Source organism: Papio anubis, chromosome X, assembly GCF_008728515.1.
Source record: "Papio anubis isolate 15944 chromosome X, Panubis1.0, whole genome shotgun sequence".
Lineage (NCBI taxonomy): Eukaryota > Metazoa > Chordata > Mammalia > Primates > Cercopithecidae > Papio > Papio anubis.
Window position 1 is genome coordinate 80,596,678 of NC_044996.1, and position 144,179 is coordinate 80,740,856.

Here is a 144,179-nt window from a genome sequence, read left to right on the forward strand (position 1 = left end):
TCATACTCTGTTGAAAGAATTTCTGGCATCAGTGATACGGGAAATATTTTTTGAGCAGAGGAGGGCAAGGCAAAGGTGGAGAAAGGATGACCTGAAATCATCACCCTGTCTACCCTTTAATGTAGAGCATATGTAAATTAGTCATATAAATATTAGTATTTCTATAGATATTCTCATGTAAACATTTATTCTATCTCCGTTATGGGTTGCAGGCAACCTCAGAGCAGTGCCAAGTATGGAGTTCTGCGGAGTAGAAATAGAAGGTATGAAGTAAGTACCCTCAATTTGCTGAGAAATATAAGATTGAGTACACCTGGAGTGTGGCAACAAGGAGTAAGATATGCCCAATTTTCCTAAAAAGTGAGAGAGAAATGTCTTTCTTTACCCCATTCTAGTTGCTTGCTGCTTTCCTGGCACCATACGTAGTGCTGAGTGCGCCATTGTGTGTGGCATGAACTGAAAGCATCAGTGGCACAGGTGGGACGGCTACGTTATAGGTTCTCAGTACTATTATTGGAACCCCACCCTCCATAGACCACCCTTCTATTTTCGCGGAAAACCAGGACTTATTCAGGTCACAGGGCTTCGACCTATCACTGTAGGAGCCTGGCTCGCGGGGCAGTACCCACTGTTGATTGATACACGGTATGAGACAATTTCTTGGGTTGAGGAGCCGCGATTGGCGGAGCCAGCCAGTGGTGCTAAGCAGGGTATTGGGTACTGCGTATCGGGGATGCAGGTTCCTGGGTGGCCACAAACATCACCCGGAAGCCTGAATATGGCCTCCACTCTACAGGGCGCGCAGCAGGCAGCACGGCCGCTATTCAGGGCGCAGGGCCCGGGCCCGAGCGGCGTGCGCGTGCGCGCGTGCGTGGGCGCGCGTGCGCGCCGCCGCCGCCTGTGGGTTGGCTGGTTATTTTGCAAGCGGGAGGGGCCGTGCGCGCTCCTGCCTCAGGCCTCTGTCCCCCACCCCACTTCCCCGGTCCCAGGCTCTCCTTCGGAAAGATGTCGGACACGGCAGTAGCTGACACCCGGCGCCTTAACTCGAAGCCGCAGGACCTGACCGACGCTTACGGGCCGCCAAGTAACTTCCTGGAGATCGACATCTTTAATCCTCAGACGGTGGGCGTGGGACGCGCGCGCTTCACCACCTATGAGGTTCGCATGCGGGTGAGTCACGGGGTGAGGGAGACAGCTGAGGGAGGACCGGGCGGCGCGGGCGGGAGGGGGGAGGGAGGCTACCGCGGGGACAACTAACGGCGGGGAAGACGCCTTAGGGGTCATTTGGGGGTTAGGGGCATAATAGGCTTGGAGAGAGGTCTGCCGATTCAGTTGTGACCGGAGGATGCAGAAAACTCCTGAGGGAGACATCGGACGGGGATGCAGGAAAACTACCCATGAGGAAGTGAAGCATGGCTGGATAGGGTGGGGTGGATGGAAAAAGATTAGAGTGAGGAATTCAAGGAGATAGGAATCACTGCTGTAGCGACAGTAGGAAGGGAGGGAGGATGGAAGAGGGCTGGGGGATGGAAAGCCAAGGCGATATATCGCTGAGCTCCATAACTAAACTAGGTTGCGGGAAGTCTGAAGAGGGAGGGCAGGAAGGACGGCTGCTTTCTAATGAGGTCTTCCTGGGATAATGGAGTTAAGCAAAGCCTTGAATTAAAGGGAAGGTAGATTCCAGAAAAGGCAGACAGCGGGCTTGTGGGAGCAGAAATAAGAAAGGGAGTCTCCTTGAGACCGAGCGCTTTCCTAACTTGTGTCGGATCAGCATCTGAAGGAGATAAATGTTTTATGCTTAAGTTTTCGCAGGTACTACATTCTGTCTCGCCTTGAAACCTGGCCTTGCCCTGGGATTGGTGCCTTGTCAGTCACTGCTTTCATTCTATGCTGATCCTTTAGATTTGAAGTATCCAGAATGTTTATTTCAGTATTTATTGACACTCTTTCAGTATTTATTGACTCTCAAAAAGCCATTATATGAATGGCTTTTTGCCCTTTCTGTCCTAGATTACCCTTCTGGATTCTGACCCTGGTCTGTAGTTACTTTAATACATGACATTTCAGAACTGCCCAGGAGTGGCTTCTTCCAGCATGCATGACAGAGGACTTTACTCTAGTGCTTAGCCCATAATGCAAGGATGGAATGTCCAGATAGAGTATTTGGTTTACAGGATCTTTTGCCCACTTGAAGTGGTTATAGGCAAAACAGTTTGAGAATCATTTTCCAGTTTTCCATATGTTTTCTTCTCAGACTAAAAGGCCAGAATATTCTCTGTGGACAGCATCCTGCTCAAACAGCATTGAAGAACTAAAAGAGTGTATATGCTTTCATTGTTGAAGGAGTGAATTGAATGAGAAATTGTGGTTTCCTACTCGGGCTTTGAAATCTTACTGAGAAATGATGATTTCCAGATTCCAAGCTTGGCAAAGTCCAAACTAAAGAAAGAAAAGTGAATAGCAAAACATGAGAAACACTTGTCTATATAAGAACTATTTGAAATCATGTCTTTGGGGGAGAATGGAATTTAGGTCCTTTAGAATATGATAAAAGCGGGAAATTGTCACTGCTGGAGAACTTAGTTACCTGAGGGAGCTTGGGCGTAACTAGTACAGCATAAGGGCTGTCTGCTGTGGGGTTTTGGAGACATTCGATGCATTAGCCAAGAGTCTTAGGGATTCTGAATGAAATCGCTCTTTACTCCAGGTATTCTTTTGTTTTTTTAGAGATGGAGTCTTGTTCTGTTGCCCAGGCTGCAGTGCAGTGGTGCGATCTCGGCTCACTGCAACCTCCACCTCCTGGGTTCAAGCAATTCTGCCTCAGCCTCCCGAATAGCTGGTATTACAGGCACATGCACCATGCCTGGCTAATTTTTGTATTTTTAGTAGAGACGGGCTTTTGCCATGTTGGCCAGGCTGGTCTTGAATTCCTGACCTCAAGTGATCCTCCTGCTTCGGCCTCCCAAAGGGCTGGGATTATAGGCATGAGCCACCACGCCTGGCCCTACTCCAGGTATTCTAGTAACAACAGGGACTGTTCATCTAGTGCCTGCTGTGTGCCAGGCACTGAACTAGGTTTTAATTTGTCTTAATCCTTACAAAACTTCGTTTTACACATGGGAAACTGAGGAGGAATGCCGTTTAAGTAACTTGCCCAAGTACACATAACTATATCTGACAGGGCTGGGATTTTAACACAAATATGTCTGACTCCATATTCTTTCTACTACACTTCAGTCTCCTTGACAACACTTAGTAGCAAAACTTTAGCATGTAAAATTTTTCTACTCACTAAACTTTTAATTGGTCCCTTCCACAATTTTTTTTTTTTTTTTTCGAGATCGAGTCTCGCTCTCTCACCCAGGCTGGAGTGCAGTGGCATGATCTCAGCTCACTGCAACCTATACCTCCCAGGTTCAAGCGATTCTCCTGCCTCAGCCTCCAGAGTAGCTGGGACTACAGGCATACAGGCATGGTGCCACCACACCTGGCTAATATATATATATTTTTTTGAGATAGAGTTTCGCTCTTGTAGCCCAGGCTGGAGTGCAGTGGCGTGATCTCGGCTCACTGCAACCTCTGCCTCCTGGGTTCAAGTGATTCTCCTGCCTCAGCCTCCCAAGTAGCTGGGATTACAGGCATGCACCACCACGGCTGGCTAATTTTTGTAGTTTTAGTAGAGACAGGGTTTCGCCATGTTGGCCAGGCTGGTCTCGAACTCCTGACCTCAAGTGATCCATCCGCCTCAGCCTCCCAAAGTGCTGGGATTACAGGTGTGAGCCACCGTGCCCAGCTTGTTAATTAATTCTTTGAGACTAGGTCTTGTTCTATTCCCCAGGCTGGAGTACAATGGCACAATAATGGCTCACTGTAGCCTTGACCTTCTGGGCTCAAGTGATCCTCCCACCTTAGCCTCCTGAGTAGCTGGGACTAAAGGCATATCCCATCATACCTGAATTTATTAAAAAATTTTTTTTGTAGAGATAAGGTTTTATAGAGACAGCCTATGTTGTCCAGGCTGGTCTCAAGTGATCCTCCTGCCTTGACCTCCTAAAGTGCTGGTATTACAGGCATGAGCCACCATGCCTGGCCACTTATTTATTCTTTTTTTTTTTTGAGATGGAGTCTCACTCTGTCACTCAGGCTGGAGTTCAGTGGCACGATCTCAGCTCACTGCAACCTCTGCCTCCTAGGTTCAAGTAATTCTCCTGCCTCAGTCTCCCCAGTAGCTGGGTTTATAGGTGCACACCATCATGCCTGGCTAATTTTTATATTTTTAGTAGAGACAAGGTTTCACCATGTTAGCCAGGCTGGTCTCGAACTCCTGGCCTCAGGTGATCCGCCTGCCTCAGCCTCCCAAAGTGCTGGGATTACAGGCGTGAGCCACCGCGCTTGGCCTTGTTTATTCCATTTTTTTTTTTTTTAAGACAGAGTCTTGCTCTGTCACCCAGGCTGGAGGGCAGTGGTATGATCTTGGCTCACTGCAGCCTCCGCCTCCCAGGTTCAAGCGATTCTCCTGCCTCACCTTCCTGAGTAGTTGGGATTACAAGCACCTGGCTAGTTTTTGTATTTTTAGTAGAGACAGGATTTCACAATGTTGGCCAGGGTGGTCTTGAACTCCTGACCTCAAGTGATCCGCCCGCCTCAGCCTCCCAAAGTGCTGGGATTACAGACGTGAGCCACTGCATCCCGCCCTTAAATAAATAATGGTTTAGTAATATTACTTTATATGAATCTCACTCCATTTCAACCTGTTGACATTCCTTGAACCTTGACGATCCTGGATGGAGTTTAACTAATGTAAGTTGGCCAGTTATTTGGCTTTTGATGGCCTATTTAAGAACTGGATCCTGAAAAAACAATTTCCTGTGTCAAGGATTACAAAGCATGATGTAGTGTGGGGTCTGTGTGAAGCTCTAATAGAGTTTCGAGATGCTCTTTTCCTGCCAAGAGACAGTTGTGGAGAGAGGAGATAACTAGTTTATTTTATTCATCCTCTCACCTGAATTGACTGGCAGTAAATATGGTCAGTATTAATACATGTGGTTGGCCATTTCTATTTAGAACTTGTAGGCAGGAATGAAGATCAGGGCTTTCTGTCTGTCAAGGGATTCGTGTTGCCACTAGAGCCTTGGGAATCTCAGTGTTTAAAATGTAGGAATGAGCTGATTTATATCAGGGAGCAAGCTTTGGTAAGCCAACTTTTGTAATGGCGATTTCTTCTGCATTTTCTAGATGAGGAGAGGATTAAACAGACACATAGAGTCTCTATTAATTAATTGAGCATTTATTGAGTAACTTGCATATTCTGCATTTTAGAAGATGCAGAAGTAGTCATAGTTTCTAATCTTAATGAGATTAGTTAGTTAGACAAGGCAAACATGATGCATAAAACAATAGTATATCAGGCAATGCTAAAGTATGAATGTCAGAAGGGTTCAGAGAGGAGGAAAACCAATAAATCCAGTTGGTGTTGTCAGGAAATTTTTTTGTATGAAGTGAGAGTTGAGTAAGCAGTGGTAGAATGGAGAGGATTTGGACAGGAAGAGCAGAGGTAGGCATACCTTGGATGTGTTTTTCTCTTTACAGGGAATTTAAATTCACTTTTTAAAGGAAAATGTAGTATGTACACATGATAAATTCAAATTTTACAATGAAAAATGTGACTATTCCACCCATTCCAGTTGTCTTATCTTACTCTCGAAAGTCAATCACCATTACCAGTATCTTTTCATAAATACTTTATTCATCAGTGTAAATATATACATACATATCCTTTTTTAAAACACAAATAGAGGCAAGCTATGTGTGTGTACACACACACACACACACACACACACACACTGTTCTATATCTTTATTTTACTACTTAATATCTTTCCATACTGGCACATAGAGATCTTTCATTTTTATTTCGAGAGACAGAGTCTCTGTGCCAGATTACAGTAGCATGATCACAGTTCACCATAGCCTTGACCTCCTGGGCTCAGGTGATCCCTCTGAGTAGCTGGGACCACAGGCGAGCACTGCCACTACACCTGGCTTTTTTACTTTTTGTAGAGATGGAATCTTGCTATGGTTTCCCAGGCTAGTCTCAAAACTCCTGGGCTCAGGTGATCCTCCTGCCTTGGCCTCCCGAAGTGCTGGGATTATAGGTGTGAGCTACTGCACCTGGCCTTCACATTCTTTTCATAGTTATTTAATATTCTACTATACAGGTATACCATAATTCATTGTAACCTATTGTCTATTCGTAGACATTTATTATTATTATAAATAATAAAATGCAATGAAACTCTTTTTTTTTTTTTTTGAGACAGAATCTCACTCTGTCTCCCAGGCTGGAGTACAGTGGTGTGATCTCGGCTCACTACAACCTCTGCCTCCCGGGTTCAAGTGATCCTTCTGCCTCAGCCTCACAAGTTGCTGAGATTACAAGTGTGTGCTACCATGCCTGGCTAATTTTTGTGTTTTTAGTAGAGACGGGGTTTCAACATGTTGGCCAGGCTGGTCTTGAACTCTTGACCTCAAGTGATCTGCCCGCCTCGGCCTCTGAAAGTGCTGGGATTATAGGCATGAGCCACCAAGCCCGGTCAAAACTCTTATACGTACATATTTACATACTACTGCAAGTCTACGTGTAGGATAAATTCTAAGCAGCAAGGGACTTCTGATCATCAGCTGTGACAAGGTTGGATGTGGTAAGGGTTGGTCTTTACCTGGTGGTGATTTGAAAGGTTATAGGAGCATGATCCATAGAAGCTATTTCTTCATTGGGACCTGTCCAAGTTACTCAGACAGGTGGCTACCACAGGCTGAACATTACTTTCCATCTTTCTTCTTTCATTTTTCCTTCTATGTAGACAAACCTACCTATCTTCAAGCTGAAGGAGTCCTGCGTACGGCGGCGCTACAGTGACTTTGAGTGGCTGAAAAATGAGCTGGAGCGAGATAGCAAGGTATGGCCTTGTTCTCTGTGTGGCATCTTTGGAGGAGGAGATCTACATAGGCTGAGGGGGCATACAACCACAGTCTATAAAGTCTTGAAGGGAATGAAGAGGGTGAACACATTCTTATCCATCAAATCTCAGTATTTTAGATCGGGGGGATAACCTTTTGAAACTTGAAAGTGGTAAGTTCTGGCTGGGCACTGTGGCTCACGCCTGTAATCCCAACATTTTGGGAGGCAGAGGCGGGCGGATCACCTGAGGTCAGGAGTTCAAGACCAGCCTGGCCAACATGGTGAAACCCCGTCTCTACAGAAAATACAAAAAATTAGCCGGGCGTGGTAGTGGATGCCTGTAATCCCAGCTACTTGGGAAGCGAAGGCATGGGAATTGCTTGAACCTGGGAGTCAGAGGTTGCAGTGAGCCGAGATCGTGCCCTTGCACTCCAGCCTGGGTGACAGAGCAAGACTCTGTCTCAAAAAAAAAAAAAAAAAAAAAAAAATAGAATAAGAAAGAAAGTGGTAAGTTCAGGACAAGTTTTTTTTGTTTTTTTTTTTTTAAGTTATTACTTCACTTAGTCGCTAGTAAAGTTGTACAACTTAATTCCTGTAGGTGCTAAAAATGGAAAGTCTAGTGTCAGGGAAATCCTAGCTAAATTCTTGAATGGTAGTGGCTTGTTAAGGAAAGTGAGGATTATTTGGAGTTTATTTCCTTCTTTTGAGGTGGTAAACCTGTCCTCCCAGAGAAACGGATTAATTTTTGACCTGAGCCATCCTGACTGTTCTTATGGTATTAGTTCTTGCAAGTTGCTGGCTGTGGGACAGGATAGACCCTATGCCTAATAAGAAATGAGGTACACAGTACTTTACCATCTCATTCCCACTCTGTCTCTCTCCCATGTGGCTGGAATTTTGTGTGTGCCTTCAGATTGTAGTACCACCACTGCCTGGGAAAGCCTTGAAGCGGCAGCTCCCTTTCCGAGGAGATGAAGGGATCTTTGAAGAGTCTTTCATCGAAGAAAGGAGGCAGGGCCTCGAGCAGTTTATTAACAAGTAAGCCAAGTTCCTGGGGGCTCCACTTGCTACTTTTGCCATCGTAGTCTTTCTTTATGTTTTGTTTACCTCACCTTTTATTTGTATTTATTTACTTATTTATTTATTTGAGACAGAGTCTCACTCTGTCACCTAGGCTGGAGTGCAGTGGTGCGATCCCGGCTCACTGCAACCTCTGCCTCCTGGGTTCAAGCGATTCTCCTGCCTCAGCCTCTGAGTAGCAGGGATTACAAGCACAGGCCACCATGCCCGACTAATTTTCATATTTTTAGTAGGGATGAGGTTTCACCATATTGGCCAGACTGGTCTTGAACTCCTGACTTTAAGCGATCCACCCACCTTGGCCTCCCAAAGTGTTGGGATTACAGGCATGAGCCACCGCACCCAGCTCACCTTTTATAATGGGTACTATGATGTGGTGCCAATTATGTGGTGGGCTGACTGGACAGTAAAACTCCATTCCTTTGAGTAGAATTCTGATCCTGTATGTCAGAGCCTGAGAAAGCACAGTATGTCGGTTGTATCTAGGGATTTCCCTGTCTTGCCCCTCTATTCCCCGTCCCCTCTACAATATTAGGGTTGAGGTGGTACCCTACCGCTGTCCTCTACTGGCTTGAACCTTAGGGCTGACCTTGCCCTTCCTCCCCTGTCCACATCCCCATCCCTCTGCTAATTCTCTCTGATTCTGAATACTACTGATAACCATCCTGGTTTCTTTATAGAATTGCTGGGCACCCACTGGCTCAGAATGAACGCTGCCTACACATGTTCCTGCAGGAGGAGGCAATTGACAGGAACTACGTCCCGGGGAAGGTGCGCCAGTAGGAGCCCCTCTCACCACCTGCCCTCTACTTTCCTGCTGAAATGACATTGGTTTTTACACTAAGCCTCTCTCTGTCTTTGATCTGAAGTTGGCTGCCCATCTCCTGGCCTGATAGACTGTCTGGCATTGTGCTCCCTGGTACCTGACTACACCATGTGGGCACTCTGCTAGGATCCTCTTCTCTGAGGAGAGGTGGGAACCCACAGGCAGATGCCCTTTGCTTAGGGTTGGGGTGGGTGGGTGGGGGGATTAGACTGGACGGCAATTTCTTGGGCATTTACCCATGCCAGAAGGCTAACCTGGGGGGAGGGGGGCGCTTGTGCTGGTGAGGCACTTGGATACATACTGATGCTGCAAGTCCAGGGGATTTTTCTTACTCTTAGGTTTAACCAAGAACACTGAGCAGGGAAAAACCCTGCCTTTCCTAACTGCATGTATTTTTTCCTTTTTGGAAAGGTGGTAGAGACTCAGAAGCTTTCCTTGTTTTCTCTAGGCCTGCTCCCAGTTTTCTTAACAGTTTCTTTTGTTGCTTTCTCTCTCCTTTGTTGCTTTCCATGGCAGTAATCCTCCTAGAGTCCAAGCAGTCTGTTGTATGGAGCAGGGTGTGTGGGTTTTCTGGGCCCATCATTATGGCTGCTTCAGAGTCAGAAGAAAGCCATAGGGCAGTAGGGGAGCTCCTATTGCCTAGCCCTTCTCCTTTTGTGGCTCCCACTCTAGCTGCCTATTTTTGCTCATCAGCTGGTGAGTCAGTATGGGCCAGGAGTTCTCCCTCCCTAAGCCCTTGCTACTTTATGGGTTAGCTTTGCAGGTTTGGTGGCTTGAGGGGTGGGGGCAACTCACCACTGCCAGGTAACTCCCTGAAGGGTGGGAGTGGATTATCTTCTAGGCTCTTCCCGGCGGTAGGGAAGGGCATCAACACTGTCTTCCTTCCATTCTCCTTTCTCCCATCCCATTTAGTGCTGCCACAGGGCAGAAGCACACAAACCAACCACACAGTCTCTGACTTCTCCTAAGCACTTTGAGCTGTTGAATGGGGCTCAGGGGCAAGAATTTTTGCTGCCCTCCCCAGCGTGGTCACAGGGTTATTGAACTGCCTGCACTTGTTTCTCATGCAACTCCAGCATTTTCTCCAGAAGTTGAACTATGGATAGCAGCTTGGTATGGATTTCCTAAATCTTAACATCTGAAGCAGCTTCTTGAGGCTGGCAACTATCCTGGTTTCTGTCTGGGAGGGGGTGGTTTGTTTGCTGGGGCCCAATGTCTGTCCTAAGTGGTGGGGTGAGAGCAAGTTAACTTTGGTGCCAGGTGAGAGGTGGGGGCTCTTTGCTTAGACTCCTTATCATGGAAAGATTGGAGTTTTCTATGCAGGGTGTTGGGGAAAAGGATTACTGATTCTGACTGACCCTGATCAGAGGGATTAGGATTGTATTTTGACATAGGATTTGGAGCCCATCTAAATGTTGAAGTTCCTTGAGACAGCTCTCCAGCTGCTGAGCCTGTGCCAGGGGCTAAGCAGCCCCAAATGAGAGGCTCTGCTCCCTTTCCCACCTCGCCAATGTTGTTGTTGCTGCCTTTTTTATTTGTATCCTCTGTTATAGACATTTTTTAAAAACGATTTCTTCTTTCATTGTGCACAAGTGCTGAGAGTCTGAGGCCCCATTTCTGCTGTGTATATATATCCTGACTCGGGGCTTTTATTCAGCAAACTGTTCATTCTTCTGTCAGACAATGTCATATTCAACTCTGTTCATATTAAACCACTGTGAAGCAAGCCTCTGTTTTCCTGCTTAAGTTGTAAATTTAGTATTTTTTAGTGTCTAGGATATGCTGGGTATTATGCAGAAATCATACAATGTGGCCAGTGTCCTGAGGTAATGTTTTGCATTTAAATTTTTTTAAAAAGCAGAATCTTAACTTATCTTAATGATACTTACCTATCCTTTTTGCAACTCACAACTGACTTTGTCACAGAGGTAATGCATCTGCTTGCAGGAAGTAGCTGTAGGCTCAGTACCTGTGGTTTGAGTCACATTTAGCAGATTTGGTTTTTAAGCTTGTGGGTTTGTGCTAATTTGGGCAGAATATATTTATTATATATATTTATATGTGTGTGTGTGTGTGTGTGTCTGCATATGTAATACATGTACATAAACACATGAATGTGTTCATCCTCTGACACACCCACACAACACCAACAAACATTTCTTCTATAGGCTTTTTACCTCAATTGACACTGTTTTTTTTTTTTTTTTTTTTTTTTTTCCCAAATAAGTTTGACACAGGCAGAAAGGTGGGTGAACTCTCAGGACTTTTGGCGGGTGGATATTCATCTGACCATTGAGCTCTGAAATGGTTTCCCTACACAGAGAGGGTTTTGGCAAGGGTTGGAATGAGGGGAGGTAGCAGTCTTGTCATTTAGAAAATCAAAGCTAGTTTTAATGTAGTTCAACATGGAAAGAAGGTATAGAAAGTGATGTGTTTAAAACATTAGCAAATTAAGGCTGAATGTAGTTGGCTTATGCATCCCTGTAATCCCAGCATTTTGGGAGGCTGAGGCAGGAGGATTGCTTGAGCCCAGGAGCTTGAAACCAGCCTGGGCAACAGAGTGAGACACTGTCTGTACAAAAAATTTCAAAAGAAAAAAAAAAAAAGGAAATTAACATTACTTAGCAGTATTTGGTTCTAAGCAGAAGAGTGGGGGCTGTGAGGAAGTTGAGGTTTCTGGTAGTTCATGAATGAGATGACTAAAAATATCTGAGGGGATAGGGAAGAATGGGTATTTCTGTGAAATAAAGGAAAGTAAGGGTAAAGAGAGATGCAACCTTCGTAGGCAGCAGTGTTGAGAATGAACTGCAGAATAAATAGAAAAGCAGCTATAAAATAAAGTGTTAACAAAAATTTGGACAGATGACAACTCATTTAACAAGTGCTAATAGTCTTCTGTGTCTGGTCCTCTGCTAACAGCAGGGCTGGGGATAGGGTGGAGTGGTTGTGGTACAAGTAAAATATGATATTACATTCTCTTTTTTCGTAGACCTTAAGAGTTCAGTTGAAGAGATGTTTAGCTGGGTGTGGTGGCCTATGCCTGTAATACCAGCACTTTGGGAGGATTGCTTGAGTCCAGGAGTTGGAGACGAGCCTGGGCAACTGAGTGAGATCTCATCTCTACCAAAAAAAAAAAAAAAAAAAAAAATTAAAAATCTGGCCAGGTATGGTGGCACATGCCTGTAGTCCCAGCTACTTGGGAAGCTGAAGCCGGAGGATTGCTTGAGCCCAGGAGGTTGAGGAGTGAGCCATGATTGTACCACTGCACTCCAGCCTCAAAACAAAATGAAGAGAGGTCTATACAAGACAGGAAAATGCTAGAGACAAAGTAAGAGATTCAGGGACATCTGGTTAGTTGTCCAGTCTTTTTCTTTTTTTAAAATATCAGGCCAGGTAAATCTCTCTTGGATGTCAGATTGGCCATTTTGGCACATGAACTGGGCTGGGCAAGAACCCTAAATCCAAACCCTGTTACCCATTAACACTGAGGAGAAGCATACTTTTCTTTGATAAGGAATTCTAATTTACACAGGTATTTGCATGTTTACTGCTAATTAATCCCCTTTATCTATAGTGCAGAAAGGGCTTAACCTTATGCTGGAACCTGGGGGACAGAGGCTAACAAAAAATTTTAAATATAGCTAGACCCAAAAGAAGTCTAAATCTTCACATTCCAAAGATGCCTTATCTACCCTTTGACCCATTCTTTGAGACAAGGAATTAAGCCAGTAAAGGTGGGAGAGGTGGATAACATTCAGGCTTCTTTGGAGTTGTTTGATAGTTATCCTACATGAGATACTTTTATGTTGAAGATATTCCTACTTATATGTTGAAATATATGCTGTAATAATTTAAGTAAAATTACTTTCTTCTGTGGAAATGTAGAACAGCTGCTCACTGAAATGGATATTTCTTCATATCCTTGAAAACTGTTGAGTCACCCTTAGTATTCTCTTCTTAGATATAATAAGTTCTAATTTTTCCTTACTTGGCTCATTTTTAACTCTTTTATCTTTTTTTTTATTCTGAAATCTCTCCAAGGCCCTCACATGTCCTCAGGTTGTAGAGTCTTAAATTGGACAACACTTTAATTACAGCCTGAAGGTTAGGTAGTTGTTATTCCATTTATATATCTTAGTATTTGAGTTTACTTTTGAAATATAAAGTCTTGGTGACTAATTTAGCATGTGGTTCTCTGCCACTCCCTTCCTGACCACCCACCACCCCTCATTCTTATCTTCTTTTTTTACCTTGTTTGTACAAAAACCAGTTGTTGCCTATTTTATTTCTTCTCTCCATACCCTGTCTCTCTGTCTATGCATTTAAAAACAGAGAACTCGTTCCTTATAAAACAGATAAACCAGGGATAATTGTCAAGATCAAAAAAGAATTCTTCAAATCACTGCAGGCTTCCTTTAAATAGGTGTTTCCTATGGTGGTGTTTTTATATAGGTCATCAACTACTTTATAAAGAAACTGAAGATAAAGGGTTAAGAGGCAGTGCCAGTTGAAGAACAGTTAGAAATTGGGATAAAACAGTAGTTCTTAGGTAAACAGTAAAATACAGTTAGATTTTTTTTTTTTTTTTTTTTTGAGGTGGAGTCTCACACTGTTGCCCAGGCTGGAGTGCAGTGGCGTGATCTCAGCTCACTGCAATCTCTGCCTCCCAGGTTCAGGTTCAAGCGATCCTCCTGCCTTAGCTTCCCGAGTAGCTGGGACTACAGGCGTGGCGCCATCATACCCGGCTAATTTTTGTATTTTTGTTAGAGACGGAGGTTTCACCACGTTGACCAGGCTGGTTTCAAACTCCTGAGTTCAAGTGATCTGCCCATCTCGACCTCCCAAAGTGTTGGGATTACAGGCGTAAGCCACTGCACCTGGCCTGATTTATGTATTACTTTTCAAGAGAATGTTATACCAATAATATTTTTTGTCTAGATACAGTGAACTTTTCATCATCTGTACTAATGGAGGCATATACATTTTAATTTTGTTATGCATTTTGGTTGTAACATTTAAATATAGGGATGTCTAATCATAAAATTTAAAAATACTTCATACTTTCATCATACTGAAGACTCAGGAAGATCTGAAAAGAAACAGAGTACCAGGCCTGGAATAGAAACCTGACTTCTAAAATTGGCTATATAGCTAGCTGTAGGACCTTAGTTGAATTGCTTCACCATTTTAGGCCTGTTTTCTGAACTATACAATGAGGGATTTCGACTAAATGAGGGATTTTGACTAAATGATTTCTGAGGTATCTTAAATCTCTAGCTTTTTATGATTTCCCACCCTTGCCAAGGAGTTGAGTAAACATTGGAGGTGATGCCACCAAAAAAGTGAAAGCACAATTTTTCCTGCATATGATGGAGTTTGTTGTAGTGTAGTTAGTTTTCTCTTCCAGAAATGAACGATTATCCTGATTAGATTTTGTTTGCCCACATCCTGTTATATCAAGTCATGAGTATAACCCCATTGAAACTCAGAGTTGATTTGGTTTACGGTTGTCCTAATTGTATCCTAGGTCTTCTAGCTGAAATTTTAAAATGAAGTAGTCACCCCATGGAGTTATTTATTTATTTATTTATTTATTATTTTGAGACAGAGTCTTGCTTTGTCGCCCAGGCCAGAGTGCAGTGATATGATCTCGGCTCACTGCAACCTCTGCCTCCCAGGTTCAAGCGATTCTCCTGCCTCAGCCTCCAGAGTAGCTGGGACTACAGGGGCACACCACCACACCCGGCTAATTTTTGTATTTTTAGTACAGACGGAGTTTCACCATATTGGCCAGGCTGGTCTCGAATTCCTGACCTTGTGATCTTCCCACCTCGACCTCCCAAAGTGCTGTGATTGATTACAGGTGTGAGCCACAGCACCCAGCCCCCATGGAGCTATTTTTATTTAAAACACATACATTATAACTCTATTGATCTGATTACAAAAGTGCCTATTTTGTTAAAATGTTTCATTGTGGTGATAAAAATTCAAAAATTATTAAAGTCAGTCAATAAAATTCAAGCAAAACATAAATGTGTAAAGTAAAAAGTGAAAGATTTTTCCTTAGTCCCTCTCACCACTCCCATTCTCCAAGAATAACTTAATTTGGTGCGTGTCTTCCCAGATGTTGTTCTGTGTGTGTTTATATATTAATATACACATATATACATATATGAATACCCACACATTTGTATATAGGTTTTTTTAAACAAAATGGGATATTACATGTACCGTTTTGCAACTTTTTTTCACTTTGCATTGTATTCTGGACTTCCTCTTGCATTAATACCTGGAAATTTACCTCATTTAAAAAATGACTGCATAATATTTCGTGGTATGGTTGTATCACAATTTAATGATTCACCTATTGATGCAAATTTGTCTCCAATCATTCACTATTATAAATAATGCTACATATAACCTTGCTCCAGCGTATAAATATTTCTGTAGGATAGATTTTGAGAGAAGGAATTGCTGGGTCAAAAAGTGTGTGCCTGTTACTGTGTGTGTGTGTGTGTGTGTGTGTGCGTGTGTGTAGAGATGGGGGAGGGGGTGGTCTCACTTTGTTGCCCAAGTTGGTCTCGAACTCCTGGCTTCAAACAATTCTCCTGCCTCAGCCTCCCAAAGTGTTGGTATTACAGGCATGAGCCACTGTGCCTGGCCTCATTTTACATTTTGATAGCTAAAGCGAAATTGTTTTCTTAAAGAATGCAGTTTAGGCTTCCAGTGACAGCAAATGAGAATGTTTCCCCACCCAAAGTGGGGAAATTCTGTTCACAAAAAGTTTACTTGCAAAAGTGGTAAAAGTTTAAACAATTGATAATTATCCAAACTATTTGGTGAAAATCGTATTTCATGGTTTTAATTTGCGTTTTCTGGTATGTTTAATTGTAATGATACCACTGTCAGGTTTTAGTTTCCCCACACATTTACTTTTGGTCGTTCTAGAGGCAGTATCTATTGTTGCTAATTGAGGATACTGACCACTCTTCACCATAAATAAACCATCACACTTAATTAAAGGCCCTGAGTGTAAGTTTCTTCCCATCTGACTCTGGGGGAAGATGAAGCGATTAGTCTAGTGACAAAGCAACATTATCTGAGGCGCTCTCACAACCAGTACCTTTTTCAGATTGTCATTACTTTAGGTCAAGCCCGGAGCAGTACTGACAGCTCAACTACATGCTCTTCTGATCTCATGGCCAACCTGCTTTGATACTCGGGGAAATATAACTTGGTCTCTTGAGCCACCATCCGTCCAGCTTGGACCCCCGTCTAGTTATTTCTCCCAGATCCATACCTTTGATTCCATGCAGGGATGGAACAAGGATGGGGACCAAGACCGTGATGGTGACCATAAGAAGAGGTCGGATTACCAGGCCTTCCGGTTGGCTGTCCACGTGTTAGTCAGAAATAAGCCTTAATTGGTCGTAGGCAATGGGAAGCACATACCCTCTTCTGATTGGCCTCTTAGTTGAGGGGTAGAACACAGGGAAACCTGCTGGTTGGCTGGAATGGAAGACCAATAGAAACGCCGTGGCGCTGCTTTCGAAAGTGAGGCCTGCCCGCGCCCCTGGAGCTGTCAGCCGGTTTCCTCGGAGCTCCAGAGGCCCGAGTTGGTAACTGCGCTTTCCTGCAACCTAGGTATCCTCTACCCCGGTCACGGTCACACTTCTGGCGTCTCAGAATGTCTCTGGTTGTGCCGCGGTGAATGAAGCCGTAGTCCGCTTGTCCAGCCCTTAGGAAGGTCCTGCCTTAGGCTGTCGGTTTCGTTCCACAAACGCCAGCCCGGAGCTCTTCCTGGGATGGGGCCATTGAAGTCATGGGCCTGGGGAGTGGGGATCAGGGACCAGGGAATGGGACAATACTTTGCGGGCCTCAGGATGAAGTTCTTCATTGCGAGCATTGTGACCCGATTCGCGGCGGAAGAGGGAGAGGCTGCACTCTGCGGCTGTGAAGGCCTTTTTTGTATTAAGTCTCAGGAAGGGAGCAGGAAGTGTGGTGTGACCCAGAAAGTTCCGCCGTCTAGGTGGCCTCCACCATTTCAGCCAGCCGCCGCCTCTGTTGCCTGATTTCACCCCTTGTGGCTCCTTCCTAGACTCATCAGCTCTAAGACCACTGCAGTAAGTAGATTAGCCCTTACAGCCTGTACTCAGAAAGTCCCCTTCCTCAATGTCAGTGGGTTTGACCTTGTTGCTTTTATTTATTTTTCTAATTAATTACACCAGTACATTCTCCTTGTAAAAAAAAAAAAAAAAAATCAAAACACTATACATATATGGGGCTAACACTTTGGCCATTACCCACAATCCTTGTCCTCTTTCCCTCTTCCCCAGAGTAACTGCTATTAACAGTTTGGTGTGTATCCTGGCAGCCTTCCAGGTCTTTTTTTCTAGTTATCATAGAAACTACATTGTGTTGTATTTTTATTTTGACAAAAATTATACCCTACTCTACATACCCCACAAGTTTTTTCATTCAGTGTTTTGGAAACATTTTTATTTTGGTACATATAGGTTTACCTTTTATTTTATTTTATATTATTTTATTTTTTAGTAGAGATAGGGTTTCACCATGTTTGCCAGGCTGGTCTCAAATTCCTGACCTCAAGTGATCCAACCGCCTTGGCCTCCCAAAGTGCTGGGATTACAGGTGTGAACCACCACTGCACCCGGGCAGATTTACTTCTTTTTTAAAAAAGTGATGTATTATGCCATAGTATGGCTATAAAACAGTTTATTTAACAATTTCCTTATTGATAGACTACTAGATTTTTTCTTTTTTTTTATTTTTTATTTTTAAATTTATTTATTGTTATTATACTTTAAGTTGTAGGGTACATGTGCATAACGTGCAGGTTTGTTACATATGTATACTTGTGCCATGTTGGTGTGCTGCACCCATCAACTCGTCATTTACATCAGGTATAACTCCCAATGCAATCCCTCCCCCCTCCCCGCTCCCCATGATAGGCCCCGGTGTGTGATGTTCCCCTTCCTGAGTCCAAGTGATCTCATTGTTCAGTTCCCACCTATGAGTGAGAACATGCGGTGTTTGGTTTTCTGTTCTTCAATATTTTGCTTTTGCAAGTGGTACTCCTATGAACATTCCTGAACATGACAGTTTCTCTAGTGCAGTGGTTCGCAAACTTTTTGATTGCAGGACCCCTTGACATTCCTAACAGAATTTGTTTATGTAGGTTTATGGCTCTCTCTATTCAATGAAATTAAAACTGGCCGGGTGTGGCGGTTTTAATCCCAGAAATTAAAACTGGGATTACACCTGTAATCCCAGCACTTTGGGAGGCTGAGACAGGCGGATCACCTGAGGTCAGGAGTTCGAGAACAGCCTGGCCAACATGGTGAAACCCTATCTCTACTAAAAATACAAAAATTAGCTGGGTGTGGTGGCACACACCTGTAATCCCAGCTACTCGGGAGGCTGAGGTGGGAGAATCGCTTGAACCCGGGAGGCGGAGGTTTCAGAGGTTGCACCATTGCACTCCAGCCTGGATGACAAGAGCGAGACTCTGTCTCAAAAAAGAAAAAAAAAAAAGCCAAATAACTTTTCCAAAGCAAGAAATATTATTGAGAAGAGTAAAATTGTTTTGTTTTGTTTTGTTTTTTTTTTTAGCAAGTCCCATTAATGTCTGGCTTAATAATAATAATACTCCAGACATCTGGAGTCTCATATCTGCCTTTACATTTGATCTGTTGGGATGTTTTGGTTGAGTATATCACACATATATTATTGTAAATGTATATGTAACAAAATTTACCATTTTAACCATTTTTAAGGAAACATTTCAGTGGCATTAAGTACATTTACATTGTTATATAACCATTACCACCATCCATCTCCAGACTTTTTTCATCTTCCAAACTGAAACTCAAAACAATAACTCTCCATTGTCCCCTCCCCCAGCCCTAGCAACCACCTTTCTATTTTCTGTTTCTATGAATTTGACTATTATAGGTAACCTTATATAAGTGGAACCATATGGTATTTGTATTTTCGTGACCGGCTTATTTCTTTTTTTTTGAGACGGAGTCTCACTCTGTTGCCCATGCTGGAGTGCAGTGGTGTGATTTCTACTCACTGCAGCCTCCGCCTCCTGGGTTCGAGCAATTCTCCCACCTCAGCCTCCAGAGTAGCTGGGACTATAGGCACGCTCCACCACACCTGGCTGATTTTTGTATTTTTAGTAGAGATGGAGTTTCAACCTGTTGACCAGGCTGAACACAAATGATCTGCCTGCCTTGACCTCCCAAAATTCTGGGATTACAGGCAGGAGCCACTGTGCCAGGCCATGACTGGCTTGTTTCACTTAGCATAATGTGTTCAAGGTTCATTCATGTTATAGGTTGAGTAATATTCCAAAGTGTGTGTATATACATACATACATACCACGTTTTGTGTGTCCATTCGTCTGTCAAGGACACTTGGGTTGTTTCCACCTTTTGTCTATTGTGAACAATGCTACTATGAATATAGGTATACAGATATCTGTTTACATTTCTGCCTTCAATTCTTTTGGGTATATATCCAGAAGTAGAATTGTTGGGTCATATAGTAGTTCTCACTTCCCTTCTGATGGACATTTATATCAGTGCTACTCAAACTGTATTCCATAGGCTGGTGCCAGTCGTGAACTATCACCTGTACACAAGGAGATAAGTATAGGAACCGAGGATAGGCATTTAAAACCTTTTATAGCAATTTCATGTGGCCATGACATCTAAGTGAATGATCACTTTTCTAGTAATTTGTTTTTTCTTTACAAAGATATCAGTCCGTGATGGATTGCAAATTTACCAAAACAACAACAACAAAAACCCAAACTGGCTCAGGTGTGGTGGCTCATGCCTGTAATCCCAGCATTTTGGGAGGCCCAGGCAGGAGGATCACTTGAGACCAGCCTGGGCAACCAAGTGAGGTCTCATCTCTACAAAAAATTTTAAAAATTATCTGGGCATGGTGGCATGTGCCTGTAGTCCTAGCTACTCAGGAAGCTGAGGCAGGAGGATTATTTGAGCCTGGGAGGTCAAGGCTGCAGTGAGCTATCATCATACCACTGCACTCCAGCCTGGGAAAAAGAGCAAGATCCTGTCTCAAACAAAAAACAAACAAACAAAAAAACCCAAATCCCTGATCTTTTGCCACACATGGTTTTCGTTTTAGTTTTTTACTGAAGATGGGATGTTGCTGTGTTGCCCAGGCTGGTTTCGAATTCCTGGCCCCAAGCAGTCCTCCCACCTTGGCCTCCCAAAGTGCTGGGATTACAGGAGTGAACCACTGCACCTGGTTACCACAGATAGTTTGAGAAGCACTGATTGAAGTGGATTCCAGTTTGGGGTGGTTGTTTGCCATTAACTCTTTTTTATGGACAATGTTTCTCTAAGGTAGGTACTGAAGAGTAGAATTACTGGGTTACTGGATCAAAGGGTATGTACATTTTACATTTTATTACTGCAAAATTGCTCTTCAAAAAGGCCAAATACTTCTAACAATGGTATATGAGTCCTTTTTTTGTGCCAGAAATGATATTCAAAAAAATGAAAACTAAGATGGTATATGAGAGTACCTATTTCCCTACACTCCTGCCAACACTTGATATCAATCTCTTAAACTTTTGTTAGTCTGTCAGGCAAAAAATATCTCCTCTTTATTCACAGTTTTCTGATTATTAGTGAATTTAAGTATTTTTTCATGTTTATTAACTTTAAATTTTGATGTAGTCAGATACATTATTCCTTTTCTTTATGGCTTTTACTTTTTTGTTGTTTTTTCATAGAGACAAGTCTCATTCTGTTGCCCAGGTTGTAGTATAGTGGTGCAATCATAGCTCACTGTAACCTTGAACTCCTGGGCTCAAGCAATCCTCCCACCTCAGCTTCCCCAGTAGCTGGGACCATAGGCACATGCCACTATACCTGGCTAATTAAAAAAAAATTTATTTTTGTAGAGATGGGGTCTCACTATGTTGCCCAGGGTGGTCTCTAACTCCTGACTTCAAGTGATCTGCCCGCCTTGGCCCCCAAAGTGCTGGGATTATAGGCGTGAACCACTGCACCTGGCCCAGCTTTTGCTTTTTTAGTCTTAAGTGTTCTTGCTCCAAGGTTTTAAGCATGTTCATTTATATTTTCTTCTCATGTGTTTCTTCCCCCCTTTTTCTTACAGCTTTATTGAGGTATAATTGATGTACACTAAACTGCACATCCTCAAAGTATATAATTTGATGAATTTGGACATATGTACACACCCATGAAACTATTACCACAATCGAGATAATGAACATGTCCATCACCTCTGAAAATGTCCTTGTGTGTTCGTTCTCATACATTTCTAAATGTGTGTGTATGTTCATGCACGCATAGATGCATGGATGTGTGCTGGGATTATACACTTTTTCATTTCTTAATTAAGGTAAACTTACATATAGTAAAATTCATCTTGAGTGTATGTTTCTGCAGGTGCTGACAAATGCATAAAGAAACAACTGGCCGGGCATGGTGGCTCATGCCTGTAATCCCAGCACTTCGGGAGGCCGAGGCAGGTGGATCACCTAAGGTCGGGAGTTGGAGAGCAGCCTGACCAACATGGAGAAACCCCGTCTCTACTGAAAATACAAAATTAGCCGGGCGTGGTAGTGCATGCCTGTAATCCCAGCTACTCGGGAGGCTGAGGCAGGAGAATCGCTTGAACCCGGGAGGCGGAGGTTGTGGTGAGCCGAGATCGCGCCATTTCACTCCAGCCTGGGCAGCAAGAGTGAAACTCCGTCTCAAAAAAAAAAAAAAAAAAAAAGTCATGTAACAACCAATACAGTGAAGATATAGAATAGTTTCATCACCTCAAAAAATTCCCAGTTCTCCTTTATAGCCTACTCCTCCCCTCTACTTCCCAGTAATCACTGCCTGTTTTCTGTCACTATAGTTTTGCCTTTTCAAACCTGTCATGTAATCATACAGTATATAAGCTTTTGAGACTGGCTTCTTTTATTTATTTTTATTTATTATTATTATTATTTTTGAGACGGAGTCTCACTCTGTCGCCCAGGCTGGAGTGCAGTGGCGTGATCTCGGCTCACCGCAACCTCTGCCTCCCAGTTCAAGTGATTCTCCCGCCTCAGCTTCCCGAGTAGCTGGGATTACAGGCCTGTGGTACCATGCCCAGCTAATTTTTGTATTTTCAGTAGAGATGGAGTTTCACCATGTTGGCCAGGCTGGTCTCGAACTCCTGACCACAGGTGATCCGCCTGCCTCGGCCTCCCAAAATGCTGCAATTACAGGCATGAGCCACCGCGCCTGGCCTATTTATTATTACTATTATTTATTTATTTATTTTGTTTTTTGAGACGCAGTGTCGCTCTGTCACCCAGGCTGGAGTGTAGTGGCGTGATCTTGGCTCACTGCAACCTCCCACTCCCAGGTTCAAGTGATTCTCCTGCTTCGGCTTCCCGAGCAGCTGGGATTACAGGTGCCGCCACCACGTCCAGCTAATTTTTGTATTTTTAGTAGAGACAGGGTTTCACCATGTTGGCCAGGCTGGTTTCGAACTCCTGACCTCAGGTGATCCGCTCGCCTTGGCCTCCCAAAGTGTTGCAATTATAGGTGTGAGCCGCCACGCCTGGCCTATTTACTATTATTTATTTATTTATTTATTTATTTATTTATTTATTTATTTATTGAGACAGAATCTCACTTTGTTGTCCAGGCTAGAGTGCAGTGGCATGATCATGGCTCACCACAGCCTTGACCTCCTGGGCCCAGGTGATCCGCCCACCTCAACCTCGTAAGTAGCTGGGACTACAGGCGCAGGCCACCACGCCCGGCTAATTTTTTTTATTTTTTGAAGAGATGGGGTTTTGCCATGTTGTCCAGACTGGTCTTGAACTCCTGGGCTCTAGTGATCCTCTCACCTCAGCCTCCCGAAGTCCTAGGATTACAAGTATGAACCACTACGACTGGCTGGTTTTAATTCTTTAAACTGTTTAGAAGTTACTTTTGTGAATGGTATGAGATATTGCTGTAACTTAATTTTTTTTCAAATATTGGGTTGGTGCAAAGTTATTACAGTTTTTGCCATTAAAAATGGCAAATTTATTTTGCACCAACCTAATAGGTAATCATCACAATACTGTTTACTTTCTCCAACGACTTGAAATGCCACCTTTATTATATACCCAATTCCCTTATACACACAAATCTGTTTCTGGACCATCTATTTTGTTTCACTGATGTTTGTTCTTACGCCAAAATTACACTTTTTATATTACTGCTATAGCTTTATCATAATTTTGATACCTGATAAAGTCTTCCCTCTTGTTTTCAGACATTTCTTGCCTAACTAGTTCACTTTTCCTTCTACAAGGATTTTTAGAATCAGCCAAAATATTCTCCAAAAAAATCTTGTTGAGATTTTAGTTGAGATTATGTTGAAATTTCAGCTTAATTTGGGGAGAGTGGATATCTTTACATTATTAAATTTTCCCAACATAATATATCCCTCTATTTATTAAAGTTTTCATTAATGATATGTCTCTCCTTTTATTGAGGCTTCTTTTATGTTTTACATTATTTTGTAATCCTGTGTTTACTTCTCTTTCTTTCTCATCTGTCAACTTTTGTTTTTTTTTGAGACAGGGTCTTGCTGTCATCCAGGCTGGAGTGCAGTGGCGCAACCATGCCTTATTGCAGCCTCAACCTCACTGCAGCTATTAACATTTTTTTTTCTTTTCTTTTTTTTTTTTTTTTGGAGAGACGAGGTCTCACTGTGCTGCCCAGGCTGGTCTTGAACTCCTGGTCAGTCTCAAGTGATTCTCCTGCTTTTTGGCCTCCCAAAGTGCTGGGATTACTGGCCTGAGCCACTGCGCCTGGCCTGTAAACTTTTTTGAGTGTAGGGACATTTTTGTTTCATCTCTATATTTGCAGTGCCTGACATATAGTAAGTGCTCAGGAAATGTTTGATGAGCAAATTACACCACAATAAGTGTTCCAGTATTTCATTAAAAATGGTGGACTTCAGCCTGGGCAACATAGTGAGAGACCTCATCTCTACAAAAAATAAAAAGATTAGCTGGGTGTGGCAGCATGTGCCTGTGGTCCCTGCTACTCAAGTGGCTGATGTAGGAGGATCGTTTGAGCCCAGGAGGTTGAGGCTGAGTGCACTTCAGCCTAGGCAACAGAGCAACACCTTGTCTCAAACAACAACAAAAACAGAAAAACCAAACTTGTGGACTTGGGAGTGGGGGGTTGTAGGGGGAGGGAAAATGGGTGAAGAAGGGGAGGTGGCTGGGGAATGGATGGGGGCCTGGCGGGAGCAAGCAGTGGAGCTGGGGTCCCTGAGCTCTGTCAGGAGGAAGCCAGGCTGCATTTTCTGGGCAGTCGGAGGGGACAGGTGGCACCAGAAGGCAGGTGGACTTAACCTGTCAGTGACTGCGGCCTCTGCCCATCCTGCCTTGCTGCAGATGCCTTGAATGAGGCTGCCCCACACACCCTGAATGATTTTTATAATCAGTGGATAAAGTGGGAGAAACGTGGAATAACTTCAAATACAGGTAACAGAATGTCTTCAGTCGTGAGGGAGTAAGCCATAGTGAAAATGTGGATATCAACTCTGACAGATATTTGTCAAAAACAAAAAGCATCAATATAGGAGACTCAGCTGCTCAGCAACAAAGTAGTCCCTTAAGAGAAAATGTTGCCTTACACCTGGCACGCCAGGCCCTTCAAAGAATTCTTCGAGGAGAAACCAACATTGTGCCACTGAAATCCCTCAAATTGTTGAAATAAGTATCAAAAAGGATAATGATTTTTGTGTTACCCCAGGAACAAGACTTGCACGAAGAGATTCCTACTTTTGACATGCTCCATGGGGTGGTAAGAGAAACATTTCTGTTACAATGACCCAGGATTCATTGGATACTGATAAAAAGCTTGGTAGAACTCAAAGTGGACTTCAAAGGAAAGAGAGGTGCTAAGCTCTGTATAGGACACGGACAGTGTTTCCAGAAGAACCAGAAGAACCGTAGGGAAGTCGCTCTCTGAGACAGGCTGCAGGATACTGTGGGCTTGTGTTTTCCCATGAGAACTTATAACAAGCAGTCAAAGCCTCTCTTTTCCAATTAAAGAAAAATCTCTTTCTGAATTAATGCTGGAGAAATGCCCTTTTCCTGCTGGCTCAGATTTAGCCCCCAAATGGCATTTGATTAAACAGCATACAGCTCCTGTGAGCCCACATTCAACATTTTTTGATGCATTTGATCCGTCTTTGGGTTTTTTTTTTTTCTTCTTTTTTTGAGACGGATCCATTGCCCAGGCTGGAGTGCAGTGGTGTAATCTTGGCTCACTACAACCTTGGCTCACTGCAACCTCCGCCTCCCGAGTTCAAGCGATTCTCCTGCCTCAGCCTCCTGAGTAGCTGGGATTACAGATGCCCGCCACTACGCCCAGCTAATTTTTGTATTTTTTAGTAGAGACGGGTTTTCGCCGTGTTGGCCAGGTTGGTCTTGAACTCCTGACCTAGGTGATCAGCACACCTCGGCCTTCCAAAGTACTGGAATTACAGGTGTGAGCCACCTCACCCAGCCCCATATTTAGTTTCTATAGAAGATGAAGATAGTTTAGAGAGAGAAGACCGCTTAGTATTGAAGAAGGGGTTGATCCCCCTCCCGATGCACAAATACATGCATTTGAAGCGACTGCACAGGTTAATCCATTATATAAACTGGGACGAAAGTTAGCTCCTAGAACGACTGAAATAAGTGGGGACAGTTCTGCAGTTCCACATGCTAATTGTAACCTGAAAGAGGATACAGCCACCCTGTGTTTGCAGCCATGGAGGGCAGAAGCAGCATGAGGTACATGCCCATGTTAGCAGACAGGGAGCTTGGGAAGTCCACACACAGACTGATTACATACATTGCTTCAGACTACAGGGAATCCTTGTTATTGGAGAGTGATGGATCGTTATGAAACAGAAGCCCTTCTAGAAGGGAAACGTGAAGACACATTTTTGCTCAGGGATGCTGGGCAAAGGGACTGCCTCTTCTCTGTGAACTTCTGGGGCTACAACAGATCCCTGCAGGCCTGAATTGAGCAGTAATCACAACTTTGGTTTTGATGCCCATGACCCCTGTTTATTTCACTCCTCCACTATAACAGGACTTTAAGAACATTATAGCAGCCATAAAAAAAGGATGAGTTCATGTCCTTTCCAGGGACATGGATGAAGCTGGAAACCATCATTCTCAGCAAACTAACACAGGAACAGAAAACCAAACACCGCATATTCTCACTCATAAGTGGGAGTTGAACAATGAGAACACATGGACATGGCGGGGAGCGGGGTGTGGGGGAACATCACACACCAGAGCCTGTTGGGGGGTGGGGAGCGAGGGGAGGGATAGCATTAGCAGAAATACCTAATGTAGATGATGGGTTGATGGGTGCAGCAAACCACCATGGCACATGTATACCTATGTAATAAACCTGGACGTTCTATACATGTGTCCCAGCACTTAAAGTATATTAAAAAAAGAACATTATAAAGATCCCAGTTATTGCATGTTTTTTGAACCATTGCTTACTATATTACTAGATAGGGCTTTCCTTTTTAGCTGTAGTATATCTGTTGTACAGTAATCTGCAGGTGCACTACATATGATGGAATTAATGGGCCTCCTTTACCATCAATGTTACAGGATTTTTAAAAAGAGTATTATTATAAACACAAATTTTGGGTTTGCTGGTTAGAACGAGAACCGGTCAAGGCAAAGTAAACTCTCCTGTCCCCAAAGGGTGTGAACCTGGTCTGCTTTCATGTGCATCAGACATACACCTATAATGGTGCTAGGTTTTTTCATACAGTATGTAAGGTTAGTGTTAGTATCTGTCAGATGCAACCTTCTGTTACTTACCCAGATAAACATGATTCCTAGTGGAACAACAGAGGATAGAAGTACAGGTGTTCAGGCCGGGCACAGTGGCTCACGCCTGTAATCCCAGCACTTTGGGAGGCTGAGGCAGGCGGATCACTTGAGCTTAGGAGTTCGAGACCAGCCCGGCCAACGTGGTGAAACCCCATCTCTACTGAAAATACAAAAAATTACCCGGGTGTGGTGGCGGGCACCTGTAATCCTAGCTACTGGGGAGGCTGAGGTGGGAGAAGTGCTGGAACCTGGGAGGTGGAGGTTGCAGTGAGCCGAGATTGCTCCACTGCACTTCAGTCTGGGAGACGGAGCAAGACTCTGTCAAAACAGAAACAAAAACAAAAACAAACTACAGGTGTTGAGTAAGACTACAAAACAAGTTTGCCTATTTAGTGAACAGTTGGGTTTTTAATGGCTGTAGTAATTGAGTGAGGCAACTCTGGGGCATTTGCTGTGAAGAATTCTATTTCTTACTGAAGAACAAATTATTAATATCAGATGAGTATTTCAACAGTGTGACTAATGTTTGAAATTATTTTTTCTAAGAGTTTTTCTATAACCTTCCAAAAGTAGTGATGTTTATAATTACTATAAATCAAGCTTTAGAAGTCCAATACAAATAAAATAATGCCTTTCTTTTAGAAAAAAAAAATGTAATTTTCTGGCCACAAGGGCATAGTGCAATTCACTTAAGTGTTGATGTAATTTACAGTCAGACTCTTTTCTCTTCTGCAAAAGATACTGTTAAGTAAACCAGGTTTTCCAAATAGTAATTCTTAAAAGTTTGGACTTATAAAATTAGTAGTAGAATTTTATTTAAAGGCCCTAGGTATTAGTTTTTCTTTTTTTTTTTTTTTCGAGATGGAGTCTCGCTCTGTCGCCCAGACTGGAGTGCAGTGGTGCGATCTCAGCTCACTGCAACCTCTGCCTTCCAGGTTCAAGCGATTCTCCTGCCTCAGCCTCCCGAGTAGCTGGGACTACAGGCGCTTGCCACCATGCCTGGCTAATTTTTTGTGTTTTTAGTAGAGACGGGGTTTTACCATGTTAGCCAGGATAATCTCGATCTCCTGAGCTCGTGATCTGCCTGCCTCAGCCTCCCAAAGTGCTGGGATTACAGGCATGAGCCACTGCACCCAGCCAGGTATTAGTTTTTAAATGAGTGCTTTAACTTAAAACAGCTGCTGCAATATAGTCTTGCATATGATTTTTTAAAAAGTTGATGTGACTGGGCATGGTGGCTCATGCCTGTAATACCAGCACTTTGGGAGGCCAAAGCGGGCAGATCACCTGAGGTCAGGAGTTTGAGACCAGCCTGGCCAACATGGTGAAACCCCGTTTTTACTAAAAATACAGAAAATTAGCCGGGTGTGGTGGTGGGCGCCTGTAATCCCAGCTACTCGGGTGGCTGAGACAGGAGAATCGCTTGAACCTGGGAGGCAGAGGTTGCAGTGAGCCGAGATTGCGCCACTGCACTCCAGCCTGGGCAACAAGAGCGAAACTTGGTGTCAAAAAAAAAAAAAAAAAAGAGTTAATGTGTAGTCTAATTGTTGTTTCATAAAAGTTGGATCTTCTCCTGTGCCCATAATGATTTTGTGAATCATGAAGAAAATAAGACTAGAAGATGCCCAAACAAATCAGATAATAGTAACTACAATGGTTGCTGATGTTAGATTATTGTTAAACTGTAATTACTAATTTGGATGGCAGTATTTATCTCTTTTCTGTAAACACTCATAGCTAAATTGCTTAAGTATAATTTACAGAATTTCGGTGTAATTTACTCTCAATGGAAAATCTGAAGCATAAATTGCAGATTTGAAAGGTACTGTACAACCATTATATCTGTAAATAACTACTTAACACCTCTTTGTCACTTAGAATACTACTTGAGTGTAATACTACTTGAATACTACGTGAATGTTATACTACTTGAGTGAGCTCTTTTGGAAGTTATATCAAGTTCTAGCGTTTGCTTCTTAGTAACTGAATTGAATGTACCGTTCTGTCCTAGACATTTTGCCCTAAAGTAGCTGAATCCATTCTTGTGTCTTTTTGTTAATGTGCTCTATACCACTGGTGAGTGCTCCATAGTTTCCTTACCTGCTGCTACAGAACATTATTTTACATCCCTATGGCAATTGCCAAGGCCACAAAAAAAGAAAAGCTTTATTTGTATGCCACACTAACTCTCTGACTGCTAATGTATGTTTCTGCTTGCTGTGCCTTGTTATGGCTGCTTTTTTGTGCTAATAAAGTATGTTTGGTGTTCTCCTTGTATATCTGCTGTTTTATACATTTGCAACAATTTCTCTTGTAAATGGAATGGTATAGGGTTTTTTAAAATAAGCATTATCTAACAACCTACTATAGCTAATGTAGAGTTACTGTACAGTCTCATATTGACTTATCAGAATAAGTTAACTCTAAGTTTAATGCTCTACATCTTATCAATCATAGTCACATATACTGTGGAGCAGTATGTATAGTTACTGAAAATCATTGTACAGTTTAGATTATAACAGAAAACTGACAGAAATAATAAATCTATTGATTTCTCTGCTTACGGGTAAAAGATCGAAATTATCAATGACATATTATAGTAAATGAGTATCTGTAACCTTCCACACATCAGAAGCAGATGAAATCAAGTCTCGTGAACTATTAATATATCAGTACCGGCCAGGCGCGGTGGCTCACGTCTGTAATCCCAGCACTTTGGGAGGCCAAGATGGGCGGATCACGAGGTCAGGAGATCGAAACCATCCTGGCTAACACGGTAAAACCCCATCTCTACTAAAAATACAAAAAGTTAGCCGGGCGTGGTGGCGGGCGCCTGTAGTCCCAGCTACTTGGGAGGCTGAGACAGGAGAATGGCATGAACCCGGGAGGCGGTGCTTGCAGTGAGCTGAGATTGCGCCACTGCACTCCAGCCTGGATGACAGAACGAGACTCTGTCTCAAAAAAAAAAAAAAGAAAAGAAAAGAAAAAAAAATATATCAGTATCACTTATTGGTTTGGGGGCCATCTTAATTGAAAACAAATGCCACAAATATAGAACTTTAACCAAAGACTTGTCCATTTTAAAGCAAGATGGGGATTGAAGTCACTTATAATTTCTGTTGCTTGTAATTGAAGTCCCTGAAGAACATATATCAAAGTGTTTGAGAACTTCATTCAAACCTACTTTTTTTTTTTTTTTTTTTGAGATGGACTCTCGCTCTGTTGCCCAGGCTGGGAGTGCAGTGGCACAATCTCAGCTCACTGCAACCTCTGCCTCCTGGTTTTAAGCAATTCTCCTGCCTCAGCCTTTGGAGTAGCTGAGATTACAGGTGGGCACCACCATGCCCAGCTAATTTTTGTATTTTTAGTAGAGATGGGGTTTTACCATGTTGGCCAAGTTGGTCTTGAACTCCTGACCTTAGGTGATCCACCCACCTTGGCCTCCCAAAGTGCTGGGATTACAGGCGTGAGCCACCACACTTGGCCCAAGCCTACTTTTAAAGTTTTATATGCAATCAGGTTGTTATGACCAGATTGTGTTTTAGGGAGGAAACTGGAAACTCCAAGAAAGCACTTGATGTTTTTATATGCTTGTAGCAAATTGATATTCTAACTGTAGATTTATAGAAAGTATTAATGCTTTTATGTATTTCAGAACTTTCATATGTTAAATGGAAATTATTTTAAATGTGTAACTATTTGAGTTTATGTAAGCATGTATACACTGTGGTAAAAGTCACTTGTGTTTCAATTTGTGTATAATATTAATATGCAACTTTTGGTTTAAATATTTTTCTTAAATTATTAGTGGCTTACATTTTAAAAAAGAAAAATTACCAGCGTGAAATTGCAAAAAAAAAAAAGTCTTTGGACTTTCCCCCCTAGAAAAATGCACACATGTACACAGAATTTTGCATCAATTTTAAACGTGGACATGTTCCCTGATGCCTATCCATAAGCTTCACATTAAATACTCCTAATCAGAAGTAATAAATCCTATAATAGGACTGCTATGGCACTTGTTCATAATTCGACCAGAGGCCATCAGGGAAGGCTTCATAGAAAAGATAGTTTTTGGTCTGAGATTTAAAGAATGAGTAGGAGTTTCCTGGATTTTCAAGGGCAAGGAAGGGCATTTTAGACTGAAGAGTCCAGTTAACTGAAAACCAATTAATACTGCAAGTCTTTTTGGTCATCTGCCTTTTTGTTTACTCTGTCCTGAACCCCTTTGGGCTTCCTTCTGTTCTTCTACACTTTTCCTTACCCTCAATCATCCACCCACTATTGCCTCTCTTGCCAATTATTTGTACTATGTTTTCTGGAAAACTGGTTCCATTGTAGATAGACTCTACTGTACCCTAAATTTCCTCACTGAATTCTCTCTCCACTTGCTTGCTTTAACTGAAACCTGGCTTCTCTCCCAGGGTATGCCCTCTTTATTGCTATGGTTCTTGAGTGAAAGCCTCACATAATTGATTGAACAAATATCCTTACTGATGAACATTTAGGTTGTTTCCAGTTTTACAAACAATGCCACTGTGAAATGCTAATACATGCATGTTTGGGTACATGTAAATATATTTGTAGGATAGATTTGTGGATTTGGAACTGCTGAGTCAAATGACACAAACATTAAAAATATTGATAAATACTGCCAAATTTTTATCCAGAAAGTTTTTCTAATGTACCTTCTTACCAAGCATACATAAATGCCTGCTTTCTTATACCTCACTGATACTGGAGAGTTATTAATCATTGTAATTTTTGTTTCCCAGAAGTCATCATCATTCCTACTCCTTATCACTGCTTTTAGACCTTTGCTTTCAACCTTCACATTAAAGGCCTCTCTTTTAAGGCTCATGCCTTTTGCAATATTACCTTTTATTCCTTCTCAATGTAGTCATTTATTGCCTTTTTGGATATTTCCTAATATTCTATGGAGACTCGAGCATCTGCTGTCTACCACCCAGCCCATCACAATGCTCCTGTGGATGAACTGGCTGAGCAACACTCTACCTTCACAGCTCCTTGACCATTTCTAGTGCTCTTCTCCACTCTACTTCTGCAAGAAAATTTATTAGCCTCATTCTGGGTTTTGTCATTTCCCAGAATTACTCTATATCTGAAAATATAAAATGCCAATATCTCATTCTCTGTCCACAACTTTTTTTTTTTTTTTTTTGACAGAGTGTCGCTCTGTCATCCAGGCTGGAGGGTAGTGGCATGATCTTGGCTCACTGCAACCTCCACCTCCCGGGTTTAAGCTATTCTTCTGCCTTAGCCTCTTGTGTAGCTGGGACTACAGGTGTGTGCCACCACGCCTGGCTAATTTTTGTATTGTTAGTAGAGACGGGGTTTCACCATGTTGGCCAGGCTGGTCTCCAACTCCTGACCTCAGGTGATCCCCCCCATCGGCCTCCCAAAGCTCATTACGGGCATGAGCTACTTACTATGCCTGGCCCAAACTTTATTTTATATACTGTGCTGCAACTTCCTTTTCAACATATTTTTGACATTTTTATTGTTTCACTACACATAGCACCAACTCATTTTATTTTATTTTATTTTATTTTATTTTATTTATTTTGAGATGGAGTCTTGCTCTGTAGCCCAGGCTGGAGTGCAGTGGCATGATCTCAGCTCACTGCAACCTCTGCCTCCAAGGTTCAAGCGATTCTTCCTCCTCAGTCTCCCAAGTAGCTGGGATTACAGGTGCCTGCTGCCACGCCCAGCTAATTTTTTGTATTTTTAGTAGAGATGGGGTTTCACCATGTTGGCCAGCCTGGTCTCGAACTCCTGACCTCAGGTGATCTGCCCTCTTAGGCATCCCAAAGTGCTGGGATTACAGGTGTGAGCCACTGCGCCCGGCCAACTCATTGATTTTAACAGGTGCATGGTGTTCCATGGTATACATGGACCATTATTTCATTTTGCCATACTCACTGTACAGGCATTGTTCTGATGTTTGACTGTTGCAAATACTACTGCATTCTTTTTTGTGCATAGGTTATATGTAAAGCTACACTCTTTGTATATAAATCTTTGTGTGTCTCTGTGAGTATTACTGTGGGATAAATTTTTAGAAATGGGTTACTGTGTGAAATGGTAAGCATATTTACAATTTTAATAGTATAGTCATATAGCCTTCTAGAGTCGACCAATTTACACTTCCACTAACAGTATATAAAAATGTGTTTTCCCCATATACTTGCCAGAATTAGGTCGTTTTTCAATCTTTATCATTTATCAATCATTTTTCATCCTTATCAATATGATGGGTGAAAAATATCTTGTTTAACTTATTTTTCTTTATTTCATGCTGTTCTTAATCCATTTTTTTCGCTCAACAGTACGTTTTGGACATTTTTCTGTGTCAATGAATATAGATTACACTATTGTTTTAAGTGGCTTTGTTAGGTGGGCACAGTGGTGTTGTGCCTGTAGTCTCAGCTCTTTGGGAGGCTGAGGTGGGAAGATCGCTTGAGTCCAGGAGTTTAAGGCTGTAGTGCTCTATGGTCATGTCTGTGAATAGCCACTGCATTCAAGCCTGGACAACGTAGTGAGATCTCATTTTTTAAAAAATAAAAAAAATGGCTGTATAGCACTTCATTGTGATAATGTAATATTATTTTATTTTATTTATTTTTGAGACAGACTCTCATTATGTCACCCGGGCTGGAATGCAGTGGTGCAATCTCAGCTCATTGCACTCTGCTTCCCAGGTTCAAGAAATTCTTGTGCCTCAGCCTCCCAAGTAGTTGGGATTACAGGGATGTGCCACCATGCCCAGCTCATTTTTGTATTTTTAGTAGAGATGAGATTTTGCCATGTTGGCTAGGCTGGTCTCAAACTCCTGACCTCAGGTGATCCACCTGCCTTGGCCTCCCAAAGTGCTGGGATTACAGGCATGAGCCACTGTACCCGGCATATCCATTCTATTATTGATGGACATTTGGATTATTTACAGTTTTTGGCTACTATGAATAAAGCTGAAGTAAACATTCTGGTACAAGTCTTTTTGTAAACATATGCTTCCTTCTTTTTTTTTTTTTTTTGGTAAATACCTAGAACTGGAATTGCTAGACTATAGGATAGATGTATATTTAAATGTATAAGAGACTTCTAAGTAATTCTCTAAACAGGTTGTACCATGTTTTATTCCCACTAGCAATATATGAGAATTCTAGTAGTTATTTATTCTCTCCAACACTTGGTATGGTCAGTCTTTTAACATTTTAGCCATTCTGGTGGGTGTGTAGTAGTATCTCATTGTAGTTTGTTTTTTTTTTTTTTTCCCCAAAGACAGGGTCTTACTCTGTTACCCAGGCTGGAGTGCAGTGGTGCAAATAGCTGGGACTACAGGCCATGCCACCACACCTAGCTAATTTTTGCTTTGTTTTTTGTAGAGACAGGGCTTCACTATGTTGCCCAGGCTGGTCTGGAACTCTTGGGCTCAAGTGATCCAGCTGCCTCGGCCTCCCAAAATGCTCAGATTACAGGTGTGAGCCACTGTGCCTGGCTCACTGTCGTTTTAATATGCATTTCCATGAGTATTAATGATGTCGAGCACTTTTTCATGTGCTTATTGACCATTCAAATATCTTTGCCAAATATCTATTCAAATCTTTTGTCCATTTTAAAGTTGGATTAAATCCATTTTTAAATTATTGATTTGTAAGAGTTCTTTATATATTCTGCTTATAAGTCCTTTGTCAGATATATGTTTTTCAAATATTTTCTCTTAGTCTGTGCTTGCCTATTCGTTTTCTTAATAGTGGTTTTTCATGAGCAGATTTTAAAATTCAGTGAATTCTAATTTATCATTTTTTTTTCTTTTATGACTATAGCTTTCTGTGTGTTGTTGTTGTTGTTGTTGTTGTTTTTTGAGACGGAGTCTCGCTCTGTCGCCCAGGCTGGAGTGCAGTGGCGCGATCTCGGCTCACTGCAAGCTCCGCCTCCCGGGTTTACGCCATTCTCCTGCCTCAGCCTCCCGAGTAGCTGGGACTACAGGCGCCCGCCACCTCGCCCGGCTAGTTTTTTGTATTTTTTAGTAGAGACGGGGTTTCAGTGTGTTAGCCAGGATGGTCTCGATCTCCTGACCTCGTGATCCACCCGTCTCGGCCTCCCAAAGTGCTGGGATTACAGGCTTGAGCCACCGCGCCCGGCCAGCTTTCTGTGTTCTAAGAAACCTTTGTTTATCCTTAAGTCTCAAAGATTCTCTTCTGGATTTTCTTCTAGAAGCTTTAGGGTTTTAGCATTTATATTATATGTTTAGTGTCATGATCCATCTTCAGTTAGTTTTTGGGTGTGATGTGGGGTCGGGGTTGAGGTTTATATTTCCCAAATGAATATCCAGTTATTCTAGCACCATTTGTTGAAAAGACTTTCCTTTCCCCAATCCAACACTGCTTGGTCAGAAATCAAATGACTTTATATGTGCAAGTTTATTTCTGGCTCTGTATTCTGTGCCATTGATCTATTTGTCTATTAAGTACTGTAGTTTTATAGTAAGTCTTAATGTCAGGAATATAGGTCTTTCAACTTTGCTATTGTTTCCCAAGATTGTTTTGGATATTTTAGATCCTTTCCATTTCCATATACATTTTAGAATCAGTTTGTCCATTTCTCTTTTTAAAACCTGGTAGTATTATGACTGCTATTGTATTGAATCTATAGAAGAATTCTGGGAGGATTTACATCTTAACAATATTGTGTCTTCTAACTCATGATCATGGTATATCTATTTATTTCAGGTTTTTATTTGTTTTTTAAAGATGGAGTTTCATTCTATCACCCAGGCTGGAGTGCAGTGGCATAACCATGGCTCACTGCAGCCTCAACCTTCCGGGCTCAAGCGATCCTCCCACTTCAGCCTCCCAAGTAGCTGGGACCACAGGTGTGTGCCACCATGCCTGAATACGTTTTTTTGGTAGAGATGGGGTTTCACTATGTTACCCAGGCTGGTCTTGAACTCCTGGGTTCAAGTGATCTGCCTGCCTCGACCTCCCAAAGTGCTGGGATTACAGGCATGAGCCACCATACCCAGTCGATTTATTTCAGTCTTGTAAAGTTCCTCTTAGCAATGTTTTGTAGTTTTCAATGTAGAAGTTCCTGGATCGATTTTGCTTAATATTATCAAATGCCTTCTAGAAATGTTGTATCAGTTTACCTTACTACCAATAGTACATTTTCTTTTCTTTCTTTCTTTCTTTCTTTCTTTCTTTCTTTCTTGAGATGGAGTTTCACACTTGTTGCCCAGCCTGGAGTGCAATGGCACGATCTCGGCTCACTGCAACCTCCGCCTCCCCGGTTCAAGTGATTCTGCTGCCTTAGCCTCCAGAGTAGCTGGGATTACAGGTGCCTGCCACCAAGCCTAGCTAATTTTTTGTATTTTTAGTACACCATGTTGGCCAGGCTGGCCTCAAACTCCTGACCTCAGGTGATCCACCTGCCTCGGTCTTCCAAAGTGCTGGGATTACAGGCGTGAGTCACTGTGCTCGGTCTATTTTCTTACACTCTCATCAACACTGGGTTTTATGTCTTTTTATTCTGTGCCAATCCTCATAGGCGAAAAATTATATATCAGTTTGTATGTGTGTGTGTGGGGTGTGTGTGTGTGTGTGTGTTTGATGGAGTCTCACTCTGTGGTGGCCCAGGCTGCAGTGCAGTGATCTTGGCTCACTGCAACCTCTGCCTCCTGTGTTCAAGCGATTCTTCTGCCTCAGCCTACTGAGTAGCTGGGATTATGGGTGTGGGCCACCACGCCCAGCTAATTTTTGTATTTTTAGTAGAGATGGGGTTTGGCCATGTTGGCCAGGCTGGTCTCAAACTCCTGACCTTAGGTGATCTGCCCATCTCAGCCTCCCAAAGTGCTGGGATTACAGGCCTGAGCCACCGTGCCAAGCCTATATTTCAGTTTTATTGGCATTTCTTTTATTACTGGTGAAGTTTTCACATAACGTATTTATTGACTATTTGTATATAATTTATCATGAATTGACTGTTCTTGTTCTTTGCCCATTTGTCTGTTGGGGTGTTCATCTTTTTTCATGTTGATATGCAATGATTTGTAAAAGTTTTTTGTATGTTACAGAAATATATATGTGTGTAACTAGAGAAGTAGGTAGTATTGTCTTTACAACATAAAGAGATTAAGGCTGAGAAAAGCTAAATGACTTGGCTCAAGATCATACAAATAATAAATGATAGAGCAAGGATTTGAATCCTGGTCTATGTGACACAAAATACCATGTTATTTCTATTACAGAAAGCCTATTTTTAATCTCTTAGTAGCTTTTCCAACTCTTAAAAAATTATTTAATATTACTGTCTCCTTTGCTAAAAGCCTTAGTTTTAGAATTTATCTCTTGCTGATGGTCTTTTTAGAACTTTAGAGAACATTTAGTATAGTTTTCTTTCTCTTTTTTAATCATTCAAAGCTTTTAAAAAACTTCATTACTTCAAAATAATTTCAAATTTAAAGAAAAGTTACAGTATTACTACAAAGAACTTCCACTTACCCTTAACCCAGATTCATACATTTTTAACATGTTGCCACATTTGCTTTATCATTCTATCTCTATCTTTATCTATTTTTTCTCTGAATCAGAATAACCCGGAGACATAAGGCCCCTATACTCCTAAATACTTCAGCATATCTTTCCTGAGAAGAGGGACATTCTCTTACAAAATCACAGCATAATGATCAAAATCAGGAAAATTAACATTGATGTAATACCACTGCTGTCCACATTCAGCTTTTACCTCTTGTCCTAATAATTTCCTTTATAGCATTTTTCCCCAGTCCAGAATACAGTCCAGGATTATACATTGGATTTAGTTGTCATGTCACTTTAGTTGCCTTTAATTTGGAGTAATTTCTCAGCCTTTCTTTGTCTTTCCTGACATTGACACTTTTGAAGAGTACAGGCCAGATATTTTGTATAATGTCCCTTAGTTTGGGTTTGTCTAATGTTTCCTCATGATTAGATTTAGATTATGCTTCTTTTTTGTAGGAATATCACAGAAGTGATGTGTTCTCAGTGCATTGGCAACAGGAGGTACATGATATCAGTTTGCCCCATTATTGGTGATAATAACTTTGACTACTTGGTTAAAGTGGGGTCTGCCAGGTGTCTCCACTCTAAAGTTACTATTTTTATATTTGTAATAAATATGAAATTTGTGGGGGGACACTTTGAGACTGTATAAAATGTCCTATTCCATATCAAAGTCTCAGCCAATAGATTTTAACATTCATTGATTATTGCCTGAATCAGTTATTACTATGATATTTGAAAAATAGTGATTTTCTAAATACATCATTAGTTCTACACTTATTTGCTGGCATTCAATTGTAAGGAAGAGCTTTCCTTTTACCCTATGTATTGATTAATTGACTGATTATCAGTATAGACTCATGGATTCTTACTTATTACATGAGTTATAACGTTTTACTGTTTATTCATTTTGATGCTCTAACTGGCCCAGATTTGGTCAGTGGGAGCTTCTTCAAACTGGTTTCTGTGTCCATTGACATGCCTCCATGATTCTTTGGCACTTTCTTACTTTCTGGGACAACAAGAATATTTTAGGATTATCATGTATTTTCCTGGCCATAGCCTTGGAATCAGCTATTTCTCCAAGGAAGCCTGGCTCCATTAAGTGGGGAATGATATTTAGCAACCAGGATCTTTCTGCTGGGGTATACTTATTGCTACTGAGGTATCATCACTTTGGGGCTCCTTTAGCTGAGAGACCTAGGATTTATCCCAGGCTTTTGAATATCTCCCAATATCTCCACTAAGTGAGTTTAGATCTGTGCTTGAATACTTCATTATTTGAGGAAATTGCTCCAGAGACAATCTCCTTCATTATTGGACAACCCTTTATATTTGAAAACAGTGGTCATTGGTTTCCTCTACTAAGTCTTGTCTTCTCTGTGCTAAATAAACATCTGCAGTTCCTTTACTGCCATGACTGTCATGGCAGAGTTTGAAGATCTCCTCATCATTCTGGTTATTCTATTCTGTTCATACTTCAGTTCATGAATATCTCTCTTTAAAGACTGGCATCTAGAATGAAATGTACTATTTCAGGTACATGTTCTGATCAGTACAGAGGAGTGAGTCAGTGATTTTCTTTGTTCTAGACCCTATGTTACTACTCATGCAGGCCAAAATTGTTGGCTTTTTTTTCTTGTCTTTTTTTTTTTTTTTTTGACAGCCACATTGATCACTCTGTTGAATTATGTTGAGCCTATAGTTAGTTGAAATCCCTAAGACTTTAACTCAACTATATTTATCCATTTGGTACTTAAATGCTTGTGTTTTAGAACCTAGTATAAGGCTTTAATTTGATCTCTGTCTTTTCAGCCTAAGAAATTTAGCTTATCATTCCTGCTTGTCAAACTTCTTTTGAATCCTGAATGTCATCCAGTTGTACTAGCTTCTTTTCCAGTTTATCATCTGCAAATTTGATTAGTATGCCACTTCATACAAATGACTATCTGAAAATATCAAAAAAGGCAGAGCGGAGCTCAAATATTTGCAGCCTGACTAGACACCTTTCCTCTGTTGAAATCAATCCATCAAAAAAGGATTTGCTACTGTTCATCTATTTTCACCTGCTGTTGTATATAGGATCTGACCCAACAGACCTGTCAGAATACTACCTTGAACCAATTTCTAGTGTTTTCCTGGGATTAGTGTTTCAAAGTTATAGGGAAGCTTGTTTATTGTAAAATGGGGACCTTTCACACAGTCCAAACTTGCTATTCTTGAGTGGAGATTGTCCTGGTGTGGCTTGGTCTGTGTCCTCTTTGGTGCCAGAGGCAAAGAGAAATGTTTGAGGCAGCCAAGGCTATTCTACCTTAATCAGAATCTTCATCAAATCTAAGGAACAGAGGTTATCTAGTTCAGACTTCTAAAATATTACTGATAAAACTTATTAATGTGCCCTTTTCTTTTAATGCTCTGTCTGTCAACAAGTACTCCTACACATTATTTAAAAAGGAGGAAAGGTGCCTTATAGAAAGGGGCTCTCAGAATTTGCAAGTAAGGATGGGAAAAGGTCACTGTCTGAAAATGAAGTAAAATGAAACAAAATAGATAAAAACAGCTATCTGAAGGCATACATCTGCAGAATTAACCTACCCTGAGAGACTTAGGTTTTCTTTTAATGAGACTGGAATGTTTTTTTTTTTTTTTTTTAAGTTTCCATCAAAGACCAGAGTATGGTCTCAGGAAAAAGAGAATGAAATGTAAGAATGTGAAGAAATCCTAACTTACTCAACTGCCTTATAAATTTGCCATCTGAAATAGTAATCTATGAATAGAAGGGTAAAGGCTGGTTATCTCAAGGAGCCTGGAAGGGGAAGGATGATACTTTATTTCTTTAGCCTTTTCATTTTTTTTTTTTTTTTGGTTGTTGTTTAATTACATAGGTAACATGAGAGTACATTCTCCTTATAAAAATATTTAAACATTACAGCTAAGAGTAAGTTTCTTCTCACCAATCTTCTTGTCCCCAATTCTGGTTAGTCAGGCTTTTTATAAAAATATCTTGAGTAGAGAAAGATAGTTTATCAGGCTTATATAATCTGATGTTAATATATCCTTTGTGGATATAAACTCCCTTTGTTTTATTTATTTTTGTTTGTTTTCTGTTTTTTTTTAAAAATATTTTTACCCTTTGTTTAAAAAATGTGCTCACAAATCAACCTTTTAATGTATAAACTGGCCTGCTGAATTTGTGTGCCTGCCTCACTGGAGTAACTACCTTGTACAAAGATATTGCCTACCTAGGAGGTTGTTCTTGTATAGTCAGCAGCTAAGCCTCCTAATCTCAAACAGCTCTCTGGCTTCTGTATGTACAGTGGGGAATACAGGATACAAATAATTTTTTTTTTTTTTTGAGACAGGGTCTCACTCTGTCACCCAGGCTGGAGTGCTGTGGCACGATCTTGGCTCACTGCAACCTCCGCTTCCCAGGTTCAAGTGATCCTCCCACCTCAGCCTCCCGAATAGCTGGTACCACAGGCGAGCACCACCACACCTGGCTGATTTTTTTGTATTTTTTGTAGAGATGGGATTTCACGATGTTGCTCAGGCTGCTCTCGAACTCCTGGACTCAAGCAATCCGCCTGCCTCGGCCTCCTAAAGTGCTGGGACTGAAGGTGTGACCCGCTGTGCCTAGCCTAAAGACATTTTTTAAAAGCTCCATGAGGAGCTTTCATTTTACTGGGAAGACTAGACATGCATGTGAGGCATTTTTTGAAAGGGATGATACCATATATTCATATTATGATATAAGACAGTATATAGCAAAGGATTAATTGGACAGCATAAATGAATGCTATACAAATTCATATCCTCTTTCAGTTCCTGTCATCTCTCTTTCTTCCCCTTCATTCACCTTATTTTTCCTCACCTCCCACTCTTCAATTCACTGTGATCTGGTTTCTTTTCTGCCATTGTTGTGAAGTTACTTGAGGTAAAAGATATGGGGCTACAAGGCCACATGTTATCATGTTATGCTTTGCTTTTTTTTTTTTTTTTTTTTTTTTTTTTTTGAGACAGGGTCTCGCTCTGTCACCCAGGCTGGAGTGCAGTGGCGTGATTCTTGTGTCTCAGCCTCCTGAGTAGCTGGGATTACAGGCGCGTGCCACCATACCTGGCTAATTTTTGTATTTTTAGTAGAGATGGAGTTTCACCACATTGGCCAGTCTAGTCTCAAACTTCTGAGCTCAAGTGATCTGCCTGCCTTGGCCTCCCAAAGTGCTGGGATTACAGGCGTGAGCCACTGTGCCCCCCTGCTTTGCTGTTTTTGACTAGGCTCATCTTATCCATTCTCATGGCTTCAGCTGCTTATTATACACTGACTTCATACAAATGTATGTTCAATCCAGACCTCTTTTCTGAGCTTCAGGCCCCAGGTAGCCATCTGCCTATTTTCATGCTTCATGGTCATCGCAAATTCACTATTTCCCATACTGAGCTACTTCCTTCCTCACCCTCTCGGCCTAAGTCCGTTCCTCCTCTTGTGTTTCTTATGTTAGTGAATGGCACAACTATCAACCCAGTTTCCCAAGTCTAAAACCTTCACACCATCCTCTCTCTATTTTACCACCAAATCCTTTCAGGTTTATTTGCTAAATATTCATTGAATCCATATACTTCACCTTTTTCCTAATGCCACTACCCTGGTCCAGGTCACCATCATCTCAGACTTGGACTATTGCAACTGTCTCCTAATTCATCTACCTGCCCCCACTCTTATTTTACCCTCAAGTCATGTCCTACACTATAGCCAGAGAATATATTCTAAAACAAAAACCCTTCAGTGACTTCCCAGTTCCCTTAAGAGACAATTCAAAATTCTTTAAGTGTTACAAGGCCCCTACATCTGGCTCCTGCATCAGCTTCATTTATCACCACTCCTAATCTCACACTCTGTACCTCAGCAATTCTAAATTCCATATTCAATTATCGGTATATGCCATGCTCTCTTTCTCTTGAATCCAAGCCTTCACACATGCTACCCCAATGTCTGGTTGGTCCACTTTTAGTGATGCTATGACTGAGCAGTGAGTACAGATTGTGGACAGCTTAATCTTTCTATATTAAAATTCCTTATTGTCTTTCTCATCTACCCTCATTGTTGGAAAGGCATCCTCATTGTCTCAGCGTCCACTGATGATCATTATCTGAATTATTAGTTTCGTAAGGGGATTCCAAATGGCGATTTTTCTAGTTCTTTCATTTCTTCTACACTTTTTTTTTTTTTTTCTGAGTCAGGGTCTTGCTCTGTCACCCAAGCTGGAGTGCAGTGGCACGATCATGGCTCATTGTAACTTCGAACTCCTGGGCTCAAGCGACCCTCCTTCCTCAGCCTTCCAAAGTGCTGGTATTACAGGTGTGAGCCACCTTGCCCAGCTTCTTCTATGACTATTAACTGAAATTCTTCTGTAAATAATTTTCCCTTACCAACTAGGTCTTTTTGGTATCCTAAAATAACCATTTGTACATGATGAATAGAATAAATGTTTAATTCTTTTGTGAATTTTTCTTTGTGCATAATTTTTTTGTGTATTTTTTAAAGTTTAAGTATTTAAATTAGCGATTTGGAGCTCTGGACAATTTTGTCAGAGAAACCATTTATAAGTGGTGGTTATGTTTCCAGAATAGCAGAAAAAAGCTTGCTTAATCCACAGGGTCAATAAAATATTACACATGGCAATAACAAATAGAAAATATTTTTGTAATATTAGTTATGAAACAAAAGAAAACAGTTTTTAAAGTTTAACTTGAGTACCAGTACTTGAGAGAAAAGCAATCTTAATTAGAGGAAGAAGAAGTAGATGGATACTTATGGTGATGTGAAGGGATCTGCTGAGTACTTTCAAGGACTTTTACAGTTTGATGGCATTGGTTCTGTTTTTTTTTGTTTTTTTTTTTGTTTTTTTTTTGAGACAGAGACAGAGTCTCACTCTGTTGCCCAGGCTGGAGTGCAATGGCACGATCTCAGCTCACTGCAACCTCTGCCTCCCGAATTCAAGCAATTCTCCTGCTTTAGCCTCCCAAGGAGCTAGGATTACAGGCACTCACCACCACGCCTGGCAAATTTTTTTTTTTTTTTTGAGGCTGAGTCTCACTCTGTTGCCCAGGCTGGAATGCAGTGGCACGATCTCGGCTCACTGCAAGCTCCGCCTCCCAGGTTCATGCCATTCTCCTGCCTCAGCCTCCCGAGTAGCTGCGACTACAGGCACCTACCACCACGCCCGGCTAATTTTTTGTATTTTTAGTAGAGATGGGATTTCACCATGTTAGCCAGGATGGTCTTGAACTCCTGACTTCAGGTGATCTGCCTGCCTCGGCCTCCCAAATTGTTGGGATTATAGGCATGAGCCACCTCACCCGGCTGGCATTGGTTCTTTTTTTTTTTTTCTTTTTCTTTTTTTTTTTTTGAGACAGAGTCTCACTCTGTCACCCAGGCTGGAGTGCAGTGGCGCAATCTCGGCTCACTGCAACTTCCACCTCCTGGGTTCATGCCATTCTCCTGCCTCAGCCTTCCAAGTAGCTGGGACTATAGGCGCTTGCCACTACGCCCAGCTAATATTTTGTATTCTTTAGTAGAGATGGGTTTTCACTGTGTTAGCCAGGATGGTCTCAATCTCCTGACCTTGTAATCCGCCTACCTTGGCCTCCCAAAGTGCTGGGATTACAGGCGTGAGCCACCACGCTAGACCGCATTGGTTCTTATGTTTAATTTCACTACAGATTTAAGCTATTTCCATTTATTTATTTTTTCCCTTTGAGATAGGGTCTTGCTCTGTTGCCCAGGCTGGTGTGCAGTGGCATAGCTCACTGCAGCCTTGAACTCGCAGTCTCAAGTGATTATCCTGACTCAGCCTCCCAAGTAGCTAGGACTACAGGCACATGCCACTGCTCCTGGTTAATTACTTTTTTTTTTTTTTTTTTTTGGTAGAGGCAAGGTCTCGCTCTGTTGCCCAGGCTGGCCTTGGATTCCTGGGCTCAAACGATTCTTTTGTCTTGGCCTCCCAAAGTGTTGGTATTATAGGCATGAGCTACCATGCCCGGCCTTAAGTTTCTTTCTCTTTCTCTCTCTCTTTTAGACAAGGTCTCTCTCTGTCATCCAGGCTGGAGTGCAATAGCATGATCGTAGCTCACTGATACCTTGAACTCCTGGGCTCAAGGGATCCTCCTGCCCCAGCCTCCCAAGTAGCTGGAACTACAGGTACACTTCATGATGCCTACCTTATTGTTTTTTAATTTTAATTTTTTTTTTTTTGTAGAAATGGGAAGGTCTCACTATATTGCCAGGACTGGTCTTGAACTCCTGGCTTCAAGAGATCCTCCTGCCTCAGCCTCCCCAAGTGCTGCTATTACAGGCATGAGCCACCACGCCCAGCCATTCTCTCTTAATTGAGAGCAGTCTATGCCTCGCATTTTGTTTGTCAAGCCATTGACTTGTTGCAGAAAGTGAATCAGTGATCCTGTAGAATATCCCACATTTTAGATTTGTTTGTTTTCTTTTTTATGCTGTCATTTACTTTATTCTTCTATATTCCATATTTTTTTGTAATGGAAGTTAGCTTTAGAAGCCTGATGATATTCAGGTTCATCTTTCTTCATTTGGTCAATAATATTTAACAGGGGTAACTGTATTTTACTTTGAATCACAACTGGAGGCACACATCCATTCCATTTTTAATAAATGAGTAACATCTTGATTCCTTCATTATTTTATTTAACTTATTATTATTATTTTTAGAGATGTGGTCTTGCTCTGTCACCAGGCTGAAGTGCAGTAGCATGATCATAGCTCACTGCAGTCTTGAACTCTTGGCTCAAGTGATCCTCCCATCTTAGCCTCTTGAATAGCTAGGACTGCAAGCATGCACCACCCTGCCTGGCTGATGATGATGATGATGATGATGATGATTATTATTATTATTATTTTGAGACAGAGTCTCCCTCTGTCACCCAGGCTGGAGTGCAGTGCCAACCTCTGCCTCCCAGGTTCACGTGAGTCTCCTGCCTTAGCCACCTGAGTAGCTGGGATTGCAGGTGTGTGCCACCATCCCTGGCTATTTTTTTTTTATTTTTTACTTTTAGGAGAGACGAGGTTTCACCATGTTGGCCAGGCTGGTCTCGATCTTTTAGCCTCAAGTGATCTGCCCACCTTGGCCTCCCAAAGTACTGGGATTATAGGTGTGAATCACTGCACCCAGCCCTGGCTAATTTTTAAATTTTATTTATTTATTTATTTTTCTGTGGAGACAGGATCTCTATATGTTGCCTAGGCTGGTCTTAAACTCTTGGGCTCAAGTGATCCTCCCACCTCAGACTCCCAAAGTATTGGGATTATAGGCATGAGCAACCATGCCCTGCCTAACTCCTTCATTATGTTTCCCATCAACTTTTCATCTAATAGTTTAATCTGTTGATGACCATTGGTGGAATTAATCATTTTACTAGTAGTTTCAAAATAGTGATTCCCTAATTTTGTTTTCCACATTAATTAGTTGGAATTCTTCTGAAAGTAAGCTTTCCCTCATCAACTAGGACTACTGTGTTACTCCTACAGGGAAGGCAGAATACATGAGTAATTCTTTCCTTAATTACCAATTTTCAGAGTAAAGAGTTGGTGCTCTACTTACTTTCAATGATATCCAATGAGTTGTATATGTTTGTTCTTTCCCTGTCATTATTAACCACTCTTTAAAAGATGTCTATCACCATAATATGTACATCTATTTATGTATCCATAAAAATTAAAAATTAAAAAATGTATTCAATGGGTTTTAATTGACTGCATTCATTATTCTTGTTAATGCTCAATTTTTACCATCTTTTGCCAATGTGTTGCCTCCTGTATGTTCCTGACATGACTCATTAGTGTTCCATAGCTTGCTTGATTCCTGGCACAAGGCTTATATGTTTCCTGCCTCAGACTTGCTATTTCTCCAAGGAGTCCTAGTTGACTTATATTTTCTTTTTTTAAAAAACAGCTTTATTAAAGTTTAATTTACATAGCATAAAATTCACCTATTTTAAATATACAATTCAAAACTTTTTAGTAAATTTATAGTTGTGCAACTATGTCCACAATCCAGTTTTAAAACATTTCCATCAAACTAAAAGATCTCCTATATACTTTTGCAGTCAATCCTGCTTCATTTCTGTAGCCCTAGGCAACCACTAATATGCTGTCTGTAGATTTGCCTTTTCTAGATATTTTATGTAAATGAAATCATATGCTATATAGCCTTTTGCTTTCACTTAGCACTAGGTGTTTTTAAAATTTGAAATATACATGCCATAAAATTCATCATTTTAGAATGCATAACACAGTGGTTTTTAATATATTCACAAGGTGGTACAACTATCACCACTATCTAATTCCAGAACATTTCCCTCACACCAAAAATAAACCCTATATCCATTAGTGTGCCCTTTCCATTTCCCCCTGCCCTCAGCCCCTGGCAGCCATTAATCTACTTACTGTCTCTATGAATTTGCACACTCTGGACATCTCATATAAATGGAATCATATAATATGTGGTCTTTTGTGTCTGGTTTCTTTCACTTAGCATAGTGTTTTCAAGGCATCCATGTTATAGCATGTATCAGTACTTCACTTCTTTTTATGGGTGATTAATATTCCACTGTATGGATATATAACACTTATCCATTCACCAGTTGATGGACGTTTTGGGTTGTTTCTGCTTTTTGGGTCATAGAGTAACTCTAATGTTTAGCCTTTTGAGGCACTGGCACATTGTTTTCCAAAGCACAGGCTTTTTACATTGGTTGTACCATTTTACGTTTCCACCAGTAGAGTATGAGGGTTTCAGTTTTCTCCACACCCTTGCCAACACTTACTTATTGTCCATCATTTTTACGATAGACATCCTAATGAGTGTAGCTACTTTGGAAAACAGTCTTGCAGTTCCTCAGAATGTTAAGCTTAGCGTTCTGATCCCCACTCCCTAATGATTGTTGTAGCTGTCCTTTTTTAATCTTTTTTTTTTTTTTGCACCATCCCCCTCCACCCCTCTATTGTATTTTCTTTCTCCTCTCTTGTCCTCCTCTCCTTTCCTCTTGTCCCCTCCTCCCTTCCTGTCCTTCGGAGCCAGGGTCTCATTCTGTTGCCCAGGCTGGAGTGCAGTGGTGTGATCATAGGTCACTGCAGCCTCGATCTCTTGGGCTCAAGTGATCCTCCTGCCTCAGCCTCCCAAGTAGCTGGGACCACAGGCATGTGCCACCATGTCCAGCTAATTTTTAATTTTTTTTTTGTAGAGACAGGGTCTCCCTATGTTGCCCGGGCTGGTCTTGAACTTCTGGCCTCATGCGATTCTCCTGCCTCAGCCTTCCAAAGTGCTGGAATTACAAGCATAAGCCACCGTATCCAGACTTTTGCTCAGTTAAAATAAAAAAAATTGGCCGGGTACGGTGGTTCATACCTGTAATCCCAGCACTTTGGGAGGCCGAGGTGGGCGGATTACTTGAGGTCAGGAGTTGGAGACCAGCCTGGCCAACATGGTGAAACCCCCATCTCTACTAAAAATACAAAAATTAGCTGGACTTCGTGGCACCTGCCTGTAATCCCAGGTACTCGGGAGGCTGAGGCAGAAGAATTGCTTGAGCCCAGGAGATAGAGGTTGCAGTGAGCTGAGATTGTGTCACTGCACTCCAGCCTGGCCAACAGAGCAAGACTCTGTCTCAAAAAATAAAATAAAATAAAATAATAATTTTTTTTCATTTCTAAGCCTGGCTTTCTGGGTATCATATCTGGGTCAGGGTAACTTAGTGGTCAGTCAATAATTTGCTGGAGGTTGTCCTTAAACACCTTGGGCCAGTATGTCTTCTGCCCTTTGCTGACGAAGTTGTGTGTGGTTTGGGAAACACATTCAAAGTTTGGAGAGTTTACAAGTCTTCCGTGACTTTTACTTCCTGATAGGCCTTCTCATGTTCTGTGCCTGTGCAAGGCCTCACATTCAGCCAAGGAAATGTAAATAACTAGGCCCCTCTCTGGTACCCTGAACTTCAGTGCAGCCTTGCACATGCACACAGCCTCCTAGACAACCAGGGCCTTGAAGGTGCTTATCAAGCCCCACTATTACTGTCCTGTTTTCTGGATCTCTCTGTAAACTTCTGGCAGATCTGCTATTCTGTTGCTTGCTCCAACCAATATTGTAACTTCAGGTAACTGTGATATTGGCTTCCCATGTTTGTATGAAATTGAGTTAGCTATTGTTTTAAACACCCCTGGGTATAGGATTTTTTTGGTGCTCATTCTTTATGAAGTAATTCCCCTCCAGCATCTAAATTGTTATTTTTTATGGCTTGCCTTGACTTTTCTTGTAAAATCAGCTCCAAGGGACCTAGTGGGAACAGGGGAGATGGAAGCAGCCCCATAGTCTCCCACTGTTTGTAGCCAAAGGTTCCACAGGTTTTCTTAAATGCTTCTTAATTTGTTTAATTTTTGTCTATTTCCAGAGTCCTGAAATTATTGTTTTTGACAATTTTTCCAGTTTTATCATTGTTTTAAGGAAGAGAGGATTTGCTGAGTTCCTCTGCCATTTCAGAAGTCCTGCCTAATTTATGTTTTTTTGTTTTTGTTTTTGTTTTTGAGACGGAGTCTCACTCTGTCACCAGGCTGGAGTGCAGTGGCACGATCTCAGCTCACAGCAAGCTCCGCCTCCCGGGTTCAAGTGATTCTCCTGCCTCAGCATCCCGAGTAGCTGGAATTACAGGTGCATGCCACCACACCCAGCTAATTTTTGTATTTTTAGTAGAGATGGGGTTTCACCATGTTGACCAGGATGGTCTTGATCTCTTGACCTCGTGATCTGCCTGCCTTGACCTTCCAAAGTGCTGGGATTACAGGCGAGAGCCACCACACCCGGCCACTAATTTATGTTTTAAAAGATCATTCTTAAGTGTTCTTACTACAAAAAAAAGTATGGGATGTAATGCATATGTTACACAATGTGTACATCTTTCAAAACATCATATTGTATACCATAAATATCTATACTTTTTATTTGCCAACTTTAAAAAAAGAACATTCTGTTAGGAGTGGAGGATGGAAGGGAAGCTGGTGACCAGGAGTATATAATTTTACTCAGCAGTACTTTGTAAGCAGGAATGGAGAATATAAATAGTTTGGTTGATTTGTGGGTGAGAATTGACATAATAGGTGTGGTGGAAAATCAAGGGGATAGGAGAATAGAGAGTGCTGGTTACTTTTATTGAAGTCCCACTGTCCATAGACTCTTTCCTAAGTAGACAAGGAAGTGCAGTCCAAAAGTATGTGATGGCAATGGACTTTAGGGACTCAGGGGGAAAGGGTGGGAAGGGGGTGAGGGATAAAAGACTACAAATATGGTGCAGTGTATACTGCTCGGGTGATGGGTGCACCAAAATCTCACAAATCACCACTAAAGAGCTTACTCATGTAACCAAATACCACCTGTTCCCCAAAAACCTGTGGAAATAAAAGTCTTTTTTAAAATAAAAGAATTCCAGTCCCCCGTCCCCCGAAAACAACAACAACAACAACAACAACAAAACCCAAAGGTATGTGATGGCTTTGGAAAATAGGTAAGACGGTTAATGAATTAAAGGCCTTGAGTCAGTTGAAGGGTAAATTCGGGAGTATAAGGTTTAGGAGAGGTAGAATAACAAGTAGTTCTGAGAGTGGATCCTCTGTGTTTGGTTTTGGAAGTAGAGCCATTCCAAGTGTCACTCCAGAAACAAATAATTGATACCTGGCAGGGGAGATACCATGATCACAAAGGTGGTTTTCTCAGGGTGAGGCCCATCCATTGCATTCTGGGTGTGCTGGCCCTTGCGATTTCCCCAAATACAGGAAACTTGACTGCATAAGTAGTGAGAGACTGAGTTTATGCTTTCCCCTGAAAAAAAAAAAAAAAAAAAAGAAGAAGAAAGAAAGAAATGGGTGATTGAAATGGAATTGAGATTAAGAAATTAGAATAGGATATGTCAAGGATCCATGAGGTCTGGGTGTTAGATCATCAAGGGGGATAATGAAGGCTTTCAGGATGAGAAAAGGAAAACAGTTGGTACTGAAGTCCTCAGTGAATGTTGGGGGGAGACTTTGAGATTTTCATTTAACATTGAGAGAGTCATAAAATTGAGTATTATGAACTTTGAAGAAAGAGGTTATTGAGGTAAGATGGTAAAATAATACCTTGGGGATCCAGTGAAGAAGATACAAGAAGATGATAACCTGATCTTGACTTATGGGGAGATATGAGCAAAGGAAAATGAACAGCCTCAGCTGAGCATGATTGTGTGCACCTGTAATTCCAGCTACTCGGGAGGCTGAAGTGGGAGGACCACTGAAGCCCCAGGAGTTCAAGGCCAGCCTGGGCAACATAGAGCAGGACCACTGTCTCTCTAAAAAAGAGAGAGAGAGAGAGAGAGAGAGAGAGAAAAAAAAAAAAAAAAAACAGCCTCAAATGAAGAGCTTGGCCAGGGAGGAAAAAGCAGCACAGTTCATGGTTTGAGGTGACCAGAGTTCAGGTAAGGAGAGGTGATAGATGCTGAATGGATGGGCATGACCAAAAGCTAGAAGGATTTAGGGAATGGCTCAAGCATAGGGTGCAATTAGTTGTATAAGAAAAAGATAATATTGGAATCTATGTGATTAGTTGGAATCCAGAACATAACTAGAGTCATTATTGTTAAAAATATTCTTCCCGGCCGGGCGCAGTGACTCATGCCTGTAATCCCAGCACTTTGGGAGGCCGAGGTGGGTGGATCATGAGGTCAAGAGATCGAGACCATCCTGGCTAACATGGTGAAACCCCATCTCTACTAAAAATACAAAAAATTAGCCGGGCGTGGTGGCAGGCGCCTGTACTCACAGCTATTTGGGAGGCTGAGGCAGGAGAATGGCATGAACCTGAGTGGTGGAGCTTGCAGTGAGCCGTGATCATGCCACTGCACTCCAGCCTGGGTGACAGAGTGAGACTCCGTCTCAAAAAAAAAAATATATATATATATATAGCATATATATATTATATATATGCTATTTATATATTTTATATATACATATAAAATATATACATAAAATTTTTAAATATATATATTTTATATATATATATTTTCCTAGACAGTAAACTAAGGAAACTTTTTGAAATTGTTTTGTTTAGATCTCAGTGAAATTTGGGAACTGATATTGGTAGCTGGGAAGTAATTTGACAGCTTTGGAATACTGTGACTATGACAAACGTGAAATTGGTATGTGTGATAAGTTATTAATGCCACCACTAGAATTAAAGTTGACTATAGATCATAATTTTGGTAAGAATGCAGTTTAGTATCAAATAGATTTTTCCTTGGGCTGTGTCCAGTATACTGTGATGAATTTTTTGTCTATTTGTAATTAGAAAATTGGAGCTTAAGAAAATGTATTGATGCCGGGCATAGTGGTGTGCGCCTATAGTCCCAGTTACTCAGGAGACTGAGGCAGTAGGATGACTTGAGCCCAGGAATTCGAGGCTGCAGTGAGCTATGATTGCACCACTCCACTCCAGGCTGGGTGACAGAGTGAGAACTCATCTCTAAAAACATGTATTGACTTTTTGGAATGACCTTTTTATATTCTTTTCCAGGACCATTTGCAATCCACAATATATAGAGGACTACTTGGGATCTGCTTTAGTGTGAGGGTTCCATCTTAATTACCCTAGCTACATTTGATATAATTTTATCTCTGTATAAATAAGATACATAGCTAGAAGCATGGAAGAGAAAATGTAAAGCAAAAATGAGAGTGAATCAGAGGTGTAGAGTTCCAGTTATGAAACTCTAAGAATATTAATTGCCGTGATGATAATCTGGCACATATTGAGTTCTGGCTACCATTTGTTACAGGATAAAAGAACATTGGACTAGTTGGATACTGAGGTGCATAATTGCTGGCAATGGAGTGGAGGAGAGGAGCTGATCAGCCGGAAAGGAGCCTTATAGCTGTTTCTATACTAGTACTTTATATTTGATATTGGTTGACAACAGCAGAAAAATTATTTATCACCGTGCTGGGGACTTATTAAATTGATTTCTACTCTGAAATAATATGGAAGAATTTAATGGTTACTCTTAGAGATGTAATATTTCTTTATTTTTCATTCTAGCAACCATCAGAAAAAAAAAATCACAAAAAATATATTGCTTGTACAGTCCTCTGTCATTTGTGACCTGGGATATTGTGCTCTCGGGCCCCCAGAATTCCAGTTTATGAGGCAATCTGTGTCATTCTGGTTTAGCCAGGTGAGTAGTCCCCCGGCTCTGTAGAAAAGAACAAGAAAGAAAAAGAACAAAAAAAGGGGAATGTGGAAAAATATAGATATGAATCTTAGACCCTAGAGGACAAGTTAAGGCCTGGGTTACAAGCGGCAAAACAGAGAGGAGGCCCCAGGGGTTATGGACACAGTCAGTAGAGTGGTAGTCATGAATTATAAAAACTGAGAACTAGGAGAACTAAGCCTGTGTGGGGACCTGGCTTGAGTTAAAAAATGAAGAAGCTTACAGGAAGCAAGGTTAAATAGAAAGAAAGTATGCTTTCAAGTTAAAACGAATAGAAGGCCAGGCACGGTGACTCACACCTGTGATCCTAGCACTCTGGGAGGCCAAGGTGAGAGGATTGCTTGAGGTCAGAAGTTCGAGACCAGCCTGGATAATATAATGAGACCCTGTTTCTAAAAAAAAAAAAAAAATTAATTAGCTGGAAATGATGGTGCACTAATGTAGTCCCAGCAACTTGGAAGGCTGAGGCTGGAGGATTTCTTGAGCCCAGGAGTTTCAGGTTGCAGTGAGCTATGATGGCACCACTGCACTCCAGCCGGGGCAGTAGAGTGAAAATATCTATGAATATCTATCTGTCTCAAAAAACAAAAAGTCACAAAAAACTAAAAATACTAAAAATGGATAGAAGTTTAATTATAGGCCAGGCATGGTGGCTTGTGCCTATAATCCCTGCAATTTGGGAGACTGAGGTGGGAGGATCACTTGAGCCTAGGAGTTTGAGATCAGCCTGGGCAACATAGAGAGACCTTGTCCCTGCAATAACTAACTAACTAAATAAATAAATAGAAATTGAATTATGATGACTTATCCTTTTCTAATGAAATATTGGCTATATAGAGATACCAATCATATTTTAAAGGTTTCTTGGCTGCCTCCGTTGCCGCCATCATGCCAGCCCCTTGGGTCTCCACAAGGCCGGGTGATGCTCCAGAATGGGAGACAAGCCAATTTGGGAGCAGGTTGGATCCAGCTTCATTCAACATTACTACCAGTTATTTGATAACGATAGAACCCAATTAGGTGCAATTTACATTGATGCATCATGCCTTACGTGAGAAGGACAACAGTTCCAGGGGAAAGCTGCCACTGTGGAGAAGTTGTCTAGCCTTCCGTTCCAGAAAATCCAGCATTAGCCCACGCCAGATGACTGCATCATCAGCATGGCTGTGGGGTCAGCTTAAGGCGGATGAAGACCTCATCATGGGGTTCCACCAGATGTTCCTGTTAAAGAACGTCAACGATGCTTTCACCAATGACATGTTCAGGCTTGCCCTGCACAACTTCGGTTGACCTCCTCTCAGCCAGGCACTCATACTGTTTCCTCCTCCCTCCTCTTCCCAATACTATTCCCACTCTTCCAGATGCTCCAAATGTCATGCACAAATGAGCAGGGCTGTGGCGGGAGTGGGCTCAGTGCGCTGCTGCCACCAAGGTGTTGTGCATGATGTTTGGACACTAGACTAGTTGCTTCTGACGGGAAAAGTTTGTGTTGTACCAGCGCATGCCTTGGAAAGACTTAAGTAATGCAAAAGGTTGTCCTTTTTTTCTTTAAATCTGTGGAGCAGTTGCTCTAGTAACCCAAAGAAGGGAAGGAGAAAGCAGCTGCCTCACCGCCCAGACATTGATTTGTTCAGATGATACAATGAAACCACAAGAGTTTTATTAACAACAAAAAAAAGATCTCTTTAATATTTAATAGTTGAAAGAATGAATCCTGGCTTTCCTATGTACTAGCTGCCTGATCATGGAAATATTATTTACTTTCTCCAAACTTCAGTTTCTTCATCTATCAAGTGGATTAATACTTACTGTAAGAATTAAATGAAAAAAACTAAACCACACAACACGATGGCTGGCACATACTTAGAGCTCAATAGTCACTATTATTAGGCAGTGGAAAGCAGAGTTAATGAGATGGAAGTTGAATCATGTGATGGATTATTCTTCACAGATAGGTATGCAATTAATTATTTCTTGTCAGAGCAGCTTACGAAAGTTTAAGGGTCAGAGCTTCTTGGACATCAGGCTATAATGAATGCAAATTAGGCTCATTTGAAGAAAGGTAATTCCCTTTTGTTTTCTGAGTTTGTAAGAAATTAGATATTCTGTATATTTTCTCTGATGGTTAATTTTAGATGTCAACTTGACTGGATTAAGGAACACCTAGAATCCTGGTAAAGCATTATTTTAGAGTGTATCTGTGAGGGTGTTTCCGAAAGAGATGATTGTGTGAGTCTGAGTGGACTAGGTGGGGAAGATTTGCCCTTAGTGTGGGCAGGCATCATCCAATCTGTTAGGGACCTGTAGAGAACAAAAAATGAGAAAAAGGCAAATGTGTTGATTTATCTGCTGGAGCTGGGATACATTTGTCTCCTGCTTTGGGCAACAGAACTCTGGTCTCCCCGGTCTTTGGACTCCAGAACTTACACCAGTGCTCCCTGCCTAACCTTCGGTTCTCAGGCCTCTGGCCTCAGACTGAGAGTTACACGCCATTGGCTTCCCGATTTCTGAGGCCTTCAGACTTGGACTGAGCCATGCTCTCAGCATCCCAGGGTCTCCAGCTTGCAGATGACCTGTTGTGGGATTTCTCAACCTCTATAATCATGTGTGCCAATTCCCCTAATAAATTCCCTCTCATATATCTATCTATATGTATCCTATTGGTTCTGTCTCTCTAGAGAACTCCGACTAATATACTTTCCTTCCAGAATAGTACTTTTAACAGTAGCATTCTTTTTATTATTATTATTATTTTTTAGACAGAGTTTCACTTTTGTTGCCCAGGCTGGAATGCAATGGTGCAATCTTGGCTCACTGCAACCTCTGCCTCCCGGGTTCAAGTAATTCTCCTGCCTCAGCCTCCAGAGCAGCTGGGATTACAGGCATGCGCCACCATGCCCGGCTAATTTTGTATTTTTAGTAGAGACAGAGTTTCTCCATGTTGGTCAGGCTGGTCTCAAACTTCTGACCTCAGGTGATCCACCTGCCTCAGCCTCCCAAAGTGCTGGGATTACAGGCGTGAGCCATCATGCCCAGCCAACATTAGCATTCTTAGTATTTACCATTAGTATTTTTAATGTTTTTGTTTGACTCAAATCTTGAATTTTTTGGAAAATAGTAAAACGATGGACAGGTTAGGTAGACAGACCATGCTAGTTTAAAACAGAGAAGATGGTAAAGTATAAAAGATAGCTGGGCATGGCAGCATGCACCTGTAGTCCCAGCTACTCAGGAGGCTGGAGTGGGAGGATCACTTGAGACCAGTAGTTTGAGGCCAGCCTGGGCAACATAGTGAGACCCCATCTCTAAGAAAAAAAAGTTTCCTCCTTAATCAGTTCAGATCACCTTTTGGATATAAGTCATTAGGTTATTTGTCTGGGTAGAGTAAAGCAGGCTGCCGGGAGTTGAAGCATCACAGGGAGACTAAAGAAGAGGTACTAAAGAGGCTCTTTAGACGGCTTATTAAAGTTAAGGAGGAGGAGTTAGGCCTCTCAGTCTAGATAGCAAGGAAAGGGATGGACTGGTGTTTTGTTTGTTTGTTTGAGACAGAGTCTTGCTCTGTTGCCCAGGCTAGAGTGCAGTGGCGCCATCTTGGCTCACTGCAACCTCCACCTCCCAGGTTCATGCTATTCTCCTGCCTCAGCCTCCTCAGTAGCTGGGACTCCAGGTGTCCACCACCATGCCCAGCTAATTTTTTGTATTTTTAGTGGAGATAGGGTTTCACCGTGTTAGCCAGGATGGTCTCAATCTCCTGACCTCGTGATCCGCGCACCTCAGCCTCCCAAAGTGCTGGGATTACAGGCGTAAGCCACCGCTTCTGGCCATACACTTTATTTTTTAGAGAAGTTTTAGATTAACAGCAAAATTGAGCAGAAAGTATAGAGAGTTCCCATATACTTCCTGTCTACACATGCACAATCTCTTTTACTATCAACATCCCATACCACAGTGGTATATTTGTCACAATCAATGAGCCATCATTACCACCCAAGGTCTATAGTTTACATTAGGGGTCACTCTTGGTATTATACATTCTGTGGGTTTCAACAAATGTTTAGTGACATGTATCTACCATTACAGTATCATACAGAATAGTTTCACTGCCCTAAAAACCCTCTGTGCTCCACCTATTCATCCCTCTCCTCCCAATCCCTGGAAGCCACCATAGTCATCATGATGTACAATAGATCTCCTGGCCAGGCGCAGTGGCTCACAACCATACTCCCAGCACTTTCGGAGGCTGAGGCTGGTAGATCACTTGAGGTCAGGAGTTTGAGACCAGCCTGGCCAACATGGTGAAACGCTGTCTCTACTAAAAACAGAAAACTTAGCCAGGGACAGTGGCTTGGGTTTGTGATCCCAGCAACTTGAGAGGCCAAGGCAGTAAGATCACTTGAGACCAGGAGTGTGAGGCTGCAATAAGCTATGACTGTCACTGTACTCCAGTCTTGGCAACAGAACAAGACCCTGTCTCTAAAATAAATAAATAAATAAATAAATAAATAAATAAATAAAATAAAGCGGTTAAAATGGTGAATTTTACCTTAATTTAAAAACCACTCTTTTGTCTCTCTGTTATTTACAGAATAAAACTCTTTAACAAGCCAGGCGTGGTGGCTCATGCTTGTAATTCCAGCGCTTTGGGAAGCTGAAGTAGGAGGATTAGTTGAGGCCAGGGGTTGGAGACCAGCCTGGGTGACAGAATGAGACGCTATCTGTACTAAATAAATAAATAAATAAATACTGCACACCTCTAGTTTTAGTGCCTTGGGAAGCTGAGATGGGAAGATCACTTGAGCCTAGGAGTTGGAGGTTCCGGTGAGCTATGATTGCGCCACTGTACTCCAGCCTGTCTCTGAAAAACAAAGCAAAACAAAACAAAGCAACTCTTTAACTTGGCATGCAAAGCCCCACCTGTGTCTCTAGTCTCATTATTCACATGTATCTCCTTTCACAAATATTCTAGACATATTGAAAGTAAAACTTCTTTTCTGTATCCCTGTGTCTTTACATATCCTGTTCCCTGTGCCTAGAATTACCAGTATTCTACTCACTTGGCAAATTTATAATCACTTTAGAAAATCCTGCTAAAATAACCTAAGTTGGGTTTGGTAACACACCTGTAATCTCAGCTACCCAGGAGGCTGAGGCAGGAGGATCACTTGAGGCCAGGAGTTTAAGACCAGCTTGGCAAGGCAGTGAGACCTTCATCTCTGAAAAAAAAAAAAAAAAAAAAAAAAATTAGCTGGCTGTGGCGGTGCACACCTATAGTTGCAGCTATTTGGGAGGCTGAAGTAGAGGACCTCTTGAGCCCAGGACTTTGAGGCTGCAGTGAACTATGATTTCACTATATGAAATCGTATGATTTCATATGATATGATTGTGCCACTATACTCCAGCCTGGGCAACAGAGTGAGATACTGTCTCTAAAAACAAAATTAAATAAATAATAAATAAAATAAAATGTTACCCTCACATGAAGCTTTTCTTAGCTTTTTCTGGGACACTTAGTTGCTTTCTGATCTATATTCGCACAGCACTTTATTCATATTTCTCTTCTGTCACTTAGCTGAATTGTTTTGTAACCTGTCAGTTAACATATCTATTTCCCATTTGATCGGTGGCTTTTAAACTTTTTTAGAGGTCATAGATTATGTACTACAAACTGTGGACTCTGTCTAGAAAAATACACATATATGTATATATTTACACAGTTGTTTGTGAGGTTCATGAACCTCCCAAAGGACATGCACAGACTCTTCACCTGCATTAGAATCACTAGGAATGCTTGTTTATAAAGCAACCTGAGTTACTGAATCAGAATCTTTTGAGGGTAGCCCTCAAATACCTTGAACAATCCCACCAGGTAATTATTTTATTCACTAGGCTTCAAGAACCACTGTCCTAGCTTAAGGACCCCCATGGTAGACAGTGAGTTCTTGAGGGCAGAGAGTAGATATTATTGATCTTTAGATCTTATCAATCCTAAAATCTCATTGATCTTTGGATCTTGTTGATCCTAAGATCTCACCGTGTAATAGAGACCAGGATAAGAAAGAGATCATTTTTAGCCATGGTGATCAGAAAAGATAGCAACAGGAGATGAGAATTACCTGCCCCACAGAAAACAGGTTTTCAGTAGGTTGAGATGAAGTAGTGGAAAACATTGTAGGCACAGAGATTGGCAGCAGCAAAGGAGAGAGGCTAGAAAATGCTATGTACATCCATCGAACCAGTAGGATAGTAGGAAATAAGGTCAGAGAGGAGGTTTATTTAGTCATTAACTATCCATCCCCTCCCAACACACTATGTGCTAGATATTATGCAACACATTGAGAGTAAATATATGAATAAGACATGGCTTTTGCTCTTCAGGAATAGGAGCAATCTAGTAGCAGGGGAAATAAACAAAATGTTTGGGTTTTATGTTTGGGTTGTTTCTACCTTTTCACTACTGTGAATAGTGCTTCTATGAACATATGTTTTCAAGGTTTTGTTTGAATATTTGTTTTCAATCTCTTGGGCATATACCTAGGACTGGAATTGCTGGGTCATATGGTAATTCTATATTTAACATTTTGGGAAACCACCAACTTTAGTTTCCTTTAATCTGGAACATATTCCTTAGCCTTTCTTTGTCATTCATGGCATTGATATTTTTGAAGAACATAAGTCAGTTTTTTTTAGAATGTCCCTCATTTTGGATTTGTCTGATATTTCCATGCAATTTAATTCAAGTTAAGCATTTTCAGTAGGAATATTACAGGAGTAATTTGTGTCCTTCTCAGTGCATAATATCAGGAGGCACATAATATTTATTTGTGCCATTACTGGTGATATTAATGTTGATTACGAGTTGGTTAAAGAAAGATCTGCCAGTTTTCTACATTCTCAAGGTACTATTCTTCCCTTTGCAAGTAATAAATACCTTTGAAGAAGATATTTTAAGAATATCTTGTTTCTCATCAAACTTTCACCCACTAGTTCTAGCATTCATTGATGATACTTGCCTAAAACAAGTATTACTATGCTGTTTGTAAAATATTGCACAATAAGGTGTTTTTCTTTGTGGTATCTGACCTTTACTTCATGCTTGGATTGGGAATGTTGTGACTAAATTTACCTTTTGGAGAAGATACACATCAATCAGCAGCTAACTATATGCTAGTCTAAGTGACACATAGGCACTTAGAGAGAAACAAAGAAATGAACATGTAACAATTAGTGTAGGGGGTAGCATATACATAATTTATCTCCTAAGTTCTTTTTGCCCTGAGTTCATTGGCATTAATGTCACATCATTGTTGTATCGAATTCATTTGGAAATTACTCATTAATATATTTTTACCTTAATAAATCCTTAATTGAAACACTCAATATTTTTACACAGTAAGTTTTTCATGACGTCATACCTACCACACATAGCACATCACACAGATAGACATGAGAGCACATGGATTCTTGGTAGTTTTAATGAAAACTCTGAATCCCACTGCACAGTGCTGCGTCCCACTAATAGTGTGTAGACTGTTGGTCGAGAGTAAGATTGAAAGTGCTAAGGAGATAGTGGTATCAAAGCTAAGGGAGGTGAAAGTTCTAAGGTAGAAAAAGTTGAATAGGATCAAATGCTGCAGAGGTCAACTAGTTATTTCATTATACTTGAAAATGCTCATGAAATTTGGCTTTTTTTTTTTTTTTTTTTTTTTTTGAGACGGAGTCTGGCTCTGTTGCCCAGGCTGGAGTGCAGTGGCCGGATCTCAGCTCACTGCAAGCCCCGCCTCCCGGGTTCACGCCATTCTCCTGCCTCAGCCTCCCGAGTAGCTGGGAGTACAGGCGCCCGCCACCTCGCCCGGCTAATTTTTTTTTGTATTTTAGTAGAGACGGGGTTTCACCGTGTTAGCCAGGATGGTCTCGATCTCCTGAACTCGTGATCCGCCCGTCTCGGCCTCCCAAAGTGCTGGGATTACAGGCTTGAGCCACCGCGCCCGGCGAAATTTGGCTTTTAAGCACAATTGGTGACCTTCTTGAGCAGTATAATTGGAATGGTATGGTTCAGAAACCAGTTTATAGTGGCTGGAAGAGGAAGGCAAGCACAACCGTAAAGAAAATTATTGATAACCTTGAAAAAATTGTAAGTAGTAAAAAATACCAAAACACCATAAACAAAGTGAAAAAAGCCAAACTCATGAAAAATACTTTTGATTTCCAGGCAATTTTCAGATTTCAAAATTGTAGATAAGGAATTGAAGACGTGTACAACCTTCTTGGAAAGCAGCTGGGCATATACAGTTAGGTGTTGGTTAGTGACGGGGATACCTTCTAAGAAATGCATTGTTAGACAATTTGTTCCTTTTGCAAACATCATAGTGTATTTACACAAACCTAGGTGGTATAGCTCACTACACATCTAGGCTATATGACATAGCCTCTTGCTCCTAGGCTACAAACCTGTACAGCATGTTACTACATTGAATACTGTAGACAATTGTAACACATGGTAAGTATCTGTGTAACTATGTTCAGATACATTTATATTTAAACATAAAAAAGTACAGTAAAATAATGGTAATATAATTTTATGGGAACATCATTGTATATGTAGTCTGTCGTTGACCAAAATATAGTTATGTGGCTCATTACTATATAGTAAAGTTGAAGATATCTACCTCTCAACTAAGTAATTCCATTCCTAGTACAAAAGGACCCATATAAGAGTGTGCATTGCAATATTGCTTGTAGTAGTGAGAAACTGGAAACACAAATGTCCATTAGTAAGTGAATGAATGAATAAATAAATGATGGTATATTCATATGAAAGGACTTTTTGTTCAAGTTAGTTTAAAATGAATGAACTATAGCTATAGGTATAAACATGGAAAGATCTCAATATGAAGAAACAAAAAAACCAAGTTGTGATGTAATATGTATAATATGATATTATGGATATAAAACTAAACCACACCAAAACTTAGTCACTTAAAACAACATTTTATGTATGTACATTTAGAGACAGAGTCTTGTTCTGTCACGCAAGCTAGAGTGCAGTGGCATGATCACTGCTCACTGCAGCTTCGACCTCCCGGGCTCAAGCTATCCTCCCACCTCAGCCTCTCGAGTAGCTGAGACCATAGACGTGCGTCACCTTGCCCAGCTAATTTTTTATTTTTTATTTTTTGTAGAGACGAAGTCTTGCTATGTTGCCCAGGCTGGTCTTGAACTCCTGAGTTCAAGCGATCCTCCCACCTTGGCCTCCCAAAGTGCTGGGATGACAGGAGTGAGCCACTGCACTGGCTTCATTTATTTGATTTGCTCAAAATTCTGTAGATGATTAAAATTCTGAGTGTAGACTCAGTTGGGCGTTTCTTCTCTTGGTCTTGCCTAGGCTGTCTGTGGCAGTCAGCTGTCAAGTTGGTGGGGGCTGGATGACCTAAGATGACCTCACTCACACATCTGGCAGTTGGCAGGCTATTAGCCACAGTGCCCACAGTGGCCTCTCCAGAAGGTTTGGACCTGTTCATGTGGTGGCAGCATTTCAAAAGGGCAAGCCTTAATGTACAAGTGCTTTTCGAGCCTCTGTTTGCATCACATCTGTAGATATCCTGTTGTCCAAAGCAAATCACATGACCAATACCGAAGGTATGGGTTCTGGTAAGAATGATTCACTGGGAGTCATTACTCACATCTTGTGTAGTGTGTAGACTGTCAGTCAAGAGAGAGATTCAGAGCACTAAGGAGACAGTGGTGTCGAAACTAAGGGAGGTGAAAGTTCTAAGGTAGAAAAAAATGAATAGGATCAAATGCTGCAGAGGTCAACTAGTTATTACATATATGGAAATGAGAAATACCAAAATCTGAATAGTGACTAACTCTGGGGAAGGAGGAAGAGGGATGGGAATGGGATAGGTACACATAATGCTTACTCTATCAATAATGTTTTACCTCTTTAAAAAATAGGAAAGAAATTTGACAAAATGTCAGCTGTGTTTTGTTTTGTTTTGTTTTGTTTTGTTTTGTTTTGAGATGGAGTTTCGCTCTTGTTGCCCAGACTGGAGTGCAATGGCGCGATCTTGACTCACCACAACCTCTGCCTCCCAGGTTCAAGCAATTCTCCTGTCTCAGCCTCCCGAGTAGGTGGGATTACGGGCATGTGCCACCACACCCGGCTGATTTTGTATTTTAAATAGAGCCAGGGTTTCTTCATGTTGGTCAGGCTGGTCTCAAACTCCTGACCTCAGGTGATCCACCCGCCTCGGCCTCCCAAAGTGCTGGGATTACAGGCATAAGCCACCGTGCCCAGCCAAAATGTCAGTTTCTAATAAACTGAGTTGTAGGTACATGGGTTTTTATTATATTATTCTCTACCCTTTTTTGTTTGCTTAAAGTATTTCTAAATTTCAGAAAAGCAAATGGGAGGTGTGGAAATGCAGACTAACCTTTAAAGAAGTTTGGCAAAGGGAAAGAGTAATAGGGAAAGCAGACTATAGCTAGCATGGTTGAAGGAATGCGATTTTTTTTAAAAGATGGGCAAAGACTTGAGAACACTAATAAGTTAAAGAGAAGATGTCAGTAGAATAGGCTATGAGAGAAAGTTAATTCAAGAAGTACATTTTAGAGGGAAGCTTATTGATCAATTCCTCTGCTGATCACTTCATATAAATTCACTTAGTATATGAAAGGAGATTTTTATGAAACACTGTCAAAATTGCTAGCATTAGGCAAGGTCGTGGAGAAAAGGCAATGCTTATACACTGCTGGTGGGAGTGTAAATTGTGGAAGACAGTGTGGCAATTCCTCAAAGAACTAAAAACTGAAATACCATTTGACCCAGCAATCCCACTACTGGGTATATACCCAAAACAATAAAGGCACATTTATGCATATGTTCACTGCAGCACCATTCACAATAGCAAAGACATGGAATCAACCTAAATGCCCATCAATGGTAGACTTGATAAAGAAAATGTGGTGGCCAGGTACAGTGGCTCACGCTTGTAATCCCAGCACTCTGGGAGGCGGAGGCGGGTGGGTCACCTGAAGTCAGGAGTTCGAGACCAGCCTGACCAACATGGTGAAACTCTGTCTCTACTAAAACACAAAATTGGCCAGGCATGGTGGCAGGTGCCTGTAATCCCAGCTACTCAGGAGGCTGAGGCAGGAGAATCGCTGGAACCTGGGAGGCAGAGGTTATGGTGAACCAAGATCACGCCATTGCATTCCAGCCTGGGCAACAGAGTGAGACTTCATCTCAAAAAAAAAAAAAAAAAAAAGAAAGGAAGAAAATGTGGTACGTATACACCATGGAGTACTACACAGCCATAAAAAAGAACAAGATCATGTCCTTTGCAGGAACATGGATGGAGCTGAAGGCCACTATCCTTTGCAAACTAAGGCAAGAACAGAAAACCAAACACTGCATGTTCTCACTTATACGTAGGAGCTAAACAATGAGAACACATGGACACATAGAGGGAAACAACAGACTCTGAGTTCTACTTGAGGGAGGAGGATGGGAGGATGGAGAGGTTTACGGAAAAAAAACAACTGTTGGGTACCATGCTTAGTACCTAGGTGACGAAATAATCTGTACAACAAACCCTTGAGTCACGAGGTTACCTATATAACAAACCTGTACATCTACCTCAAACCTAAAATAAAAGTTAAAATATTAAAAAAAGAATTTTTTTTGCTTTAAGTTCTGGGATACATGTGCAGAACGTGCAGGTTTTTTACATAGGTACACAGGTGCCATGGTGGTTTGCTGCACCCGTCAACCCGTCATCTGGGTTTGAAGTCCCGCATGCGTTGGGTATTTGTCCTAATGCTCTCCCTCTCCCTGCCCCCTAACCCCCGACAGGCCCGGGTGTGTGATGTTCCCCTCCCTGTGTCCATTTGTTCTCATTGTCCAACTCCCACTTGTGAGTGAGAACATGCAGTGTTTGGTTTTCTGTTCCTGTGTTAGTTTGCTGAGAATGATGGTTTCCAGCTTCATCCATGTCCCTGCAAAGGACATGAACTCATTCTTAAAAAAAGAAATTTTGTACATACATTTAAATAATAATACTTACAAACCTGTTTATTAATAATGTAAGATATTAAAGTTACTATGCAAATAGTAAGGCAGTATAAATAAAAACAAAGTCTGAAACACAATTTTTACAAATTGCCAGCATTTACTGCTCGTAGTTGAACGAATAATGAAAGGACACTGTATTAGTCCGTTCTCATGCTGCTAATAAAGACATACCTGAGACTAGGTAATTTATAAAGGAAAAAAGTTTAATGGACTCACTGTTCAGCATGGCTGGGGAGGCCTCAGGAAACTTGCAATCATGATGGAGGGGAAAGCAAGTATGTCCTTCTTCACATGGTAGCAGCAAGTAGAAGTGCAGAGCAAAGGTGGGAAAAAGCCCCTTATAAAACCATCAGATCTCATGAGAACTCACTCACTATCATGAGAACAGGATGGGGGAAATCGCCCCCATGATTCAATTACCTCCACTTGGTCTCTCCCAGGACACATGGGGATTATGGGAACTACAATTCAAGATGAGATTTGTGTGGGGACACAGCCAAACCATATCAGACACAGTCAGAAGAAAAAGCAAGGCAACAAACAAAAGGCTACTTACTGCCAGAGAGAGGTTTCAAAATTCATTTATATAGTGAACATTTATTGAGCACTTACAATGTGCTAAACACACTGAGATACAAAGATTGGTTAAGCCTGCCTTCCTTCCTTCCTTCCTTCCTTCCTTCCTTGCTTCCTCTCTTTCCTTCTTTCTTTTGAGACCAATCTCACTCTTATTGCCCAGGCTGGAGTGCAGGGGCACCATCATAGCTCACTACAGACTCGAACTCCTAGGCTCAAGCAGTCCTCCCACCTCAGCCGCCCCAGTAGCTGGGACTACAGGCACACACCACCACGCCCGGCTGCAAGATTTTATCTCTATCACCATGTATCCTACATCTAGTGGGGGATGATATTGTGTAAACAGAAATATTACATTCTAGGGTGGTAACTGCCATTGCAGAGTGGTGAACAGAGTGCTATGGGAACACAGAGAACAGAACAATCAACTATGTATAATACACATTGCCTGTAGCATAGTGGTTAAAAGTTCAGGTTTTGAATACCTATATTTAAATCCCACCATTTAGTAGATGACAATGTTATTTAGCCCCTTTAAATCTCAGCTTTTTCATCTGTAAAATGATAATAGTAGTTATCTCACAGAATTGATTGAGGATTAAAATAAGCTAATGAACATAAATTGCTTAGCAAAACTTCTTGATAAATAACAGCTAGTTTGTCTTTCCCAAGAAGACACATACTAAAGGATAAGTAGGACATTGTCAGGTGAGGAAGATGTGCAGCGTTAGGGAGAAGGGATAGTTAAAGCAAAAGCAAAAACTTCTAGCTTAGGAACATGGCTTGCGATTGTGAATGAGAATGTAATTCAAGAATTTAATAAATTGTGGCAGTAGAGAAGATAAGTCTGATTTTAGACTAGTGGAGCTTAGGGTACCTGTTTGTAACCTGTATGTAAAGATGCTTAATTGTAATTTGGAAATACAAATCTGGAGCTTAAGCAAGAGTTCGAGGCAATTATTACAAATTTTGCAATCTATCATTGTATAGATGATAGTTGAAGCTGTGTAAGTAGATAAACTTTGTTCCAGGTGGTGTAAGAAGATAAGAGACTAGGACATAACCCTAGGGAATCCCAATGAATAAGTGTGGAACAGAAGAGGGAAATCTGACAGGGAAAGGTAAGAAAAAAAAAATGAAGAGACAGTAGTGTCATTTCTTCCCATTTCACTCCTTTCTTCCCAGAGGCCAAGAAGAAGAACTTCTGGGAAATAAGAGCAACCAATCACCCTAGGCTGTGTAAATATCGGCCAGTAAGTTCAGCAACTAGGAAGCTTTCCTTTAAAGTTTGTTGGAGTCATGGCAGAAGGCAGACTGCAGCAAATTGAACAAATGGAAAGGGGGAAAAGACCGTGGTTGTAGATTAATTGTTCCAGAAATCTGGCTATGAAAGGAAGGAGGTAGAAAGGATGGTAGTTTGTAACGAGATAGGGGAGAAATAGTGTTTTAACTTGGTTTTAGAATGGAGAAACGTTAAGCATGTCTATAGGTGGTAAGAAAATATGGAAAATAGAAGAGAAAGGGGATATTTGATGGAATCGGAGTCTAGAGAGACAATTTTCCTGATAGATTCTTTTGGTTACCACCACTTGTAAGTTGATTTAGGATGTTCAGAGTGTGGAACAAAGCCAGAGAAGACTCGAGAGGGGGTGAGACACAACAGAACAAAGCTTGGAGTCCTGTTCATTACTTCCTTTTATGTTCTAGAGAATGCTTATCATAGAGAACAATCAGTCTTTCTCTGGGTCTCCATTTACCCTGTTACTTTGCCCTAGAAGATGTTATTCATTTCCCCGACTGAAACAGATGGTAGAAAATGCAACTCAGCTTACTTACTATTAAAACAAACCATCTTTTTGGACTTTTATCATTTGGAATTTTCTTATAATAGTTATATTTATTTTAGAAATTTTAGATCATACAGATAAACAAAAAATAAAAGAAAACTGGTAGCCCTACTCCCCAGGAATAAGCAATATTAACATTTTGGTATATATTCTTTCAGTCTTTTTTCCCCTATCTGTAATAGGAGGAAAATATGCAAATGGCCAACCACCACTGAACCACTTCCATAAGGCTTCTGTCAGATTCCAAATAGTCCCAAGACTTCCATAGTACTTATGTAACAAGCCACACAGTGGATTGATTACTGTTATGTTATGTCCTCTGGGAGTTGCCAAGGAGGCTCACAGTTTCAATTTCTGTACATCCCAGATTTGAAAGCATATCCCTAACTATGTGTCTTAAGGATTTTAATTTTTTTCTTTCTTGCTACTGGATATGAGTGTCTAATAATTCTCACTGGGAATTGATTAGTGAGTAGGTATTGTCAGGTAAAATGATTAATGCTGTAATAAGTATGTAGGAAACTAAGAACTCAGAAAAAGAATTACTCATTTGAAATTTTAATAATAACTGTCATTTAAGAGATGAGATTAACTATCTGGAGAAGTGGTTTACAACTGTGTTGCTAATGAAAACATCGGAAATAATCAAGTTATCAAAGTGCAACTTTAGAACTGGGTGGTAACTTAAAAAAGCATTTCTGCCCTCCTTCAGCTGCAGGCATCTCAGCACAGAAAGAGACAGAGAGAGAGAGAGAGAGAGAGAGAGAGAGAGAGACTCTGTTTGTTTGGGGAAAAGTAAGGGCAGAGAAAAAGAGTCTCTGTCTGGTAATCCAGAGTATTCTTCCGGATTTGATCCAAGACCACCAAGGCAGTACCTCAATGAGTCTGCAAGAACCACAGCGTTACCGAGCTTGGGGTGCCCCCTAACGTAGATGTGACTACAGTGACCAAAAACTTAGATTACAACACACAAAGTCCCTTCGAATACCTGGAAAGTTTCCCAAGAAGGACGGGTATGAACAAGCCCAGACTACAAAGACTACTAAACACCTAACTTTTCAATACTTAGACACTGACGAACACGCACAAGCATGAAGACCATTTAGGAAAACATGATCTTCCCGAACGAACTAAATAAGGCACCAAGGACCAAACCTGGAGAGACAGAGATACGTGATCTTTCGGACAGAGAATTCGAAATAGTTGTTTTGAAGAAACTCAAGAAAATTCAAGATAACACAGATAAGGAGTTCAGAATCCTAACAGATAAATTTAACAAAGAGATTTAAATAATTAAAAAGTATCTAGCAGGAATTCTGGTGTTAAAAAATGTAACTGACATGCTGAAGAATGAATCAAAGTTTCTTAATTGCAGAATTGATCAAGCAGAAGAAAGAAATAATGAGCTTGAAGACAGGCCATTTGAAAATACATGGCTTGGCATAGTAGCTCATGTCTGTAATCCCAGCACTTCAGGAGGCTGAAGCAGGAAGATCTCTTGAGCCCAGGAGTTTAAGATCAGCCTGGGCAACATAATAAGGAATCATTTCTATAAAATTTTTTTAAATTAGCTGGGTGTGGTGGCATGTGTGCCTGTAGTCTTAGCTACTGAGGAGGCTGAGGCAGGAGGATCACTTGAATCTAGGAGTTCAAGGCTGCAATGAGCTATGATTGTGCCACTGCATGACAGCCTGGGTGAAAGAGCAAGACCCTGAAAAAAAAAAAAAAAAAAAAACCCACAGTCAGAGGAGACCAAAGAAAAAATAATAAAAAAGAATGAAGCACACTTACAAGATCTAGAAAATAGCCTCAAAAGGGCAAGTCTAAGAGTTATTGGCCATAAAGAGACGAGAGAGAGAGATAGGGGTAGAAAGTTTATTTAAAGGGACAATAACAGAGAACTTCCCAAACGTAGAGAAAGTTATCAATATTTGAATACAAGAGAGTTATAGAGCAGCAAGTAGATTGAACTGAAGTAAGACTATTATTTAATAATCAAACTTCCAAAGGTCAAGAATAAAGAAAGGATCCAGGCTAGGCACAGTGGCTCATGCCTGTAATCCCAGCACTTTGGGAGGCCAAGGTGGGTGGATCTCTTGAGGCCAGGAGTTCGAGACTAGCCTGGCCAACATGGTGAAACCCTGTCTCTACTAAAAATTAAAAAAAAATTAGCCAGATGTGGTGCCCTGTCCCTGTAGTCCCAGCCATTCAGGAGGCTGAAGCATGAGAATCGCTAGAACCTGGGAAGCAGAGGTTGCAGTGAGCCGAGACTGTGCCACTGCACTCCAGTCGGAGTGACAGAGGGAGACTCTGTCTCAAAAAATAATAATAATAAAATAAAAATAAAAGATACCAAAAGCAGCAAGAGAAAAGAAAGAAAAAAAAATACAATGGAGCTCCAATACATCCAGCAGCAGAGTTTTCAGTGGAAACCTTACAGGCTACAAGAGAGTGGCATGACATATTTAAAGTGTTGAAGGAAAAAAACTTTTACCCTAAAATAGTGTATCTGGCAAAAATATCCTTCAGATATGAAGGAGAAATAAAGACTTTTCCAGACAAACAAAAGCTGAGGGATTTCATCAACACCAGACTTATCTTACAAGAAATGGTAAAGGGAGTTCTTCAGTCTGAAAGAAAAATATACTAATGAGGAGTAAGAAATCATCTGAAGGTATAATACAAAACTCACAGGTAACAGTAAGTAAACAGAAAAACACAAAATATTATAACACTGTAATTGCAATGTATAAATACTCATATCTTGAATAGAAAGACTAAAAGATGAACCAATCAAAAATAATAACTATGACAACTTTTCAAGACATAGACAGTACAATAAAATATAAATAGAAACAACAAAAAGTTACACAGCTGGAGGATGAGGTTAAAGTGTAGAGTTTTTATTAGTTTTCTCTTTGCTTTTTTGTTAGTTACCTTGTTTGTTCCTGCAATTAGTGTTAAGTTGTCATCAGTTTAATAATAACATTGAATGTAAATGGACTCAACCCTCCAATCAAAAGACGCAGAGTGACTGAATGGATAAAAAAAGCAAGACCCAATGATCCGTTGCCTACAAGAAGCACACTTCACCTATAAAGACACGCATAGACTGAAAATAAAGGGATGGAAAAAGATATTCCTTGCCAATGGAAATCAAAAAGGAGGAGTAGCTATACTTCTGTCAGACAAAATAGATTTCAAGACAAAAACTATAAAGAGACAAAGGTCATTATATATATATAATATAAATATTACACATAAATATAAATATATATAAAGAGACAAAGAAGGTCATTCTATATAAAGAGACAAAGAAGGTCATTATATAGTGATAAATTCAGCAAGAGGATATAACAATTTTAAATATATATGCACCCAACACCAGAGCACCCTGTTATACAAAAGAAATATTATTAGAGCTAAAGAAAGAGATAGAACCCAGTACAATAATAGCTGTAGACTTCAACACCCCACTTTCAGCATTGGACAGATCATCCAGACAGAAAACCGACAAAGAAACATTAAACTTAATCTGCACTATAGACCAAATTGACCTAAAAGATATTTATAGAACATTTCATCCAATGGCTGCAGAATACACATCTTCTCATCAGCACATGGATTATCCTCAAGGACAGACTATATGTTAGGCCACAAAACAAGTCTTAAAACATTAAAAAAAAATTATTTCAAATACCTTCTCTGACCACAATGGAATAAAACTAGAAATCAATAACAAGAGGAATTTTGGAAACTATACAAACACATGGAAATCAAGTAACATACACTTAAATGACAAGTAGGCCAATAAGAAAAATGAGAAGAAAACTGAACAATTTCTTGAAACAAATGATAATGGAAGCACAACATACCCAAACCTATGGGACACAGTGAAAGCAGTACTAAGAGGGAAGTTTATAGCTATAACTACCTACGTCCAAAAAGTATTAGGTTGATGCAAAAGTAATTGCGATTTTTGCCATTGAACATAATGCCAAAAAGTAATGGTTTTTGCTTTCATGGCAAAAACCGCAATTACTTTTGCATCATCCTAGAAAAAACTTCAACCTAGTTCTAGTTGAAGAGATAAATGAACTTTTCTAGTTCTTTAACATGCATCATTAGGTTGTTTATTTGAAGAATAGAACCTAATGATGCATGATAGAGAACTAGAAAAACAAGAAAAAAAACCAAAATTAGTAGAAGAAAATAAATAGTAATGATGAGAGCAGAAATAAATGAAGTTGAAACAAATAAAACAATACAAAAGATCAATGAAATGAAAAGTTGTGTATTTTTTGGAAAAGATAAACAAGATTGACAAACCTTTAGCCAGACTAAGAACAGAAGAGAGATTATCCAAATAAATAAAATCACAGATGAAAAGGGAGATTTTACAATTGATACTGCAGAAATTCAAAGGATCATTAGAGGCCACTATGAGCAACTATATGCCAATAAGTTAGAAAACCTAGAAGAAATGAATAAATTCCTAGACATGTACACCTTCCCAAGATTGAACCATGAAGAAATCCAAAACCTGAACACACCAATAACAAGTAATGAGATCGAAGTTATAATAATAAGTCTCCCAGCAAAGATAACCCTGGGCCCAATGGCTTCACCGTTGAATTTTACCAAACATTTTAAGAAGAACTAATACCAATCCTATTCAAACTATTCCAAATAATAGAGGAGGAGGGAATATTTTCAAACTCAGTCTACAAGGCCAGTATTACCGTAATACCAAAACCAGACAAAGACACATCAGACAAAGAAAACTACAGGCCAGTATCCCTGATGAACATTAACATAAAAATTCTCAAGAAGGCCAGGCACAGTGGCTCACGCCTGTAATCCCAGCACTTTGGGAGGATGAGGTGGGTGGATTACGTGAGGCCAGGAGTTTGAGACCAGCCTGGCCAACATGGTGAAACCCCATCTCTACTAAAAATACAAAAGTTAGCTGGGCGTGTTGCTGCACATCTGTAACCCCAGCTACTCAGGAGGCTAAGCCATGAGAATTGCTTGAACCTGGGGACCAGAGGTTGCAGTGAGTTGAGATCGTGCCACTGCACTCCAGCCTGGGCAAGAGGGTGAGGCTTTATCTAAAAAAAAAAAAAAAAGAAAACCTCAAGAAAATACTAACAAACCAGTTCGATGCAATGCCTCATGCCTGTCAATCCCAGTGCTTTGGGAGGCCAATGTGGGAGGATTACTTGAAGCCAGGAGTTTGAGACCAGACTGGGCAACATAGTGAGATTCTGTCTCTACTAAAAAAAAAAAAAAAAAAAAAAAAGACAAAAAATACTAGCAAATCGAATTCAACAACACATTAAAAAGATCATTCATCATAGCCAAGTGGGATTTATCTCTGGATGGAAGGATGGTTTAATGTATGCAAATCAATCAATGAGATATGTCATACCAATAGAACGAAGGACAGAAACCATATGATCATTTCAACTGATGCTGAAAAAATATTTAATAAAATTCAACATCCCTTCATGATAAAAATCCTCAAGAAACTGGGTATAGAAGAAACATACTTCAACACAACACAAGCCATATATGACAGATCACAGCTAGTATCATACTGAATGAGGAAAACCTCAAGGCCTTTACTCTAAGATCTGGAACACAACAAGGATGACCACTGTAAACCTGTTATTCAACATAGTACTGGAAGTCCTAGCTAGAGCAATCAGACAGGAGAAAGAAATAAAAGGTATCCAAATTGGGAAATAAATCAAATTATCCTTGTTCGTAAATGATATGATCTTATATTTGGAAAAACCTAAAGACTTCACCAAAAAACTATTAGAACTGATAACAAATTTATAAAGTTGCAGGATATAAAATCAACATACAAAAATCAGTAGCAATTTCTACATGCCAGCAGTGAATAATCTGAAAAAGAAATTAAGAAAGTAACTCCATTTACAATAGCTACACATAAAATTAAATACCTAGGAATTAACTTTATTTTTTAGTTTTATTTATTTATTTTTTTGAGACAGAGTCTCGCTCTGTCGCCCAGGCTGGAGTGCAGTGGCCAGATCTCAGCTCACTGCAAGCTCCGCCTCCCAGGTTTAGGCCATTCTCCCGCCTCAGCCTCCCGAGTAGCTGGGACTACAAGCGCCCGCCACCTCGCCCAGCTAGTATTTTGTATTTTTTAGTAGAGACGGGGTTTCACTGTGTTAGCCAGGATGGTCTTGATCTCCTGACCTCGTGATCCACCTGTCTCGGCCTCCCAAAGTGCTGGGATTACAGGCTTGAGCCACCGCACCCAGCAGAATTAACTTATAAAAGGAAGTGAAATATCTCTACAATAAAAACTATAAAACATTGGTGAAATAAATTTAACAGGATACACAATATAGAAAGATATTCCATGTTCATGGACTGAAAGAATCAATATTGTTAAAATGGCCATACTACCAAAAGCAATCTGAAGATTCAATGTAATCCCTATCAAAATACCAATGACATTCTTTACAGAAATAGAAAAAACAACCCTAAAATTTATGTGGAACCACAAAAGACCCTAAATAGTCAAAGCTATCCTAAGCAAAAAGAACAAAACTGGAGGAATCACATTACCTGACTTCAAATTATACTACAGGCCAGGCATAGTGGCTCACACCTGTAATCCCAGAACTTTGGGAGGCCAAGGCAGGAGGATCACCTGAACTCAGGAGTTTGAGACCAGCCTGGCCAACGTGATGAAACCCATCTCTACTAAAAATACAAAAATTAGCTGGGTGTGGTGGCAGGCACCTGTAATCCCAGCTATGGGGGAGTCTGAGGCAGGAAAATAACTTGAACCCAGGAGGTGGAGGTTGCAGTGAGTTGAGATTGTACCACTGCATTCCAGCCTGGGCAACAATGGGAGACTTCGTCCCAATAAAAGAAAGAAAAAGAAAAAGAAATTATACTACAGAGCTATAGTAACCAAAACAGCATGGTACTGGCATAAAAACAGACATAGACCAATGGAATAGAATAGAGAACCCAGAAACAACTCCATACAACTATAGTGAACTAATCTTCAACAAAGGTGTCAAGAACATACAAAGGGGAAAGGACAGTCTCTTCAATAAATACTGCTGGGAAAACTGGCTGTCCATATGCAGAAGAATGAAACTAGACCCCTTTATCTTGCCATATACAAAAACCAAATAAAAATGGATTAAAGGCATAAATCTAAGACCTCAAACTATGAAACTACTAAAAGAAAATATTGGGGATTTGTATGGTTTGGTTGTGTCCCCACTCAAATCTCATCTTGAATTGTAACTCCCATAATTCCCACGTGTTGTGGGAGGGACACAGTGGGAGATAACTGAATCATGGGGCGGTTTCCCCTGTACTGTTCTTGTGGCAGTGAGTAAGTCTCATAAGATCTGATGGTTTTATAAGGGAAAGCCCCTTTCACTTGGTTCTCATTCTATCTTGTCTGCCACCATGTAAGACATGTCTTTCACCTTCTGCCATGATTGTGAGGCCTCCCCAGCCACGTGGAACTGTGAGTCCATTAAACCTCTTTTTCTTTATAAATTACCCAGTCTCAGGTGTGTCTTTATCAGCAGTGTGAAAAATAACTAATATAGGAACTCTCCAGGACATTGGACTGGGCAAAGATTTCTTGAGGAATACCCCACAAGCACAGTCAACCAAAGCAAAAATGGACTAATGGGATCACATCAAGTTAAAAAGCTTCTGTACAGCAAAGGAAACAATCAACAAAATGAAGAGAGAGCCCACGGAATGGGAGAAAATATTTGCAAACTGTCTGACAAGGAATTATTAATCAGAATATATAAGAAGCTCAAACAACTCTATAGAAAAAAAATCTAACAATCTGATTTAAAATGAGCAAAAGATCTGAATAGACATTTCTCAAAAAAAGACATATAAATGGCAAACAGGTATATGAAAAGATGCTGAACTTCGTTAATCATCAGAGAAGTACAAATTAAAACTACAATGAGATATCATCTCACCCCAGTTAAAATGGCTTTTACCCGAAAGACAGACAATAATAAATTCTAGCAAGGATATGGAGAAAAAGGAACACTTGTACACTGTTGGTGGGAATGTCAATTAGTACAACCACTATAGAGAACAGTTTGGATGTTCCTCAAAAAACTAAAAATAGAGCTAGCTACCATATGACCCAACAATCTGACTGCTGTGTATATACGCCAAAGAAAGGAAATCAGTATACTGAAGAGATATCTGCACTCCTATGTTTGTTGCATCATTATTCACAATAGCCAAGATTTTGAAGCAACCTAAGTGTCCATCAACAGATGAGTGGATAAAGAAAATGCTACATATACACAGTGGAGTACTGTTCAGCCATAAAAAAGAATGAGATCCTGTCATTTGCAACAATATGGATGGAACTGGAGGACATTATGTTAAGTGAAATAAGCCAGGCACAGAAAGACAAACTAGATGTATTTTCACTTGAGGGGGTCAAAAATGAAAGCAATTGACCCTGGAGATAGAGAATAGAAGGGATAGTTATCAGAGGCTAGGGAGGGTAGTGGTGGGGGCAGTGGGAATGATTAATGGGTAAAACATACAGTTGGATAGAATGAATAAGATCTAGTGTTTCATAGCACAACAGGGTGACTACAGTCACAATAACTTATCATATATTTAAAAGTAACTAAAAGAGTATAATTGGATTGTTTGTAATACAAAATAGGATAAATGTTTGAGGTGATGGATATTCCATTTACAGTGTTATGATTATTTTTCATTATATGCCTGTATGCAAATACCTCACTCACTCCATAAATATATACACCTACTGTGTACCCACAAGATTAAAAATTAAAAATAAAGCCAAATAACTTTAAATAAAGAACAAAAAATGTTTTAAATAAAATTCATAAAAAAGAGGAAATGAGTTCTGTAGTCAGCCTGAGATACAAGCTTATGGTGAAGGTTCCCACTCCATAGAACAGAGAAGATAGCTTTCCCAGTGTAAATGGTATTATATAGTGTTTGAGATAATCTCCTGAAATACTACTCTATACAAACAACACTAACCTTGTAATTATATTTCTTAAGTGACCCACACCCTGAATAATGTCTTTAGAGGCCAAACATCTACAGACTAAAAGCACTTTCAGAAGGCCCATTCATTTCTGGTAGATTGTTTTATAAAAGGATTATTCTTATTGACTTTTAATGTGTCTTCCAACTCTGAAATTCATTCAGGAGTGTAATAAATGGAAAGGGGATTGGGAACTACTTATTTCTAAATTTGGTATTCACTATTCCTAAAGTTGCAGTCACTAACATTGTAACTTACAGGTAAATTAGGTGCCACCAGGCTGCGTTAGACTGAGCCTTAAAGATGCCACAGTATCTCTGTGGCATTTCCTAGACTAGGGCCTGATCTGTTGTTTTGTAGGTCCAGAAACTCAATTTTGTCAGTTCATCCAAAGATGATCAGATTCAGAACTAACTTGAATTCTGTGGCCAATAGACCAGAAAGAAATGTATTAATTAATATTTCTTAAATGTGTGTAGCATTTTAAATCTTTCCTTATTAGTAACTTTTTTTTTTCTATTTAAAGTAACACATCTGGGGAAAATGCAAGTTGAGAAACAAAATATAAAATATGATTAAGATGACAAACAGCAATTCTACTTCTGAGTATATGCCCATAAGAATTAAAGCAGGGACTTGAACAGGTATCTGTACAACCATGTTCACAGCAGCAGCATTCAGAATAGCTGAAACTCAAATGTCCATCAATGGACGAATGGATAAATGAAATGTGGTACACAATGGAATATTATTCAGCCTTAGAAAGGAAGGAAATTCTGACATATGCTACATGAATAAACTTTGAGGATATTATGCTAAATGAAATAAACCATACCATTCTAATCTGCTCTGTTCCTATTCCTGAAACCTTTATGACTTTGGCCTTTGTGTTGTTTTCTAGGTGACCAGCGGTGACATCTAAAAGAAGAAAGGAAGCATTAGTAACATGAAAAACAGATCTACCTTTAGGGAATGTGCTCCTTGGCTCTAGATTCCAAACTTTGATCTTTTCATTCAACTTAGAATTTATGAGTACTTACTTATGCCAGGTATTTTGTGAGACTTTGAACTAAGAAGTTGTGTAAGATTTAGCCCCTGTACAGGAAGAGTTTATAATTCTGTGGGGGAAACAAACATATGAACAAATAATTGCCATATTACAAAGCATAAGAGCAAGAATAGAGGTGCTATGGGAACACAATATGGGAGCCTAACAGTGTTAGAAAAAAATCCTCGGCCGGGCACGGTGGCTCACACTTGTAATCCCAGCACTTTGGGAGGCTGAGGTGGGTGTATCACCTGAGGTCAGGAATTTGAGACCAACCTGGCCAACATGGTGAAAACCTGTCTCTACTAAAAATACAAAATTAACTGGGCATGGTGGCACAGCTACTTAGAAGACTGAGGCAGGAGAATTGCTTGAACCTGGGAGGCAGAGGTTGCGGTGAGCCAAGATCGCGCCATTGCACTGCAGCCTGGGCAACAAGAGAGAAACTCCGTCTCGATAAGAGAAAAATCCTCATGGAAGATATAGTTAAGTTGAGTATTGAAGCGTAAGGAGAAATGTACTAGGCAGACATTAGACAGAACAGCATGAGGAAAGGCAGAGAGAGATGAAAGAACGTGGAATGTTTGAGGACCATCAGAAAGTTCCCTCTAAGGGCTCTCCAAAAATTCATAACTATACTGAGGTGGGAGACTGGCAGTACTTGTTTTCTGGTCACAACCCTGCTGACCAAAACAGGATATGGTCCAGACAGGACAAAATAAAGAAATCTGCAGGAAACAGCAGATGGCAACAAAAGTGATCCCTAGTTGCTTTTTTTTTTTTTTTTCCAAGACGGAGTCTTGCTCTGTTGCCCAGGCTGGAGTGCAGTGGCATGATCTTGGCTCACTGCAATCTCTGCCTCCCGGGTTCAAGTAATTCTCCTGCCTCAGTCTCCCGAGTAGCTGGGATTACAGGCATGCACCATCATGCCCGGCTAATTTTTGCATTCTTAGGAGAGATGGGGTTTTACCATGTTGGCTAGATTGGTCTCGAACTCTTGACCTCGTGATCCACCCACTTCAGCCTCCCAAAATGCTGGGATTACAGTCATGAGCCACTGCGCCCACCCCACTAGCTGCTTTCATTGCTTACTGAGATATGGCACTCCCACCAGGCCATGACAGTTTACAAATGTCGTGGCAACAACCTAGAAGTTACCACCCTTTCCATAGCAATAACCTGGAAGTTATTGCCTGTTTCCTAGAAAATTCTAAATAACCCACTCAGTCATTTGCATTCACCCATCCCTTAATTTGCATGTAATTGAAAATGGGTCTGAGTATAAATACAGTTGCCAAGGACCCAGACCTTGCCAACCCTGGTGCGCTGCCTGTGAGGTAGCTGTGCTCCACAAGGAGCAGTACACTTCAATCAAAGATTACTGTCTCACACTACTGGCTTGCTCTTGACCTTTTTTTTTTTTTTTTTGAGGCAGAGTCTAGCTCTGTCACCCAGGCTGGAGTGCAGTGGCACGATCTGAGCTCACTGCAACCTCCGCCTCCTGGGTTCAAACGATTCTCCTGCCTCAGCCTCCCAAGTAGCTGGGATTATAGGCACACACTATCACACCTGGCTAATTTTTTTATTTTTAGTAGAGATGGAGTTTCACCATGTTGGCCAGACTGGTCTCAAACTGATCTCAGGCAATCTACCCGCCTCGGCCTCTCAAAGTGCTGGAATTACAGGCTTAAAAATTGTAGCAATTTTGTAATGTTCTGCAATATCAAATATTCAGTCAGTGTGCAAATAATCTCATAGTCTACAGATTGAATTGAAATTCCAAAATGTCTATACATTGCAATTGGTTCATATGTCTCATAAATTTCTTTATTCAATAGTCACTTTTTTCCTCACAACTTGTTGCTAATAAATGATAAATTTGTCTTGTAAAAAAAAAAAAAGAAAGTTCCTTCTAATTAGAATGGTACATTTATGATGAAAAAATTAGAAATGTAGGATGAGACCTTTCCTTATGGAATTTGTTTTTTGTTTCTTTTTTGAAGACAGAGCCTTGCTCTATCCCCCAGGCTGGAGTGCAGTGGCACGATCTCAGCTCACTGCAACCTCCGCCTCCTGGGTTCAAGTGATTCTTATGCCTCAGCCTCCCGAGTAGCTGGGACTATAGGCGTGTGCCACCACGCCTGACTGATTTTTGTATTTTTAGTAGAGATGGGGTTTCGCCATCTTGGCCAGGCTGGTCTCAAACTTCTGACCTCAGATGATCTGCCCGCCTCAGCCTCCCAAAGTGTTGGGATTACAGGCTTGAGCCACCATGCCTGGACCCTTATGGAATTAAAGCTTTATCATGTAGGCCAATGTTTCCCAAGCTTCACTTATTCATATTCTACCTTCACCATTTTAACTTCTTAAATTTAGACAATAATATAATAATATGTTTGAAGTTGTGATTTTGTTATATTTTCTTTTTTTGTCGTTTTTTGAGACAGAGTCTAACTCTGTCACCCAGTCTGGAGTGCAGTGGTGTGATCGCACACTGCAGCCTCAACCTCCTGGGCTCAAGCGATCCTCTCTCAGCCTCCCAAGTAGCTGGGACAACAGGCATGAGCCACCACAGTCAGCTAATTTTTAAGTTATTTGTAGGGACAGGATCTCACTTTGTTGCCCAGGCTGGTCTCGATCTCCTGCACTCAAGCAATCCTCCTACCACAGCCTCCCAAAGTGTTGGGATTACAGGGATGAGCCACCACACTCAGCCTAGTATCTTTGCGTATACTACTTTATACACTTTTCTCAGTGGTTGCTCTAGGTATTACAATATAAATATGTATCTTATCACAGTGTACTGGTATCAGTGTTTGAGTGCACTTTGAGTGAAGTATAGAAACCTTACATTTAGATCCCCTTTCCCCACTTTAAAAATATATAATTATCTTACTTATTTGCTCTATACACTTTGAGCACCACATTTGGTTGTGTTACAATTTTTGCTTTAGGCATTAAATATAATTTTAAAAACTCATAAAGAGGATAGTATACCCCTACTTTTGCCCAATTCAATATTCTTCTTTCCTTTCTGAAGTTCCAGGTCTCCTTCTTTTATCACTTCCTTCCTGTTTAGAGAACTTCTTTTAGCCATTCTTTTTTTTTTCTTTGAGACAGAGTCTCGCTCTGTTGCCCAGGCTGGAGTGCAATAGCATGATCTCGGCCCACTGCAACCTCTGCCTCCTGGGGTTCAAGCGATTCTCCTGCCTCAGCCTCCTGAGTAGCTGGGATTACAGGTGCACGCCACCACATGCAGCTAATTTTTTGTATTTTTAGTACAGACGAGGTTTCGCCATGTTGGCTAGGCTGGTCTTGAACTCCTGACCTCAGGTGATCCACCTGCCTCTGCTTCCCAAAGTGCTGGGATTACAAGAGTGAGCCACCTCGCCCAGCCTTTTAGCCATTCTTTAAGGGTAGGTTTGTTAACAACAAATTTACTTAATTTTCCTTTATCTGAAGGTATTTCTTTGTTAGAACAGTTTTAGATTTATAGAAACATTGCAAAGATAGTACAGAGAGTTTCCATATACCCTACATCCAGTTTCTCCTATTATTAACCACTTATATTAATATAGTACATTTGTTACAATTAATGAAGCAGTATTAATACATTATTATTAAAGTCCTTACTTTATTCAGAGTTCCTTAGTTTTTACCTAATGTACTTTTAAAAAGTTATGTTTAGCAGCAAGGTCTTGCTCTGTTGCCTAGGCTGGAGTGCAGTGGTGTGATCCTAGCTCACTGCAGCCTTGAACTCCTGGGCCCAAGTGATCCTCTTGCTCTAGTCTCCTGAGTCACTGGGACTTCAGGTACATGCCACCATGCCCGGATAATTTTTTAAAAATTTCTGGAAGAGATGTGGTCTAGCTACGCTGCCCAGGCTGGACTGGAACTCCTGGCCTCAAGTGATCCTCCCACCTTGGCCTCCCAAAGTGCTGGGATTACAGGCATGAACCACCATGCCTGGCCACCTGATGTCCTTTATCTGCTCCAGAATACCATCTGGAACACTGCATTACATTTAGTCATCATGTCTCCTTAGGCTCCCCTTGACTATGACAGTTTCTCAGGTGTTTATTGTTTTTGATGACCTTGATAGTTTGAGAAGTACTCGTCAGTAGTTTTATAAAATATTCAAATTTATCTGATGTCTGTTGATATGGTTTGGCTCTGATATGGTTTGGATGACTCCCATCCAAATCTCACCTTGAGTTGTAATCCCCATAATCCCCATGTGTCAATGGTGGGACCAGGTGGAGGTAATTGGATCATGGGGGCGGTTTCCCCCATGCTGTTCTTGTGATAGTGAGTGAGTCTCATGAGATCTGATGGTTTTATAAGCATCTGGCATTTCCCTTCCTTGCACTCACTCCGTCCTGCCACCCTGTGCAGAAAGTGCTTGCTTCTCCTTTCCTTCAACCATGACTCTAAGTTTCCTGAGGCCTTCCCAGCTATGTGGAACTGTGAGTCAATTAAACCTCTTTCCTTTATAAATTACCCAGTCTCGGGTATTTCTTCATAGCAGTATGAGATTGAACTAATACACTTGTCTCATTATTAAACTGAGGTTATGGATTTTAGGGAGGAAGACCACAGAAGTGCCATTTTCATCACATCATATCGTGGATACATACTATTGATGTTGATCTTGATCACCTGACTGAAGTAGTGTTTGTCAGGTTTCTCCATAGCAAAGTTATTCTTTTTCTCCTTTTCCATACTATACCTTTGAGATGGAGTTTCGCTCTCGTTGCCCAGGCTAGAGTGCAGTGGCACGATCTTGGCTCACCACAACCTCTGCCTCTGCCTCTGCCTCAGCCTCCCAAGTAGCTGTGATTACAGGCACATGCCACCATGCCTGGCTAATTTTGTATTTTTAGTAGACTGGGTTTCTTCATGTTGGTCAGGCTGGTTTCAAACTCCCGACCTCAGGTGATCCACGTGCCTTGGCCTCCCAGAGTGCTGGGATTACAGGCATGAGCCACCGCACCCGGCCATACTATACTCTTAGAAGTCACTATGTGCATTCAAACTGAAGGAATAGAGCTATGCTCCGCCTCCTTGAGGGGCAGAATATTTACATAAACTATTTAGAATTGTACATGGGAAATTTGTCTCTATCTACCTATATGTATGTATGTATGTATGTATGTATGTATCTATCTATCTATCTATCTATCTATCTATCTATCTATCTGCTATAGTTCGAATGTGTCCCCAAAAGTTCATGATTGGAAACATAGTTAAAGAAGTGAGGTCCTTAATAGGTAATTAGACCATGAAGGCTTTGCCCTCCTGAAAAGATTAATGCTGTTATCTCAGGAGTGGGCTCCTGATAAGTTCAGACCTCTTCCTCTCTGTCTCACATGTTTATTTGCCCTTCCATCATAAGATGACCCTTGCTACATGGCACCAACAGCCTCCAGAATCACAGCCTCCAGAATCATGAGCCAAATAAACGTCTGTTCTTATTAAACTACCCAGTGTATGGTATTCTGTTATAGTAGCAGAAAATGGACTAAGACACTATCTGTCTATCCATTCAGCCATCCAGCAATCCATCTGATCAAGTCATTTGTTTACAACAGTATGAACTCATGGATTATGTTTGGGTTTTTCTTTCTTTCTTTTCTTTTCTTTTCTTTTTTGAGACAGGGTTTTGTTTTGTTGCCAAGGCTGGAGTGCAGTGGTGTGATCACAGCTCACTGCCACCTCTGCCTCCTGGGCTCAAGTGATTCTCCCACCTCGGCTTCCCAAGTAGCTAGGAATACAGGCGGACACCCCCGCACCCAGCTAATTTTTGTAATTTTCGTAGAGATGGGGTTTCACCATGTTTCCCAAGCTGGTCTTGAACTCCTGAGCTCAAGTGATCCACCTGCTTTGGCCTCCCAAAGTGCTGGGATTACAGGTATGAGCCACCATGCCCAGGCAGATATATATTTTATACTTTAGGTTATAATACAATACTATATTTTATTGTTCATATTGTTCTAATTTTGGACATTAGGAGCTCTTTTAGTTGCCTCCTGTGCCCTTTTACATCCTGTCATTGTCTTTTTTTTTTCTTTTGAGCACTTCCTTACTTTCTGTCACTATGAGATGTTCCAGCCTTATCTTGTATACTTCCTGCCCTAATCTGGCAATTCTTTTCTTTCTGCTCTAAAACAAATGTTGTGCCACTTTATTCTGGCCCACATGGTTTCATTTGCAAAATCTGCTCTCACTGCAATTGGTGTTCTGCTGTAAGTGATGCATCTTTTCTCTTTACCTGACTTCAAGATTTTTTCTTTTGTTTTCTTTCTTTCCTTTCCTTCCTTTCTCCTTCCCTCCCTCCCTCCCTCCTTCCTTCCTTCCTTCCTTCCTTCCTTCCTTCCTTCCTTCCTTCCTTCCTTCCTTCCTTCCTTCCTTCCTTCCTTCCTTCCTTCTTTCTTTCCTTCCTTCCTTCCTTTCTCTCTCTTTCTCTTTCTCTTTTTCTTTCTTTCAATGGAATTTCGCTCTTGTCACCCAGGCTGGAGTGCAGTGGCACGATCTTGGCTCACTGCCACCTCCACCTCCCGAGTTCAAGCGATTCTCCTGCCTCAGCCTCCCAAGTAGCTGCGATTACAGGTGTGTGCCACCATGACTGGCTAATTTTTGTAATTTTTGTAGAGACGGGGTTTCACCATGTTGGTCAGGCTGGTCTCGAACCCCTGACCTCAGGTGATTCACCTGCCTCCACCTCCCAAAGTGCTGGGATTACAGGCATGTGCCACCGTGCCTGGCCTGTTTCCTTATGTTTAATTATGATGTGTCTTGGCATGGATTTCTTTGTAACTCATTCTGCATACTATCCCATATGTGGAGATACCAGAAGTTAAAAATATCTTCTATAGAAATATAATCACCAATATAAAGACATCCATGTAGAGGATATTTACTGTGGCATTATTGTTGATGGCAAAAAAATGGAACAAACTATAGGGTCAAAAAGAATATGTTATTAATTTGGGGAGTTCCTCAGTGATGCAGGTTGAGTTAATCATATTCCTCAGTTTATAGCATATTATCATTATTGATCTGTGTTAGGTTCCTCCCTTATATACTCTCTTTTATAAGACTTATTAGGAGTAGAAAAAATATGTATATATTATCTTTAATTCTCATTTCCCATCCCCGTGCCCTCTCCACCTCATAGACAACCATTCTTTAATGTATATCCTTTTGTTTGAATGTATTCTTTTGTTTTTTGTTTTTTTGGAGAGAGGGTCTCATCTGTCACCCAAGCTGGAGTGCAGTGGAGTGATCATGGCTCACTGCAGCCTCAACCTTCCAGGTTCAGGTGATTTTCCCTCCCAAGTAGCTGGAACTACAGGCATGTGCCACCACATCCGGCTCATTTTTGATTTTTTAAAATAGAGCTGGGGTTTCGCCATGTTGCCCAGGCTATTCTTGAACACATGAGTTCAAGTGAGCTGCCTGCCTTGACTTCCTAAAGTGCTGGAATTACAGGCATGAGCCACTGTATCGAGCCTGAATGTATTCTTAAAAGTGCAATTTATTTTATGTGTGTATTTTTTTTATTTTTATTTCTTTTTGAGATGGAGTCTCACTCTGTCACCCAGACTGGAGTGCAGTGGCGTGATCTTAGTTCACTGCAGCCTCTGCCTCCCAGGTTTAAGTGATTCTCCTGCCTCAGGCTCCCAAGTAGCTGGGATTAACGGTGTGTGCCACCACGCCCGGCTAATTTTTTTTTTTTTTTCCAGTAGAGACGGGGTTTTGCCATGTTGGCCATGCTGGTCTCGAACTCCTGACCTCAACTGGTCTGCTCACCTCAGCCTCCCAACGTGCTTGGATTACAGGCGTGAGCCACTGGCACCTGGCCTATGTGTGTATTTTAATTTACATAAATTGTATTGTGTTAGACATGTCAATGTTTCCTTTTTCACTCAGCATTCTGTTGTAAAAGCCATTCCTGTTGCTAGGTATATATCTAATGCATTCCTTCTAACTGCCGCATAGTACTCTAAGATATATCTGCCACATTTTCCCTATTCATTTATCCAGTGATGGGCAATCAGATTACCTCCAACTTCCTGTTATCACAAACAATGATCTGACGAGCATCCTCATACAAGCACCTTAATGGACTTGTGTGGGGATTTCCTTTGTATAAGAGGAATATATATATGTATTTTATGTTTTAATAGGTATTTTTAGATTACTTTCCTAAAAGGATACAGCAAGTCATCCTTCTGCCAGCAGTGTACAAGGGTGCCTGTTTCCCTGAATCTTCACCAACACCGGATGCCATTATTCTCATTAATTTTGCCCAGTCTTTGTCAGAAATATTGCATGCATTACTTTAATTTGCATTTCCTTGACTATAAGGTGAGGTTGAGTAGCTTTTCATATGTTTTTGGCACCTAGAATTTCTTCCCTAAATTGCCTTGTTTAGAATTTAATTTTGAGTGTGTTCAGTTGGAGACACCTAGGAACATCTAGATGGACCCATCTAGTAGGCAATTCAAAATATAAGCCTGCAGGAGTTCAAGAACAGCTTGGGCAACATGGTGAAAACCCGTCTCTACAAAAAAGCAAGAATTAGCCTGGCGTGATGGTATGCACATGCAGTCCCAGCTACTCAGGAGGGTGAGGCGGGAGGATCACTTGAACTCAGGAAGTGGAGGTTGTGGTAAGCCAGGATTATGCCACTGCAATCCATCCTGGGTGACACAGTGAGACTCTATCTCAAAAACAAAAACAAACAGATAAACAAACAAAAACAAAATATGAGCCTGTAGTTCCAAACAGAATAAAAGTCTGAAGACAGCAATTTGGGAGTTGACAGTTTATAGATGACAGCCAAAATCGTCTAAATGGGATTTGGAAGGTAAGATTATCTTTGAAAAAAACTATAAAGTAATAAAAGAGCTGAAAAGAAGCCCTGCAAGTTCAATATTTAAGCAGCAAATAGATGAGGAACCAGGAAGAATGTCAGAAGGAAAAGTCATAGAGGAGAAAGAGAAGCAGGGAAGAGTGATACCAGGGACGCCAAGAGAGGAGAAATTTTCAAAGAGGATATGATTAGCTATTTCCAAGGCTACAGAGAGGCCTTGTGAGATTGGTACCAAAAAGTAATTGTTAGATTTGTCAGTTATGGCATTATTTGTGGTGAGGGTAGTGATGGTAGTTCCAATAATATGGTAGGGGCAGAAACCAGGAGTCAAGTACAGACTCAGAAGCGAGGAAGTAGATATAGTGAGAAATAGATGATCTGTTTTTGTTGTTCTTTTTGTTGTTGTTGTTGTTGTTTTTGTTGAGACGGAGTCTTGCTCTGTCGCCCAGGCCGGAGTGCAGTGGCGCAATCTTGGTTCACTGCAATCTCTGCCTTCTGGGTTCTAGAGATTCTCCTGCCTCAGCCTCCCGAGTACCTGGGACTACAGGCGTGCACCACCATGCCTGGTTAATTTTTGTATTTTGGGTAGAGACGGAGTTTCACCATGTTGCCCAGGCTGGTCTTGAACTCCTGGCCTCAAGTGATCCTACTGCCTCGGCCTCCTAAAGTTCTGGGATTACAGGCATGAGCCACTACACCCAGCTAAGGTGATCCTTTAAAGAAGTTTGGATATAAAGGAAAAGAAAGAGGGTAATAGTTCGAGGGATTATAAGGTTTGGGAAAGGCTTCATTTGTTTTAAGAAACAAGAGACTTGACCATTTGTACAGGCTGACAGAAGGAGAGATTAGAGACATAAGAGGAAGAGTTTTTTATAATTTTTTTTTTTTTTTTTAGAAGGAGTCTCACTCTGTCGCCCAGGTTGGAGTGCAGTGACGCGATCTCGGCTCACTGCAAGCTCCGCCTCCCGGGTTCACGCCATTCTCCTGCCTCAGCCTCCCGAGTAGCTGGGACCACAGGCGCCCGCCACCACGCCCGGCTAATTTTTTGTATCTTTTAAGTAGAGACGGGGTTTCACCGTGTTAGCCAGGATGGTCTCGAGTTCCTGACCTCGTGATCCACCCGTCTCGGCCTCCCAAAGTGCTGGGATTACAGGCTTGAGCCACCGCGCCTGGCTGAGTTTTTTATAATTAATTTATTTTCTTTGAGACAGGGTCTGGTTCTGTCGCCCAGGCTGCAGTGCAGTGGTGCCATCACAGCTCATTGCAGCCTCCTGGGCTCAAGCAATCCTCCTGCCTCAGCTCACCATGTAGTTGGGACCACAGGTGTATGGACAATGCCTGGCTAATGTTTTGATTTTTTTGTAAAAATGGTGTCTCACTTTGTTGCCATGCTGGTCTTAAACTCCTGGGCTCAAGCAATCCTCCCACCTTGGCCTCCTAAAGTGGTAAGATTAAAAGCATGAGCCACCATATCAGGCCAGGAGATTTTTTTTTTTTTTTAGATAGAGTTTCACTCTTGTTGCCTAGGTTGGAGTGCAATGGCACGATCTCGGCTCACTGCAACATCCACCTCCCAGGTTCAAGCAATTCTCCTGCCTCAGCCTCTGGGGTAGCTGGGATCACAGGCATATGCCACCATGCCCGGCTCATTTTTGTATTTTTAGTAGAGATGGGGTTTCACCATGTTAGTCAGGTTGATCTCGAACTCCTGACCTCAGGTGATCCACCCACCTCAGCCTTCCAAAGTACTGGGATTGCAGGTGTGAGCCACCATGCCCGGCCAGGAGATTTTTTTTTTTTTTAATGTCCAAAATAGAACTCCTGATTTCCCTTCCAAACTTATTTCTCCCTGAGACTTTCCAATCTCAGTAAAAGGCACTCTATCACTTAGTTGCTCAATCCTAAAACCTGAATATCACTCTGGAGTCCTCTTTTTCCCTCTTTCTCTCATTCCATTTCATGAGCAAGTGGGAATGTTGGAAGAGCACCTAAATATTCTAGTAATCTAAGAAGCTTCCCTTGCTTCTTGAAGCCTTCCCAGAGCAGAATTTTAGGAGCCATGTAGGTCAAGGTCAGAGAAAGGGTGAGCTTGCTTTTTATTTCCTGACCATGTTCATAGGTAATAGTCAATTTTGAGAAGACAGCAGATGCCAACCCTAAACAGCTTACTGAACTTCTTTCGATTACTAAGGACAATACATTGGCTTCAGTGCTATGTTTGGAATGGATGAGAAGCATCATCAAAATAGTACAAACTGGTAATGGGAATACATGTAGCTATTCTTCGTAATAGGCATTCATTCTGATCTTCCTTTCAGTTCTCTGGCAAGGAAGAAAGAGTATTAGGCCTCTGTCTAACAATGAAGGGGGAGGGTATGGGTGAGGGGTGTGTGTGTGAAAGAAATTAGGTTTTGAAAATATGCCTTAAAACTCATTAGACTTAAAACCTTAATAGCAAAGACTGTGTCTGTACTCTCAATACCTGGTATATAGTGTAGCTACTCAATAAATGTTTGAATCTAAACTGTTAAATTACCTCATCTAATTCTTGCAACAATTCTGTGATTGTAAATATTTTTATCCATATTTTACAGGTTAGGATACTAAAGCTTAGAGAGTTTAGTAGCTTTTGCCCAAGTTCACGACCTCCCTTTTCCAGACTCATGGGAATGTGCATGCATAAGAGAGTCAGTGGTTTGGGTTAAGGGGTGAGACTGGGGGAAGAGAGTAACTCTTCCTCTGCACCAATCAGCTTTCTTACTTGCTTTCTCTCTCTCTCTCTCTCTCTCTCTTCCTTTTTTCTTTTTCCCCAGGCTGGAGTGCAATGGCGCGATCTCGGCTCACCGCAACCTCTGCCTCCTGGGTTCAAGCGATTCTCTTGCCTCAGCCTCCCAAGTAGCTGGGACTACAGGCGTGCACCACCACACCCGGCTAATTTTTGTATTTTTAGTAGAGATGGGGTTTTGCCATGTTGGCCAGGCTGATCTCGAACTCCTGATCTCAGGTGATCTCCCCGCCTCGGCCTCCAAAAGTGCTGGGATTACAGGGGTGAGCCACCACGCCTGTCCCCAGTCTGCCTTAGAACAGAGTTTCTCAACTTTGGAACTTGACATTTGCTGCTGGCTAATTCTTTGTTGTGTATGGGGAGGTGCTGTCCTGTGCTTTGTATGATGTAGCAGTATCTGGCCTCTGCCCACTAAATGTCAGTAGCATGTTCCTCTCCCAGGAATGTTTTGACAACTAAAAAAGTCTTTGGACATTGCTGGAAGTTAAAATCACTCGTGAATGAAAACCACTGCTTTAGAGGCTCACGGGACAAAGCCAGTACTGCCCAGGAAGTTCTTCATTTCAAAGAGAGAAAAGACTGGGGAAGACCCCAGTCTTTTCTCGCTACAAAGTCAATGGTAGACAGCCTGATGTGAACACAAATTGACATTGACCAGTTCTAAGTCATTGCCCTTTTCCTGCGCCCTTTATACTCTTCCCTCCCTATGGGAGATTTCTGTTTTACCTTCCCTTGCATACCCTACCCCTACCCCAGCCCTTTCAACCATATTGGCCAACGTTGTGCTTGGTGTGAAAGTAGCACCCTATAGGCAGCAGAATGGCAGTCACTTAGAGTGTGTTTGAATTTTCTGGTGAAATCCAGGCCCTTTCTGCTACCAAACTTTACTCTAGGCCCTGAGGCTGGTTGACTCTCCACTCTCATCTCTGCTTCTCTGCCACGGTCTCCTTTTTCATAGGGAAATGCCAGTCATATCTGTGCAGTTCCATCCCTAGTTTTCAAAAAGTGGTGGAATCAGGTCTATCTGAATCCAATGCCTTTGTCTTGTCTCTACCCCAGTCGTTCTCAAACTTGAGTGTGCATCAGAATTTCTCAAAGCTCAGGTTACCAGATTGAGAAAAGCAAACAGAAAACAAACAAAAACTAGCATTCCCAGTTAAATTTGAATTTGAATGTGTCTCAAATATCGCAAACATTTATACTAAAAATTTATTCACTGTTCATCTGAAATTCAAACTCAGTGAGTGTCCTGTATTTTATCTAGCAACTCTTTAGAGAGTTTATTAAAACACAGATTGCTGGGCCCCACCCCTAGAGATTCTGATTCAGTAGGTTTGGATGGGGCCTGAGAATTTGCATATGCTGGTTCAGGGACCACACTTCTGAGAACCACTGGCATATAAGGTTAAATGGTGAAAGACAAGAGGTTGCATCTGTGAAGTCTTCCCCTCAAAGTAGCAAAGCAGAAGGGGGAAAATGGCTAAAAAGAAGGTAACTGCCTGATCAGAAATCCATGTGTGAAGATATATGAATTTTTATTGATAACAATGGCGTGCTAGCTACTCAAACCTATGGATTTTGAGCAGTAATGCAAAACAATCTAAAATTCAGTTTGGGAAACTTATTCTTACCATTTACCAAAACACAGTGTTAGTCATTGCACAATTTTAATTAGGTCAACGAGAATGCCTCCTTTCATAAACTAAAGGATTCTTGACATGTATGAGACATTTATGACCCTTGACAATTATGAGATTATCACAGTGTTTTTTTTTTTACATTTTCTTTAGTGGTTGTTTTCATTAATTATAAAAGTATTATGTGATGCTGGGCAGGGTGGCTCACACTGGTAATCCTAGCATTTTGGGAGGCTGAGATGGGTGGATCACTTGAGGTCAGGAGTTCGAGACCAGCCTGGCCAACATGGTGAAACCCCGTCTCTACTAAAAATACAAAAATTAGCTGGGCGTGGTGGCACACGCCTGGGATCCCAGCTATTCAGGAGGTTGAGGCATGAGAATTATTTGAACTCAAGAGGAGGAGGTTGCAGTGAGCCGAGTGCATGCCATTGCACTCCAGCCTAGGCAACAGAGTGAGACTCCGTCTCAAAAAAAAAAAAAAAAAAGTAGTATCTGCTCATTAAATTTCTTTCTTTCTTTCTTTCTTTCTTTCTTTCTTTCTTTCTATTTATTTATTATTATTATTTTTTGAGACGAAGTTTCGCCCCTGTTGCCCAGGCTGGAGTGCAATGGCATGATCTCTGCTCACTGCAACCTCTACCTCTGGGTTCAAGCGATTCTCCTGCCTCAGCCTCCCAAGTAGGTGGGATTTCAGGTGCCCAACACCACGCCTGGCTAAGTTTTTGTATTTTTAGTAGAGATGGGGTTTCACCATCTTGGCCAGGTTGGTCTCGAACTCCTGACCTCAGGTAATCCACCTGCCTTGGCCTCCCAAAGTGCTGGGATTATAGGCATGAGCCACTGCTCCTGGCCTGCTTATTAAATTTCAAGCAAACGTTATAGAAAGTTGTGATCTTGAAAGAAAAATTCTCTGTAATCACAGTCCCAAGAGATAAGCTCGGTTGACTATTTGCTGTAAGTTTATATAAAAGCTTTTTGCATAGTGTTAATATGTACACTTTTTTTTTTTTTTTTTTTGAGACGGAGTCTTGCTCTGTCACCCAGGCTGGAGTGCAGTGGCCGGATCTCAGCTCACTGCAAGCTCCGCCTCCCAGGTTTACGCCATTCTCCTGCCTCAGCCTCCCGAGTAGCTGGGACTACAGGCGCCCGCCACCTCGCCCGGCTAGTTTTTTGTATTTTTTAGTAGAGACGGGGTTTCACCGTGTTAGCCAGGATGGTCTCGATTTCCTGACCTCGTGATCCGCCCGTCTCGGCCTCCCAGAGTGCTGGGAGCCACCGTGCCCGGCCTGTTTTTTTTTTAAACAAAATTGAATTATACTAAAATACTATTATGCAACTTTTTGAAATTTGACCATATAGTTTGGACATTTTCCCATACCAGTGCATATAGATAATTCCTTTTAAATTAAAATATGTTTTTAAAATCAAAGTAATACATCACGAAAAAGCATATAACACAAAAGGATTTTTAAGAAAAATGGAAAGATATTCCATGTTCATGAATTGGAAGAATTAATATTATTAAAATGACTGTATTACCCAAAAACAACATACAGATTCAATGCAGTCTCTATCAAAATACCAATGACATTATTTTACAGAAGTAGAAAAAACAATTTTAAAATTAATATGGAATCACAAAAGACCCTAAATAGCCAAAGCAAAACTAAGCAAATAGAACAAACCTGGAGGCATCACACTGACTACAAAATATACCCGACTTCAAAATATACCAGAAAGCTATAGTAACCTAAACAGCATGGTGTTGGAATAACAACAGACACATAGACCAATGAAACAGAATATAAAACCCAGAAATAAACCCATGTATTTACAGCCAACTAACTTTTGACAAAGGCGCCAGTAGTGTTGGCAGAAAGGATATTCTCTTCAATAAATGGTGCTGGGAAAACTAGATATGATATCCATATGCAAAATAATGATATTAGACCTGTGTCTCTCACCATATACAAAAATCAACTTAAAATGGATTAAACACTTAATCATAAGACCCCCAAACTATAAAACTACTAGAAGAAATCTTAGGGGAAATGCTTCAGGACATTGGTCTATGCAAAGATTTTATGAGTAAGACTTCAAAAGCACAGGCAACAAAAACAAAAATAGGCCAGGCGCAGTGGCTCACACCTGTAATCCTAGCACTTTGGGAGGCCGAGGCAGGCAGATCACCTGAGGTCAGGAATTCAAGACCAGTCTGGCCAACATGGTGAAACCCTATCTCTACTAAAAAGTAAAAAATTAGCCAGGTGTGATGGTGTGTGCCTCTAATCCCAGCTACTGAGGAGGCTGAGGCAGCAGAATTGCTTGAGCCCAGGAGATGGAGGTTGCAGTGAGCTGGGATCACACCACTGCACTCCGGCCTGGGTGACAGAGTGAGATTCTGTCTCAAAAACAAACAAACAAACAGAAAACCCAAAAAACAAAAACCAAAAAACCCCCAAAATAGACAACTGGGACTATATCAAAGTAAAAACCTTCTGCACAGGAAAGCAAACAATCAACGCAGTGAAGAGACAATCTGTAGAATGGGAGAAAATATTTGCAAACTATTCATCCAATAAGGGACTAGCATCCAAACTGTATAAGGCATGTGGCCAGGCGCAGTGGCTCATGCCTGTAATCCCAGCACTTTGGTAGGCCGAGGCAGGTGGATCACCTGAGGTCAGTAGTTTGAGACCAGCCTGACCAATATGGTGAAACTCAGTCTCTACTAAAAATACAAAAATCAGCAAGGCGTGGTGGCATGTGCCTGTAGTCCCAGCTACTCGGGAGGCTGAGACAGGAGAATTGCTTGAACTTGGAAGGTGGAGGTTGCAGTAAGCTGCAATTGTGCCACTGCACTCCAGCCTGGGCAACAGAGCCAGGCTCCATCTCAAAAAAAAAAAAAAAAAAAACTAAAAGGAACGCAACAGCAAAAAAACCAATTCAGTTAAAAAATAGGGCCCAGCGGCCGGGCGCAGTGACTCACGCCTGTAATCCCAGCACTTTGGGAGGCCAAGATGTGCAGATCACTTGAGGTCAAGAGATCGAGACCAGCCTGACCAACGTGATGAAACCGCGTCTCTACTAAAAATACAAAAATTAGCTGGACATGGTCCGGGGGCCTGTAATCCCAGCTACTCAGGAGGCTGAGGCAAGAGAATCGCTTGAACCCAGCAGGTGGAGGTTGCAGTGAGCCGAGACCGTGCCATTGCACTCCAGCCTGGGCAACAAGGGCGAAACTCCATCTCAAAATAAATAAATAAATACATACATAAATAAATAAATAGGACCCAGCACAGTGGCTTACACCTGTAATCCCAGCACTCAGGACAGGGAGGCCAGGGCAGCAAGACTGCTTGAGGCCAGGAGTTTGACACCAGCCTGGGCAACATAACAGGACCCTGTCTCTACAAAAATAAAAATAAAAAAATTAGCCAACATGGTGGTGCATGCCTGTAGTCCTAGCTACCTGGGAGGCTGAGGCAAGAGGATCATTTGAGCTCAGGAGTACCGGGCTGCCATGAGCTATGACTGCACCACTGCACTCCAGCCTGGATGACAAAGCAAGACACTGTCTCAAAAAAAAAAAAAAAAAAAGGGCAAAATATCTGAATAGAGATTTCTCAAAAGAAGACACAAATGGCCAAGAAGTATATGAAAAAATGCTTAACATCTGTACTAATCAGGGAAATGCAAATCACAACCACAATGAGATATCTCACCCCAGTTGGAATGGCTGTCATCAAAAAGACCAAAAAAAAAAAAAAAAGCAAATGCTGGCGAAGATGCAGAGAACAGGAAACTCTTGTATACTGTTTATGGGAATGTAAATTAGTACAGGCATTATGAAACACAGTATGGAGATTTCTTCAAAAACTAAAAATAGAGCTGGTAGATCTAGCTCTCTTATACTAATCCCTGTCTCCACTCCCTAATTCAATTTTCTTTCTTTCTTTTTTTTTTTTTTTCAAAGACAGAGTTTCGCCTTGTCTCCCAGGCTGGAGTGCAATGGTGCAATCTCTGCTCACTGCAACCTCTGCCTCCTGGGTTCAAGTGATTCTACTGTCTCAGCCTCCCAAGTACCTGGGATTACAGGCACCCACCACCATGCCCGGCTAATTTTTGTCTTTTTAGTAGAGACAGGATTTCACCATATTGGCCAGGCTGGTCTCCATCTCCTGACTTCAGGTGATCTGCCTGCCTTGGCCTCCCAAAGTGCTGAGATTACAGGCGTGAGCCACCGTGCCCAGCCCCTACTCCAATTTTCATAGTCCTATTATTTTTAGTGTTTCTATAGATTAACTTCGTAACATTAAAAAATAAAACTTTAAGCCTGGCGTGGTGGTTGAGTACTCCGTCTCAAAAATTAAAAAAAAAATAAAATAAACTAAAATTTAATTTATTTTTTTGTCAACTCTGATTGTATTTGTTGACTTCCCATTATGTAAGAGGAAGTTATGAATTCCCCACACCTTTTCTCCCAACTTCTCTCCCACCTCCACATTAGCTGTATCTTAACTTCTACCTTGTCAAGGTTGAGAACAGTTACAATTTGTTGGGTAATGGTAATTAATTTTTCCATGCATTGTTTATAGGTTGATGCTAAAAGTTGTAAAGCAATAAACAATATTTGCATTACTACAACTATACAAATGTTTTTCACTGCAGAGACAGGAAGGGTTTTAGGATTACACTTTCTTTTCTAGTGGCACAATGTCATGATTTCTGTGCTACTTGACAAGGTCAGATAAACTCTCTTCTTACACTCCGTCCAAAATCATACCACATTTTAGTTGGCTTCATATTTTTTTCTTGTTATACACACTTATCAAGATTCTGTCTTTCCAAGCTGGAGAAGATTCTATCTCAGGGTCTGGATTTCTCACTACCCCAACTCAGGAGAGGGCTATACTGCCATTTTCCCTTGGCGGTGGTGTGTGGAAAATAGTAAATACCGGAGGGTGGATAAATGTAACGGTTTAAATGAAAAAAGAAATTGTCAAGTGTCCCTCCCTAATTATACACATCTCTTTCTACTCCCCACCCCCTCTGCCAGGTAACTACAGTCATGAATTTCGTGATAACTATTTCCTCAAATAAAAAATAATAATTTTGCCATCTGAGAATGTATCCCTAAATAATATAGTTTAGTTTTGCCTGATTTTGAACTGTATATAAATGGAATCATACTACATATGTTCTTTTGTGATTTTCTTCTTTTATTCATATTTGAACTTTTGTTCAAATCTATGTTTGTTGTTTTCTGCTTGTTCTGTTAATTACTGAAACAGTTGTCTTAAATTTACTATGATTGTAGTTTTTTTCTGTTTCTTCTTCTTCTGTGTCAAAATTTTCTTTGTGTTTTATAGCTATATTATTACATACATATTATCCATTTTAAAGTACACAAGCAAACATTCTTTAATAGTATTTTGCAACATTCATTTTTTTCTTTTAACTATTACTTCCAACTGGGCACAGTGGCACATGCCTATAGTCCTAGCTACTCAGGAAACTGAGGTGGGAAGATTGCATGAGCTCAGCAGTCTAGTCCAGAATTTTGTCCTAATATGATATATTTTATGCTTGAAAATCTTTTTTATTGCCCACCATACTTCTCTGCCTCAAAAATATATGTATTTTGTAATTTTTTTTTCTTTTTTCGAGATGTAGTCTCACTTTGTCACCCAGGCTGGAGTGCAGTGGCACGATCTCCGCTCACTGCAACCTCTGATTCCCAGGTTCAAGCAATTCTCCTGCCTCAGACTCCCAAGTAACTGGGATTACAGGTGTGTGCCAGCACACCCGGCTAATTTTTGTGTTTTTAGTAGAGACGGGGTTTCACCAGGTTGGCCAGCCTGGTCTCCAACTTCTGACCTCAGGTGATCCGCCCACCTTGGCCTCCCAAAGTGCTGGGATTACAGGCATGTGCCACCACACCCAACTAATTTTTATATTTTTAGTAAGGATGGGGTTTCACCATGTTGGCCAGGCCTATCTTGAACTCCTGACCTCAGGTGATCCACTCGCCTTGGCCTCCCAAAGTGCTGGGATTACAGGCGTGAGCCACTGTGCCCGGCTATAAAACGGTGATATTCTAATTCCATTAATCATTTATTTGCTGGAATAAAGAGAAACATCCTCTCCTCTATTATTTGGTTGCCCAATAGTATAGTTTTTAAGGAAAAGCAGGATAAATGTTTGATTTTTCCCTTTAACATTTTCAAAAACATTGAAATTTCTATCACTCTAAAATTTTCAGCAATTTCAAAAAACAGAATCATTATGAACTTGTGGATTAAATATAGTTGGTATTTCAGGCTTATCTTGTAAATTTCCTGTCCCAGACCTGGAATCAGCCATTCTCCAAAAAGCCCTGGTTTCTTTTTAGTGAAAAATGGTATTTCAAGGCCACAGTCTGGATGGTAGCAATGCTCACAGCTACTGGGTTGTCATTGTTTCTAAACTTTTTAAAGAAGAAAATGCCTCATGAATTCACATTAATTATTTTATTTTATTTTATTTTATTTATTTTGAGACAAGAGTTTTGCTCTTGTTGCCCAGGCTGGAGTGCAATGGCACAATCTCGGCTCACTGCAACCTCCACCTCCCGGGTTCAAGCGATTCTCCTGTCTTAGCCTCCCAAGTAGCTGGGATTATAGGTGTGCGCCACCACGCTCGGCTAATTTTTGTAATTTTAGTAGGGACGGGATTTCACCACTTTGGCCAGGCTGGTCTTAAACTTCTGACCTGAAGTGATCCACTCACCTTAGCCTCCCAAAGTGTTGGGATTACAGGCATGAGCCACCGCACCAGGCCAGCACATTGATAATTTTAATTCAGATTCAGGTCTATGGGGTTTTCCTTAACTATCTTACATTTGAATCTCCTTTCTTTCACACTTGAGAATCTTGGTTCCCAAGGACATATGGGATAATATAATTCAAATATCACATAATTGGCCGGGCGCGGTGGCTCAAGCCTGTAATCCCAGCACTTTGGGAGGCCGAGACAGGCAGATCACGAGGTCAGGAGATCGAGACCATCCTGGCTAAGAGGGTGAAACCCCGTCTCTACTAAAAAATACAAAAAGCTAGCCGGGTGAGGTGGTGGGCACCTGTAGTCTCAGCTACTTGGGAGGCTGAGGCAGGAGAATAGCGTGAACCCGGGAGGTGGAGCTTGCAGTGAGCTGAGATCCTGCCACTGCACTCCAGCCTGGGCAACAGAGCCAGACTCCGTCTCAAAAAAAACAAAAAAACAAAAAAACAAAAAAAACAAATATCACATAATTACTCATTTGCTTTATCCCCCATAATACACACAACTATCTCAGAATAGCAATATTAGTACTACCACCACTAATATGATTATAAAAACAATTTGAAATGTTTTTCACATATCATCTCTTCACTTTTTTCCCATCTTTAGTGATTATATACTGTACTCTTACTGAGAACCTTCACTGAATCTTACTTCTACAAGTATCCATGTGTGTTTATTACGTTTATTTAATGTTCACCAACAGTCCTTATGTCATTGTATTTCTAGTCATTTTGCCTTTCTGGACTTTGTTCCATAATAGATTCCTCAGGAAGGGTTCACAGGAGCAACATTTCCTACATGATTGCAGATTAGTTTACAAACTACAGCCTCTATCCTGGAAAGCCAGCGTATTAATTTGCTAAGGTTGACATGACAAAATTACAGATTGAATGACAAACAACAGAAATGTATTTTCTCACAGTTCTGGAGACTAGAAGTCCAAAATTGGGGTATTTGGAAGGTTTGGTTTCTGTGAGGCTTCTGCCTGTGGCTTGCAGATGGCTGCCTCTTGCTGTGTCCCCACATGGTCTTTTCCCTGGTGTCTTTGTGAGTCTACATTTCTTCTTTTATATTTATTTTTATTTTATTTTATTTTATTTTTTGAGACAGGGCCTTGCTGAGTCACCCAGGCTAGAGTGCAGTGGCATGATCATGCGTCACTGTAGCCTTGACCTTCCAGACTCAAGCGATTCTCCCACTTCAGCCTCTCAAGGAACTGGGACTACAGACCTGTGCCACCATGCTCGGCTAACTTTAAAAAACATGTTTGTAGAGACAGTGTCTCCCTACGTTGCCCAACCTGGTCTCAAACTCCTGGGCTCAAGTGATCCTCTGGCCTCGGCCTCCCAAAGCGCTGGGATTACAAGTGTGAGCCATCCTGCCTGGCCTCCTCTTTTTATAAAGACACTAGTGAGTTTGGATTAGTGCCCACCTAATGGCTTCATTTTAATCACCTCTTTTGGGCTGGCACAGTGGCTCACACCTGTAATCCCAGTAGTTTGGGAGGTTGAGATAGGTGGATCACTTGAGGCCAGGAGTTCAAGACCAGCCTAAGCAACATGGCAAAACCCCATCTCTACTAAAAAGTACAAAAATCAGCCGGGTGTGGTGGTGCACGCCTGTAGTCCCAGGTACTTGGGAGGCTGATTGCACCACTGCACTCCAGCCTGGATGACAGAGCTAGGTTCTTTCTCAAAAAAAAAAAAAAAATCACCTCTTTTAAAGGCCCAATCTCCAAATACCTCTCATTCTGAGGTATTGGGAGTTAGGGCATCAACATATGAGTTTTGGGTGGGGTACACAATTTAGCCCATAACAGTCCACTTGGCTGGATATAAAAGCCTTTGGTTCACATTTTTTTTCCTTTTGTTTTTTTTAACTTTTATTTTCGGTTCCGGGGTAAATGTGCAGGTTTGTTACATAGGTAAACTCGTGCCACAGGGTTCTGCATATAGATCATTTCATCACCCAGATACTAAGCCTAGTACCCAATAGTTATTTTTTCTGCTCCTCTCCTTCCTCTCACCCTCTACCCTCTAGTAGGCACCACATAGCACATTTGTTGTTCCCCGCTATGTGTCCATGTGTTCTCATCATTTAGCTCCCACTTATAAGTGAGAAATGTGCTATTTGGGTTTCTATTCCTTCGTTAGTTTGCTAAGGCTAATAGCCTCCAGCTCCATCCATGTTCCTGTAAAGGACATAGTCTTGTTCCTTTTTATGGCTGTGCAATATTCCATAGTGTATACGTAGCACATTTTCTTTATCTACTCTACCATTGATGGGCATTTAGGTTGATTCCATGTCTTTGCTATTGTGAATAGTGCTGTGATGAACATATGTCTGCATGTGTCTTTATGGTAGAGCTACTTATATTCTTTTGGGTATATATCCAATAATGGGATTGCTGAGTCGAATGGTAATTTTGTTTTAAGTTCTTTGAGAAATCACCACACTACTTTCCACAATGGCTGAACTAATTTACATCCCTACCAGCAGTGTATAAGCATTCCCTTTTCTCTGCGACCTCACCAGCATCTGTTATTTCTTTGACTTTTTAATAATTGACTCACATTTTCTTTTCTGAAATGTATCTTGAATATGCTACTTTATTTTCTTATGGCATAAAGCATTGTTGTTAATATATCTGATGACTGATTTATTTTCTTTCCATTGTTCTCTTTGCCTGGATGCATTTTTTTTTTCATTAAAGTCCAATAATTTTACTAGAATATATCTCAATGTTGGTCATTTTGGGATGATTTTCTCAGGCACACAAATTATATTTTTAATATGTTGTTTTAGGCTGGGCACAGTGGTTCACGCCTGTAATCCCAGCACTTTGGGTTGCCAAGGCAGGTAGATCTCCTGAGGTCAGGAGTTTGAGACCAGCCTGGCCAACATGATGAAACCCCGTCTCTACTAAAAATATAAAAAATTAGCCAGTCGTGGTGGTAGATGCCTGTAATCCCAGCTACTCAGGAGGCTGAGACAGGAGAATTGTGTGAAGCTGGGAGGCGGAGGTTGCAGTTAGCTGAGATCATGCCATTGCACCCCAGCCTGGGCAACAGAGCAAGACTCCGTCTCAAAAAAAAATCTACATATAGTTTCAAGCCTTTGTTAAAAGTTGTTTCATTGTGACATAGAGCTGATAAAAACAATTTTTAAAAAAATTTAAAATAAAGTTGTTTCAGGAAAACTTTCTTACAGTCTTTATTATTTGTTATTTTCCCTTGCTTTGGTTTTCGTCTATGTATGTTGGATTTTCTTTAACTGTCTTTTAAATGTATCACTTTCTCTCAAATCCTTTTATCTCTTTTTTTCTATTCTTTTTGGTTTTAAAATTTTTGTTTCTTTTCATCTTCTGTTTCTCTTAAGGCGTTATGTTTTGTGTTTATTTGCTCTTGAGCTCCTTCTGGTTTAGAATTCATTTCTGATTGTTTTGTTTTCAATTATTTCTTTAGTCCTATTACTCATTTTTTTGAGTTTTTCTAATTCTGATTTATTTTTTCATATCTTGTATCATTTTTAATGTCTTTTTACTTGTTTTGAAATAGTAGATTATAGTTTTGATGTTTTGCAGTCATATATTTCTGCCATGTTCTCATTGTCAAAGGATGTTATTCTCCTTATTCTCTTTTTTCTTATAATAAATGCAACTTTGATCCTTTCTGTTGACCTTTTTTATAGGAGTTTTTTTCCTTTTAGAAGGCTGGATTCAGAATAGATTTTCTAATTTCACGGCTTTTAGCTCCCTCTTCTGTTGCTTTTGTGTAGTTTTTTAAAATGTAGCAACTTTCTCAGATATCTTGGCGCTGTTTTACTCCTCCCCTTTCTTCTGAACCTTCGTTTGCTGTGCTGCTACGTTTGGATTCTGTTCCCAGCAGTTTCTTTTCAATGTGGGGATTTGTCCTGGAATGGAGATTTAGCTGCTTAGTTTTGAGAGTACATGGGGCTCACACTGTTCCAGATCCTTGAAACTGCCTTTGCAAAAATTCTAACACTGAGAAAATTATGGCAGTGAAGGAGATCTGAGCTGGCTAACCCCATCTTGCCTTTGGCCTTAAAGCTGCCCTTAATTATTCCTGGGCTTAGGCCAAACTAACTTTGGGAGACATTTAGTTTATAGTTTAAATGATAATAGCCCTTCCCCAAAACTCAAGCACCTTTGTAAAGCTAATGAGAGACCACCAGGCTGAGAGGATAGAGGAGCCTGAGTTCTGCCAAGGTGCAAACATAAATGATTTCCAGCCCTTATTTTGGAGGTCACATGATATGTATCTTCCCCAATTACTCTTGCAGATAATATCACTATTGTAGAACCTAAGATTGGTCTTTTGAGGTCTCTTTTCAGGTTTTTTGCATGTCTGATATCGATGGCGCCACCTGGACTCTTGTCAGCCACTCTTAAGGCTCCACCCAGAAGCGACTCAGAGATCAGGAAAACCATACCCCTATGAATGAGCACCCAAACAATCAGCAGCAAGCACCCATTGCCTAGCCACCCCCACCCCTTCCTCCAAACTACCTTTGAAAAACCCTAGCCCCTAAATTCTCTGGGAGATTGACTTGAGTAATAATAAAACTCTGGTCTTCAGTTCAGCCCGCTCTACGTGAATTAAACTCTTTCTCTATTGCAATTCACTTACTTTTATAAATCAGCTCTATTTGGGCAGCAGGCAAGAAGAACCTATTGGGTGGTCACGCCCAAATTGTTCCAACCTCTTTAGGTCTTACCTGCAGTTGGAGCATGCATAGCCTCTTCCAGTTTCAGCTGCTGTCCTCAAATTGTCCCCCTAGGCTTCCCAGTGAGTAACTTTGGCTCTTTGGGAATTTTTGGTTTTGCTATCCCACTTTCTCTGTTTTTATGGCAGGGAGAGTTGAGGGGTATTCTTTTCTTTCTGACTTTTATTTTTAAAACCTATGCCATCTCCACCAACTCCCAAGAATCCTCTTGTCCATTTTAAAAAGTTATTATTTTAGAGACAGGCTCTTGCTGTGTCACCCAGCCTGGAGTGCAGTGGCATTATCATAGCTCACTGCAGCCTTGAATTCCTGGGCTCAAGCAATCCTCCTGCCTTAGCCTCCTAAGTAGCTGGGACTACAGGTTTGTGCCACCAGGCCTGGCTAATTTTTATTTATTTATTTTTAGAGATGGCATCTGGCTGTGTTGCTTAGGTATGTCTTGAACTCCTGGCCTCAAGTGATCTTTCCGCCTCAGCCTCCCGAGTAGCTGGGATTACAGGCACAAGCCACCTCACCCAGCTTCTGCTGCCCATTAAGTTTTCATTACAATTATTATATTTCTCAATTTTACACATTTTTAAATCTATTTAAATCAACTTTTGAAGTGTTATTTATAGACAATAAAATGTACCTATATTACATGTACAATTTTACGAGTTTTGACAAATGAATACTCCCATGTAATCATCATCACCAAGAGAGTACATTTCTAGCATTCCAGAAAATTCACTTGTGCCCCTTTTGAGTCAATCCTCCCCAACCATGGTCCAAGGCAACCATTTATCTGCTTCCTGTTACTACAGATTTGTCTCTTCTAGAATGCCATGTAAGTGGAATTGAACAGTATGTACTTTTCTGTGTCTGGGTTCTTTTGCTCAGAATAATGTTTTAGAGATTCATTCATGCTGTTACCTATATCAATAGTTTGTTCTTTTTTAATGCTAGTATTTCTTCTTATGGATACGCCACCATTAATTCTATTGATGGACATTTGGGTACTTTTTAATGTTTGGCTATTGTGAATAAAGCTGAATATTCTTGTGCATATCTTGTGATGGATATATGCACTCATCGCTGTTTAGTGTTTGCCTTGGAGTGGAATTTCTGGGTCACAGGGTACTTGTATGTTTAGCCTTATTAGATACTGCCAAGGAGGTTTCCAAAGTGGTTGTATCAATTTACTTTCCTGCTAGTAATTATGAGAGTTCAAGTTGCTCCACATCCTTACCAAAAATTGGCATTTTAAGGTTTTTTTTTGTTTTTTTTTTGTTTTTTTTTTTTTAGACATGGTGCAATTTTGGCTTGCCGCAACCTCTGCCTCCTGGGCTCAAGTGATCCTTCCACCTCAACCTTCCAAATAGCTGGAACTACAGGTGTGGGCTACCACACTCCGCTAATTTTTGTATTTTTTGGTAGAGATGGGGTTTCACCATGTTGCCCAGGCTAGTCTCAAACTCTTGGGCTCAAGCAATCCTCCCGCCTTGGCCTCCTAAAGTGTTGGGATTACAGACGTGAGCCACCATGCCTGGCCAGTATTTTTAAAAATAATTTAAACTTTCTGGTGAGAGAGAAGTGAGCTTTAGTAATTTGTGACAGTGAGCTGCTCATCTGCTGATTTTTCTTGGAAAATTATTTGTCGGAATTTTTTGAGGCATAGGGTAAAAGAGCATTTTTTCAGAAAGTTGTGTTTGCTTCTGCTAGGTGCTTATGGGCAATGCTAGTCTCTGACTGTGTAAACTAATTTAAGATTTTTAGAACACCAGTGGTGTATATTTTAACTGTAAACTTGTGCAAGGACCAGCTTATTGTTCCATTTCTCAGGGACTTATTTATCGCCTCTACTCTGTTCAGAGCAAAGGCAACTTTTTCTTCAATCCCTTTGGGTTGGGGAATAGGGTGGGATGGGATTACATTCTAATCTACCCTTACTTAAGGTTGTAGCCCTTTCTGAATCCAGCTAAGACCCAAGGGTACAGAAAGAGGACCTCCTTTTAGTTGCTCCACCTTGGATGGACCTAAGGGTCTATGAGGAATTTAACTGAAGGTTACCAGGTTTTGTAAATATTCTCATGCCAAAAGCAGCTTCAGTATACCACATGTCTGTATGAATTCCCTTTTATCTCGATAATTCTTTATCATCTTATCAGTCCTTTGATGTTTTTAAATAAGATATTTTATGCTTTATCCAGTCTCTTAAGTGATTTTCTGTGAGAGGGTTGGTGCAGATCCTAATCCATCATATTATCAAGAATGGAAATTTTGTTCCATATTTCTGTCATTATTTTCTTGTATAGTTTTTATTTATTTGTTTTTCCTGGAGTTTCTAATTGCTTTTTGTATTTTCTTTTTGAGAAAAGAGACATGACGACTTCTTCTTCTTCTTCTTCTTCTTCTTCTTCTTCTTCTTCTTCTTCTTCTTCTTCTTCTTCTTTTGTTTGATACAGGATCTCACTCTGTCACCCAGGCTGGAGTGCAGTAGCACGATCATGGCTCACTACAGCCTCCACCTGTCGGGCTCAAGTGATCCTCCCCCCTCAGCCTCCTGATTAGCTGGGACTACAGGCACATGCCACAGCACTCAGCTAATTTCTTTCTTTCTTTTTTTTTTTTTGGTAGAGACAGGGTCTCACTATGTTGCCCAGACTTGTCTTGAACTCCTGGCTCAAGTGATCCTCTCACCTCGGCCTCCCAAAGTACTGAGATTACAGGCATGAGCTACCATGCCCAGTTGACTTCTTCAGACCATTAATATTTTCCAGCTCCTTACTCAGTCTACTTATTGATTGGAATCTATTTCATTCTTCTTCTTCTTTTTTTTTTAATTGAAAGGGGGTCTTACTATATTGCCTAGGCTGATCTTGAACTCCTGAGCTCAAGTGATCCTCCTGCCTCAGCCTCCCAAAGTGCTGGGATTACAGGCATGAGCCACTGCACCTGGCTTATTTCATTCTTCTTGAAGACATTCTTTCTATAGCACTGGTTTCTTTTTTAATTGATACATAATATTTGTACATATTTTGGGGGTACATTTGATATTTTGACACATGCATACAACGTATAATGATCAAATCAGGATATTCAGGATATCTGTCACCCTGAACATTTATCATTTCTTTGTGTTGGGAACATTTCAAATCTTCTCTTCTAGCTATTTTGAAATATGCAATGTATTATTAACCATAGTCACCCTACTATGCTATGGAACACTAGCACTTACTCCTTCTAACAGTGTTTGTACCCATTCACTAGTCTCTCTTCATTCCCCCCATACACTTCCCAGTCTCTGGTAACTATCAGTCTACTCTCTATCACCATGACATAAATTTTTCTAGCTCCCAAATATGAATGAGAACATGTGATATTTGTCTTTCTGTGCCTGACTTATATCACTCAATATAATGTATTCCTCCAGTTCCATCCATGTTGCTGCAAATGACAGGATTTCATTCTTTTTTTAGGGATAGATAGTATTCCATTGTGTATCTATACATTTTATTTATCCATTCATCTGCCATTCATCTGTTGATGGACACAAGTTGATTCCGTATCTTGGTCATTGTGAATAGTGCTGCAATAAATATGGGGGTGCACATATGCCTTTGATATATATGAGTTCCTTTCCTTTTGATACCCAGTAGTGGAATTGCAGGGTTGTATGATAGTTTTATTCCTGTTTTTTTGAGAAACTTCCATACTGTTTTCCATAATGGCTATACTAGTTAGCATTCCCACTGACAGTGTATAAGAGTTATCTTTTCTTTGCATTTTCACCAGCATTTGCTATTTTTTGTCTTTTTGGTGATAGTCATTCTAGCTGAGATGATATCTCACTGTGACTTTGATTTGCATTTCCCTGATAAGTAGTGATGTTGAGGATTTTTTCATATACCTGTTGGCCATTTGTGTGTCTTCTTTTGAGAAATGTCTATTCAGATCTGTAGCACTGGTTTCTTATTCTAAATTGGACTGATCGCTTTTCAGACCTACTTTATAATTTTTAACCTTATAGCTTTTCTCTCATTGGATTTACGAGTTATCTACTATTTCTTGCTTCCCATGTTTTTTTCTTTCTTGCATTTACTCAGGTTTTGTTAGAGTACATGCTTGTGATGATTTGACTGGGTTTTTTAGTTTTTATTTATTTATTTTTTTGAGATGGAGTCTCGCTCTGTTGCCAGGCTGGAGTGCAATGGCGCTATCTCTGCTCACGGCAACATCGCTTCCCAGGTTCAAGTGATTCTCCTGCCTTGGCCTCCTGAGTATCTGGGACTACAGGCGTGAACCACCATGCCCAGCTAATTTTTGTATTTTTAGTAGAGATGGGGTTTCACCATGTTGGCCAGGATGGTCTTGATTTCTTGACCTCGTGATCCCCCTGCCTCAGCCTCCCAAAGTTCTGGGATTACAGGCGTGAGCCACCGTGCCTGGCTTTGGATGGGTTTCTAATTCTAACTTCAGAGTAATTTTCCCTCGGAATTGTAAAGTGGTCTCGCATCCGGTGTTGTTAATGAGAAATCTGCTTTTTGTTTCTTTACGAGTAACCTACTTTTCCTTTCTGGGAGCAGTTACAATTTTCTTTTTATTCCTGATAGTGTAAAATGATATAGTGTCTAGGTGTGGACTTTTTCCCCTCCTTTGATCTTAGTAGATCCTTACAATCTACTCTGAAGTATCTCTGTTCCCTCTAGGTTAATTCTGCTTGTTTATCTTGGCGTTTCTTTTTATATGCTATTTTTCTTCATATTTCTGGTAGTCTTTGATTGTTTCTTCATATTTAAAAATGAAACAATAGGTAGTTGATACAGGTTTCTCTACTTTATATATGCAGATCCATTTTTCACTGAGATTTTCCCCTGAATAGGGAGTCTAACTAAGACATCTGTGTAACTGGTCAGGGCTTGTGACTAGCAACTTTCTCTTTTAGACTTGGGTTAGGGAAGCTGCCTTTAGGCTGCAGGCCCTCAAATGCCAGATTAGGAAGAATTTTCTTTTGCTCTGTGGCACTAGCACCTACGTGACCCTTAGTTTTCTTTAGGCAGCTTATTCTATTTCTATTGAGTCCTCCAGTTTCCTTTTCTTTTCTTTTCTTCCTTTTCTCTTATCTCCTTACCTCCCTCCCCTCCCCTCCCCTCCCCTCCTTTTTTTGGCTAGGAGATAAAGATTGGGTTAACTATGCTAAATATGGGGATGATGGCTGGGGGATCATAAGGAGTCAATGGGGGCACTTCTTTCATAGGTTTTCAGTTCACCCCCTAATTTTCAGACTCCCTTCTTATTTTGACCTTGAGCACTTCCTAGCTCTGAAACAGGAACCTCTCTGGGATTCTGCCAGGCACATTGGCTTGTTCCATTCTGTTTCATCAGTTGACACACTTCCAATCTTCCAGAAATTTGTTAAGCCCATTTTCTTCACTGTTAAGGGCTTATTCTTTTATTACCATTTTAATGGGATGTCAAAAGGGAGGGAGATAAGCACATATCTTTAATCAGACATCTTCAATTAGAACTCTCTTATCTTTATAACGGCTTTATAGTAGACCTTTGTGTGGATGTAATATAGTTTATTAAATGCCCAAGTGATGGACATTTGGGTTCTTTCCAGTTTTTCACTAGTCAAGCAATATTATAGTGGACATCCTTTGTACGTAAATCTCTGGGCACCTGTGCAAGTATTTCTATAAGATAAATTCATAGAAGTAAAATTGGTAGATATTGCCAAATCATTCTCTTGAAACATTGATCCCCTTCACACACTCAAAACAGCAATAAATGGAAATTTCTTCCTTATATCTTCACAACACATTATCATTAATCTTTTTCCATCTTTGCCAATCTGATGACCAAAAATTGGCTCACTCATTGTTTTAATTTGTATTTCTTAATTATGAGTGAAGTTGAGTATTTTTTTCAGATATATTGGTCATTAACCAATTTTTTTCCATCGGTTGCCTATTGATGTCCTTTGCCCATATTGTTTGTCTTTTTCCAATAGATTTGTGGGAGCTCTTTTTATATTATGTATCACAATTCTGAATCTGGGTTTACATCATTAATAAGTTTGAAATATGTAGGGTGAAACCAAATTAAGCAACCTCCTTTACCACAGGATTTTTAAAAAGCCTTTAATGTGATAATTACATTCTGACGAAGTGAATTTAGTGTGTGACTTTTCTCAGATTAATCTGACCATAGAACTATTTTTTCTTGAAGTATCTTGAGGAACTAATTCTGAGGGACCAGTTTGGGAGCCACTGTCCTACCTAATGATTAAGCTCATGAGAATGAGAGCTATAGAACTATGTATTACTGACCATTTTAAGTTTAGTATCCAGTACCTGGTATGTAGTAAATGCTCAATAAATATTTGTTGAATAAATATGTTAATGCCTACTAAATGAGCACGTTTGCACCTACTAATATGGTACTGTGATAAACACTGTTCAAGATGTAGAATTATTTTATTTCATCTAATCTGAAAATCATTGACTATAAGATGCACCCATATTTTAAGCACCGCTAATAAAGAACAAAATACTGCCAACTAAATTATAACACAAGGCTGGGCATGGTGTTCCCAGCACTTTGGGAGGCTGAGGCAGGAGACTCTCTTGAGGCCAGCAGTTCAAGGCTGCAGTGAGCTATGATTATGCCAGCTGCCCTCCAGGCTGGGTGACAGAGAGAGATGCAGTCTCTAAGTAAATAAATAAATTACAGCACAAGACAATTTTAGTATCTAGAATTTATATTTTATAATGATTGAAGGTTCTGTTTAATTCTTGTTTAGGAGCTGAGCACGGTGGCTCATGCCTGTAATCCCAGCACTTTGGGACGTTGGGGCGAATGGATTGCTTGGTCCCAGGAGTTTGAGACCAGCCTGGACAACCTGGCAAAACCCTGTCTCTCTCTCTCTCTCTTTTTTTAAAAGACTTATTTAGAAACGGATTTTTATCATATATCACTCTCTTGCATATGTGATAAGGAACATTGAAAGGAAATAAATAAAACTGGTTAAAGTATTTCTAAAATATTTTTACATTTGGAGATCTGACTTCGAATTACCGTTTGACTCAGTCAACATGTTCTGAGTTTTCCATAAAATATTATTTTTTTTGTCATTAAGAACACTGATGATTTCCTGGGGGGAAAAATGTGTCCTACTATTGTTTTCTTCTAAGTTGCTGACATCCATTATGCAAGTTTTGACGCTGGTGCTTTTTTGATCTTACCAGAAGGTGTCAGGCAATGACAACTACATCACAACTGCTGCTAGCCGACAGCAAACGTGAGATTCCATTAATTGTAAGATGCGTCCCAATTTCAGAAATTTTAAAAACATGAAGAAATGTGCATCTTTGAGTCAATGGAATATGCTATTAGATATTATCATTGTGCTCTTCCTGAATTCTGCATTTCTGTTTAGCTAAATTTCATTTTCTCTTTTCCTTCATAGCCTAGCTTCTCAGAAGAGTAGTCTGCATTTACTCTTTTTTTCCCTTCTTTTCCATTCACTCCTTAATTCACTGCATTATGACCCTTCCCATCTCTCCAGTCTGTTTTCAGTACTTATATACATTCATTCAAAAACCAGTGATTGCTTATTGTCTATTTGGGAAGAGAAATCACAGAATTTTAGAGCTAGACAATCTCCTAATTCTGTCTTGTTTTACATGGCAAACCATCACATATTTGGCTATTATCTATGGCCTTCTTCTCACATGCCTCATTTTATATTCATTTTATTCAAGTTCAATAGTTCTAACTTCTTTTGTTTTTTTGTTTTTGTTTTTGTTTTTGTTTTTGTTTTTGAGACGGAGTCTCGCTCTGTCGCCCAGGCTGGAGTGCAGTGGCCGGATCTCGGCTCACTGCAAGCTCCTTCTCCCAGGTTTATGCTATTCTCCTGCCTCAGCCTCCCGAGTAGCTGGGACTACAGGCGCCCGCCACCTCGCCTGGCTAGTTTTTTTTTGTATTTTTTAGTAGAGATGGGGTTTCACCGTGTTAGCCAGGATGGTCTGGATCTCCTGACCTCGTGATCCGCCCGTCTCGGCCTCCCAAAGTGCTGGGATTACAGGCTTGAGCCACCGCGCCCGGCCAATAGTTCTAACTTCTTTAGCCAGTCCCCATGTTACAAGGTTTCCCAAAAAAGTCCCATCTTAGTTGCCTTAACTTGAACTTGCACTGTAGTTTGCGGTGGCTCTACTCAGATGTGAAGCCTCAAGTGAAATGCATAACCCTCTGCCGCCTTCGAAATACAGTGGAACCACAATGACCTAGCAGGCCGTTTACTATAACTAGGCACCTTTTGCTCCCATTCCCCATAGATGCTCTTTCAAACTTCCTTCACCTCTCTTAGGCTGCCTTCTCTATCCTTGTCCCCTCCCACTCTGAAGATGTCCTGTATCCTCCCATCTCTACAGGCACCTGGCTAGATCGATATTATTTTTTCTTCTTTCGTATATCTTCAACTTTTCCATCTCCATCAGATTCTTAGCCTCAGTCAGTAAACATGCTATAGTAACCACTGTCTTGTGAGAAGAAATGAGACTTCATTAATCCTTTTTTTTTTTTTTTTTTTTGAGATAGAGTCTGGCTCTGTCGCCCAGGCTGGAATGCAGGGACGTGATCTCAGCTCACTGCAACCTCCGCCTCCCGGGTTCAAGCGATTCTCCTCCTGCCTCAGCCTCCCAAGTAACTGGGACTACAGGCGCGTGCCACCAAGCCCGGTAATTTTTTGTATTTTTAGTAGAGACGGGTTTTCACCGTGTTAGCCAGGATGGTCTCGATCTCCTGACCTCGTGATCTGCCCGCCTCGGCCTCCCAAAGTGCTGGGATTACAGGCGTGAGCCACCGCATCTGGCCTCTGAGACTTCATTAATTCTATATCCACCTTTAGTTAAATCTATTTTGTTCCTTTTTCATAGATAAACTTCAATTAAATTTTTTAAATTAATATTTATTTTTTGGGTCAGAATTCATAAGGTATGAAAGGGCGTACTAGAAAAAAAATTCCTTCCCATCCTTATTCCAGTGGCAACCAGGATTTTCAGTTACTTTGATATCCTTTTGCAGCCCAGGCCTGATACCCTCTGGCATCCATTGTGTGTAATGAATAAACTTATCTCCTATGCATCTAGAATGACATTAGTTATGTGCAGTTCTTGGAGGAATTGAGAAAATAGTCACACAAATAATTTTCTTTGGGGCTTTGTTCTTTGAACATTTGTTGAGAAAAGCTGTGGAGATAAACTATTCATATATAAGCAATTGTGCATGTATATAGAATTTTTCTTCCTTTTTAGAGAAATGGTCCTTTTTTTTTTTTTTTTTTTGAGATGGAGTTTCATCTCAGGCTGACTGTACCATGCAGATTCAGGTTACTGCACCTCTGCCTCCCAGATTCAGCGATTTTCCAGCCTGTCTTCTCCAAGTAGCTGGGATTACAGCTCCTGCCACCATGCCTGGCTAATTTTTGTAGTTTTAGTGGGGACGGGGTTTTGTCATGTTAGCCAGGCTGGTCTCAAACTCCCGACCTCAGGTGATCCACCCGCCTCAGCCTCCCAAAATGCTGGGATTACAGGAGTGAGCCACCACGCTCGGCTTAGAAATGGTACATTTCTCACATGCTGTCTTATATCTCTTTTCACTTAACAATATGTATTGGAGATCTATGTATCTATATCTGTGCCTTTCTATCGATTGGATATATGTATCTCTAAACCTAAAGAGCTCCCTCGTTTAAAATAATTTCACTCATATTTTTTAAAAAATACAGCTTGTTTGGGAGGCTGAGACGGGTGGATCACGAGGTCAGGAGATCGAGACCACCCTGGCTAACACGGTGAAACCCCGTCTCTACTAAAAATACAAAAATTAGCCGGGCGAGGTGGAGGGCGCCTGTAGTCCCAGCTACTTGGGAGGCTGAGGCAGGAGAATGGCGTGAACCCGGGAGGCGGAGCTTGCAGTGAGTGGAGATCCGGCCACTGCACTCCAGCCTGAGCGACAGAGCGAGACTCCGTCTCAAAAAACAAAAACAAAAACGAAAACAAAAACAAACCACAGCTTGGCCGGGCGCGGTGGCTCACGCCTGTAATCCCAGCACTTTGGGAGGCTGAGGCGGGCGGATCACCTGAGGTCAGGAGCTCCAGACTAGCCTGACTAACATGGTGAAACCCCATCTCTACTAAAAAAAAAAATGCAAAAATTAGCCGGGCATGGTTGCGTGCACCTGTAATCCCAGCTACTCGGGAAGCTGAGCAGGGAGAATCGCTTGAACCTGGGAGGCAGAGGTTGCAGTACGCCAAGATCATGCCACTGCACTCCAGCCTGGGAGACAGAGCAAGACTCTGTCTCAAAACAAAAACAAAAACAAAAACAAAAACACAAAAAACCACAGCTTGATTGTGCTATAATTCACATACCATGCAATTCACCTACTTAAGAGTATGATTTACTAGTTTTTAGTATATTCACAGAATTGTGCAACCATCAGAACTTTTTTATTTTATTTTGTTTTTTTTTCTGGAGACAGGATCCCTCTATGTTGGCCAGGCTGGCCTCCGGCTCCTGGGCTCAAGCAATCCTCCCACCTCAGCCTCTCGAGTAGTTGGGACTACAGGCCCCTTGCCACTGCACCTGGCACAACAATCAACTTTAGAACGTTTTTGTCACCTCAAAAAGAAACCTATACCCATGAACCATCATTCCCCATTTCCTCCCAACCCTCTCAACCACTGGCAGCCATTGATCTACTTCCTGTCTCTATATATTTGACTATTATGGACTTTTCATATAAATGCAATTGTAGAATATGTGTTTTTTTGTGACTGACTTATTTCACTTAGCATATAGTTTTTAAAGTTCATGTTGTGACATTTGTTAGTATTTTATTAGTTTATAATAAACTAATAAATAATAATATTTGATTGTATGGACATACCACATTTTATTTATCCATTCATCAATTGATGAACATTTGAGTGGTTTCTATTTTGGGCTATTATTAATAATGCTGCTATCCATATCTGTGTACAAATTTTTTGTGAACATATGTTTTTATTTTTATTGAGTAGGTACCTAGGAGTAGAATTGAGTAGTCCTATGTTTAACCTTTTGAGAAAGTGTCAAACTGTTTTCTGCAGAGGCTGTACCATTTTACATTCCCACCAGTAGTGTATGAGGGTTTCAATTAACCAAATCTTCATCAATACTTTTTATTATCTGTCTTTTTGATCATAGCAGTCCTAGTGAGTGTGAAGTGGTATCTCACTGTGGCTCTGATTTGTATTTTTTTGATGACTAGTGATATTGACCATCTTTTCCTGTTCTTGTTGGTTATTTGCGTATCTTCTTTGAAGAAATGTCTATTTAGATGCTTTGCCTATTTTAAAATTGCATCATCTTATTTTTATTGTGGTAAAGTATACACAACATAAAATTTACCATTTAAACCATTTTTAAGTATACAGTTCTATGGCATTAAGTACATTCACATTGTTGTGCAACCATCACCACCATCCATTTCCAAAACTTTTTCATCTTCCCAACTGAAACTGTATCCATTAAAAATACTAACTTTCCATTCCCTCCTCTCCGCAGCTCCTGGCAACTGCCATTCTACCTTCTGTCTCTATGTATTTGACTACTCTTGATTATCTCAATAGATGTAGAAAAGGCTTTTGACAAAATTCAACAGCCCTTCATGCTGAAAATGCTCAATAAATTCGGTATTGATGGAACGTATCTCAAAATAATAAGAGCTATTTATGACAAACTCACAGCCAATATCATACTGAATGGGCAAAAACTGGAAAAATTCCCTTTGAAAACTGGCACAAGACAGGGATGCCCTCTCTCACCACTCCTATTCAACATAGTGTTGGAAGTTCTGGCTAGGGCAATCAGGCAAGAGAAAGAAATCAAGGGTATTCAGTTAGGAAAAGAAGAAGTCAAATTGTCCCTCTTTGCAGATGACATGATTGTATATTTAGAAAACCCCATTGTCTCAGCCCAAAATCTCCTTAAGCTGATAAGCAACTTCAGCAAAGTCTCAGGATACAAAATTAATGTGCACAAATCACAAGCATTCGTATACACCAGTAACAGACAAACAGAGAGCCAAATCATGAATGAACTTCCATTCACAATTGCTTCAAAGAGAATAAAACACCTAGGAATCCAACTTACAAGGGATGTAAAGGACCTCTTCAAGGAGAACTACAAACCACTGCTCAGTGAAATAAAAGAGGACACAAACAAATGGAAGAACATACCATGCTCATGGATAGGAAGAATCAATATCGTGAAAATGGCCATACTGCCCAAGGTAATTTATAGATTCAATGCCATCCCCATCAAGCTACCAACGAGTTTCTTCACAGAATTGGAAAAAACTGCTTTAAAGTTCATATGGAACCAAAAAAGAGCCTGCATCTCCAAGACAATCCTAAGTCAAAAGAACAAAGCTGGAGGCATCACGCTACCTGACTTCAAACTATACTACAAGGCTACAGTAACCAAAATAGCATGGGACTGGTACCAAAACAGAGATATAGACCAATGGAACAGAACCGAGTCCTCAGAAATAATACCACACATCTACAGCCATCTGATCTTTGACAAACCTGAGAGAAACAAGAAATGGGGAAAGGATTCCCTATTTAATAAATGGTGCTGGGAAAATTGGCTAGCCATAAGTAGAAAGCTGAAACTGGATCCTTTCCTTACTCCTTATACGAAAATTAATTCAAGATGGATTAGAGACTTAAATGTTAGACCTAATACCATAAAAACCCTAGAGGAAAACCTAGGTAGTACCATTCAGGACATAGGCATGGGCAAAGACTTCATGTCTAAAACACCAAAAGCAACGGCAGCAAAAGCCAAAATTGACAAATGGGATCTCATTAAACTAAAGAGCTTCTGCACAACAAAAGAAACTACCATCAGAGTGAACAGGCAACCTACAGAATGGGAGAAAATTTTTGCAATCTACTCATCTGACAAAGGGCTAATATCCAGAACATACAAATAACTCAAACAAATTTACAAGAAAAAAACAAACAATCCCATCAAAAAGTGGGCAAAGGATATGAACAGACATTTCTCAAAAGAAGACATTCATACAGCCAACAGACACATGAAAAAATGCTCATCATCACTGGCCATCAGAGAAATGCAAATCAAAACCACAATGAGAAACCATCTCACACCAGTTAGAATGGCGATCATTAAAAAGTCAGGAAACAACAGGTGCTGGAGAGGATGCAGAGAAATACGAACACTTTTACACTGTTGGTGGGATTGTAAACTGGTTCAACCATTATGGAAAACAGTATGGCGATTCCTCAAGGATCTAGAACTAGATGTACCATATGACCCAGCCATCCCATTACTGGGTATATACCCAAAGGATTATAAATTATGCTGCTATAAAGACACATGCACACATATGTTTATTGCGGCACTATTCACAATAGCAAAGACTTGGAATCAACCCAAATGTCCATCAGTGACAGACTGGATTAAGAAAATGTGGCACATATACACCATGGAACACTATGCAGCCATAAAAAAGGATGAGTTTGTGTCCTTTGTAGGGACATGGATGCAGTTGGAAACCATCATTCTTAGCAAACTATCACAAGAACAGAAAACCAAACACCGCATGTTCTCACTCATAAGTGGGAACTGAACAATGAGATCACTTGGACTCGGGAAGGGGAACATCAGACACCAGGGCCTATCATGGGGAGGGGGTAGGGGGGAGGGATTGCATTGGGAGTTATACCTGATGTAAATGACGAGTTGATGGGTGCTGACGAGTTGATAGGTGCAGCACACCAACATGGCACAAGTATACATATGTAACAAACCTGCACATTATGCACATGTACCCTAGAACTTAAAGTATAATAATAATAATAATAAAATTTTAAAAAAAAAGGAACCTCACATAAGAGAAATCATATATTTGTTCTTTTGTTACTGGTTTATTTCCTTTAGCATAATGTCTTTGAGTTTTATCTTCGAGTTGTAGCATGTGTCCATATTTCCTTCCTTTTAAGAGCTGAGTAATATTCCATTGTATAGATATACTACATTTAATTTATTTATTCATCTGTCAATGAGCACTTGAGTTGCTTCCACCTTTTGATTTGCTAATATGAACATGGGTGTACAAATATCTGTTCAAGTCCCAGCTTTCACTTATTTTGGGTATATACACAGAAGTGGGATTGCTGGATAATATGGTAATTCTGTGCTTAATTATTTGAGAAATTGCCATTTTATTTTCTACAGTGGCTGCACAATTTTATATTCCCAGCAGCAATGCACAAGGTTCCCATTTCTTCACATCTTTTCCATCACTTGTTATTTTCTGTTTTTTTATAATAGTCAAAAATACATTCTCTCTCTATATATATATTCTAGATGTCTAGTTTTAAATATATTCTAGATCTTAAATATATTCTAGATACACATCTCTGATCAGATATATCATTTGCAAATATTTTTTCCTTTTCTGTGGGTTGTCTTTTCTTGATGATGTTGTTTGAAGAACAAAAGCTTTTAATTTTCGGCTGGGCACAGTGGCTCACGCCTGTAATCCCAGCACTTTGGGAGGCTGAGGCAGGCAGATCATTTGAGGTCAGGAGTTGGAAACCAGCCTGACCAACATGGTGAAACCTCGTCTCTACTAAAAATACAAAAAAAAACTAGCTGGGGGTGGTGGCACATACCTGTAGTCCCAACTATTTGGGAGGTTGAGGCAGGAGAATCACTTGAACCCAGGAGGCAGAGGTTGCAGTGAGCCAAGATTGTGCCACTGCACTCCAGCCTGGGCAACAGAGTGAGACTCCATCTCAAAAATAAAAATAAAGAACGTTTTAAATTTTCATGATGTCCAGTTTATCTATTTTTTAAATTCTGTTGCTTGTGGTTTTGGTGTCATATCTAAGAATCCATTGCCAAATCCAAGGTCATGAATTATACCTATGTTTTCTTATAAAAGTTTTATACTTTTAGTGCTTACATTTAGGTCTTTGATCCATTTTGAGTTAACTTCTGTATACGGTGTGAGGTAAGGGAGTCCAACTTCATTCTTTTTCATGTGGAGATCTGATTGTCCCAGCACCATTTGTTTAAAAGGTTACTCTTTCTCCTATTGCATTGTCTTGGCACCCTTGTCAAAAACCAATTGACTCTAAATGAGAGCGTTTATTTCTGGACTCTGAACTCCATTCCATTGATTTGTCTGTCCTTATGGTAGTATCACATTGTATAGATTACTGTAGCTTTGTAGTAAGTTTTGAAATTGGGAAGTGTGAGTCCTCCAACTTTGTTCTTCTTTTTCAAAACTGTTTTGACTTTTCTGGGTCTCTCAAATTTCCAAACAAATTTTAGGATCACTTTATCAGTTTCTGCAAAGAAACCAGTTGGAATTTTGATGGCTATTGCCCTAAGTCTGTAGATCAATTTAGGGAGTATTGCCATCTTAACAATATCAAGTCTTCTGATCCATGAACATGTCATATCTTTCCATTTATTTAGGTCTTCAATTTCTTTTAACAATGCTTTGCAGTTTTCAGAGTAAGTTTTATATTTCTTTTGATAAATTTATTCCAAAGTATTTAATTCTTTTTGATGCTGTTATGAATGGAATTATTTTCTCATTTCATTTTTAGTTTATTGATTCTGTATAGAAATACAAATGATTTTTGTATATTGATCTTGTACCCTGCAACCTGGATGAAACTGTTTATTAGTTTTATTGGTTTTTAGTGGATTTTTGGGGATTTTCTACATGCAAGATCATGTCATCTGCAAATAGAGATAGTTTACTTCTTCCTTTTCGATCAAGGTGCCTTTTATTAAAAGTAATGGCAAAACCGCAATTACTTTTGCACCAATCTAGTATTTCATTCTCTTGCCTAATTGCCCTGGTTAGAACTTCTAGTACAATGAGGAATAGGAGTGGCACGAGTGGACACCCTTGTCTTGTTCTTGATCTTAGGAAAAGAACATTTAACTTTTCTTTTTTCTTTTTCTTTTTTTTTTTTTTTTGAGTTGGAGTCTCACTCTGCCTCCCAGGCTGGAGTGCAGTGGCATAATCTCAGCTCACTGCAACCTCTGCCCCACCCCCCCGGGGTTTAAGTGATTCTCCTGCCTCAGCCTCCTGAGTAGCTGGGATTACAGGTGGCTGTCACCGCACCTGACTAATTTTTGTATTGTTAGTAAAGACGGGGTTTCAGTGTCTTGGCCAGATTGGTCTTGAACTCCTGACCTCGTGATCCACCCACCTCAGCCTTCCAAAGTGCTGGGATTACAGGCATCAGCCACTGCGCCCAGCCAATAAACTTTTGACCATTAAAGTATGTTAGTTGTGTTTTTTTCTTTTTTTTCTTTTTTCTGAGACAGAGTCTTGCTCTGTCACCCAGGCTGTGTGCAGTGGTGTGATCTCGGCTCACCGCAACCTCTGCCTCCTGGGTTCAAGCAATTCTCCTGCCTCAGCATCCCTAGTAGCTGGGATTACAGGTGCCCAACACCATGTTCGGCTAATTTTTGTATTTTTAGTAGAGATGGGGGTTTCACCATGTTGGTTAGGCGGGTCTTGAACTCCTGACCTTGTGATCCGCCCACTTTGGCCTCCCAAAGTGCTGGGATTACAGGCATGAGCCACTGCATGAGGCCAGTTGTGGTTTTTAAAAATAGTTCTTGGCCAATTGCGGTGCTTCACACCTGTAATTCTAGCACTTTGGGAGGCAGAGGCGGGTGGATCACCTGAGGTCAGGAGTTCAAGACCAGTCTGGCCAACATGTGAAACCACATCTCTACTAAAAATACAAAAATTAGCCAGGCGTGGCGGTGGGCACCTGTAATCCCAGCTACTCGGGAGGCTGAGGCAGGAGAGTTGCTTGAACCCGGGAGGCAGAGGTTGTAGTCAGCCAAGATCGCACCATTACACTCCAGCTTGGGCAACAAGAACAAAACTCCATCTAAAAAAAAAAAAGAAAAATAAAAATAGTTCTTGAGCATTGCTTCTTCCCTTGTGCTATATCTCTGAGCCTCTACTCTGGAAATGGAGTGGGGACACTGGCTCGTTCTTCTTGGAGTGTCACATGTGTTTAATTAGCAGAGCATTGGGAAAGGCCAGTAACCTCTAGTCTTATTGGCTTGCCAGTGTAGAACCTCTGCCCTTTAAGGCAGCTGGGACAAGGGCCATCAGGGCTGCAGTATTTTTGTCCTGCTGCTGCACCTGAGTAGAGCCTCTGACCTATGAGTGGGGGGTGGGTGGAGGAGGGCAGCCCTCTTGGTCTAAATTGCCAGGAATTTAGCTTCTCCTGCTGGAGCTGGGGTGGTTGGGAAATGCTGGAGGTCTGCCCTTCCTGGGGAGATGTTATAGCCTTTGACCGGGACCAAGCGACAGGGGATGTCTTGTCTTCTTGGTCATATCTGCCTGGAGTGGAGTGGAGTTTCCATCATGCTGAACTGGGGTCAGGTAGGGTGTGGGTCATTTCTCAAGTATCCCAGACTCTTCTTCTTACTGTGATTTAGTAGGTTTTCTTGCATAAATATTTATTCATTTGCTCTATGCCCTTAGGGCAATTTCCAGAGAGTTTAAATGTGTGTGTGTGTGTGTGTGTGTGTGTGTGTAATTTTTACCTACTAGGGAGTTTCACTGGGAAGTGGATCTGTGGAGCTCTTCACATTGCCATTTGGAAGTGGAATCTCCCCCATTTAAAAAATAACTCCACTGTATTACACTGAAAGAACCATACTTTATTTAACTAGTTCCATACTGGTTGACATTTAGGTCATTTAAAATACTTTGCCATTAAAAAGAATGCTGCTATTAATAACCCTTTTTATATTGCTAGTATATCTGTAAGATACATTTCTTTTGCTGGGTCAAATTGTACAAATATAAATAACTTTAATAGATGTTGCCAAATTGCCCTCTTTTGATGGTTTCACCAGTAATATAAGAGAGTATCTATTTCCTCATACTCTGGCCATCAGTTTGTTATATTGAAAAATGGTGTTTTTTTTTGTTTTTTTTTTTTTGAGGTAGGATCTCGCTCCATCACCCAGGCTGGAGTGCAGTGGTGTGATCTTGGCTCACTATAAACTCCACCTCACAAGCTCAAGCAATCTTCCCATTTCACCCTTGCAAGTAGCTGGGACTACAGGCACATGCCACCACACCCAGCTAATTTTTTTTTTTTTTTTGGAAAGATGGGTCTCACTATGTTGCACAGGCTGGTCTTGAACTCCTGGCCTCAAGTGATCCTCCTGCCTCAGTCTCCCAAAATGCTGGGATTACATATGTAAGCCACCACACCCAGCTGAAAAATGGTTTTTAAATATAGTATTACTTTGTATTTTTCCTACTATGAGTGAAGTTAAGGATATTTTCATGAGCTTAGGGCCATGTATTTATTTTACTGTTCGCTATTTCTGTCTTTTGTTCATTTTAAAATTGGGATGATGGTTTTTTTCTTATTGATTTGTAGGAGTTCTTTGTATATTAGGGAAATTAGCCTTTTGCCATATGAATTGTAAATTGTTTCATTCAGCATGTCCTTTGTTTGATTTTTTTTAAATCTTGCTATCATAGGTTTCGCCATTTAGAATTTCTCTTATTTTTATATGGTTAAATTCATCAGTCCTTTCTTCTATGATTTCTGGGTTTGGTTTATGCTTAGAAGGGTATCTGTCCTCCCGGTTTGAGATAATTAACTACAATCTTCCATGGTACCTACTAGAGCAATTATGGTTAGTTGTGGTTTCATTTAAAACATTTTTAAATTTATACATAATATTTGTATGTATTTATGGGGTACATGTAACATTTTGTTATGTTCGTAGAGTGTGCAATGATCAAGTCAGGGTATTTGGTGTATCCATCACCTCAAGTATTTTTTCATTTGTATGTATTGGGAATGGTTTCATTTTTTTGCTTTTTGTGCTGCTCCTTGCAGAGCAGGGCTAACCCACAGGCAGTGTGCCCAGTGTCAGCTTCATTTTTGTTATTTTATTTTTGTTTGAGACAGAGGCTTGCTCTGTCACCCAGGCTGGAGTGCAGTGGCGTGATCTTGGCTCACTGCAAACTCCGCCTCCTGAGCGTAAGTGATCCTCCCACCTCAGCCTCCAGAGTAGCTGGGACTACAGGCATGTGTCACCATGCCTGGCTCAGTTTTTTATATTTTGTAAAGATGGGATTTCAGCGTGTTTGCCAGGCTGGTCTCTAACCCCTGAACTCAAGCAATCCATCTGCCTCGGCCTCCCAAAGTGCTGGGATTACTGGTGTGAGCCACCGTGGCCCGCCGTCGGCTTCATTTTTAGATTTTAATTTTTTATTTTGGTGTATTTTGGTGTAAGATGTGTCTATGGATCCAAGTTATTTATTTCTGGATAGCTACCCATTTGTCCTCAAGGACAGGGATGATGTTTTCTTCTCTGTATCTCCAGTGCCTAACATACTTCCCAGCCCATTGTAGATTGTAAATGCTGTTTGAATGAAAAATATGATATGTTTTTTACCTTATCATATTTAGTACCTGTTTTACTGTGGCAGACATATCCTAAGGTGACCCCCAATGAGTTACATCTTGTATAATCTCCTCCTCTTGAGTGCAGACAGAACTTGTGACTTGCTTCTAATCCATAGAATATGGCAAAGGTGATGGGATGTCACTCTGATGATTGCATTAGGTTATATAAAACTCTATCTCAGGCTAGGTGCAGTGGCTTACACCTGTAATGCCAGCACTTTGGGAGGCAGAGGTGGACGGATTGCTTTGAGCTCAGGAGTTCGAGAGCAGCCTGGGCAACATGGCGAAACCCTGTCTCTACAAAAAATACAAAAAAATTGGCTAGGCGTGGTGGCTCATGCCTGTAGTCTCAGCTACTAGGGAGGCCAAGGCTGGAGAATCACTTGAGTCTGGGAAGCAGAGGTTGCAGTGAGCCGAGATCTCATCACTGCACTCCAGCCTGGGTGACAGAGTGAGACCCTGTGTCAAAAACAACAGCAACAACAACAACAACAACAACAACATCTCTATCTCAGCAGACTGGAGTGAGTGAAATTCTCCTGCTAACCTTGAAGGTGCAAATTGCTACGATATAAACTACCTGTAGAGAGGGCCATTTGGCAGGGAACTGCCACAGCCTTTACGAGCTGAGGGTCTCAGTCCTACAACCAGAAGAAACTGAATTCTGTCAACAACCACATGAACTTGGAAGAGCATCCCAAGCTCCAGCTCAGACTCCAACCCTGGCCTACATCTTGATTTTAGCCTGGTGGGACCCCGAGCAGAGGACCTAGCTAATCTGTGCTGGGATAATTTTAAACTGCCAAATTTGTGGCAGTTTGTTACACAGCAGTAGAAAACTAGTACATTTAAATTGTTGGCATATTTACAGCTTGTTATCAATGAATACCTCCAGTTTTTCTTCATATTAGTTTAAGTCAGTTCATCCCATCTTATCCTCGTGTGGTCAAGTTTTAAAACTGAATATATGGCTTCTTAAATATTTATTGCCATTAAATTTCACCTCTTGGTTTGGAACCAGTGTTCAAGCATTATTATTTGGTAGGTTTCATCTCCTCTTCTGTGAATTTTTCCTGGATGGCTTTTTTTTCTGCCATTCTGTAGGTTGTTCTTTCTTTTGAGATCTAATAGCCCTTATTGCAATGCATTGTAATTATCTGCTTACATGCTCATCTTCCATACTAGACTGTGAACTCATTGAAGATAAGGAACTTGACTTTTCACTTCTTAGCACAGTGCCTGACATGTAACAGAAGCTCAGTGATTATTTTTGTGGCTGGGTGCAGTGGCCCATGCCTCTAATCGCAGCACTTTGGGTTGCCTAGGTGGGAGGGAGGATCACTTGAGCCCAGAGGTCCAGACCAGCCTGTATAACATGGCGAGACCCTGTCTCTATAAAAAGTGAAAAAAAAAAAAAAAAAAAAAAAAAGGCTGGGCATGGTGTTGTGTGCTTGTATTCCCAGCTACTTGGGAGGCTGAGGTGGGAGAATTGCTTGAGCCCAGGAGTTTCAGGCTGCAGTGAGCTGTGATCACACCACCACACTTCAGCCTGGGCAACAGAGCGAGACCCTGTCTCAGAAAAACAAAACAAAACAAAAAACAGAAAAGGAAAAGAAAATGAATTTATTTGATCATGTTATTATCTGCTTTAGATTACCAGAAAGTTGGTCTCTATGTAAAGAACAGAAGTAATGGAGCCAGAATGAGAATTTGTTAGTATATCACTAGGGTTGATCTTGAGAGCAGTCAGAAATTTCTCTAGAGTGTAGAAAGGGAGTTAATCTAGCTATTCTTATTTGATGAAAAATGTGTCTAAGAATATCCAATTTCCCATTCATTGAAGCATTGCTTACCATAGTGAAAATGTGAGAACAACATAAATTTACAATAATAAGGAATAGTTATTTTAGGATACCACAAAAGGATAACACAGTAGATTTTGAAAAATGTTCAATGGCAAGTATTTTAGTTTGCTAGGGCTGCCATAACAAAATAGCACAGACTGAGTGGCTTAAACAACAGAAATTAATTTCTTCACAGTTCTGGAGACTAGAAGTCCAAGATCAAAGTATCAGACATGTTGGTTTCTCCTGAGGCCTTTCTTCTTGGCTTGCAAATGATCTCCTTCTTACTGTGTCCTCACACGGTCTATTCTCTGTGTGTATGTGTCTCTGGTGTTTCTTTGTATGTTTAAAGTTCCTCTTATAAGGACACTGTCAGATTGCATTAGAGCTCACCCTAATGGCCTCATTTTAGTGAATTTTTTGAATTGTAATTCCCTTCCTCTCTTTTATTAATAATTTAAAAATTGTTTTGAGACAGGGTCTCACTCTGTTGCCCAGGTTGGTGTGCAGTGGTGTGATCATGGTTCACTGCAGCCTCCACCACCCAGGCTCAATCGATCCTTCAGCCTCAGCCTCCTGAGTAGCTGGGACTACAGGTGCCCACTACCATACTTTTAAAATTTTTTGTAGAGCTAGGGTCTCAGTATATTGTCTAGGCTGGTCTCAAACTCCTGGGCTCAAGTGATCCTCCCACTTCGCCTCCCCAAAGTGCTGGAATTACAAGTGTGAGCTACCATGCCTGGCCCCCACTTCTCTTTTAATTACAAGTTCCAACTTGAATTTTGCCCCCATATCTGATCTGAGGCTGTTAGATGCAGCCATGCCACTTCTTGAGCACATTGCTGCTTAGAAATTTCTTCCACCAGGCTGGGCACAGTGGCTCATGCCTGTAATCCCAACACTGGATTGCAGGTTGCAGTGAGCTGAGATCTCGTCTCACCAAGGCGGGATGATTGCTTGAGCCCAGCCAGGAGTTCAAGACCAGCCTGGAAACATGGCAAGACCCTGTCTCTACAAAAAATGGAAAAAAAAAAAAGGCTGGATGTAGTGGTATGTGCTTGTAGTCCTAAGCTACTTAGGAGGCTGAGGCAGGAGAATTGCTTGAGCCCAGGAGTTTGAGGCTACAGTAAGGTATGATCCTGCCACTGTACTTCAGCCTGGACAACAGAGCAATATGCTGGCTCAAAAAAATTTTTTTTTCTTCCACCAGATACCCTAGGTCATCACTCTTAAGTTTAGCCTTCCAGAAAGTCCTAAGGCATGGACACAATGCAGTCAAATTCTTTGCTAAGGCTTAACGTGGTGACGTTTGCTCCAGTTCCCAATAAGTTTCTCATTTCCATCTGAGACCTCGTTTGCTTGCCTTCGCTGCCCATATCACTATCAGCATTTTGGTCACAACCACTTAACCAGTCTCTAAGATGTACCAAACTTTTCTTCATCTTCTTGTCTTCCTCTGAGCCCTCCAAACTCTTCCAATCTCTGCCCATTACCCAATTCCAAAGTCACTTCCACATTTTTAGGTATCTTTATAGCAACACCTTACTCTTGGTACCAAAATCTGTATTAGAGTTATCCAGAGGGACAGAACCAAAAGGATAGATATAGACATAGATATAGATATAGATATAGATATAGATACATAAAGTTTATCTATTAGTTTATATATATAAGTTTATTAGAAAGAATTGGCTCACATGATTGCAAAGGTGAAGTCCCACGACAAGCCATCAGCAAGCTGGGTAATGAGAAAAGCCCGTAGTGTGGCTTAGTTCAAATCTGAATGCCTCAAAACCTGGGAAACCAACAGTACAGCCCCGAGTCTGAGGCCAAAGGCCTGACAGCCCTCAGGAGGTACTGGTGCAAGTCCCAGACCAAAGGCTGAAATCCTAGAATCTGATGTGCAAGGGCAGGAGGAATAAAAACATCCTGCTCTCAAAGGGAGAGAAAAAGAGGAAACCAAGCAAGCTGAATATCTCCCTTCTTCCACTTGCTTTGTTTATGCCCCACCAGCCGCTGACTGGATGGTGCCTGCCCACATTGAGGGTGGGTCTTCCTCTCCTAGTCAGCTGACTCACGTGCCAATCTTCTCTGGAAACACCCTCAAAGACACACCCCAAAACAATGCCTCACCAGCCATCTGGGCAATCTCTCAGTGCAGTCAAGTTGACACCTAATATTGACCATCACAAGTAGCTGATTGTTGAAAGAGCCTGGCACCTCCCTCCGCTGTCTCTTCCTTCCTCTCTTGCTGTGCGATGCCTGCTTCCCTTTGCCTTCCACCACGAGTAAAAGCACCCTGAGGCCCTCACCAGAAACAGATGCTGATGTTACACTTCTTGCAGTTTGCAGAACCGTAAGTCAAATAAATCTTTTTTTCTTTATAAATTACCCAGCCTCAGGTATTCCTTTATAGCAATGAAAACGAAGTAAGACACCCCTCCTTTGACATCTAATTGCAAATTCCCATCCTGAGAAGATGTTGAAATTAAAGCATCCATATATTGTACTTCAGACTGCTGTTTTTCTCTTTCTATGGGACCAGACTACATAAGATGTCAAAGCAAGAAACTTGTATTGCAATGGTCTGCCAGGTTCACCCTACTATGGTATTATGTCTCACTACATGAGCACACAGTCACCATGGTGACTGTTTCCACATAGCTTTAGAATGACCTCCATTTCCTACACAGTATGTTTGTGTCTTCTTATTCCTGTCTTTTAGGGGCTCTTTCTTCCCTCACAGCTCTCAGCTTTAAAACGTACATACGTCTGCCCCTTCTTCAGAAGCAGCTGGTTCATCTAACTCAACCACCCCTCCTCAAGTGCCTTTTCTCTTATCTGCAGGTGCTCAGATCATATTGGCTCCCTTCCATGAGGCAAACTTGTAGAATCTGTAATTAAGGAGACATAATCTAGGTGAAGGGCAACATGGTTTTCATCAGAGGGTTAGCATTCCTAATAATAAGAGTTTATTAAAAGGCTAATAAGTAGGCAGATAGATGAGAAATAAGTGAATGAAATCCAATTAAACGTCTAAAAACTTTTTGAGAAGGTTTTATGTCAAAGGTAATTAAAAAGGAAAGAAAATATCCTTTTTCCCCACATAAAGACAAGCACTTAGTAAGATACCAGATGCTGGCATTGGAAGAGGAAAAAAACCTTCTCTACATCTGAGAAGGCTGCCTAGTGGGGGGAAAGTATATTAACACAATTATTCTTTAATCTAAGAAGTGCTGTATTAGCCTTATAAACGGAAGAACAAGAAACAAGCAAACTACCTTGGAAATGAGAGGAGTCAGGTATGCCTTCACAGAAGTGATATTTGAGATGGGACTTTGCAGTGGATATTAATGTTTATTTTATTTTATTTTTCTTCACGTCAGATAGGTAATATGCCAATTTCACAGGTTTGAGGGAAGCAGGATGTTAAGGTTTTCATGGTAAGGATTATGTCCATACATACTCCCCCCTTTTCTCCTTCTTAGTTTTGAACCAATTGAGATATAAGTCATAAGAGACAAGTAAATAAAGGTCAAAATGTCAGCGTTCGTCCTGATGAAATCATTGGTGGACATGGCTTTAGATCTGTGGCCAAGCAGGCCTTTTGAACACCTTCTGCCCTGAATTAGAGAGACTGACTGACTTAGGTGGGCAAGCTAGGCCACCCTCACAGACAGCAAATCAGAATGCACCCTCTTTGCAGACAGGATGGCTTCGAAAGTGGGAACCAGGAAAAGCTGAGCCACACATTACCCAGTACCTTCTCTCAAATTCATTAGTTAGGTTAGTCAATTTTTTTTTTCTCTATAGAGCAGTAGTGAGGAGGCAGAAAGAGAAAGAAGAGGTTCACTCTATAACAGCAGACATTTATCTGCTCTGACCTGTGGAGATCTGCCCCTCTCTGTCACATACAATTCTATTGGGACTGTGCATAAGAGTTCCTTACCCTCCACTCTTAAGTGCAGAGGTGGGCCCATGACCCCGACTTGACTATTCATGGTATCCCATAACCTTGGGGTGGCCACAGGTCTCATGCAGGGCCAGCCAGTGTCATCATATGAAATGTGATAAATGGACAAAGTCACTGGGGTCTAGATAGTCTTTCTTTTGGATCACAAGCTGTAAGGATATACCGCATCTATATCACAAGCTGTGATAAGCAAAGAGGAATAGGACCTGGAGGAAGGGAGTCTTGATGACAGTGTTTGAACCTTGTTCCTAAAGTGACATTTTTCCTTACACTTACCAGTTCTATAAGCCTTGTCTTAGTCCATTTAGTGTTGCTGTAAAGGACTGCCTGAGGTCGAGTAATTTATAAGGAAAAGAGGTTTATTTGGCTTACAATTCTGACGCCTGGAAAAGGTCAAGATTGGGCATCTGATGAGGGCCTCAGCTGCTTCCACTCATGGCAGAAGGTGAAGGGGAGCTGACATGTGCAGAGATCACATGGGGAGAGAGGAAGCAAGGGGTGCGCCAGCCTGTTTTTAACAACCAGCTCTTGTAGGAACTAACAGAACTAGAACTCACTCACCCCCAAGGGAGGGGCATTAATTTATTATGAGGGATTTGCCCCCATGATCCAAATACCTCCCAGCAGGCCCCATCTCCAATATTGGAGATCAAATTTCAACATGAGATTTGGAGGACAAACTTCCAAACCATAGTAAGCCCATATAGTTCCTTTTTTTTTTTTTTTTTTTAAGACAGAGTCGCACTCTGTCTTCCAGGCTGGAGTGCAGTGATGCCATCTTGGCTCACTGCAACCTCTGCCTCCCCAGTTGAAGCAATTCTCCCGCCTCAGCTGCCCGAGTAGCTGGGACTACAGGCGTGTGCTGCCACGCATGGCTAATGTTTTGTATTTTAGTAGAGACAGGGTTTCACCATGTTGCCCAGGTTGGCCTCGAACTCCTGAGCATAGGCAATCCACCTGCCTTGGCCTCCCAAAGTGCTGGGATTACAAGCATGAGCCAACGTGCCTGGCCCAGTGTAATATAGTCTTGAAACATGAGTTGGCATTTTTTAGGAGAAGACATTTTGGGTAAAAGAAAAAGTATGGGCAAAAGCCTGAAGGTTAGAAAGGTTCAGCTGTGGCTACCATTATACCAAACAAAAGAGAGAGAATTGAAAATGAAAGAAAACATCTTATGTAGAATAGTGTTGCAAACACCCATTTTTAATAAAATAATTTAAAAAATAGAAATAAACATTTTCTTCATGTGGTAAGGAGACTTCCAAACCAACAGTCACACTTACTCCCTTTTAAATTGAAAATAAAATAAGGATGTCTGTTATCGTCATTGTTATTTAATATTGTATTGGGTGTTCTGGCTAGTGCAATAAGATTTGAAACAGAAATAAGAGGAATCATTATTAGAAAAGAAGAGACAAAAATACTTGCAGATGATGCAGTTGTATGCCTAAGTGTTCTCCAAATAAGAAAAATATACAAAACCCAGTGGCAATCTCGTATGTCATAAATAACCAATTAGAAAATATAATAAAAGAGATCCTATGCATGATACTAAGAAATATATATATATAACATTTTAAAATAAGCTCAGGATCACCTGAGCCTGGGAGGTAGAGGCTTTGGTGAGCCGTGATCATGCCACTGCACTCCAGCCTGGGTGACAGAGTGAGACCTTGTCTCAGACAGAAAAAAAAAAACCCGCCAGACCCAAAAGTTATAGCCCCAGATATGGATGGATGTGGCTCATAACACGTGGTGAACTGATGTAGCTGATAGATGTTTGCAGTGTGTGCATGTGCTCACTATGTGCATAACTGCGTGGCTTGGTTTAACTGGACACAGTTTGCTGCATTTGCCGATTTCCTGATGATGAAATTGCACATTGCACATAAGCAAAGGCAAAATTCACATTCTGTTCCAATTGTTGACTAATGTATCAATTGCCTTGGAATAAAAACAATCGTTATAGCAGAACTGACTATAAAATAATTGTTTCACGTTGAAAGATAAACTGCTTGGAGTACTTTATAAAAGTTAAGTCTTGCCTTAACAAATATTAAAAGACAGTAAAGTGCCTATTATTTAAAATGTTGTGTTGGGAAAAGAAACTGGAAACCACATGAACGTGCATTAATAGGGGACTGGTTAAATAAATGAAGGACCAACCATACTGCAGAACACTTAGAGAGCCATTTAAGAGTGAGATGGGCCGGTCGTGATGGCTCACGCCTGTAATCCTAACACTTTGGGAGGCCGAGGCAAGTGGATCACTTGACATCAGGAGTTCAAGACCAGCCCGGTCAATGTGGTGAAACCCCGTCTCTACTAAAAATACAAAAGTTAGCCTAGGCGTGGTGGCGGGCACCTGTAATCTCAGCTACTTGGGAGGTGGAGGCAGGAGAATCGCTTGAACCCAGGGGCAGAGGTTGCGGTGAGCCAAGATCTCGTGCACTCCAGCCTGGGCAACAGAGCAAGATTCTGTCTCAAAACAACAAAAAAAAGAGTGAGGTGGATCCATGAGTACTGATCTGGAAAGCAGTCCAAAATATACTTTTAAGGAAAAAAAGATAAAGGGCAAAAGAATATGTATGCTATGTCATATTTGTATTTTTAAAAGGATATATGTCTTTGTATTCCATGTATTTTCTTGTATAGGTACAGAATCTGGAAAAAAGAAAAATAAACTGTTAACAGTAGGGATACTAGCTGAGCGCAGTGGCTCACACCTGTAATCCCAGCACTTTGGGAGGCTAAGGTAGGTGAATCACGAGGTCGGGAGTTCAAGACCAGCCTGGCCAAGATGGTAAAACCCCATCTCTACTAAAAATACGAAAATTAGCCAGGCATGGTGGTGGGCGCCTGTAACCCCAGCTATTCAGGAGGCTGAAGCAGAGAATTGCTTGAACCCGGAAGGCGGAGGTTGCAGTGAGCCGAGATCACACCACTGCACTCCAGCCTGGGCGACAGAGCGAGACTCGGTCTCAAAAAAAACAAAACAAAACAAAACAAACAAACAAAAAACAGTAGGGACATCACATTGGGTAGGAGGAGATTTTTACTTTTTATTTTATTTTATATTCTCTCGCTCTGTCTCATGAACATGTTTTGCGCTTGTAATTTTTTTTTTTTTTTTTTGAGACGATGTCTTGCTCTGTTGCCCAGGCTAGAGAGCGGTGGTGCAATCATAGCTCACTGCAGCTTTGTACTCCCGGGCTCAAAAGATCCCCCTGCCTCAGCCTCCCCAGTAGCTAGGGCTACAGGCACAAGCCACCATGCCCAGCTACTTTTAAACATTTTTTTGTAGAGGTAGGATTTAGCTATGTTGTTCAGGCTGGTCTTGAACTCCTGGCCTCAAGTGATCCTCCTGCCTCAGCCTCCCAAACTGCTGGAATTACAGGTGTGAGCTGCAGCATCTGGCCTGCTTCTGTAATTTTTAAGTTAAAAGCTAATTTTAATGTGCTAAACCGGGAACTGGGACTAAAATAAATACATAAATACGTGAATTTAATATGCTAGCATAAATTTAGTCACAGATCAATGGAAAAATAGAAAATCCAGAAATATATGCTAGTATATTTAAGAATTTAATACATGATAAAGTACATATCATCAAAGCCAAAGAAGAATGAGTAATGAATTGTGTTAGGCTGACTGATTTGTATTTTGGCAAAAATTCAGGTTATGTATGTATATATATTTCACGTTTCATATATCAAAGGAAATTCAAAATGTATTAAGAGTTACGTAGAAAAAGTGGGATATCATCTAGGAAAGTGTGATCATTTCTAAACTTTCAATTTCTTTTTCTTTTTTGAGACAGAGTCTTGCTTTGTTGCTGGAGTGCAGTGGAGTGATCTCAGTTCACTGCAGCCTCGACCTCCCAGGCTCAAGTGATTCTCTCATTTCAGCTCACCGAGTAGCTGGGACTACAGGCACGCACCACCATGCCTGGCTAATTTTTGTATTTTTAGTAGAGACAGGGTTTCGCACTGTTGCCCAGGCTAGTCTCAAACTCCTGAGTTCAAGAGATCCACCCACCTTGGTCTCCCAAAGTGCTGGAATTACAGGCATGAGCCACCTTGCCTGGCCTCAACTTTAAATTAAAAGAAAATCGGCCAGGCACGGTGTCTCACGCCTGTAATCCCAGCACTTTGGGAGGCCGAGGCGGGTGGATCACGAGGTCAGGAGATCGAGACCATCCTGGCTAACGTGGTGAAACCCCGTCTCTACTAAAAACACAAAAAAATTAGCCGGGCGTAGTGGCGGGCGCCTGTAGTCCCAGCTACTCAGGAGGCTGAGGGAGGAGAATGGCGTGAACCCGGGAAGCGGAGCTTGCAGTGGGCGGAGATCGCGCCACTGCACTCCAGCCTGGGCGACTGAGCGAGACTGTCTCAAAAAAAAAAAAAAAAAAAAAAAAAAATATATATATATATATATGGATAATTTGAGTAGCATAAGCAATACTCATATTGTTCACCTAGATTCACCAATTTTCAACATTAGTCACATTTGCTCTGTCTCTCTCCACATACACATTATTTTTGCTGAGCCATTTTCAAGTTTAATACAATTCATCCCTAAATATTTAGCACATATCTCCTAAGAAAAAGGACATTCTTTCCTACATAACCTCAATATTGTTATCATGCACAAAAAATTAATATTGATACAATATCATTATCTAATATACAGGCCACATTCAAATTTCTGCTATAATCCCAGTCATCTCCTTTATAGCTGTTTTTTTAGAATTCCAATCCAAGTTCTAGCTGGGGACCATGCACTTCATAGTGTCATGACTCTCAGTCTCCTTTAGTGCCTTTAGAACAGTTCCTCTACTTAAAAAAACAAAAAAAACTTTCTTTCTTTTCTGGTTTTTTTTTTTTTTTTTTTTTTTTTTTTGAGACAGAGTTTTGCTGTTGTTGTCCAGGCTGGAGTGCAGTGGCGCGATCTCGGCTCACCGCAACCTCTGCCTCCCAGGTTCAAGCGATTCTCCTGCCTCAGCCTCCTGAGTAGCTGGGATTAGAGGCAAGCGTCATCATGGCCAGCTAATTTTTGTATTTTTGTAGAGACAGGGTTTCTCCATATTGGTCAGGCTGGTCTTGAACTCCTGACCTCAGGTGATCTGCCCGCTTCGGCCTCCCAAAGTGCTGGGATTACAGGCGTGAGCCACCGCGCCCGGCAAAAAATCTTTCAAGACATTTGCAGAGCTCTAGCTAGTTGTCTTTTGTCATGTAGAATGTCTTACAATCTGGGCTTTTCTGGTTACATCCTCACAACTAGTTTCAGGGTTAAACGTTTTTGGCAAAAATATGTCATGGATGATATGTACTTCTCATTGCATCACCTCTGCCGGCATATAATGTCAGTTTGCCCCATTATTTGTGGTGCTAAACTTGATCACTTAGCTAAGGTGTTTTCCACCAGATTTCTCCATTGTAAAGTTACTGTTGTAGGAAGAATTTTGGCCCCCATGACTTCTTCCCTTGGTGCTTGTTACAGCAGTGAATATGTTTCACTGTATGGAAAATGGGCTTTTGCAGAGGTAATTAAGGTTACCAACTGGCCAGTGCAGTGGCTCACACCTGTAATCCCAGCACTTTGGGAGGCTGAGGCGGGCAGATCACTTAAGGTCAGGAGTTCGATGCCAGCCTGGCCAACATGGTGAAACTCCGTCTCTACTAAAAATACAAAAATTAGCCGGGCGTGGTGGCGCATGCCTGTAGTCCCAGCTGCTCGGGAGGCTGAGGCAGGAGGATTGCTTGAACCTGGGAGGCGGAGATTGCAGTGAGCCAAGATCGCACCACTGCACTCCAGCCTGGGTGACAGAGTGAGACTCTGTCTCAAAAACAAAACAAAACAAACAACAAAAAAAACCCCTAATACAGGACCTTTCTCTTTATAATTAAACTATAATCTGTGGGGTGTTACTTTGAGGTCATGTGAATATTTTGCTCCCCAACACCCAGGATCATCTATTGATTATCCTTGCCTGAATCAGTTATCACTTTGGTGCAAAATAGAGGTTTTCTTTCTTTTTTTCCCTCACCTGAATTACATTTTATTTATTTATTTTATTTTCAGCTTTATCGAAGTACAGTTGTAAATAAAAATTGTATATTTTTAAAATTGTATAATATGATGTTTTGATATATATATAGTGGAATGAGCCTCATCATGAGGCTAATTAACATATCCCTCACCTCGCGTAATTACTATTTTTTGATGTGGTGAGAACATTTACGATCTACTCTTAGCAAATTTCAAGTATGTACAAGAATATACAATACTATTAACTGTATCAAGCATAATACAGTGTTATTAACTATAGTGACCATGTTGCATGTTTGATCCCCAGAACTTATTCATCTTGCATAACTGAAACTCTACATCCTTTAACCAACATCTAGGCAAATGTACAGAGATAAAAAGTTGATTTGTGGTTGCCTAGGGATAGGGTGAGGGGATTGGGAGAAAATGGGGAGTGTCTGGGAATGGGTACAGGGTTTCTTTCTGGAACGATGAAATGTTCTTTTTTTTTTTTTTTTTTTTTTTTTTTTTTTTTTTTTTTTTTTGTTTTTTTTTTTTTTTTTGTCGGAGTCTCGCTCTGTCACCCAGGCTGGAGTGCAGTGGCCGGATCTCAGCTCACTGCAAGCTCCGCCTCCCGGGTTTACGCCATTCTCCTGCCTCAGCCTCCCGAGTAGCTGGGACTACAGGCGCCCGCCACCTCGCCCGGCTAAGTTTTTGTATTTTTAGTAGAGACGAGGTTTCACTGTGTTAGCCAGGATGGTCTCGATCTCCTGACCTCGTGATCCGCCCGTCTCGGCCTCCCAAAGTGCTGGGATTACAGGCTTGAGCCACCGCGCCCGGCGATGAAATGTTCTAAAACTGATTGGAGTGATGGATACACAACTCTGTGACTGTATACTAAATCCTATTGAATTGTACTCTTTAAAAGAGTGGATTTTACGGCATTTGGATTTTATCTCTGTGATACTGTGATTTATAATCAATCTCAAAATCTAATCAAGCACCTAACCTAAGCCACCAGATCATATACACTAATATATCATTCCAAATATGTATCAAGTTTTTCTTGAGTACTTTCCATGTGCCAGGCAGGAAGACTTGACTTCATAATCTCATCTAAGCATCACAAAAACCTTGTGAAATATGTATATTATATCCAGAAACTGAGGCTCAGGGATGTTAGGTAATCCACTGTGGCCGAGCTGTGAGTTTAACCTAGGTCCAATTCCAAACACAGCACTCCTAACCTCTATGTAATAATGTTTCAGTTGTATAATGTGTGTTTTCTTTCCCTAGTTAGATTAAGACTAGGAGGGCAAGGATTTTATTTTGTGTTTCCTTCATGGTGTCGTCATTGCTGTACTTGCTACTATACCTAGTGCTCAATAAATACTTAATGAATGCCAAATGGAGCTGCAGCTAGTTGAAAATACCAATTCTTTCAAAAAGGATTTAGATTTTAGATTCATGGGTAATATATTCATCATGGATCATTAAAAGAAGCAAGGATATCTGAGTCCATTCTTAATCCCCAAGATGTCTTGGTGGAGCAGGGACCACACTTTCACAACCTTTGGTGCTTTCTTATGAGTAAGAATTGATTGAGTCGGATGGATTATGGATCTGACCCAATGTGATCATTCTTAGATTCTTCGGGTCCTTTTCTGTTTCCTAGTATCTCCTAGCCTAAACGGGCCTACCTTGCTGCTGATGCCTCTCCCTGTTTGTCTTTCTTTGCAGCCACATCCCTCTTCTTGTGCATTTGAGTAAGATATGGTGCCTATGGGAGGCAGGCATTGAAGTGCAACAGGCCAGGTTTTATCAAAGGTGGTCAACAATAATTATGGTGTGGTGTCAAGCAAGTCATGCCTCTGAGCCTCAGCTTACACATCAGTAAAATGGAACTAAACAAGCTTCCTCCTCCAAGATGTCAGTATTGTCAGAATTTCACATTTAATGGTTTAATATTTATAGGCAGCTGGAGACACATTATAGAGAGATTGGGGTCTATAAATCAATCTAGATGGGATTAATTATCTGTATACAGGTGGCTTGAAATAATCTTCCATTTTCCTGCTGCCTGCATTAGAAACACCCACAGTTGAGCGTGAGAGCTGAGGGGTGGGGGTCAGATGTGTAGACAAGCAAGCTAAGGAAGGAAGACTGAGAGTGAGGTGGAGACTCTCCTGCTGTGTTCCGCTTCACTCCTGACACACACATGCACACACGCACCCAACTCCCCCCCATCACACCCCATCTACCTTCCCCATTCCTGCCCAGAATCACTGGTCCTAACAAGGCACAGAGGTGGAAAATCCCATGGGTTCTTTGGCCAGGAAGCCTCTTATTGTCCTGTTCTGACGACCAGCGAGGCAAATGGGAAAAGACTGCCCTCCCCCTTTTCTCGGTCCCCGGCACGTCAGGCTTGTTAGTGAGGATGGGACGCAGTCTCAGGCCCCACGCAATCCTTTCGCAAAGCCAAGAAGTGTGTGTGTTTTGTGTGTGTGTTGTGTGTGTGTGTATTGTGTGTAGGGTGGAGGATTGGGGGTGGGATCCCATGACGTTACCGGCTCCGCCTCCCGGTGTATATAAGGGGCGCTTGGCGCGCAACGACCCCAAGCCGCAGCTTTGAAGCCTGAGCGGCCGAACTCGGCAGCTCCAACCCAACTCGGCTTAACTCCGCCTCACCGAGCCCAATCCAAGGCTCTCTGCTCCCTAGGTTTGCAACAGCTCTCTGGTAAGCGTTGGGGACCCACACGTGTGTCGGAGGGGGGACGGCGAGGGTCCGGGCGTACCTAGCATTCTCAGGCAACCATGGCATGCAGTTGCATCAACGGGGCCGTGACCTGTTGCTGGCGAGACCCCCGCCCCGGGAGTTAGGGCTCCCGTCTCCACCCCAGCTCCAAACCATTTCTAGATGGGGACAGGAAAATCTGGGACCTGAGTCGGGGGGCATCGGGTGGACCCCTTCCTCTCTGCTGAGAGGAGAGTGCAAGCAATCTCGGGATGCCCTGGGGCCCCTTTCGGGGCGCATCTCCAAATCTTTAGATGTCGAAGCCCCGCCTCGCTGTTGATGCTTGCCGGTCAGCCTAGCAGGGCTTGGGAGGAAGTAGGGGAACATTTGCCTACTCCCCTGGGCGACGGCTGCGCTAGTTGAGCAGTGTGGGCTTGGTAAGAAGGGATGGAATTGAGTCGGTGCTCACTTTTAATCTGCAGCAAGGTTGGTCCCCTCTCCTTCTGGGGGGTCTGGGGGCTGTGTCTGTTTGAAGCCCCATGGGCAAGCCCCTGGGACCAGCTCTGTTTAATTCCCAAATAGCCACAGGCCAAGGAACTGACACATTAGGTTTCAGGATTCCTGGGTTGAGATTAGGATAAACCCTAACAGTTCCTGGCAAGAGAAAGAGACCTAATATTGATTGAGCACTTACTAGGCGCCAGCCATTCTACTTCAGGGGGCTTTCACGTGCCATTTCTGAAATTAGCCCTTCCAGAAACCTTGTAAGGTATTGTAATTCCTACTTGTATATGAAGAAACTGAGGTCAGAGGTAAAGTGACTTGCCTCTGTCCCTTCCATATCCCCCTCCCCATTTCCCAATAGCTCCTTTGCTTGGTGGAGTGGGTCTTGTAATTCGCTTTCAGAGTTTAGGGATAATGAGCCCTATTGAAGGGCTTTTGTCTTGTTTTTCACCAGATCATCCTCTTCAATTCCTGCTAGAATGCCGTGGCAAGCATTTCGCAGATTTGGTCAAAAGCTGGTACGCAGACGTACACTGGAGTCAGGCATGGCTGAGACTCGCCTTGCCAGATGTCTAAGCACTCTGGATTTAGTGGCCCTGGGTGTGGGCAGCACATTGGGTGCAGGCGTGTATGTCCTGGCTGGCGAGGTGGCCAAAGATAAAGCAGGGCCATCCATTGTGATCTGCTTTTTGGTGGCTGCCCTGTCTTCTGTGTTGGCTGGGCTGTGCTATGCAGAGTTTGGTGCCCGGGTTCCCCGTTCTGGTTCGGCATATCTCTACAGCTATGTCACTGTGGGTGAACTCTGGGCCTTCGCCACTGGCTGGAACCTCATCCTCTCCTATGTCATTGGTGAGATATGGTAGGGGAGGGAGGGAACTGCACAGCCAGCAAAGGGGTTTGGGGTCAGGAAATCTGGGTGGAATGGTGAAGCCGAAGTATTCTTTATATTATTCACAGGCCCTCAATCTCCCTAAATGTGTGGGTTTGTTGGGGGTCTGGGAGGGTTGAAGGTGTGGAGAAATTGCTCATTCTACCCATCTCCGTCCTGGTTTCCTTAATCAAGTGAATGGTTTCGGTTCTTAAAAAGTAAGAATAGGCCGGGTGCAGTGGCTCACGACTATAATCCCAATGCTTTGGGAAGCCGAGGCAGACAGATCACCTGAGGTCAGGAGTTCAAGACCAGCCCGACCAACCTGGTGAAACCCTGTCTCTACTAAAAATACAAAAGTTAGCCGGGCAGAGTGGCTTACGCCTGTAGTCCCAACTACTCAGGAGGTTGAGGCAGGAGAATCTCTTGAACCTAGGAGGCAGAGGTTGCAGGGAGCAGAGACTGTGCCACTGCACTCCATCCTGGGGGACAGAGTGAGACTTGGTCTCAAAACAAAACAAAACAAAAGTAAGAATAGGTGAAAATGGCAGGGACTTGTGTGAGCCTGGGGTCTGGGAAGAAGGGAACTTGACCACATGTTTCTCCCTCCGCTACACCAGGTACAGCAAGTGTGGCCCGGGCCTGGAGCTCTGCTTTTGACAACCTGATTGGGAACCACATCTCTAAGACTCTGCAGGGATCCATTGCACTGCACGTCCCCCATGTCCTTGCAGAATATCCAGATTTCTTTGCTTTGGGCCTTGTGTTGCTGCTCACTGGTGAGGCAAAGAGCAGGATATAATGGTGGGGGGGTTGGGCCAGGAGGGGCTAGGCCCTGGGGCCAGGGATAAGGGTGGGGGATGGGCCTGAGAAAGGCTTAAGGAAGGTGATAATGGTGGGGAAGAAGGAAAGCTGGAAAGGAACCTAGAAGCAGGGCAACAAAGCTTGGACTGAAGACTTTCTGGGAGTACTGAATGTATTTCTCCCACAGGATTGTTGGCTCTCGGGGCTAGTGAGTCGGCCCTGGTTACCAAAGTGTTCACAGGCGTGAACCTTTTGGTTCTTGGGTTCGTCATCATCTCTGGCTTCATTAAGGGGGACCTGCACAACTGGAAGCTCACAGAAGAGGACTACGAATTGGCCATGGCTGAACTCAATGACACCTATAGGTTAGAGGGTCACTCTTAGGAGCTGCAGAGCTGGGAAAATGAAGGGGAAGAGGGAGATCTGTGCTGAAGGATTCTGGATGGGGATGGGAAAAAATGGGAGGCTGGACTTTGAAGACCTAGCTAACTGGTTTGACATTAGAGAAAAGACACAGAGTTGGCTGAACACACCCTTACATTCTCCACCCCTTCTTCCACTCTAGCTTGGGCCCTCTAGGCTCTGGAGGATTTGTGCCTTTTGGCTTCGAGGGAATTCTCCGCGGAGCAGCGACCTGTTTCTATGCATTTGTTGGTTTCGACTGTATTGCTACCACTGGTAACACAGTCATTCCATTCTGTTTGGGGCTTGGGCACAGTGCGTGCCCAGGCTGTATGCAGACTGGGGGTGGTAGAGGAGTGGGCCTGCTTCCCTGATTTAGAAACTTGCAACCCTTCTTGCAGGAGAAGAAGCCCAGAATCCCCAGCATTCCATCCCGATGGGCATTGTGATCTCGCTGTCTGTCTGCTTTTTGGCGTATTTTGGTGTCTCTTCTGCACTCACCCTCATGATGCCTTACTACCAGCTTCAGCCTGAGAGCCCTTTGCCTGAGGCATTTCTCTACATTGGATGGGCTCCTGCCCGCTATGTTGTGGCTGTTGGCTCCCTCTGTGCTCTTTCTACCAGGTCAGTGTCAAATGTTTGTTTTCTTCTGCTGTCAGAGTCTCAGGTTATAGCATTCAGTACCAGAGAATACCCCTTAAAAGGGCTGTGAAGGGAAGGTGGAGACCCTTAAACATACAGGCTTGGGAAGAGAGATCCCCGTCAACTCATGCCACCCTGGCCATTCTGCTCTCCAGCCTCCTGGGCTCCATGTTCCCCATGCCTCGGGTGATCTACGCGATGGCAGAGGATGGCCTCCTGTTCCGTGTACTTGCTCGGATCCACACCGGCACACGCACCCCAATCATAGCCACTGTGGTCTCTGGCATTATTGCAGGTAACAGACCCTCTTTCCCTTTCCCTTAGTTGTTTTGCCAACTTCTTTAACTTTGCCACTCCTTTCTCTCATTTCTTGTTTCCTGCCTATTAATTTTAGCATTCATGGCATTCCTCTTCAAACTCACCGATCTTGTGGACCTCATGTCAATTGGGACCCTGCTTGCTTACTCCCTGGTGTCAATTTGTGTTCTCATCCTCAGGTGAGACTCTCTTCCTCTGCGTACTGTGATTTGGATTTTTATTCTTGGATGAGGAATGATGGGGATCTGCTGCTCCTCTTTCCTCCTCCGCCTTCATTATTCCAACTTTCTTTTTTTCTTTTTCTTTTTTTTTTTTGAGACAGAGTCTCGCTCTGTCGCCCAGGCTGGAGTGCAGTGGCGCGATCTTGGATCGCTGCAAGTTCCGCCTCCCGGGTCCACGCCATTCTCCTGCTTCAGCCTCCCGATTAGCTGGGACTACAGGCGCCTGCCACTGCACTCAGCTAATTTTGTTTTTGTATTTTTAGTAGAGACGGGGTTTCACCGTGTTAGCCAGGATGGTCTTGATCTCCTGACCTCGTGATCCACTCGCCTCGGCCTCCCAAAGTGCTGGGATTACAGGCATGAGCCACCGCACCCGGCTATTCCAACTTTCTTTGAGGAATCTGGGTATCTCACCCTGCCAAAAAGAACTTCCCTTAATGGTGATGAGAAAGGTTAAGCTGCCTGGGAGAAGATGGTAAAGTGAGTAAAGGTTGTTCTTAATACTGCCATCTTACTTTTGCCTCAGGTATCAGCCTGATCAGGAGACAAAGACTGGGGAAGAAGTGGAGTTGCAGGAGGAGCCGATAACTACAGAATCAGAGAAGCTGACCCTACGGGGACTATTTTGCCCATTCAACTCCATCCCCACTCCACTCTCTGGCCAAGTTGTCTATGTTTGTTCCTCATTGCTTGGTGAGCAGTGGAATTTTTCTGGGGTGGCTCTGAGGTCAGCGTGATTGGGTGGAAGCGTGTGGCATTTGGTGGCTGAGGAAGAACTAGAGAGAGCGCGACTCTCCTTGGAATGGGGTTTTTAATGTCTTAGCATGTTGGTCTTAAGAGTTGGTTTTGATGTCTCTCAACTTGACCTTTGAAGCTGTCCTGCTGACCGCTGTTTGCCTGGTGCTGGCCCAGTGGTCAGTTCCATTGCTTTCTGGAGACCTGGTGTGGATTGCAGTGGTTGTGCTGCTCCTGCTGCTCATTATTGGGATCACTGTGGTCATCTGGAGACAGCCACAGAGCTCCACTCCCCTTCACTTTAAGGTAAATAAACTCTCTCTTTTTCCCCTGCCAGCCCATCTTGGGAGAATAGGCTCCAGATATCTTGAGGTCTAATAAAGTTTATAGATATTCTTTAATTGAACATGAAAGGGAAGATATAGGAGGTACCTAGGCCAAAGACTTCTTCTCTGATCCTCTTTAGTTCCTTTCCAGTTCCATTTACCCAAACTGCATATTCTTGAAGTCTCATAGGTATGCTAAATGAGCAGCCACTGAAATGCAGAGGACAAGTAAGAGTTGGATTCGCCCTTTTCTGGCCTGCATAGGATAGGGATCTCTTTCTAGGTCACCCTGTGGTATGTACAAAGAAGATTTTACTTTGCTTTCAGGTGCCTGCTTTGCCTCTCCTCCCACTAATGAGCATCTTTGTGAATATTTACCTTATGATGCAGATGACAGCTGGTACCTGGGCCCGATTTGGGGTCTGGATGTTGATTGGTAGGTATACACTTGGGAAGAGTAGGCTTCTTTGGTGTCCTAGCCCAACTCCTTTCCCTCTTGGTCTCAAGTAGGAGACCTATGAAGCCTTTACACCCCCACCTCACAGCTACCTTTCCCACTAGGTTTTGCTATCTACTTCGGCTATGGGATCCAGCACAGCATGGAAGAGATTAAGAGTAACCAACCCTCACGCAAGTCTAGAGCCAAAACTGTAGACCTTGATCCCGGCACTCTCTGTGTTCACTCAGTCTGACATCGTCACACCTAAATGCTGTCTGGTCCCCTGCACAATAATGGAGAGTACTCCTGACTCCAGTGACAGCCAGCCCTCCCCTGTGATGGTGGTGGTGGATACTAATACAGTTCTGTATGATGTGAAGGATGTGTCTTTGCTATTTCTTGTCTATGTTAACCCGTCTGCTTCTAAATGATGTCTAGCTGCTTACCAACTTTAAAAAATGATATTAAAAGAAAGTAGAAAAATAAACTGTATCCTGTTTTTTGCTTGCTAAAGATGTAGAGCCTCACTTTTAAGAGTGAAGAGCCTCAGAGAAGGGTCCTTTGTGTTTTCTCCAGTTACCACAAAAGCATCTGCTGTGCCTGCGGGTGCTTCTTGTTGAATCAGGGTTTGAGGAGGGTGGTGTAAGTAGGTAGCCATCCGGTCCAGTCACACTTAGAGGAATGGTCTTGAGATATGTTTTCCCCTCATTACACTAAAGTTTAGGCTCTGGATAAGTAGATAGCAACACTTGTCTCTGGGATTGGGGTGGACTCTGATAGCCACACTGACATTGGTTAGGGCCTACACTGAAGCTATTGGCTTCTGTTCCACCTCTTCTAGTTGGACCAGTCCCACACTCCTGTGACTGCCTGAGCATCAGAAATTTTGGCTGGGGTGTTTGGCTGCTGGGAGGGGTGGATAGTCAGGGGATTTGGTAAGGGACCACATATATTAATATATGGGTACTGATGGCTGCAGAAGTACTAGGAAAATAGAGGTCAGAGCTCTGCTCAGACCAAGAACTATTCACTCATCCATTTATTCAACAAACATAGGTGAAGCTCCTATAAAACGTTAGGTCCTGTGCTGGGTGCTGGGGATACAAATGTGAATAAAACATAATCCCCGCCCTCAAGGAACTCACAATCTTGTGGAGGAGACAAGCAGGTAAACATGACTACAAAACAATGTGATTTGTACCAGGACAGTGCAGAGTGCTGTGGAAGCACAAAGAAGGACATGCTTGACCTGAGTCTGCAGTAGATGGACTGAGGGAAGGGCTTGGTTGTCAGTGTACAGTGTGCAAGAAACCACGGAAGTATGAGAAAACAGATTTAAATTGTGTTTGGGGTGTAGCATACAGTTTAATGTGGCTGGAGGGTAGCATATATGCAGCTGTGGTAAAAGATAAAAGGCTGTATACATGGCCTTGTATACTAAGGAATTTAGATGTTATAAGTGTGTGTGCGGAGAAAAAGGGTGGGAAGGCCAGGTGCGGTGGCTCATGCCTGTAATCCCAACACTTTGGGAGGCTGAGGTGGCTGGATCGCTTGAGCCCAGGAGTTCCAGGTCGGCCTGGGCAATATAGTGAGACCCTGTTCCTACAAAAAATATAAAAAATTAGCTGGACATGGTGGTGCACATATGTAGTCCCAGCTACTCAGGAGGCTGAGGTGGGAGGGATCCCTTGAGCCTGGTAAGTTGAGTCTGTAGCGAGCTGTGATAGTGCCACTGTACTTCTGCCTGGGTGACAGAGTGAGACTCTGTTTCAAAAAAAAAAAGGTGGGGAGCCACCGGACAACTCTAAGCAGGGGAGTGGTTGGTTGGATTTGTGAGTGTGAGTCTGGCAGCAGTAAGGAAGATGTCTCGGAAGTGAGTGGGACAAGCTAGAGCAGGAAGATAATAGCTACCATTTATTGAGCATTTATTATATTCCATTACTCTGTATACAATCTCATTAAGTCTTTTCAATAACCCTATGAAATAGATGTTAAGGTAGTTATTTTTTGCAAATGAGGAAACAGGCTTTAGGTGAGAAATATGCTTTAGGTCACATAATGTAGAAAGGTCAGAGCCAGGAAAGAAGCCCAGTTTTGTTTGACTCTGCAGCTTATACTCTAACCACTATGCAACATTCCTAGTACTAATTGGCTATGTCATTTGGGCAAAATATTTCAGAGTTTTGATCAGTTGAATGCACAGGGTAAAAAAGAAGTGAGTGACATCTGGGTAAAGTTTCTAGGTGAATGACCAAACCATTAACTAATATAAGGGAGCATAAAAGGAAAAGAATATTTGGAAAATAATAATTCAGTTCCAGGTATGATGAGTTTATAAACATACCTGTGCTTTTAGCTTCATATATAGGTGAAGATATACAGTCCTACAATTGAAATTTGGAGCTAGGATAGAGGTCTGGGCTAAAGTTATAGATTTAGGAGTCAACAACTCAGAGGACAAATATAATGTGATAGAGGCTGTGTGGGGCCAAAGATGACCTTTGGGCAAAATAAACTAAATCAAAAGAAGAAAAGTATTTTGCAGCACAAATTGTATAATTTCCTTTATATACAAACAGCTCTTACAGATCAATAGGAAAGAAATGAACAACCTGATAGAAAAATTAGCAAAGGT

General features: G+C 41.4%; 2 protein-coding genes, 1 non-coding gene and 3 pseudogenes across 4 annotated transcripts; all 6 read left to right on the forward strand.

The window, feature by feature from the left end:
• The first annotated feature begins 768 nt into the window (after positions 1–768).
• Positions 769–10,593, forward strand: SNX12 (sorting nexin 12). 2 transcript variants are annotated; one of them, XM_003917850.4, is made up of 4 exons: positions 769–1,170; positions 6,863–6,958; positions 7,874–7,998; positions 8,721–10,593. In XM_003917850.4, the coding sequence occupies exons 1-4, from the start codon at positions 1,006–1,008 to the stop codon at positions 8,821–8,823; spliced, it is 489 nt and encodes a 162-aa protein (XP_003917899.1). In that variant the 5' UTR covers positions 769–1,005; the 3' UTR covers positions 8,824–10,593. The 2 variants fall into 2 exon arrangements, with proteins under 2 accessions (XP_003917899.1, XP_031516370.1); XM_031660510.1 differs by lacking the exon at positions 7,874–7,998 and having other exon boundaries at positions 871–1,170.
• LOC101008628 lies at positions 9,451–25,199 on the forward strand (annotated as a pseudogene).
• Positions 25,200–25,489: 290 nt separating this feature from the next.
• LOC103880764 lies at positions 25,490–26,122 on the forward strand (annotated as a pseudogene).
• Positions 26,123–50,086: 23,964 nt separating this feature from the next.
• LOC116272299 lies at positions 50,087–50,245 on the forward strand. The gene has a single exon (XR_004181011.1). It is a non-coding gene; the product is annotated as a U1 spliceosomal RNA (small nuclear RNA).
• Positions 50,246–51,461: 1,216 nt separating this feature from the next.
• Positions 51,462–55,461, forward strand: LOC110742144 (annotated as a pseudogene).
• Positions 55,462–134,312: 78,851 nt separating this feature from the next.
• SLC7A3 (solute carrier family 7 member 3) lies at positions 134,313–142,031 on the forward strand. The gene is made up of 12 exons (XM_003917848.4): positions 134,313–136,288; positions 137,244–137,638; positions 138,278–138,436; positions 138,649–138,826; positions 139,027–139,139; positions 139,265–139,487; positions 139,661–139,800; positions 139,900–140,002; positions 140,571–140,737; positions 140,919–141,085; positions 141,433–141,541; positions 141,667–142,031. Exons 2-12 carry the CDS (start codon positions 137,269–137,271, stop codon positions 141,795–141,797), a joined length of 1,860 nt encoding a protein of 619 aa, XP_003917897.1. The 5' UTR covers positions 134,313–136,288; positions 137,244–137,268; the 3' UTR covers positions 141,798–142,031.
• Positions 142,032–144,179: the final 2,148 nt, after the last annotated feature.

What these genes read in the sequence shown, in the direction of transcription:
- SNX12 (XM_003917850.4), top strand. Translation starts at nt 1,006, where the DNA reads ATGTCGGACACGGCAGTAGCTGACACCCGGCGCCTTAACTCGAAGCCG. An exon ending in CCTATGAGGTTCGCATGCGG is followed by an intron (nt 1,171 to 6,862) that starts GTGAGTCACGGG and finishes CCTTCTATGTAG; the next exon opens with ACAAACCTACCTATCTTCAA. An exon ending in CTCGAGCAGTTTATTAACAA is followed by an intron (nt 7,999 to 8,720) that starts GTAAGCCAAGTT and finishes GTTTCTTTATAG; the next exon opens with AATTGCTGGGCACCCACTGG.
- SLC7A3 (XM_003917848.4), top strand. Translation starts at nt 137,269, where the DNA reads ATGCCGTGGCAAGCATTTCGCAGATTTGGTCAAAAGCTGGTACGCAGA. An exon ending in CCTTGTGTTGCTGCTCACTG is followed by an intron (nt 138,437 to 138,648) that starts GTGAGGCAAAGA and finishes TTTCTCCCACAG; the next exon opens with GATTGTTGGCTCTCGGGGCT. An exon ending in CGACTGTATTGCTACCACTG is followed by an intron (nt 139,140 to 139,264) that starts GTAACACAGTCA and finishes CCCTTCTTGCAG; the next exon opens with GAGAAGAAGCCCAGAATCCC.